Below are 134,975 nucleotides of genomic sequence, written 5' to 3'. Positions count from 1 at the left end.
GCAGCCAGAGCTTCAGGAGGAGCAGCAGCGAGCACAGCATCGCTTTTGCAGCAGCTCCTTCCATGTGCATGTTTTTGGGAGTGGAAAGGCTTGCAGAGTGTTCAAGTAGCTTTTTCTCTCCGCTGGAAAGCTGCACGCTCAGTGCCAGTGTTCTGCAGCTTCTTTCTTCACGTTTCAGCAGCTAGCACGCTCTCCGTGTGCAGGAGAAGCGGCTGAGGCTTCCTTGCCGGAGAAGCGGCACCTTCGCCGGCAGAGAGCATCCTGCCGGCCGCGGTGCGCTCCGGAGCGGGGGCTTGTGCCGAAAGAGGCCGGCAACAGGCGCTTACCTTCGGACAGCTCCGGATGCCCGTCTAATGCGTCTCTTGTCGCCTACACGGCAGGGAAAAGCTTTTCCACTCTGTCTAGGAAGGAGAAAGTGTGCCAGCACAGCAAACGCCTCCCGGACTTTCCCTGCAATTCAGCAAGTGCTTTGCAGCTTGAAATTGGAAGGAAAGCCTCAGATTTAGCAGCCAGAGCTTCAGGAGGAGCAGCAGCGAGCACAGCATCGCTTTTGCAGCAGCTCCTTCCATGTGCATGTTTTTGGGAGTGGAAAGGCTTGCAGAGTGTTCAAGTAGCTTTTTCTCTCCGCTGGAAAGCTGCACGCTCAGTGCCAGTGTTCTGCAGCTTCTTTCTTCACGTTTCAGCAGCTAGCACGCTCTCCGTGTGCAGGAGAAGCGGCTGAGGCTTCCTTGCCGGAGAAGCGGCACCTTCGCCGGCAGAGAGCATCCTGCCGGCCGCGGTGCGCTCCGGAGCGGGGGCTTGTGCCGAAAGAGGCCGGCAACAGGCGCTTACCTTCGGACAGCTCCGGATGCCCGTCTAATGCGTCTCTTGTCGCCTACACGGCAGGGAAAAGCTTTTCCACTCTGTCTAGGAAGGAGAAAGTGTGCCAGCACAGCAAATGCCTCCCGGACTTTCCCTGCAATTCAGCAAGTGCTTTGCAGCTTGAAATTGGAAGGAAAGCCTCAGATTTAGCAGCCAGAGCTTCAGGAGGAGCAGCAGCGAGCACAGCATCGCTTTTGCAGCAGCTCCTTCCATGTGCATGTTTTTGGGAGTGGAAAGGCTTGCAGAGTGTTCAAGTAGCTTTTTCTCTCCGCTGGAAAGCTGCACGCTCAGTGCCAGTGTTCTGCAGCTTCTTTCTTCACGTTTCAGCAGCTAGCACGCTCTCCGTGTGCAGGAGAAGCGGCTGAGGCTTCCTTGCCGGAGAAGCGGCACCTTCGCCGGCAGAGAGCATCCTGCCGGCCGCGGTGCGCTCCGGAGCGGGGGCTTGTGCCGAAAGAGGCCGGGAACAGGCGCTTACCTTCGGACAGCTCCGGATGCCCGTCTAATGCGTCTCTTGTCGCCTACACGGCAGGGAAAAGCTTTTCCACTCTGTCTAGGAAGGAGAAAGTGTGCCAGCACAGCAAATGCCTCCCGGACTTTCCATGCAATTCAGCAAGTGCTTTGCAGCTTGAAATTGGAAGGAAAGCCTCAGATTTAGCAGCCAGAGCTTCAGGATGAGCAGCAGCCAGCACAGCATCGCTTTTGCAGCAGCTCCTTCCATGTGCATGTTTTTGGGAGTGGAAAGGCTTGCAGAGTGTTCAAGTAGCTTTTTCTCTCCGCTGGAAAGCTGCACGCTCAGTGCCAGTGTTCTGCAACTTCTTTCTTCACGTTTCAGCAGCTAGCACGCTCTCCGTGTGCAGGAGAAGCGGCTGAGGCTTCCTTGCCGGAGAAGCGGCACCTTCGCCGGCAGAGAGCATCCTGCCGGCCGCGGTGCGCTCCGGAGCGGGGGCTTGTGCCGAAAGAGGCCGGCAACAGGCGCTTACCTTCGGACAGCTCCGGATGCCCGTCTAATGCGTCTCTTGTCGCCTACACGGCAGGGAAAAGCTTTTCCACTCTGTCTAGGAAGGAGAAAGTGTGCCAGCACAGCAAATGCCTCCCGGACTTTCCCTGCAATTCAGCAAGTGCTTTGCAGCTTGAAATTGGAAGGAAAGCCTCAGATTTAGCAGCCAGAGCTTCAGGAGGAGCAGCAGCGAGCACAGCATCGCTTTTGCAGCAGCTCCTTCCATGTGCATGTTTTTGGGAGTGGAAAGGCTTGCAGAGTGTTCAAGTAGCTTTTTCTCTCCGCTGGGAAGCTGCACGCTCAGTGCCAGTGTTCTGCAGCTTCTTTCTTCACGTTTCAGCAGCTAGCACGCTCTCCGTGTGCAGGAGAAGCGGCTGAGGCTTCCTTGCCGGAGAAGCGGCACCTTCGCCGGCAGAGAGCATCCTGCCGGCCGCGGTGCGCTCCGGAGCGGGGGCTTGTGCCGAAAGAGGCCGGGAACAGGCGCTTACCTTCGGACAGCTCCGGATGCCCGTCTAATGCGTCTCTTGTCGCCTACACGGCAGGGAAAAGCTTTTCCACTCTGTCTAGGAAGGAGAAAGTGTGCCAGCACAGCAAATGCCTCCCGGACTTTCCCTGCAATTCAGCAAGTGCTTTGCAGCTTGAAATTGGAAGGAAAGCCTCAGATTTAGCAGCCAGAGCTTCAGGAGGAGCAGCAGCGAGCACAGCATCGCTTTTGCAGCAGCTCCTTCCGTGTGCATGTTTTTGGGAGTGGAAAGGCTTGCAGAGTGTTCAAGTAGCTTTTTCTCTCCGCTGGAAAGCTGCACGCTCAGTGCCAGGGTTCTGCAGCTTCTTTCTTCAAGTTTCAGCAGCTAGCACGCTCTCCGTGTGCAGGAGAAGCGGCTGAGGCTTCCTTGCCGGAGAAGCGGCACCTTCGCCGGCAGAGAGCATCCTGCCGGCCGCGGTGCGCTCCGGAGCGGGGGCTTGTGCCGAAAGAGGCCGGCAACAGGCGCTTACCTTCGGACAGCTCCGGATGCCCGTCTAATGCGTCTCTTGTCGCCTACACGGCAGGGAAAAGCTTTTCCACTCTGTCTAGGAAGGAGAAAGTGTGCCAGCACAGCAAATGCCTCCCGGACTTTCCCTGCAATTCAGCAAGTGCTTTGCAGCTTGAAATTGGAAGGAAAGCCTCAGATTTAGCAGCCAGAGCTTCAGGAGGAGCAGCAGCGAGCACAGCATCGCTTTTGCAGCAGCTCCTTCCATGTGCATGTTTTTGGGAGTGGAAAGGCTTGCAGAGTGTTCAAGTAGCTTTTTCTCTCCGCTGGGAAGCTGCACGCTCAGTGCCAGTGTTCTGCAGCTTCTTTCTTCGCGTTTCAGCAGCTACCACGCTCTCCGTGTGCAGGAGAAGCGGCTGAGGCTTCCTTGCCGGAGAAGCGGCACCTTCGCCGGCAGAGAGCATCCTGCCGGCCGCGGTGCGCTCCGGAGCGGGGGCTTGTGCCGAAAGAGGCCGGCAACAGGCGCTTACCTTCGGACAGCTCCGGATGCCCGTCTAATGCGTCTCTTGTCGCCTACACGGCAGGGAAAAGCTTTTCCACTCTGTCTAGGAAGGAGAAAGTGTGCCAGCACAGCAAACGCCTCCCGGACTTTCCCTGCAATTCAGCAAGTGCTTTGCAGCTTGAAATTGGAAGGAAAGCCTCAGATTTAGCAGCCAGAGCTTCAGGAGGAGCAGCAGCGAGCACAGCATCGCTTTTGCAGCAGCTCCTTCCATGTGCATGTTTTTGGGAGTGGAAAGGCTTGCAGAGTGTTCAAGTAGCTTTTTCTCTCCGCTGGAAAGCTGCACGCTCAGTGCCAGTGTTCTGCAGCTTCTTTCTTCACGTTTCAGCAGCTAGCACGCTCTCCGTGTGCAGGAGAAGCGGCTGAGGCTTCCTTGCCGGAGAAGCGGCACCTTCGCCGGCAGAGAGCATCCTGCCGGCCGCGGTGCGCTCCGGAGCGGGGGCTTGTGCCGAAAGAGGCCGGCAACAGGCGCTTACCTTCGGACAGCTCCGGATGCCCGTCTAATGCGTCTCTTGTCGCCTACACGGCAGGGAAAAGCTTTTCCACTCTGTCTAGGAAGGAGAAAGTGTGCCAGCACAGCAAACGCCTCCCGGACTTTCCCTGCAATTCAGCAAGTGCTTTGCAGCTTGAAATTGGAAGGAAAGCCTCAGATTTAGCAGCCAGAGCTTCAGGAGGAGCAGCAGCCAGCACAGCATCGCTTTTGCAGCAGCTCCTTCCATGTGCATGTTTTTGGGAGTGGAAAGGCTTGCAGAGTGTTCAAGTAGCTTTTTCTCTCCGCTGGAAAGCTGCACGCTCAGTGCCAGTGTTCTGCAGCTTCTTTCTTCACGTTTCAGCAGCTAGCACGCTCTCCGTGTGCAGGAGAAGCGGCTGAGGCTTCCTTGCCGGAGAAGCGGCACCTTCGCCGGCAGAGAGCATCCTGCCGGCCGCGGTGCGCTCCGGAGCGGGGGCTTGTGCCGAAAGAGGCCGGCAACAGGCGCTTACCTTCGGACAGCTCCGGATGCCCGTCTAATGCGTCTCTTGTCGCCTACACGGCAGGGAAAAGCTTTTCCACTCTGTCTAGGAAGGAGAAAGTGTGCCAGCACAGCAAATGCCTCCCGGACTTTCCCTGCAATTCAGCAAGTGCTTTGCAGCTTGAAATTGGAAGGAAAGCCTCAGATTTAGCAGCCAGAGCTTCAGGAGGAGCAGCAGCGAGCACAGCATCGCTTTTGCAGCAGCTCCTTCCATGTGCATGTTTTTGGGAGTGGAAAGGCTTGCAGAGTGTTCAAGTAGCTTTTTCTCTCCGCTGGAAAGCTGCACGCTCAGTGCCAGTGTTCTGCAGCTTCTTTCTTCACGTTTCAGCAGCTAGCACGCTCTCCGTGTGCAGGAGAAGCGGCTGAGGCTTCCTTGCCGGAGAAGCGGCACCTTCGCCGGCAGAGAGCATCCTGCCGGCCGCGGTGCGCTCCGGAGCGGGGGCTTGTGCCGAAAGAGGCCGGCAACAGGCGCTTACCTTCGGACAGCTCCGGATGCCCGTCTAATGCGTCTCTTGTCGCCTACACGGCAGGGAAAAGCTTTTCCACTCTGTCTAGGAAGGAGAAAGTGTGCCAGCACAGCAAATGCCTCCCGGACTTTCCCTGCAATTCAGCAAGTGCTTTGCAGCTTGAAATTGGAAGGAAAGCCTCAGATTTAGCAGCCAGAGCTTCAGGAGGAGCAGCAGCGAGCACAGCATCGCTTTTGCAGCAGCTCCTTCCATGTGCATGTTTTTGGGAGTGGAAAGGCTTGCAGAGTGTTCAAGTAGCTTTTTCTCTCCGCTGGAAAGCTGCACGCTCAGTGCCAGTGTTCTGCAGCTTCTTTCTTCACGTTTCAGCAGCTAGCACGCTCTCCGTGTGCAGGAGAAGCGGCTGAGGCTTCCTTGCCGGAGAAGCGGCACCTTCGCCGGCAGAGAGCATCCTGCCGGCCGCGGTGCGCTCCGGAGCGGGGGCTTGTGCCGAAAGAGGCCGGGAACAGGCGCTTACCTTCGGACAGCTCCGGATGCCCGTCTAATGCGTCTCTTGTCGCCTACACGGCAGGGAAAAGCTTTTCCACTCTGTCTAGGAAGGAGAAAGTGTGCCAGCACAGCAAATGCCTCCCGGACTTTCCATGCAATTCAGCAAGTGCTTTGCAGCTTGAAATTGGAAGGAAAGCCTCAGATTTAGCAGCCAGAGCTTCAGGATGAGCAGCAGCCAGCACAGCATCGCTTTTGCAGCAGCTCCTTCCATGTGCATGTTTTTGGGAGTGGAAAGGCTTGCAGAGTGTTCAAGTAGCTTTTTCTCTCCGCTGGAAAGCTGCACGCTCAGTGCCAGTGTTCTGCAACTTCTTTCTTCACGTTTCAGCAGCTAGCACGCTCTCCGTGTGCAGGAGAAGCGGCTGAGGCTTCCTTGCCGGAGAAGCGGCACCTTCGCCGGCAGAGAGCATCCTGCCGGCCGCGGTGCGCTCCGGAGCGGGGGCTTGTGCCGAAAGAGGCCGGGAACAGGCGCTTACCTTCGGACAGCTCCGGATGCCCGTCTAATGCGTCTCTTGTCGCCTACACGGCAGGGAAAAGCTTTTCCACTCTGTCTAGGAAGGAGAAAGTGTGCCAGCACAGCAAATGCCTCCCGGACTTTCCCTGCAATTCAGCAAGTGCTTTGCAGCTTGAAATTGGAAGGAAAGCCTCAGATTTAGCAGCCAGAGCTTCAGGAGGAGCAGCAGCGAGCACAGCATCGCTTTTGCAGCAGCTCCTTCCATGTGCATGTTTTTGGGAGTGGAAAGGCTTGCAGAGTGTTCAAGTAGCTTTTTCTCTCCGCTGGAAAGCTGCACGCTCAGTGCCAGTGTTCTGCAGCTTCTTTCTTCGCGTTTCAGCAGCTAGCACGCTCTCCGTGTGCAGGAGAAGCGGCTGAGGCTTCCTTGCCGGAGAAGCGGCACCTTCGCCGGCAGACAGCATCCTGCCGGCCGCGGTGCGCTCCGGAGCGGGGGCTTGTGCCGAAAGAGGCCGGCAACAGGCGCTTACCTTCGGACAGCTCCGGATGCCCGTCTAATGCGTCTCTTGTCGCCTACACGGCAGGGAAAAGCTTTTCCACTCTGTCTAGGAAGGAGAAAGTGTGCCAGCACAGCAAATGCCTCCCGGACTTTCCCTGCAATTCAGCAAGTGCTTTGCAGCTTGAAATTGGAAGGAAAGCCTCAGATTTAGCAGCCAGAGCTTCAGGAGGAGCAGCAGCGAGCACAGCATCGCTTTTGCAGCAGCTCCTTCCATGTGCATGTTTTTGGGAGTGGAAAGGCTTGCAGAGTGTTCAAGTAGCTTTTTCTCTCCGCTGGGAAGCTGCACGCTCAGTGCCAGTGTTCTGCAGCTTCTTTCTTCACGTTTCAGCAGCTAGCACGCTCTCCGTGTGCAGGAGAAGCGGCTGAGGCTTCCTTGCCGGAGAAGCGGCACCTTCGCCGGCAGAGAGCATCCTGCCGGCCGCGGTGCGCTCCGGAGCGGGGGCTTGTGCCGAAAGAGGCCGGCAACAGGCGCTTACCTTCGGACAGCTCCGGATGCCCGTCTAATGCGTCTCTTGTCGCCTACACGGCAGGGAAAAGCTTTTCCACTCTGTCTAGGAAGGAGAAAGTGTGCCAGCACAGCAAATGCCTCCCGGACTTTCCCTGCAATTCAGCAAGTGCTTTGCAGCTTGAAATTGGAAGGAAAGCCTCAGATTTAGCAGCCAGAGCTTCAGGAGGAGCAGCAGCGAGCACAGCATCGCTTTTGCAGCAGCTCCTTCCGTGTGCATGTTTTTGGGAGTGGAAAGGCTTGCAGAGTGTTCAAGTAGCTTTTTCTCTCCGCTGGAAAGCTGCACGCTCAGTGCCAGGGTTCTGCAGCTTCTTTCTTCAAGTTTCAGCAGCTAGCACGCTCTCCGTGTGCAGGAGAAGCGGCTGAGGCTTCCTTGCCGGAGAAGCGGCACCTTCGCCGGCAGAGAGCATCCTGCCGGCCGCGGTGCGCTCCGGAGCGGGGGCTTGTGCCGAAAGAGGCCGGCAACAGGCGCTTACCTTCGGACAGCTCCGGATGCCCGTCTAATGCGTCTCTTGTCGCCTACACGGCAGGGAAAAGCTTTTCCACTCTGTCTAGGAAGGAGAAAGTGTGCCAGCACAGCAAATGCCTCCCGGACTTTCCCTGCAATTTAGCAAGTGCTTTGCAGCTTGAAATTGGAAGGAAAGCCTCAGATTTAGCAGCCAGAGCTTCAGGAGGAGCAGCAGCGAGCACAGCATCGCTTTTGCAGCAGCTCCTTCCATGTGCATGTTTTTGGGAGTGGAAAGGCTTGCAGAGTGTTCAAGTAGCTTTTTCTCTCCGCTGGAAAGCTGCACGCTCAGGGCCAGTGTTCTGCAGCTTCTTTCTTCACGTTTCAGCAGCTAGCACGCTCTCCGTGTGCAGGAGAAGCGGCTGAGGCTTCCTTGCCGGAGAAGCGGCACCTTCGCCGGCAGAGAGCATCCTGCCGGCCGCGGTGCGCTCCGGAGCGGGGGCTTGTGCCGAAAGAGGCCGGCAACAAGCGCTTACCTTCGGACAGCTCCGGATGCCCGTCTAATGCGTCTCTTGTCGCCTACACGGCAGGGAAAAGCTTTTCCACTCTGTCTAGGAAGGAGAAAGTGTGCCAGCACAGCAAACGCCTCCCGGACTTTCCCTGCAATTCAGCAAGTGCTTTGCAGCTTGAAATTGGAAGGAAAGCCTCAGATTTAGCAGCCAGAGCTTCAGGAGGAGCAGCAGCCAGCACAGCATCGCTTTTGCAGCAGCTCCTTCCATGTGCATGTTTTTGGGAGTGGAAAGGCTTGCAGAGTGTTCAAGTAGCTTTTTCTCTCCGCTGGAAAGCTGCACGCTCAGGGCCAGTGTTCTGCAGCTTCTTTCTTCACGGTTCAGCAGCTAGCACGCTCTCCGTGTGCAGGAGAAGCGGCTGAGGCTTCCTTGCCCGAGAAGCGGCACCTTCGCCGGCAGAGAGCATCCTGCCGGCCGCGGTGCGCTCCGGAGCGGGGGCTTGTGCCGAAAGAGGCCGGCAACAGGCGCTTACCTTCGGACAGCTCCGGATGCCCGTCTAATGCGTCTCTTGTCGCCTACACGGCAGGGAAAAGCTTTTCCACTCTGTCTAGGAAGGAGAAAGTGTGCCAGCACAGCAAATGCCTCCCGGACTTTCCCTGCAATTCAGCAAGTGCTTTGCAGCTTGAAATTGGAAGGAAAGCCTCAGATTTAGCAGCCAGAGCTTCAGGAGGAGCAGCAGCGAGCACAGCATCGCTTTTGCAGCAGCTCCTTCCATGTGCATGTTTTTGGGAGTGGAAAGGCTTGCAGAGTGTTCAAGTAGCTTTTTCTCTCCGCTGGAAAGCTGCACGCTCAGTGCCAGTGTTCTGCAGCTTCTTTCTTCGCGTTTCAGCAGCTAGCACGCTCTCCGTGTGCAGGAGAAGCGGCTGAGGCTTCCTTGCCGGAGAAGCGGCACCTTCGCCGGCAGAGAGCATCCTGCCGGCCGCGGTGCGCTCCGGAGCGGAGGCTTGTGCCGAAAGAGGCCGGCAACAGGCGCTTACCTTCGGACAGCTCCGGATGCCCGTCTAATGCGTCTCTTGTCGCCTACACGGCAGGGAAAAGCTTTTCCACTCTGTCTAGGAAGGAGAAAGTGTGCCAGCAGAGCAAATGCCTCCCGGACTTTCCATGCAATTCAGCAAGTGCTTTGCAGCTTGAAATTGGAAGGAAAGCCTCAGATTTAGCAGCCAGAGCTTCAGGAGGAGCAGCAGCGAGCACAGCATCGCTTTTGCAGCAGCTCCTTCCATGTGCATGTTTTTGGGAGTGGAAAGGCTTGCAGAGTGTTCAAGTAGCTTTTTCTCTCCGCTGGAAAGCTGCACGCTCAGTGCCAGTGTTCTGCAGCTTCTTTCTTCACGTTTCAGCAGCTAGCACGCTCTCCGTGTGCAGGAGAAGCGGCTGAGGCTTCCTTGCCGGAGAAGCGGCACCTTCGCCGGCAGAGAGCATCCTGCCGGCCGCGGTGCGCTCCGGAGCGGGGGCTTGTGCCGAAAGAGGCCGGCAACAGGCGCTTACCTTCGGACAGCTCCGGATGCCCGTCTAATGCGTCTCTTGTCGCCTACACGGCAGGGAAAAGCTTTTCCACTCTGTCTAGGAAGGAGAAAGTGTGCCAGCACAGCAAACGCCTCCCGGACTTTCCCTGCAATTCAGCAAGTGCTTTGCAGCTTGAAATTGGAAGGAAAGCCTCAGATTTAGCAGCCAGAGCTTCAGGAGGAGCAGCAGCGAGCACAGCATCGCTTTTGCAGCAGCTCCTTCCATGTGCATGTTTTTGGGAGTGGAAAGGCTTGCAGAGTGTTCAAGTAGCTTTTTCTCTCCGCTGGAAAGCTGCACGCTCAGTGCCAGTGTTCTGCAGCTTCTTTCTTCACGTTTCAGCAGCTAGCACGCTCTCCGTGTGCAGGAGAAGCGGCTGAGGCTTCCTTGCCGGAGAAGCGGCACCTTCGCCGGCAGAGAGCATCCTGCCGGCCGCGGTGCGCTCCGGAGCGGGGGCTTGTGCCGAAAGAGGCCGGCAACAGGCGCTTACCTTCGGACAGCTCCGGATGCCCGTCTAATGCGTCTCTTGTCGCCTACACGGCAGGGAAAAGCTTTTCCACTCTGTCTAGGAAGGAGAAAGTGTGCCAGCACAGCAAATGCCTCCCGGACTTTCCCTGCAATTCAGCAAATGCTTTGCAGCTTGAAATTGGAAGGAAAGCCTCAGATTTAGCAGCCAGAGCTTCAGGAGGAGCAGCAGCGAGCACAGCATCGCTTTTGCAGCAGCTCCTTCCATGTGCATGTTTTTGGGAGTGGAAAGGCTTGCAGAGTGTTCAAGTAGCTTTTTCTCTCCGCTGGAAAGCTGCACGCTCAGTGCCAGTGTTCTGCAGCTTCTTTCTTCACGTTTCAGCAGCTAGCACGCTCTCCGTGTGCTGGAGAAGCGGCTGAGGCTTCCTTGCCGGAGAAGCGGCACCTTCGCCGGCAGACAGCATCCTGCCGGCCGCGGTGCGCTCCGGAGCGGGGGCTTGTGCCGAAAGAGGCCGGGAACAGGCGCTTACCTTCGGACAGCTCCGGATGCCCGTCTAATGCGTCTCTTGTCGCCTACACGGCAGGGAAAAGCTTTTCCACTCTGTCTAGGAAGGAGAAAGTGTGCCAGCACAGCAAATGCCTCCCGGACTTTCCCTGCAATTCAGCAAGTGCTTTGCAGCTTGAAATTGGAAGGAAAGCCTCAGATTTAGCAGCCAGAGCTTCAGGAGGAGCAGCAGCGAGCACAGCATCGCTTTTGCAGCAGCTCCTTCCATGTGCATGTTTTTGGGAGTGGAAAGGCTTGCAGAGTGTTCAAGTAGCTTTTTCTCTCCGCTGGAAAGCTGCACGCTCAGTGCCAGTGTTCTGCAGCTTCTTTCTTCGCATTTCAGCAGCTAGCACGCTCTCCCTGTGCAGGAGAAGCGGCTGAGGCTTCCTTGCCGGAGAAGCGGCACCTTCGCCGGCAGAGAGCATCCTGCCGGCCGCGGTGCGCTCCGGAGCGGGGGCTTGTGCCGAAAGAGGCCGGCAACAGGCGCTTACCTTCGGACAGCTCCGGATGCCCGTCTAATGCGTCTCTTGTCGCCTACACGGCAGGGAAAAGCTTTTCCACTCTGTCTAGGAAGGAGAAAGTGTGCCAGCACAGCAAATGCCTCCCGGACTTTCCCTGCAATTCAGCAAGTGCTTTGCAGCTTGAAATTGGAAGGAAAGCCTCAGATTTAGCAGCCAGAGCTTCAGGAGGAGCAGCAGCGAGCACAGCATCGCTTTTGCAGCAGCTCCTTCCATGTGCATGTTTTTGGGAGTGGAAAGGCTTGCAGAGTGTTCAAGTAGCTTTTTCTCTCCGCTGGAAAGCTGCACGCTCAGGGCCAGTGTTCTGCAGCTTCTTTCTTCACGTTTCAGCAGCTAGCACGCTCTCCGTGTGCAGGAGAAGCGGCTGAGGCTTCCTTGCCGGAGAAGCGGCACCTTCGCCGGCAGAGAGCATCCTGCCGGCCGCGGTGCGCTCCGGAGCGGTGGCTTGTGCCGAAAGAGGCCGGCAACAAGCGCTTACCTTCGGACAGCTCCGGATGCCCGTCTAATGCGTCTCTTGTCGCCTACACGGCAGGGAAAAGCTTTTCCACTCTGTCTAGGAAGGAGAAAGTGTGCCAGCAGAGCAAACGCCTCCCGGACTTTCCCTGCAATTCAGCAAGTGCTTTGCAGCTTGAAATTGGAAGGAAAGCCTCAGATTTAGCAGCCAGAGCTTCAGGAGGAGCAGCAGCCAGCACAGCATCGCTTTTGCAGCAGCTCCTTCCATGTGCATGTTTTTGGGAGTGGAAAGGCTTGCAGAGTGTTCAAGTAGCTTTTTCTCTCCGCTGAAAAGCTGCACGCTCAGGGCCAGTGTTCTGCAGCTTCTTTCTTCACGGTTCAGCAGCTAGCACGCTCTCCGTGTGCAGGAGAAGCGGCTGAGGCTTCCTTGCCCGAGAAGCGGCACCTTCGCCGGCAGAGAGCATCCTGCCGGCCGCGGTGCGCTCCGGAGCGGGGGCTTGTGCCGAAAGAGGCCGGCAACAGGCGCTTACCTTCGGACAGCTCCGGATGCCCGTCTAATGCGTCTCTTGTCGCCTACACGGCAGGGAAAAGCTTTTCCACTCTGTCTAGGAAGGAGAAAGTGTGCCAGCACAGCAAATGCCTCCCGGACTTTCCCTGCAATTCAGCAAGTGCTTTGCAGCTTGAAATTGGAAGGAAAGCCTCAGATTTAGCAGCCAGAGCTTCAGGAGGAGCAGCAGCGAGCACAGCATCGCTTTTGCAGCAGCTCCTTCCATGTGCATGTTTTTGGGAGTGGAAAGGCTTGCAGAGTGTTCAAGTAGCTTTTTCTCTCCGCTGGAAAGCTGCACGCTCAGTGCCAGTGTTCTGCAGCTTCTTTCTTCGCGTTTCAGCAGCTAGCACGCTCTCCGTGTGCAGGAGAAGCGGCTGAGGCTTCCTTGCCGGAGAAGCGGCACCTTCGCCGGCAGAGAGCATCCTGCCGGCCGCGGTGCGCTCCGGAGCGGAGGCTTGTGCCGAAAGAGGCCGGCAACAGGCGCTTACCTTCGGACAGCTCCGGATGCCCGTCTAATGCGTCTCTTGTCGCCTACACGGCAGGGAAAAGCTTTTCCACTCTGTCTAGGAAGGAGAAAGTGTGCCAGCAGAGCAAATGCCTCCCGGACTTTCCATGCAATTCAGCAAGTGCTTTGCAGCTTGAAATTGGAAGGAAAGCCTCAGATTTAGCAGCCAGAGCTTCAGGAGGAGCAGCAGCGAGCACAGCATCGCTTTTGCAGCAGCTCCTTCCATGTGCATGTTTTTGGGAGTGGAAAGGCTTGCAGAGTGTTCAAGTAGCTTTTTCTCTCCGCTGGAAAGCTGCACGCTCAGTGCCAGTGTTCTGCAGCTTCTTTCTTCACGTTTCAGCAGCTAGCACGCTCTCCGTGTGCAGGAGAAGCGGCTGAGGCTTCCTTGCCGGAGAAGCGGCACCTTCGCCGGCAGAGAGCATCCTGCCGGCCGCGGTGCGCTCCGGAGCGGGGGCTTGTGCCGAAAGAGGCCGGGAACAGGCGCTTACCTTCGGACAGCTCCGGATGCCCGTCTAATGCGTCTCTTGTCGCCTACACGGCAGGGAAAAGCTTTTCCACTCTGTCTAGGAAGGAGAAAGTGTGCCAGCACAGCAAATGCCTCCCGGACTTTCCCTGCAATTCAGCAAGTGCTTTGCAGCTTGAAATTGGAAGGAAAGCCTCAGATTTAGCAGCCAGAGCTTCAGGAGGAGCAGCAGCGAGCACAGCATCGCTTTTGCAGCAGCTCCTTCCATGTGCATGTTTTTGGGAGTGGAAAGGCTTGCAGAGTGTTCAAGTAGCTTTTTCTCTCCGCTGGAAAGCTGCACGCTCAGTGCCAGTGTTCTGCAGCTTCTTTCTTCACGTTTCAGCAGCTAGCACGCTCTCCGTGTGCAGGAGAAGCGGCTGAGGCTTCCTTGCCGGAGAAGCGGCACCTTCGCCGGCAGAGAGCATCCTGCCGGCCGCGGTGCGCTCCGGAGCGGGGGCTTGTGCCGAAAGAGGCCGGCAACAGGCGCTTACCTTCGGACAGCTCCGGATGCCCGTCTAATGCGTCTCTTGTCGCCTACACGGCAGGGAAAAGCTTTTCCACTCTGTCTAGGAAGGAGAAAGTGTGCCAGCACAGCAAATGCCTCCCGGACTTTCCCTGCAATTCAGCAAATGCTTTGCAGCTTGAAATTGGAAGGAAAGCCTCAGATTTAGCAGCCAGAGCTTCAGGAGGAGCAGCAGCGAGCACAGCATCGCTTTTGCAGCAGCTCCTTCCATGTGCATGTTTTTGGGAGTGGAAAGGCTTGCAGAGTGTTCAAGTAGCTTTTTCTCTCCGCTGGAAAGCTGCACGCTCAGTGCCAGTGTTCTGCAGCTTCTTTCTTCACGTTTCAGCAGCTAGCACGCTCTCCGTGTGCTGGAGAAGCGGCTGAGGCTTCCTTGCCGGAGAAGCGGCACCTTCGCCGGCAGACAGCATCCTGCCGGCCGCGGTGCGCTCCGGAGCGGGGGCTTGTGCCGAAAGAGGCCGGGAACAGGCGCTTACCTTCGGACAGCTCCGGATGCCCGTCTAATGCGTCTCTTGTCGCCTACACGGCAGGGAAAAGCTTTTCCACTCTGTCTAGGAAGGAGAAAGTGTGCCAGCACAGCAAATGCCTCCCGGACTTTCCCTGCAATTCAGCAAGTGCTTTGCAGCTTGAAATTGGAAGGAAAGCCTCAGATTTAGCAGCCAGAGCTTCAGGAGGAGCAGCAGCGAGCACAGCATCGCTTTTGCAGCAGCTCCTTCCATGTGCATGTTTTTGGGAGTGGAAAGGCTTGCAGAGTGTTCAAGTAGCTTTTTCTCTCCGCTGGAAAGCTGCACGCTCAGTGCCAGTGTTCTGCAGCTTCTTTCTTCGCATTTCAGCAGCTAGCACGCTCTCCCTGTGCAGGAGAAGCGGCTGAGGCTTCCTTGCCGGAGAAGCGGCACCTTCGCCGGCAGACAGCATCCTGCCGGCCGCGGTGCGCTCCGGAGCGGGGGCTTGTGCCGAAAGAGGCCGGGAACAGGCGCTTACCTTCGGACAGCTCCGGATGCCCGTCTAATGCGTCTCTTGTCGCCTACACGGCAGGGAAAAGCTTTTCCACTCTGTCTAGGAAGGAGAAAGTGTGCCAGCACAGCAAATGCCTCCCGGACTTTCCCTGCAATTCAGCAAGTGCTTTGCAGCTTGAAATTGGAAGGAAAGCCTCAGATTTAGCAGCCAGAGCTTCAGGAGGAGCAGCAGCGAGCACAGCATCGCTTTTGCAGCAGCTCCTTCCATGTGCATGTTTTTGGGAGTGGAAAGGCTTGCAGAGTGTTCAAGTAGCTTTTTCTCTCCGCTGGAAAGCTGCACGCTCAGGGCCAGTGTTCTGCAGCTTCTTTCTTCACGTTTCAGCAGCTAGCACGCTCTCCGTGTGCAGGAGAAGCGGCTGAGGCTTCCTTGCCGGAGAAGCGGCACCTTCGCCGGCAGAGAGCATCCTGCCGGCCGCGGTGCGCTCCGGAGCGGTGGCTTGTGCCGAAAGAGGCCGGCAACAAGCGCTTACCTTCGGACAGCTCCGGATGCCCGTCTAATGCGTCTCTTGTCGCCTACACGGCAGGGAAAAGCTTTTCCACTCTGTCTAGGAAGGAGAAAGTGTGCCAGCACAGCAAACGCCTCCCGGACTTTCCCTGCAATTCAGCAAGTGCTTTGCAGCTTGAAATTGGAAGGAAAGCCTCAGATTTAGCAGCCAGAGCTTCAGGAGGAGCAGCAGCCAGCACAGCATCGCTTTTGCAGCAGCTCCTTCCATGTGCATGTTTTTGGGAGTGGAAAGGCTTGCAGAGTGTTCAAGTAGCTTTTTCTCTCCGCTGGAAAGCTGCACGCTCAGGGCCAGTGTTCTGCAGCTTCTTTCTTCACGGTTCAGCAGCTAGCACGCTCTCCGTGTGCAGGAGAAGCGGCTGAGGCTTCCTTGCCCGAGAAGCGGCACCTTCGCCGGCAGAGAGCATCCTGCCGGCCGCGGTGCGCTCCGGAGCGGGGGCTTGTGCCGAAAGAGGCCGGCAACAGGCGCTTACCTTCGGACAGCTCCGGATGCCCGTCTAATGCGTCTCTTGTCGCCTACACGGCAGGGAAAAGCTTTTCCACTCTGTCTAGGAAGGAGAAAGTGTGCCAGCAGAGCAAATGCCTCCCGGACTTTCCATGCAATTCAGCAAGTGCTTTGCAGCTTGAAATTGGAAGGAAAGCCTCAGATTTAGCAGCCAGAGCTTCAGGAGGAGCAGCAGCGAGCACAGCATCGCTTTTGCAGCAGCTCCTTCCATGTGCATGTTTTTGGGAGTGGAAAGGCTTGCAGAGTGTTCAAGTAGCTTTTTCTCTCCGCTGGAAAGCTGCACGCTCAGTGCCAGTGTTCTGCAGCTTCTTTCTTCACGTTTCAGCAGCTAGCACGCTCTCCGTGTGCAGGAGAAGCGGCTGAGGCTTCCTTGCCGGAGAAGCGGCACCTTCGCCGGCAGAGAGCATCCTGCCGGCCGCGGTGCGCTCCGGAGCGGGGGCTTGTGCCGAAAGAGGCCGGGAACAGGCGCTTACCTTCGGACAGCTCCGGATGCCCGTCTAATGCGTCTCTTGTCGCCTACACGGCAGGGAAAAGCTTTTCCACTCTGTCTAGGAAGGAGAAAGTGTGCCAGCACAGCAAATGCCTCCCGGACTTTCCCTGCAATTCAGCAAGTGCTTTGCAGCTTGAAATTGGAAGGAAAGCCTCAGATTTAGCAGCCAGAGCTTCAGGAGGAGCAGCAGCGAGCACAGCATCGCTTTTGCAGCAGCTCCTTCCATGTGCATGTTTTTGGGAGTGGAAAGGCTTGCAGAGTGTTCAAGTAGCTTTTTCTCTCCGCTGGAAAGCTGCACGCTCAGTGCCAGTGTTCTGCAGCTTCTTTCTTCACGTTTCAGCAGCTAGCACGCTCTCCGTGTGCAGGAGAAGCGGCTGAGGCTTCCTTGCCGGAGAAGCGGCACCTTCGCCGGCAGAGAGCATCCTGCCGGCCGCGGTGCGCTCCGGAGCGGGGGCTTGTGCCGAAAGAGGCCGGCAACAGGCGCTTACCTTCGGACAGCTCCGGATGCCCGTCTAATGCGTCTCTTGTCGCCTACACGGCAGGGAAAAGCTTTTCCACTCTGTCTAGGAAGGAGAAAGTGTGCCAGCACAGCAAATGCCTCCCGGACTTTCCCTGCAATTCAGCAAATGCTTTGCAGCTTGAAATTGGAAGGAAAGCCTCAGATTTAGCAGCCAGAGCTTCAGGAGGAGCAGCAGCGAGCACAGCATCGCTTTTGCAGCAGCTCCTTCCATGTGCATGTTTTTGGGAGTGGAAAGGCTTGCAGAGTGTTCAAGTAGCTTTTTCTCTCCGCTGGAAAGCTGCACGCTCAGTGCCAGTGTTCTGCAGCTTCTTTCTTCACGTTTCAGCAGCTAGCACGCTCTCCGTGTGCTGGAGAAGCGGCTGAGGCTTCCTTGCCGGAGAAGCGGCACCTTCGCCGGCAGACAGCATCCTGCCGGCCGCGGTGCGCTCCGGAGCGGGGGCTTGTGCCGAAAGAGGCCGGGAACAGGCGCTTACCTTCGGACAGCTCCGGATGCCCGTCTAATGCGTCTCTTGTCGCCTACACGGCAGGGAAAAGCTTTTCCACTCTGTCTAGGAAGGAGAAAGTGTGCCAGCACAGCAAATGCCTCCCGGACTTTCCCTGCAATTCAGCAAGTGCTTTGCAGCTTGAAATTGGAAGGAAAGCCTCAGATTTAGCAGCCAGAGCTTCAGGAGGAGCAGCAGCGAGCACAGCATCGCTTTTGCAGCAGCTCCTTCCATGTGCATGTTTTTGGGAGTGGAAAGGCTTGCAGAGTGTTCAAGTAGCTTTTTCTCTCCGCTGGAAAGCTGCACGCTCAGTGCCAGTGTTCTGCAGCTTCTTTCTTCGCATTTCAGCAGCTAGCACGCTCTCCCTGTGCAGGAGAAGCGGCTGAGGCTTCCTTGCCGGAGAAGCGGCACCTTCGCCGGCAGAGAGCATCCTGCCGGCCGCGGTGCGCTCCGGAGCGGGGGCTTGTGCCGAAAGAGGCCGGCAACAGGCGCTTACCTTCGGACAGCTCCGGATGCCCGTCTAATGCGTCTCTTGTCGCCTACACGGCAGGGAAAAGCTTTTCCACTCTGTCTAGGAAGGAGAAAGTGTGCCAGCACAGCAAATGCCTCCCGGACTTTCCCTGCAATTCAGCAAGTGCTTTGCAGCTTGAAATTGGAAGGAAAGCCTCAGATTTAGCAGCCAGAGCTTCAGGAGGAGCAGCAGCGAGCACAGCATCGCTTTTGCAGCAGCTCCTTCCATGTGCATGTTTTTGGGAGTGGAAAGGCTTGCAGAGTGTTCAAGTAGCTTTTTCTCTCCGCTGGAAAGCTGCACGCTCAGGGCCAGTGTTCTGCAGCTTCTTTCTTCACGTTTCAGCAGCTAGCACGCTCTCCGTGTGCAGGAGAAGCGGCTGAGGCTTCCTTGCCGGAGAAGCGGCACCTTCGCCGGCAGAGAGCATCCTGCCGGCCGCGGTGCGCTCCGGAGCGGTGGCTTGTGCCGAAAGAGGCCGGCAACAAGCGCTTACCTTCGGACAGCTCCGGATGCCCGTCTAATGCGTCTCTTGTCGCCTACACGGCAGGGAAAAGCTTTTCCACTCTGTCTAGGAAGGAGAAAGTGTGCCAGCACAGCAAACGCCTCCCGGACTTTCCCTGCAATTCAGCAAGTGCTTTGCAGCTTGAAATTGGAAGGAAAGCCTCAGATTTAGCAGCCAGAGCTTCAGGAGGAGCAGCAGCCAGCACAGCATCGCTTTTGCAGCAGCTCCTTCCATGTGCATGTTTTTGGGAGTGGAAAGGCTTGCAGAGTGTTCAAGTAGCTTTTTCTCTCCGCTGGAAAGCTGCACGCTCAGGGCCAGTGTTCTGCAGCTTCTTTCTTCACGGTTCAGCAGCTAGCACGCTCTCCGTGTGCAGGAGAAGCGGCTGAGGCTTCCTTGCCCGAGAAGCGGCACCTTCGCCGGCAGAGAGCATCCTGCCGGCCGCGGTGCGCTCCGGAGCGGGGGCTTGTGCCGAAAGAGGCCGGCAACAGGCGCTTACCTTCGGACAGCTCCGGATGCCCGTCTAATGCGTCTCTTGTCGCCTACACGGCAGGGAAAAGCTTTTCCACTCTGTCTAGGAAGGAGAAAGTGTGCCAGCACAGCAAATGCCTCCCGGACTTTCCCTGCAATTCAGCAAGTGCTTTGCAGCTTGAAATTGGAAGGAAAGCCTCAGATTTAGCAGCCAGAGCTTCAGGAGGAGCAGCAGCGAGCACAGCATCGCTTTTGCAGCAGCTCCTTCCATGTGCATGTTTTTGGGAGTGGAAAGGCTTGCAGAGTGTTCAAGTAGCTTTTTCTCTCCGCTGGAAAGCTGCACGCTCAGTGCCAGTGTTCTGCAGCTTCTTTCTTCGCGTTTCAGCAGCTAGCACGCTCTCCGTGTGCAGGAGAAGCGGCTGAGGCTTCCTTGCCGGAGAAGCGGCACCTTCGCCGGCAGAGAGCATCCTGCCGGCCGCGGTGCGCTCCGGAGCGGAGGCTTGTGCCGAAAGAGGCCGGCAACAGGCGCTTACCTTCGGACAGCTCCGGATGCCCGTCTAATGCGTCTCTTGTCGCCTACACGGCAGGGAAAAGCTTTTCCACTCTGTCTAGGAAGGAGAAAGTGTGCCAGCAGAGCAAATGCCTCCCGGACTTTCCATGCAATTCAGCAAGTGCTTTGCAGCTTGAAATTGGAAGGAAAGCCTCAGATTTAGCAGCCAGAGCTTCAGGAGGAGCAGCAGCGAGCACAGCATCGCTTTTGCAGCAGCTCCTTCCATGTGCATGTTTTTGGGAGTGGAAAGGCTTGCAGAGTGTTCAAGTAGCTTTTTCTCTCCGCTGGAAAGCTGCACGCTCAGTGCCAGTGTTCTGCAGCTTCTTTCTTCACGTTTCAGCAGCTAGCACGCTCTCCGTGTGCAGGAGAAGCGGCTGAGGCTTCCTTGCCGGAGAAGCGGCACCTTCGCCGGCAGAGAGCATCCTGCCGGCCGCGGTGCGCTCCGGAGCGGGGGCTTGTGCCGAAAGAGGCCGGGAACAGGCGCTTACCTTCGGACAGCTCCGGATGCCCGTCTAATGCGTCTCTTGTCGCCTACACGGCAGGGAAAAGCTTTTCCACTCTGTCTAGGAAGGAGAAAGTGTGCCAGCACAGCAAATGCCTCCCGGACTTTCCCTGCAATTCAGCAAGTGCTTTGCAGCTTGAAATTGGAAGGAAAGCCTCAGATTTAGCAGCCAGAGCTTCAGGAGGAGCAGCAGCGAGCACAGCATCGCTTTTGCAGCAGCTCCTTCCATGTGCATGTTTTTGGGAGTGGAAAGGCTTGCAGAGTGTTCAAGTAGCTTTTTCTCTCCGCTGGAAAGCTGCACGCTCAGTGCCAGTGTTCTGCAGCTTCTTTCTTCACGTTTCAGCAGCTAGCACGCTCTCCGTGTGCAGGAGAAGCGGCTGAGGCTTCCTTGCCGGAGAAGCGGCACCTTCGCCGGCAGAGAGCATCCTGCCGGCCGCGGTGCGCTCCGGAGCGGGGGCTTGTGCCGAAAGAGGCCGGCAACAGGCGCTTACCTTCGGACAGCTCCGGATGCCCGTCTAATGCGTCTCTTGTCGCCTACACGGCAGGGAAAAGCTTTTCCACTCTGTCTAGGAAGGAGAAAGTGTGCCAGCACAGCAAATGCCTCCCGGACTTTCCCTGCAATTCAGCAAATGCTTTGCAGCTTGAAATTGGAAGGAAAGCCTCAGATTTAGCAGCCAGAGCTTCAGGAGGAGCAGCAGCGAGCACAGCATCGCTTTTGCAGCAGCTCCTTCCATGTGCATGTTTTTGGGAGTGGAAAGGCTTGCAGAGTGTTCAAGTAGCTTTTTCTCTCCGCTGGAAAGCTGCACGCTCAGTGCCAGTGTTCTGCAGCTTCTTTCTTCACGTTTCAGCAGCTAGCACGCTCTCCGTGTGCTGGAGAAGCGGCTGAGGCTTCCTTGCCGGAGAAGCGGCACCTTCGCCGGCAGACAGCATCCTGCCGGCCGCGGTGCGCTCCGGAGCGGGGGCTTGTGCCGAAAGAGGCCGGGAACAGGCGCTTACCTTCGGACAGCTCCGGATGCCCGTCTAATGCGTCTCTTGTCGCCTACACGGCAGGGAAAAGCTTTTCCACTCTGTCTAGGAAGGAGAAAGTGTGCCAGCACAGCAAATGCCTCCCGGACTTTCCCTGCAATTCAGCAAGTGCTTTGCAGCTTGAAATTGGAAGGAAAGCCTCAGATTTAGCAGCCAGAGCTTCAGGAGGAGCAGCAGCGAGCACAGCATCGCTTTTGCAGCAGCTCCTTCCATGTGCATGTTTTTGGGAGTGGAAAGGCTTGCAGAGTGTTCAAGTAGCTTTTTCTCTCCGCTGGAAAGCTGCACGCTCAGTGCCAGTGTTCTGCAGCTTCTTTCTTCGCATTTCAGCAGCTAGCACGCTCTCCCTGTGCAGGAGAAGCGGCTGAGGCTTCCTTGCCGGAGAAGCGGCACCTTCGCCGGCAGAGAGCATCCTGCCGGCCGCGGTGCGCTCCGGAGCGGGGGCTTGTGCCGAAAGAGGCCGGCAACAAGCGCTTACCTTCGGACAGCTCCGGATGCCCGTCTAATGCGTCTCTTGTCGCCTACACGGCAGGGAAAAGCTTTTCCACTCTGTCTAGGAAGGAGAAAGTGTGCCAGCACAGCAAACGCCTCCCGGACTTTCCCTGCAATTCAGCAAGTGCTTTGCAGCTTGAAATTGGAAGGAAAGCCTCAGATTTAGCAGCCAGAGCTTCAGGAGGAGCAGCAGCCAGCACAGCATCGCTTTTGCAGCAGCTCCTTCCATGTGCATGTTTTTGGGAGTGGAAAGGCTTGCAGAGTGTTCAAGTAGCTTTTTCTCTCCGCTGGAAAGCTGCACGCTCAGGGCCAGTGTTCTGCAGCTTCTTTCTTCACGGTTCAGCAGCTAGCACGCTCTCCGTGTGCAGGAGAAGCGGCTGAGGCTTCCTTGCCCGAGAAGCGGCACCTTCGCCGGCAGAGAGCATCCTGCCGGCCGCGGTGCGCTCCGGAGCGGGGGCTTGTGCCGAAAGAGGCCGGCAACAGGCGCTTACCTTCGGACAGCTCCGGATGCCCGTCTAATGCGTCTCTTGTCGCCTACACGGCAGGGAAAAGCTTTTCCACTCTGTCTAGGAAGGAGAAAGTGTGCCAGCACAGCAAATGCCTCCCGGACTTTCCCTGCAATTCAGCAAGTGCTTTGCAGCTTGAAATTGGAAGGAAAGCCTCAGATTTAGCAGCCAGAGCTTCAGGAGGAGCAGCAGCGAGCACAGCATCGCTTTTGCAGCAGCTCCTTCCATGTGCATGTTTTTGGGAGTGGAAAGGCTTGCAGAGTGTTCAAGTAGCTTTTTCTCTCCGCTGGAAAGCTGCACGCTCAGTGCCAGTGTTCTGCAGCTTCTTTCTTCGCGTTTCAGCAGCTAGCACGCTCTCCGTGTGCAGGAGAAGCGGCTGAGGCTTCCTTGCCGGAGAAGCGGCACCTTCGCCGGCAGAGAGCATCCTGCCGGCCGCGGTGCGCTCCGGAGCGGAGGCTTGTGCCGAAAGAGGCCGGCAACAGGCGCTTACCTTCGGACAGCTCCGGATGCCCGTCTAATGCGTCTCTTGTCGCCTACACGGCAGGGAAAAGCTTTTCCACTCTGTCTAGGAAGGAGAAAGTGTGCCAGCAGAGCAAATGCCTCCCGGACTTTCCATGCAATTCAGCAAGTGCTTTGCAGCTTGAAATTGGAAGGAAAGCCTCAGATTTAGCAGCCAGAGCTTCAGGAGGAGCAGCAGCGAGCACAGCATCGCTTTTGCAGCAGCTCCTTCCATGTGCATGTTTTTGGGAGTGGAAAGGCTTGCAGAGTGTTCAAGTAGCTTTTTCTCTCCGCTGGAAAGCTGCACGCTCAGTGCCAGTGTTCTGCAGCTTCTTTCTTCACGTTTCAGCAGCTAGCACGCTCTCCGTGTGCTGGAGAAGCGGCTGAGGCTTCCTTGCCGGAGAAGCGGCACCTTCGCCGGCAGACAGCATCCTGCCGGCCGCGGTGCGCTCCGGAGCGGGGGCTTGTGCCGAAAGAGGCCGGGAACAGGCGCTTACCTTCGGACAGCTCCGGATGCCCGTCTAATGCGTCTCTTGTCGCCTACACGGCAGGGAAAAGCTTTTCCACTCTGTCTAGGAAGGAGAAAGTGTGCCAGCACAGCAAATGCCTCCCGGACTTTCCCTGCAATTCAGCAAGTGCTTTGCAGCTTGAAATTGGAAGGAAAGCCTCAGATTTAGCAGCCAGAGCTTCAGGAGGAGCAGCAGCGAGCACAGCATCGCTTTTGCAGCAGCTCCTTCCATGTGCATGTTTTTGGGAGTGGAAAGGCTTGCAGAGTGTTCAAGTAGCTTTTTCTCTCCGCTGGAAAGCTGCACGCTCAGTGCCAGTGTTCTGCAGCTTCTTTCTTCGCATTTCAGCAGCTAGCACGCTCTCCCTGTGCAGGAGAAGCGGCTGAGGCTTCCTTGCCGGAGAAGCGGCACCTTCGCCGGCAGAGAGCATCCTGCCGGCCGCGGTGCGCTCCGGAGCGGGGGCTTGTGCCGAAAGAGGCCGGCAACAGGCGCTTACCTTCGGACAGCTCCGGATGCCCGTCTAATGCGTCTCTTGTCGCCTACACGGCAGGGAAAAGCTTTTCCACTCTGTCTAGGAAGGAGAAAGTGTGCCAGCACAGCAAATGCCTCCCGGACTTTCCCTGCAATTCAGCAAGTGCTTTGCAGCTTGAAATTGGAAGGAAAGCCTCAGATTTAGCAGCCAGAGCTTCAGGAGGAGCAGCAGCGAGCACAGCATCGCTTTTGCAGCAGCTCCTTCCATGTGCATGTTTTTGGGAGTGGAAAGGCTTGCAGAGTGTTCAAGTAGCTTTTTCTCTCCGCTGGAAAGCTGCACGCTCAGGGCCAGTGTTCTGCAGCTTCTTTCTTCACGTTTCAGCAGCTAGCACGCTCTCCGTGTGCAGGAGAAGCGGCTGAGGCTTCCTTGCCGGAGAAGCGGCACCTTCGCCGGCAGAGAGCATCCTGCCGGCCGCGGTGCGCTCCGGAGCGGTGGCTTGTGCCGAAAGAGGCCGGCAACAAGCGCTTACCTTCGGACAGCTCCGGATGCCCGTCTAATGCGTCTCTTGTCGCCTACACGGCAGGGAAAAGCTTTTCCACTCTGTCTAGGAAGGAGAAAGTGTGCCAGCACAGCAAACGCCTCCCGGACTTTCCCTGCAATTCAGCAAGTGCTTTGCAGCTTGAAATTGGAAGGAAAGCCTCAGATTTAGCAGCCAGAGCTTCAGGAGGAGCAGCAGCCAGCACAGCATCGCTTTTGCAGCAGCTCCTTCCATGTGCATGTTTTTGGGAGTGGAAAGGCTTGCAGAGTGTTCAAGTAGCTTTTTCTCTCCGCTGGAAAGCTGCACGCTCAGGGCCAGTGTTCTGCAGCTTCTTTCTTCACGGTTCAGCAGCTAGCACGCTCTCCGTGTGCAGGAGAAGCGGCTGAGGCTTCCTTGCCCGAGAAGCGGCACCTTCGCCGGCAGAGAGCATCCTGCCGGCCGCGGTGCGCTCCGGAGCGGGGGCTTGTGCCGAAAGAGGCCGGCAACAGGCGCTTACCTTCGGACAGCTCCGGATGCCCGTCTAATGCGTCTCTTGTCGCCTACACGGCAGGGAAAAGCTTTTCCACTCTGTCTAGGAAGGAGAAAGTGTGCCAGCACAGCAAATGCCTCCCGGACTTTCCCTGCAATTCAGCAAGTGCTTTGCAGCTTGAAATTGGAAGGAAAGCCTCAGATTTAGCAGCCAGAGCTTCAGGAGGAGCAGCAGCGAGCACAGCATCGCTTTTGCAGCAGCTCCTTCCATGTGCATGTTTTTGGGAGTGGAAAGGCTTGCAGAGTGTTCAAGTAGCTTTTTCTCTCCGCTGGAAAGCTGCACGCTCAGTGCCAGTGTTCTGCAGCTTCTTTCTTCGCGTTTCAGCAGCTAGCACGCTCTCCGTGTGCAGGAGAAGCGGCTGAGGCTTCCTTGCCGGAGAAGCGGCACCTTCGCCGGCAGAGAGCATCCTGCCGGCCGCGGTGCGCTCCGGAGCGGAGGCTTGTGCCGAAAGAGGCCGGCAACAGGCGCTTACCTTCGGACAGCTCCGGATGCCCGTCTAATGCGTCTCTTGTCGCCTACACGGCAGGGAAAAGCTTTTCCACTCTGTCTAGGAAGGAGAAAGTGTGCCAGCAGAGCAAATGCCTCCCGGACTTTCCATGCAATTCAGCAAGTGCTTTGCAGCTTGAAATTGGAAGGAAAGCCTCAGATTTAGCAGCCAGAGCTTCAGGAGGAGCAGCAGCGAGCACAGCATCGCTTTTGCAGCAGCTCCTTCCATGTGCATGTTTTTGGGAGTGGAAAGGCTTGCAGAGTGTTCAAGTAGCTTTTTCTCTCCGCTAGAAAGCTGCACGCTCAGTGCCAGTGTTCTGCAGCTTCTTTCTTCGCGTTTCAGCAGCTAGCACGCTCTCCGTGTGCAGGAGAAGCGGCTGAGGCTTCCTTGCCGGAGAAGCGGCACCTTCGCCGGCAGAGAGCATCCTGCCGGCCGCGGTGCGCTCCGGAGCGGGGGCTTGTGCCGAAAGAGGCCGGCAACAGGCGCTTACCTTCGGACAGCTCCGGATGCCCGTCTAATGCGTCTCTTGTCGCCTACACGGCAGGGAAAAGCTTTTCCACTCTGTCTAGGAAGGAGAAAGTGTGCCAGCAGAGCAAATGCCTCCCGGACTTTCCCTGCAATTCAGCAAGTGCTTTGCAGCTTGAAATTGGAAGGAAAGCCTCAGATTTAGCAGCCAGAGCTTCAGGAGGAGCAGCAGCGAGCACAGCATCGCTTTTGCAGCAGCTCCTTCCATGTGCATGTTTTTGGGAGTGGAAAGGCTTGCAGAGTGTTCAAGTAGCTTTTTCTCTCCGCTGGAAAGCTGCACGCTCAGTGCCAGTGTTCTGCAGCTTCTTTCTTCGCATTTCAGCACCTAGCACGCTCTCCGTGTGCAGGAGAAGCGGCTGAGGCTTCCTTGCCGGAGAAGCGGCACCTTCGCCGGCAGAGAGCATCCTGCCGGCCGCGGTGCGCTCCGGAGCGGGGGCTTGTGCCGAAAGAGGCCGGCAACAGGCGCTTACCTTCGGACAGCTCCGGATGCCCGTCTAATGCGTCTCTTGTCGCCTACACGGCAGGGAAAAGCTTTTCCACTCTGTCTAGGAAGGAGAAAGTGTGCCAGCACAGCAAATGCCTCCCGGACTTTCCCTGCAATTCAGCAAGTGCTTTGCAGCTTGAAATTGGAAGGAAAGCCTCAGATTTAGCAGCCAGAGCTTCAGGAGGAGCAGCAGCGAGCACAGCATCGCTTTTGCAGCAGCTCCTTCCATGTGCATGTTTTTGGGAGTGGAAAGGCTTGCAGAGTGTTCAAGTAGCTTTTTCTCTCCGCTGGAAAGCTGCACGCTCAGTGCCAGTGTTCTGCAGCTTCTTTCTTCACGTTTCAGCAGCTAGCACGCTCTCCGTGTGCAGGAGAAGCGGCTGAGGCTTCCTTGCCGGAGAAGCGGCACCTTCGCCGGCAGAGAGCATCCTGCCGGCCGCGGTGCGCTCCGGAGCGGGGGCTTGTGCCGACAGAGGCCGGCAACAGGCGCTTACCTTCGGACAGCTCCGGATGCCCGTCTAATGCGTCTCTTGTCGCCTACACGGCAGGGAAAAGCTTTTCCACTCTGTCTAGGAAGGAGAAAGTGTGCCAGCACAGCAAATGCCTCCCGGACTTTCCCTGCAATTCAGCAAGTGCTTTGCAGCTTGAAATTGGAAGGAAAGCCTCAGATTTAGCAGCCAGAGCTTCAGGAGGAGCAGCAGCGAGCACAGCATCGCTTTTGCAGCAGCTCCTTCCATGTGCATGTTTTTGGGAGTGGAAAGGCTTACAGAGTGTTCAAGTAGCTTTTTCTCTCCGCTGGAAAGCTGCACGCTCAGTGCCAGTGTTCTGCAGCTTCTTTCTTCACGTTTCAGCAGCTAGCACGCTCTCCGTGTGCAGGAGAAGCGGCTGAGGCTTCCTTGCCGGAGAAGCGGCACCTTCGCCGGCAGAGAGCCTCCGGCCGGCCGCGGTGCGCTCCGGAGCGGGGGCTTGTGCCGAAAGAGGCCGGCAACAGGCGCTTACCTTCGGACAGCTCCGGATGCCCGTCTAATGCGTCTCTTGTCGCCTACACGGCAGGGAAAAGCTTTTCCACTCTGTCTAGGAAGGAGAAAGTGTGCCAGCACAGCAAATGCCTCCCGGACTTTCCCTGCAATTCAGCAAGTGCTTTGCAGCTTGAAATTGGAAGGAAAGGCTCAGATTTAGCAGCCAGAGCTTCAGGAGGAGCAGCAGCGAGCACAGCATCGCTTTTGCAGCAGCTCCTTCCATGTGCATGTTTTTGGGAGTGGAAAGGCTTGCAGAGTGTTCAAGTAGCTTTTTCTCTCCGCTGGAAAGCTGCACGCTCAGTGCCAGTGTTCTGCAGCTTCTTTCTTCACGTTTCAGCAGCTAGCACGCTCTCCGTGTGCTGGAGAAGCGGCTGAGGCTTCCTTGCCGGAGAAGCGGCACCTTCGCCGGCAGAGAGCATCCTGCCGGCCGCGGTGCGCTCCGGAGCGGGGGCTTGTGCCGAAAGAGGCCGGCAACAGGCGCTTACCTTCGGACAGCTCCGGATGCCCGTCTAATGCGTCTCTTGTCGCCTACACGGCAGGGAAAAGCTTTTCCACTCTGTCTAGGAAGGAGAAAGTGTGCCAGCACAGCAAATGCCTCCCGGACTTTCCCTGCAATTCAGCAAGTGCTTTGCAGCTTGAAATTGGAAGGAAAGGCTCAGATTTAGCAGCCAGAGCTTCAGGAGGAGCAGCAGCGAGCACAGCATCGCTTTTGCAGCAGCTCCTTCCATGTGCATGTTTTTGGGAGTGGAAAGGCTTGCAGAGTGTTCAAGTAGCTTTTTCTCTCCGCTGGAAAGCTGCACGCTCAGTGCCAGTGTTCTGCAGCTTCTTTCTTCACGTTTCAGCAGCTAGCACGCTCTCCGTGTGCAGGAGAAGCGGCTGAGGCTTCCTTGCCGGAGAAGCGGCACCTTCGCCGGCAGAGAGCATCCTGCCGGCCGCGGTGCGCTCCGGAGCGGGGGCTTGTGCCGAAAGAGGCCGGGAACAGGCGCTTACCTTCGGACAGCTCCGGATGCCCGTCTAATGCGTCTCTTGTCGCCTACACGGCAGGGAAAAGCTTTTCCACTCTGTCTAGGAAGGAGAAAGTGTGCCAGCACAGCAAATGCCTCCCGGACTTTCCATGCAATTCAGCAAGTGCTTTGCAGCTTGAAATTGGAAGGAAAGCCTCAGATTTAGCAGCCAGAGCTTCAGGAGGAGCAGCAGCGAGCACAGCATCGCTTTTGCAGCAGCTCCTTCCATGTGCATGTTTTTGGGAGTGGAAAGGCTTGCAGAGTGTTCAAGTAGCTTTTTCTCTCCGCTGGAAAGCTGCACGCTCAGTGCCAGTGTTCTGCAGCTTCTTTCTTCACGTTTCAGCAGCTAGCACGCTCTCCGTGTGCAGGAGAAGCGGCTGAGGCTTCCTTGCCGGAGAAGCGGCACCTTCGCCGGCAGAGAGCATCCTGCCGGCCGCGGTGCGCTCCGGAGCGGGGGCTTGTGCCGAAAGAGGTCGGGAACAGGCGCTTACCTTCGGACAGCTCCGGATGCCCGTCTAATGCGTCTCTTGTCGCCTACACGGCAGGGAAAAGCTTTTCCACTCTGTCTAGGAAGGAGAAAGTGTGCCAGCACAGCAAACGCCTCCCGGACTTTCCCTGCAATTCAGCAAGTGCTTTGCAGCTTGAAATTGGAAGGAAAGCCTCAGATTTAGCAGCCAGAGCTTCAGGAGGAGCAGCAGCGAGCACAGCATCGCTTTTGCAGCAGCTCCTTCCATGTGCATGTTTTTGGGAGTGGAAAGGCTTGCAGAGTGTTCAAGTAGCTTTTTCTCTCCGCTGGGAAGCTGCACGCTCAGTGCCAGTGTTCTGCAGCTTCTTTCTTCACGTTTCAGCAGCTAGCACGCTCTCCGTGTGCAGGAGAAGCGGCTGAGGCTTCCTTGCCGGAGAAGCGGCACCTTCGCCGGCAGAGAGCATCCTGCCGGCCGCGGTGCGCTCCGGAGCGGGGGCTTGTGCCGACAGAGGTCGGGAACAGGCGCTTACCTTCGGACAGCTCCGGATGCCCGTCTAATGCGTCTCTTGTCGCCTACACGGCAGGGAAAAGCTTTTCCACTCTGTCTAGGAAGGAGAAAGTGTGCCAGCAGAGCAAATGCCTCCCGGACTTTCCATGCAATTCAGCAAGTGCTTTGCAGCTTGAAATTGGAAGGAAAGCCTCAGATTTAGCAGCCAGAGCTTCAGGAGGAGCAGCAGCGAGCACAGCATCGCTTTTGCAGCAGCTCCTTCCATGTGCATGTTTTTGGGAGTGGAAAGGCTTGCAGAGTGTTCAAGTAGCTTTTTCTCTCCGCTGGAAAGCTGCACGCTCAGTGCCAGTGTTCTGCAGCTTCTTTCTTCACGTTTCAGCAGCTAGCACGCTCTCCGTGTGCAGGAGAAGCGGCTGAGGCTTCCTTGCCGGAGAAGCGGCACCTTCGCCGGCAGAGAGCCTCCGGCCGGCCGCGGTGCGCTCCGGAGCGGGGGCTTGTGCCGAAAGAGGCCGGCAACAGGCGCTTACCTTCGGACAGCTCCGGATGCCCGTCTAATGCGTCTCTTGTCGCCTACACGGCAGGGAAAAGCTTTTCCACTCTGTCTAGGAAGGAGAAAGTGTGCCAGCACAGCAAATGCCTCCCGGACTTTCCCTGCAATTCAGCAAGTGCTTTGCAGCTTGAAATTGGAAGGAAAGCCTCAGATTTAGCAGCCAGAGCTTCAGGAGGAGCAGCAGCCAGCACAGCATCGCTTTTGCAGCAGCTCCTTCCATGTGCATGTTTTTGGGAGTGGAAAGGCTTGCAGAGTGTTCAAGTAGCTTTTTCTCTCCGCTGGAAAGCTGCACGCTCAGTGCCAGTGTTCTGCAGCTTCTTTCTTCACGTTTCAGCAGCTAGCACGCTCTCCGTGTGCTGGAGAAGCGGCTGAGGCTTCCTTGCCGGAGAAGCGGCACCTTCGCCGGCAGAGAGCATCCTGCCGGCCGCGGTGCGCTCCGGAGCGGGGGCTTGTGCCGAAAGAGGCCGGCAACAGGCGCTTACCTTCGGACAGCTCCGGATGCCCGTCTAATGCGTCTCTTGTCGCCTACACGGCAGGGAAAAGCTTTTCCACTCTGTCTAGGAAGGAGAAAGTGTGCCAGCACAGCAAACGCCTCCCGGACTTTCCCTGCAATTCAGCAAGTGCTTTGCAGCTTGAAATTGGAAGGAAAGCCTCAGATTTAGCAGCCAGAGCTTCAGGAGGAGCAGCAGCGAGCACAGCATCGCTTTTGCAGCAGCTCCTTCCATGTGCATGTTTTTGGGAGTGGAAAGGCTTGCAGAGTGTTCAAGTAGCTTTTTCTCTCCGCTGGGAAGCTGCACGCTCAGTGCCAGTGTTCTGCAGCTTCTTTCTTCACGTTTCAGCAGCTAGCACGCTCTCCGTGTGCAGGAGAAGCGGCTGAGGCTTCCTTGCCGGAGAAGCGGCACCTTCGCCGGCAGAGAGCATCCTGCCGGCCGCGGTGCGCTCCGGAGCGGGGGCTTGTGCCGAAAGAGGCCGGGAACAGGCGCTTACCTTCGGACAGCTCCGGATGCCCGTCTAATGCGTCTCTTGTCGCCTACACGGCAGGGAAAAGCTTTTCCACTCTGTCTAGGAAGGAGAAAGTGTGCCAGCACAGCAAATGCCTCCCGGACTTTCCCTGCAATTCAGCAAGTGCTTTGCAGCTTGAAATTGGAAGGAAAGCCTCAGATTTAGCAGCCAGAGCTTCAGGAGGAGCAGCAGCGAGCACAGCATCGCTTTTGCAGCAGCTCCTTCCGTGTGCATGTTTTTGGGAGTGGAAAGGCTTGCAGAGTGTTCAAGTAGCTTTTTCTCTCCGCTGGAAAGCTGCACGCTCAGTGCCAGGGTTCTGCAGCTTCTTTCTTCAAGTTTCAGCAGCTAGCACGCTCTCCGTGTGCAGGAGAAGCGGCTGAGGCTTCCTTGCCGGAGAAGCGGCACCTTCGCCGGCAGAGAGCATCCTGCCGGCCGCGGTGCGCTCCGGAGCGGGGGCTTGTGCCGAAAGAGGCCGGGAACAGGCGCTTACCTTCGGACAGCTCCGGATGCCCGTCTAATGCGTCTCTTGTCGCCTACACGGCAGGGAAAAGCTTTTCCACTCTGTCTAGGAAGGAGAAAGTGTGCCAGCACAGCAAATGCCTCCCGGACTTTCCCTGCAATTCAGCAAGTGCTTTGCAGCTTGAAATTGGAAGGAAAGCCTCAGATTTAGCAGCCAGAGCTTCAGGAGGAGCAGCAGCGAGCACAGCATCGCTTTTGCAGCAGCTCCTTCCATGTGCACGTTTTTGGGAGTGGAAAGGCTTGCAGAGTGTTCAAGTAGCTTTTTCTCTCCGCTGGAAAGCTGCACGCTCAGTGCCAGTGTTCTGCAGCTTCTTTCTTCACGTTTCAGCAGCTAGCACGCTCTCCGTGTGCAGGAGAAGCGGCTGAGGCTTCCTTGCCGGAGAAGCGGCACCTTCGCCGGCAGAGAGCATCCTGCCGGCCGCGGTGCGCTCCGGAGCGGGGGCTTGTGCCGAAAGAGGCCGGCAACAGGCGCTTACCTTCGGACAGCTCCGGATGCCCGTCTAATGCGTCTCTTGTCGCCTACACGGCAGGGAAAAGCTTTTCCACTCTGTCTAGGAAGGAGAAAGTGTGCCAGCACAGCAAATGCCTCCCGGACTTTCCCTGCAATTCAGCAAGTGCTTTGCAGCTTGAAATTGGAAGGAAAGCCTCAGATTTAGCAGCCAGAGCTTCAGGAGGAGCAGCAGCGAGCACAGCATCGCTTTTGCAGCAGCTCCTTCCATGTGCATGTTTTTGGGAGTGGAAAGGCTTGCAGAGTGTTCAAGTAGCTTTTTCTCTCCGCTGGAAAGCTGCACGCTCAGTGCCAGTGTTCTGCAGCTTCTTTCTTCGCGTTTCAGCAGCTAGCACGCTCTCCGTGTGCAGGAGAAGCGGCTGAGGCTTCCTTGCCGGAGAAGCGGCACCTTCGCCGGCAGAGAGCATCCTGCCGGCCGCGGTGCGCTCCGGAGCGGGGGCTTGTGCCGAAAGAGGCCGGCAACAGGCGCTTACCTTCGGACAGCTCCGGATGCCCGTCTAATGCGTCTCTTGTCGCCTACACGGCAGGGAAAAGCTTTTCCACTCTGTCTAGGAAGGAGAAAGTGTGCCAGCACAGCAAACGCCTCCCGGACTTTCCCTGCAATTCAGCAAGTGCTTTGCAGCTTGAAATTGGAAGGAAAGCCTCAGATTTAGCAGCCAGAGCTTCAGGAGGAGCAGCAGCGAGCACAGCATCGCTTTTGCAGCAGCTCCTTCCATGTGCATGTTTTTGGGAGTGGAAAGGCTTGCAGAGTGTTCAAGTAGCTTTTTCTCTCCGCTGGAAAGCTGCACGCTCAGTGCCAGTGTTCTGCAGTTTCTTTCTTCACGTTTCAGCAGCTAGCACGCTCTCCGTGTGCAGGAGAAGCGGCTGAGGCTTCCTTGCCGGAGAAGCGGCACCTTCGCCGGCAGAGAGCATCCTGCCGGCCGCGGTGCGCTCCGGAGCGGGGGCTTGTGCCGAAAGAGGCCGGGAACAGGCGCTTACCTTCGGACAGCTCCGGATGCCCGTCTAATGCGTCTCTTGTCGCCTACACGGCAGGGAAAAGCTTTTCCACTCTGTCTAGGAAGGAGAAAGTGTGCCAGCACAGCAAATGCCTCCCGGACTTTCCCTGCAATTCAGCAAGTGCTTTGCAGCTTGAAATTGGAAGGAAAGCCTCAGATTTAGCAGCCAGAGCTTCAGGAGGAGCAGCAGCGAGCACAGCATCGCTTTTGCAGCAGCTCCTTCCGTGTGCATGTTTTTGGGAGTGGAAAGGCTTGCAGAGTGTTCAAGTAGCTTTTTCTCTCCGCTGGAAAGCTGCACGCTCAGTGCCAGGGTTCTGCAGCTTCTTTCTTCAAGTTTCAGCAGCTAGCACGCTCTCCGTGTGCAGGAGAAGCGGCTGAGGCTTCCTTGCCGGAGAAGCGGCACCTTCGCCGGCAGAGAGCATCCTGCCGGCCGCGGTGCGCTCCGGAGCGGGGGCTTGTGCCGAAAGAGGCCGGGAACAGGCGCTTACCTTCGGACAGCTCCGGATGCCCGTCTAATGCGTCTCTTGTCGCCTACACGGCAGGGAAAAGCTTTTCCACTCTGTCTAGGAAGGAGAAAGTGTGCCAGCACAGCAAATGCCTCCCGGACTTTCCCTGCAATTCAGCAAGTGCTTTGCAGCTTGAAATTGGAAGGAAAGCCTCAGATTTAGCAGCCAGAGCTTCAGGAGGAGCAGCAGCGAGCACAGCATCGCTTTTGCAGCAGCTCCTTCCATGTGCACGTTTTTGGGAGTGGAAAGGCTTGCAGAGTGTTCAAGTAGCTTTTTCTCTCCGCTGGAAAGCTGCACGCTCAGTGCCAGTGTTCTGCAGCTTCTTTCTTCACGTTTCAGCAGCTAGCACGCTCTCCGTGTGCAGGAGAAGCGGCTGAGGCTTCCTTGCCGGAGAAGTGGCACCTTCGCCGGCAGAGAGCATCCTGCCGGCCGCGGTGCGCTCCGGAGCGGGGGCTTGTGCCGAAAGAGGCTGGCAACAGGCGCTTACCTTCGGACAGCTCCGGATGCCCGTCTAATGCGTCTCTTGTCGCCTACACGGCAGGGAAAAGCTTTTCCACTCTGTCTAGGAAGGAGAAAGTGTGCCAGCACAGCAAATGCCTCCCGGACTTTCCCTGCAATTCAGCAAGTGCTTTGCAGCTTGAAATTGGAAGGAAAGCCTCAGATTTAGCAGCCAGAGCTTCAGGAGGAGCAGCAGCGAGCACAGCATCGCTTTTGCAGCAGCTCCTTCCATGTGCATGTTTTTGGGAGTGGAAAGGCTTGCAGAGTGTTCAAGTAGCTTTTTCTCTCCGCTGGAAAGCTGCACGCTCAGTGCCAGTGTTCTGCAGCTTCTTTCTTCGCGTTTCAGCAGCTAGCACGCTCTCCGTGTGCAGGAGAAGCGGCTGAGGCTTCCTTGCCGGAGAAGCGGCACCTTCGCCGGCAGAGAGCATCCTGCCGGCCGCGGTGCGCTCCGGAGCGGGGGCTTGTGCCGAAAGAGGCCGGCAACAGGCGCTTACCTTCGGACAGCTCCGGATGCCCGTCTAATGCGTCTCTTGTCGCCTACACGGCAGGGAAAAGCTTTTCCACTCTGTCTAGGAAGGAGAAAGTGTGCCAGCACAGCAAACGCCTCCCGGACTTTCCCTGCAATTCAGCAAGTGCTTTGCAGCTTGAAATTGGAAGGAAAGCCTCAGATTTAGCAGCCAGAGCTTCAGGAGGAGCAGCAGCGAGCACAGCATCGCTTTTGCAGCAGCTCCTTCCATGTGCATGTTTTTGGGAGTGGAAAGGCTTGCAGAGTGTTCAAGTAGCTTTTTCTCTCCGCTGGAAAGCTGCACGCTCAGTGCCAGTGTTCTGCAGCTTCTTTCTTCACGTTTCAGCAGCTAGCACGCTCTCCGTGTGCAGGAGAAGCGGCTGAGGCTTCCTTGCCGGAGAAGCGGCACCTTCGCCGGCAGAGAGCATCCTGCCGGCCGCGGTGCGCTCCGGAGCGGAGGCTTGTGCCGAAAGAGGCCGGGAACAGGCGCTTACCTTCGGACAGCTCCGGATGCCCGTCTAATGCGTCTCTTGTCGCCTACACGGCAGGGAAAAGCTTTTCCACTCTGTCTAGGAAGGAGAAAGTGTGCCAGCACAGCAAATGCCTCCCGGACTTTCCCTGCAATTCAGCAAGTGCTTTGCAGCTTGAAATTGGAAGGAAAGCCTCAGATTTAGCAGCCAGAGCTTCAGGAGGAGCAGCAGCGAGCACAGCATCGCTTTTGCAGCAGCTCCTTCCATGTGCATGTTTTTGGGAGTGGAAAGGCTTGCAGAGTGTTCAAGTAGCTTTTTCTCTCCGCTGGAAAGCTGCACGCTCAGTGCCAGTGTTCTGCAGCTTCTTTCTTCACGTTTCAGCAGCTAGCACGCTCTCCGTGTGCAGGAGAAGCGGCTGAGGCTTCCTTGCCGGAGAAGCGGCACCTTCGCCGGCAGACAGCATCCTGCCGGCCGCGGTGCGCTCCGGAGCGGGGGCTTGTGCCGAAAGAGGCCGGCAACAGGCGCTTACCTTCGGACAGCTCCGGATGCCCGTCTAATGCGTCTCTTGTCGCCTACACGGCAGGGAAAAGCTTTTCCACTCTGTCTAGGAAGGAGAAAGTGTGCCAGCACAGCAAATGCCTCCCGGACTTTCCCTGCAATTCAGCAAGTGCTTTGCAGCTTGAAATTGGAAGGAAAGCCTCAGATTTAGCAGCCAGAGCTTCAGGAGGAGCAGCAGCGAGCACAGCATCGCTTTTGCAGCAGCTCCTTCCATGTGCATGTTTTTGGGAGTGGAAAGGCTTGCAGAGTGTTCAAGTAGCTTTTTCTCTCCGCTGGAAAGCTGCACGCTCAGTGCCAGTGTTCTGCAGCTTCTTTCTTCGCGTTTCAGCAGCTAGCACGCTCTCCGTGTGCAGGAGAAGCGGCTGAGGCTTCCTTGCCGGAGAAGCGGCACCTTCGCCGGCAGAGAGCATCCTGCCGGCCGCGGTGCGCTCCGGAGCGGGGGCTTGTGCCGAAAGAGGCCGGCAACAGGCGCTTACCTTCGGACAGCTCCGGATGCCCGTCTAATGCGTCTCTTGTCGCCTACACGGCAGGGAAAAGCTTTTCCACTCTGTCTAGGAAGGAGAAAGTGTGCCAGCACAGCAAACGCCTCCCGGACTTTCCCTGCAATTCAGCAAGTGCTTTGCAGCTTGAAATTGGAAGGAAAGCCTCAGATTTAGCAGCCAGAGCTTCAGGAGGAGCAGCAGCGAGCACAGCATCGCTTTTGCAGCAGCTCCTTCCATGTGCATGTTTTTGGGAGTGGAAAGGCTTGCAGAGTGTTCAAGTAGCTTTTTCTCTCCGCTGGAAAGCTGCACGCTCAGTGCCAGTGTTCTGCAGCTTCTTTCTTCACGTTTCAGCAGCTAGCACGCTCTCCGTGTGCAGGAGAAGCGGCTGAGGCTTCCTTGCCGGAGAAGCGGCACCTTCGCCGGCAGAGAGCATCCTGCCGGCCGCGGTGCGCTCCGGAGCGGGGGCTTGTGCCGAAAGAGGCCGGGAACAGGCGCTTACCTTCGGACAGCTCCGGATGCCCGTCTAATGCGTCTCTTGTCGCCTACACGGCAGGGAAAAGCTTTTCCACTCTGTCTAGGAAGGAGAAAGTGTGCCAGCACAGCAAATGCCTCCCGGACTTTCCCTGCAATTCAGCAAGTGCTTTGCAGCTTGAAATTGGAAGGAAAGCCTCAGATTTAGCAGCCAGAGCTTCAGGAGGAGCAGCAGCGAGCACAGCATCGCTTTTGCAGCAGCTCCTTCCATGTGCACGTTTTTGGGAGTGGAAAGGCTTGCAGAGTGTTCAAGTAGCTTTTTCTCTCCGCTGGAAAGCTGCACGCTCAGTGCCAGTGTTCTGCAGCTTCTTTCTTCACGTTTCAGCAGCTAGCACGCTCTCCGTGTGCAGGAGAAGCGGCTGAGGCTTCCTTGCCGGAGAAGTGGCACCTTCGCCGGCAGAGAGCATCCTGCCGGCCGCGGTGCGCTCCGGAGCGGGGGCTTGTGCCGAAAGAGGCTGGCAACAGGCGCTTACCTTCGGACAGCTCCGGATGCCCGTCTAATGCGTCTCTTGTCGCCTACACGGCAGGGAAAAGCTTTTCCACTCTGTCTAGGAAGGAGAAAGTGTGCCAGCACAGCAAATGCCTCCCGGACTTTCCCTGCAATTCAGCAAGTGCTTTGCAGCTTGAAATTGGAAGGAAAGCCTCAGATTTAGCAGCCAGAGCTTCAGGAGGAGCAGCAGCGAGCACAGCATCGCTTTTGCAGCAGCTCCTTCCATGTGCATGTTTTTGGGAGTGGAAAGGCTTGCAGAGTGTTCAAGTAGCTTTTTCTCTCCGCTGGAAAGCTGCACGCTCAGTGCCAGTGTTCTGCAGCTTCTTTCTTCGCGTTTCAGCAGCTAGCACGCTCTCCGTGTGCAGGAGAAGCGGCTGAGGCTTCCTTGCCGGAGAAGCGGCACCTTCGCCGGCAGAGAGCATCCTGCCGGCCGCGGTGCGCTCCGGAGCGGGGGCTTGTGCCGAAAGAGGCCGGCAACAGGCGCTTACCTTCGGACAGCTCCGGATGCCCGTCTAATGCGTCTCTTGTCGCCTACACGGCAGGGAAAAGCTTTTCCACTCTGTCTAGGAAGGAGAAAGTGTGCCAGCACAGCAAACGCCTCCCGGACTTTCCCTGCAATTCAGCAAGTGCTTTGCAGCTTGAAATTGGAAGGAAAGCCTCAGATTTAGCAGCCAGAGCTTCAGGAGGAGCAGCAGCGAGCACAGCATCGCTTTTGCAGCAGCTCCTTCCATGTGCATGTTTTTGGGAGTGGAAAGGCTTGCAGAGTGTTCAAGTAGCTTTTTCTCTCCGCTGGAAAGCTGCACGCTCAGTGCCAGTGTTCTGCAGCTTCTTTCTTCACGTTTCAGCAGCTAGCACGCTCTCCGTGTGCAGGAGAAGCGGCTGAGGCTTCCTTGCCGGAGAAGCGGCACCTTCGCCGGCAGAGAGCATCCTGCCGGCCGCGGTGCGCTCCGGAGCGGAGGCTTGTGCCGAAAGAGGCCGGCAACAGGCGCTTACCTTCGGACAGCTCCGGATGCCCGTCTAATGCGTCTCTTGTCGCCTACACGGCAGGGAAAAGCTTTTCCACTCTGTCTAGGAAGGAGAAAGTGTGCCAGCACAGCAAATGCCTCCCGGACTTTCCCTGCAATTCAGCAAGTGCTTTGCAGCTTGAAATTGGAAGGAAAGCCTCAGATTTAGCAGCCAGAGCTTCAGGAGGAGCAGCAGCGAGCACAGCATCGCTTTTGCAGCAGCTCCTTCCATGTGCATGTTTTTGGGAGTGGAAAGGCTTGCAGAGTGTTCAAGTAGCTTTTTCTCTCCGCTGGAAAGCTGCACGCTCAGTGCCAGTGTTCTGCAGCTTCTTTCTTCACGTTTCAGCAGCTAGCACGCTCTCCGTGTGCAGGAGAAGCGGCTGAGGCTTCCTTGCCGGAGAAGCGGCACCTTCGCCGGCAGACAGCATCCTGCCGGCCGCGGTGCGCTCCGGAGCGGGGGCTTGTGCCGAAAGAGGCCGGCAACAGGCGCTTACCTTCGGACAGCTCCGGATGCCCGTCTAATGCGTCTCTTGTCGCCTACACGGCAGGGAAAAGCTTTTCCACTCTGTCTAGGAAGGAGAAAGTGTGCCAGCACAGCAAATGCCTCCCGGACTTTCCCTGCAATTCAGCAAGTGCTTTGCAGCTTGAAATTGGAAGGAAAGCCTCAGATTTAGCAGCCAGAGCTTCAGGAGGAGCAGCAGCCAGCACAGCATCGCTTTTGCAGCAGCTCCTTCCATGTGCATGTTTTTGGGAGTGGAAAGGCTTGCAGAGTGTTCAAGTAGCTTTTTCTCTCCGCTGGAAAGCTGCACGCTCAGGGCCAGTGTTCTGCAGCTTCTTTCTTCGCGCTTCAGCAGCTACCACGCTCTCCGTGTGCAGGAGAAGCGGCTGAGGCTTCCTTGCCGGAGAAGCGGCACCTTCGCCGGCAGAGAGCATCCTGCCGGCCGCGGTGCGCTCCGGAGCGGAGGCTTGTGCCGAAAGAGGCCGGGAACAGGCGCTTACCTTCGGACAGCTCCGGATGCCCGTCTAATGCGTCTCTTGTCGCCTACACGGCAGGGAAAAGCTTTTCCACTCTGTCTAGGAAGGAGAAAGTGTGCCAGCAGAGCAAATGCCTCCCGGACTTTCCATGCAATTCAGCAAGTGCTTTGCAGCTTGAAATTGGAAGGAAAGCCTCAGATTTAGCAGCCAGAGCTTCAGGATGAGCAGCAGCCAGCACAGCATCGCTTTTGCAGCAGCTCCTTCCATGTGCATGTTTTTGGGAGTGGAAAGGCTTGCAGAGTGTTCAAGTAGCTTTTTCTCTCCGCTGGAAAGCTGCACGCTCAGTGCCAGTGTTCTGCAGCTTCTTTCTTCACGTTTCAGCAGCTAGCACGCTCTCCGTGTGCAGGAGAAGCGGCTGAGGCTTCCTTGCCGGAGAAGCGGCACCTTCGCCGGCAGACAGCATCCTGCCGGCCGCGGTGCGCTCCGGAGCGGGGGCTTGTGCCGAAAGAGGCCGGCAACAGGCGCTTACCTTCGGACAGCTCCGGATGCCCGTCTAATGCGTCTCTTGTCGCCTACACGGCAGGGAAAAGCTTTTCCACTCTGTCTAGGAAGGAGAAAGTGTGCCAGCACAGCAAATGCCTCCCGGACTTTCCCTGCAATTCAGCAAGTGCTTTGCAGCTTGAAATTGGAAGGAAAGCCTCAGATTTAGCAGCCAGAGCTTCAGGAGGAGCAGCAGCGAGCACAGCATCGCTTTTGCAGCAGCTCCTTCCATGTGCATGTTTTTGGGAGTGGAAAGGCTTGCAGCGTGTTCAAGTAGCTTTTTCTCTCCGCTGGAAAGCTGCACGCTCAGTGCCAGTGTTCTGCAGCTTCTTTCTTCACGTGTCAGCAGCTAGCACGCTCTCCGTGTGCAGGAGAAGCGGCTGAGGCTTCCTTGCCGGAGAAGCGGCACCTTCGCCGGCAGACAGCATCCTGCCGGCCGCGGTGCGCTCCGGAGCGGGGGCTTGTGCCGAAAGAGGCCGGCAACAGGCGCTTACCTTCGGACAGCTCCGGATGCCCGTCTAATGCGTCTCTTGTCGCCTACACGGCAGGGAAAAGCTTTTCCACTCTGTCTAGGAAGGAGAAAGTGTGCCAGCACAGCAAATGCCTCCCGGACTTTCCCTGCAATTCAGCAAGTGCTTTGCAGCTTGAAATTGGAAGGAAAGCCTCAGATTTAGCAGCCAGAGCTTCAGGAGGAGCAGCAGCCAGCACAGCATCGCTTTTGCAGCAGCTCCTTCCATGTGCATGTTTTTGGGAGTGGAAAGGCTTGCAGAGTGTTCAAGTAGCTTTTTCTCTCCGCTGGAAAGCTGCACGCTCAGGGCCAGTGTTCTGCAGCTTCTTTCTTCGCGCTTCAGCAGCTACCACGCTCTCCGTGTGCAGGAGAAGCGGCTGAGGCTTCCTTGCCGGAGAAGCGGCACCTTCGCCGGCAGACAGCATCCTGCCGGCCGCGGTGCGCTCCGGAGCGGAGGCTTGTGCCGAAAGAGGCCGGGAACAGGCGCTTACCTTCGGACAGCTCCGGATGCCCGTCTAATGCGTCTCTTGTCGCCTACACGGCAGGGAAAAGCTTTTCCACTCTGTCTAGGAAGGAGAAAGTGTGCCAGCAGAGCAAATGCCTCCCGGACTTTCCATGCAATTCAGCAAGTGCTTTGCAGCTTGAAATTGGAAGGAAAGCCTCAGATTTAGCAGCCAGAGCTTCAGGATGAGCAGCAGCCAGCACAGCATCGCTTTTGCAGCAGCTCCTTCCATGTGCATGTTTTTGGGAGTGGAAAGGCTTGCAGAGTGTTCAAGTAGCTTTTTCTCTCCGCTGGAAAGCTGCACGCTCAGTGCCAGTGTTCTGCAGCTTCTTTCTTCACGTTTCAGCAGCTAGCACGCTCTCCGTGTGCAGGAGAAGCGGCTGAGGCTTCCTTGCCGGAGAAGCGGCACCTTCGCCGGCAGAGAGCATCCTGCCGGCCGCGGTGCGCTCCGGAGCGGGGGCTTGTGCCGAAAGAGGCCGGCAACAGGCGCTTACCTTCGGACAGCTCCGGATGCCCGTCTAATGCGTCTCTTGTCGCCTACACGGCAGGGAAAAGCTTTTCCACTCTGTCTAGGAAGGAGAAAGTGTGCCAGCACAGCAAATGCCTCCCGGACTTTCCCTGCAATTCAGCAAGTGCTTTGCAGCTTGAAATTGGAAGGAAAGCCTCAGATTTAGCAGCCAGAGCTTCAGGAGGAGCAGCAGCGAGCACAGCATCGCTTTTGCAGCAGCTCCTTCCATGTGCATGTTTTTGGGAGTGGAAAGGCTTGCAGAGTGTTCAAGTAGCTTTTTCTCTCCGCTGGAAAGCTGCACGCTCAGTGCCAGTGTTCTGCAGCTTCTTTCTTCACGTTTCAGCAGCTAGCACGCTCTCCGTGTGCAGGAGAAGCGGCTGAGGCTTCCTTGCCGGAGAAGCGGCACCTTCGCCGGCAGAGAGCATCCTGCCGGCCGCGGTGCGCTCCGGAGCGGGGGCTTGTGCCGAAAGAGGCCGGCAACAGGCGCTTACCTTCGGACAGCTCCGGATGCCCGTCTAATGCGTCTCTTGTCGCCTACACGGCAGGGAAAAGCTTTTCCACTCTGTCTAGGAAGGAGAAAGTGTGCCAGCACAGCAAATGCCTCCCGGACTTTCCCTGCAATTCAGCAAGTGCTTTGCAGCTTGAAATTGGAAGGAAAGCCTCAGATTTAGCAGCCAGAGCTTCAGGAGGAGCAGCAGCGAGCACAGCATCGCTTTTGCAGCAGCTCCTTCCATGTGCATGTTTTTGGGAGTGGAAAGGCTTGCAGAGTGTTCACGTAGCTTTTTCTCTCCGCTGGAAAGCTGCACGCTCAGTGCCAGTGTTCTGCAGCTTCTTTCTTCGCATTTCAGCAGCTAGCACGCTCTCCGTGTGCAGGAGAAGCGGCTGAGGCTTCCTTGCCGGAGAAGCGGCACCTTCGCCGGCAGAGAGCATCCTGCCGGCCGCGGTGCGCTCCGGAGCGGGGGCTTGTGCCGAAAGAGGCCGGCAACAGGCGCTTACCTTCGGACAGCTCCGGATGCCCGTCTAATGCGTCTCTTGTCGCCTACACGGCAGGGAAAAGCTTTTCCACTCTGTCTAGGAAGGAGAAAGTGTGCCAGCACAGCAAATGCCTCCCGGACTTTCCCTGCAATTCAGCAAGTGCTTTGCAGCTTGAAATTGGAAGGAAAGCCTCAGATTTAGCAGCCAGAGCTTCAGGAGGAGCAGCAGCGAGCACAGCATCGCTTTTGCAGCAGCTCCTTCCATGTGCATGTTTTTGGGAGTGGAAAGGCTTGCAGAGTGTTCAAGTAGCTTTTTCTCTCCGCTGGAAAGCTGCACGCTCAGTACCAGTGTTCTGCAGCTTCTTTCTTCACGTTTCAGCAGCTAGCACGCTCTCCGTGTGCAGGAGAAGCGGCTGAGGCTTCCTTGCCGGAGAAGCGGCACCTTCGCCGGCAGAGAGCATCCTGCCGGCCGCGGTGCGCTCCGGAGCGGGGGCTTGTGCCGAAAGAGGCCGGCAACAGGCGCTTACCTTCGGACAGCTCCGGATGCCCGTCTAATGCGTCTCTTGTCGCCTACACGGCAGGGAAAAGCTTTTCCACTCTGTCTAGGAAGGAGAAAGTGTGCCAGCACAGCAAATGCCTCCCGGACTTTCCCTGCAATTCAGCAAGTGCTTTGCAGCTTGAAATTGGAAGGAAAGCCTCAGATTTAGCAGCCAGAGCTTCAGGAGGAGCAGCAGCGAGCACAGCATCGCTTTTGCAGCAGCTCCTTCCATGTGCATGTTTTTGGGAGTGGAAAGGCTTGCAGAGTGTTCAAGTAGCTTTTTCTCTCCGCTGGAAAGCTGCACGCTCAGTGCCAGTGTTCTGCAGCTTCTTTCTTCACGTTTCAGCAGCTAGCACGCTCTCCGTGTGCAGGAGAAGCGGCTGAGGCTTCCTTGCCGGAGAAGCGGCACCTTCGCCGGCAGAGAGCATCCTGCCGGCCGCGGTGCGCTCCGGAGCGGGGGCTTGTGCCGAAAGAGGCCGGCAACAGGCGCTTACCTTCGGACAGCTCCGGATGCCCGTCTAATGCGTCTCTTGTCGCCTACACGGCAGGGAAAAGCTTTTCCACTCTGTCTAGGAAGGAGAAAGTGTGCCAGCACAGCAAATGCCTCCCGGACTTTCCCTGCAATTCAGCAAGTGCTTTGCAGCTTGAAATTGGAAGGAAAGCCTCAGATTTAGCAGCCAGAGCTTCAGGAGGAGCAGCAGCGAGCACAGCATCGCTTTTGCAGCAGCTCCTTCCATGTGCATGTTTTTGGGAGTGGAAAGGCTTGCAGAGTGTTCAAGTAGCTTTTTCTCTCCGCTGGAAAGCTGCACGCTCAGTGCCAGTGTTCTGCAGCTTCTTTCTTCACGTTTCAGCAGCTAGCACGCTCTCCGTGTGCAGGAGAAGCGGCTGAGGCTTCCTTGCCGGAGAAGCGGCACCTTCGCCGGCAGAGAGCATCCTGCCGGCCGCGGTGCGCTCCGGAGCGGGGGCTTGTGCCGAAAGAGGTCGGGAACAGGCGCTTACCTTCGGACAGCTCCGGATGCCCGTCTAATGCGTCTCTTGTCGCCTACACGGCAGGGAAAAGCTTTTCCACTCTGTCTAGGAAGGAGAAAGTGTGCCAGCACAGCAAACGCCTCCCGGACTTTCCCTGCAATTCAGCAAGTGCTTTGCAGCTTGAAATTGGAAGGAAAGCCTCAGATTTAGCAGCCAGAGCTTCAGGAGGAGCAGCAGCGAGCACAGCATCGCTTTTGCAGCAGCTCCTTCCATGTGCATGTTTTTGGGAGTGGAAAGGCTTGCAGAGTGTTCAAGTAGCTTTTTCTCTCCGCTGGAAAGCTGCACGCTCAGTGCCAGTGTTCTGCAGCTTCTTTCTTCGCGTTTCAGCAGCTAGCACGCTCTCCGTGTGCAGGAGAAGCGGCTGAGGCTTCCTTGCCGGAGAAGCGGCACCTTCGCCGGCAGACAGCATCCTGCCGGCCGCGGTGCGCTCCGGAGCGGGGGCTTGTGCCGAAAGAGGCCGGCAACAGGCGCTTACCTTCGGACAGCTCCGGATGCCCGTCTAATACGTCTCTTGTCGCCTACACGGCAGGGAAAAGCTTTTCCACTCTGTCTAGGAAGGAGAAAGTGTGCCAGCACAGCAAATGCCTCCCGGACTTTCCCTGCAATTCAGCAAGTGCTTTGCAGCTTGAAATTGGAAGGAAAGCCTCAGATTTAGCAGCCAGAGCTTCAGGAGGAGCAGCAGCGAGCACAGCATCGCTTTTGCAGCAGCTCCTTCCGTGTGCATGTTTTTGGGAGTGGAAAGGCTTGCAGAGTGTTCAAGTAGCTTTTTCTCTCCGCTGGAAAGCTGCACGCTCAGTGCCAGTGTTCTGCAGCTTCTTTCTTCGCATTTCAGCAGCTAGCACGCTCTCCGTGTGCAGGAGAAGCGGATGAGGCTTCCTTGCCGGAGAAGCGGCACCTTCGCCGGCAGAAAGCATCCTGCCGGCCGCGGTGCGCTCCAGAGCGGGGGCTTGTGCCGAAAGAGGCCGGCAACAGGCGCTTACCTTCGGACAGCTCCGGATGCCCGTCTAATGCGTCTCTTGTCGCCTACACGGCAGGGAAAAGCTTTTCCACTCTGTCTAGGAAGGAGAAAGTGTGCCAGCACAGCAACCGCCTCCCGGACTTTCCCTGCAATTCAGCAAGTGCTTTGCAGCTTGAAATTGGAAGGAAAGCCTCAGATTTAGCAGCCAGAGCTTCAGGAGGAGCAGCAGCGAGCACAGCATCGCTTTTGCAGCAGCTCCTTCCATGTGCATGTTTTTGGGAGTGGAAAGGCTTGCAGAGTGTTCAAGTAGCTTTTTCTCTCCGCTGGAAAGCTGCACGCTCAGTGCCAGTGTTCTGCAGCTTCTTTCTTCACGTTTCAGCAGCTAGCACGCTCTCCGTGTGCTGGAGAAGCGGCTGAGGCTTCCTTGCCGGAGAAGCGGCACCTTCGCCGGCAGAGAGCATCCTGCCGGCCGCGGTGCGCTCCGGAGCGGGGTCTTGTGCCGACAGAGGCCGGCAACAGGCGCTTACCTTCGGACAGCTCCGGATGCCCGTCTAATGCGTCTCTTGTCGCCTACACGGCAGGGAAAAGCTTTTCCACTCTGTCTAGGAAGGAGAAAGTGTGCCAGCAGAGCAAATGCCTCCCGGACTTTCCCTGCAATTCAGCAAGTGCTTTGCAGCTTGAAATTGGAAGGAAAGCCTCAGATTTAGCAGCCAGAGCTTCAGGAGGAGCAGCAGCGAGCACAGCATCGCTTTTGCAGCAGCTCCTTCCATGTGCATGTTTTTGGGAGTGGAAAGGCTTGCAGAGTGTTCAAGTAGCTTTTTCTCTCCGCTGGAAAGCTGCACGCTCAGTGCCAGTGTTCTGCAGCTTCTTTCTTCACGTTTCAGCAGCTAGCACGCTCTCCGTGTGCAGGAGAAGCGGCTGAGGCTTCCTTGCCGGAGAAGCGGCACCTTCGCCGGCAGAGAGCATCCTGCCGGCCGCGGTGCGCTCCGGAGCGGGGGCTTGTGCCGAAAGAGGCCGGCAACAGGCGCTTACCTTCGGACAGCTCCGGATGCCCGTCTAATGCGTCTCTTGTCGCCTACACGGCAGGGAAAAGCTTTTCCACTCTGTCTAGGAAGGAGAAAGTGTGCCAGCAGAGCAAATGCCTCCCGGACTTTCCCTGCAATTCAGCAAGTGCTTTGCAGCTTGAAATTGGAAGGAAAGCCTCAGATTTAGCAGCCAGAGCTTCAGGAGGAGCAGCAGCGAGCACAGCATCGCTTTTGCAGCAGCTCCTTCCATGTGCATGTTTTTGGGAGTGGAAAGGCTTGCAGAGTGTTCAAGTAGCTTTTTCTCTCCGCTGGAAAGCTGCACGCTCAGTGCCAGTGTTCTGCAGCTTCTTTCTTCACGTTTCAGCAGCTAGCACGCTCTCCGTGTGCAGGAGAAGCGGCTGAGGCTTCCTTGCCGGAGAAGCGGCACCTTCGCCGGCAGAGAGCCTCCGGCCGGCCGCGGTGCGCTCCGGAGCGGGGGCTTGTGCCGAAAGAGGCCGGCAACAGGCGCTTACCTTCGGACAGCTCCGGATGCCCGTCTAATGCGTCTCTTGTCGCCTACACGGCAGGGAAAAGCTTTTCCACTCTGTCTAGGAAGGAGAAAGTGTGCCAGCACAGCAAATGCCTCCCGGACTTTCCCTGCAATTCAGCAAGTGCTTTGCAGCTTGAAATTGGAAGGAAAGCCTCAGATTTAGCAGCCAGAGCTTCAGGAGGAGCAGCAGCGAGCACAGCATCGCTTTTGCAGCAGCTCCTTCCATGTGCATGTTTTTGGGAGTGGAAAGGCTTGCAGAGTGTTCAAGTAGCTTTTTCTCTCCGCTGGAAAGCTGCACGCTCAGTGCCAGTGTTCTGCAGCTTCTTTCTTCACGTTTCAGCAGCTAGCACGCTCTCCGTGTGCTGGAGAAGCGGCTGAGGCTTCCTTGCCGGAGAAGCGGCACCTTCGCCGGCAGAGAGCATCCTGCCGGCCGCGGTGCGCTCCGGAGCGGGGGCTTGTGCCGAAAGAGGCCGGCAACAGGCGCTTACCTTCGGACAGCTCCGGATGCCCGTCTAATGCGTCTCTTGTCGCCTACACGGCAGGGAAAAGCTTTTCCACTCTGTCTAGGAAGGAGAAAGTGTGCCAGCACAGCAAATGCCTCCCGGACTTTCCCTGCAATTCAGCAAGTGCTTTGCAGCTTGAAATTGGAAGGAAAGCCTCAGATTTAGCAGCCAGAGCTTCAGGAGGAGCAGCAGCGAGCACAGCATCGCTTTTGCAGCAGCTCCTTCCATGTGCATGTTTTTAGGAGTGGAAAGGCTTGTAGAGTGTTCAAGTAGCTTTTTCTCTCCGCTGGAAAGCTGCACGCTCAGTGCCAGTGTTCTGCAGCCTCTTTCTTCACGTTTCAGCAGCTAGCACGCTCTCCGTGTGCAGGAGAAGCGGCTGAGGCTTCCTTGCCGGAGAAGCGGCACCTTCGCCGGCAGAGAGCATCCTGCCGGCCGCGGTGCGCTCCGGAGCGGGGGCTTGTGCCGACAGAGGCCGGCAACAGGCGCTTACCTTCGGACAGCTCCGGATGCCCGTCTAATGCGTCTCTTGTCGCCTACACGGCAGGGAAAAGCTTTTCCACTCTGTCTAGGAAGGAGAAAGTGTGCCAGCACAGCAAATGCCTCCCGGACTTTCCATGCAATTCAGCAAGTGCTTTGCAGCTTGAAATTGGAAGGAAAGCCTCAGATTTAGCAGCCAGAGCTTCAGGAGGAGCAGCAGCGAGCACAGCATCGCTTTTGCAGCAGCTCCTTCCATGTGCATGTTTTTGGGAGTGGAAAGGCTTGCAGAGTGTTCAAGTAGCTTTTTCTCTCCGCTGGAAAGCTGCACGCTCAGTGCCAGTGTTCTGCAGCTTCTTTCTTCACGTTTCAGCAGCTAGCACGCTCTCCGTGTGCAGGAGAAGCGGCTGAGGCTTCCTTGCCGGAGAAGCGGCACCTTCGCCGGCAGAGAGCATCCTGCCGGCCGCGGTGCGCTCCGGAGCGGGGGCTTGTGCCGAAAGAGGTCGGGAACAGGCGCTTACCTTCGGACAGCTCCGGATGCCCGTCTAATGCGTCTCTTGTCGCCTACACGGCAGGGAAATCTTTTCCACTCTGTCTAGGAAGGAGAAAGTGTGCCAGCACAGCAAACGCCTCCCGGACTTTCCCTGCAATTCAGCATGTGCTTTGCAGCTTGAAATTGGAAGGAAAGCCTCAGATTTAGCAGCCAGAGCTTCAGGAGGAGCAGCAGCGAGCACAGCATCGCTTTTGCAGCAGCTCCTTCCATGTGCATATTTTTGGTAGTGGAAAGGCTTGCAGAGTGTTCAAGTAGCTTTTTCTCTCCGCTGGAAAGCTGCAGGCTCAGTGCCAGTGTTCTGCAGCTTCTTTCTTCGCGTTTCAGCAGCTAGCACGCTCTCCGTGTGCAGGAGAAGCGGCTGAGGCTTCCTTGCCGGAGAAGCGGCACCTTCGCCGGCAGACAGCATCCTGCCGGCCGCGGTGCGCTCCGGAGCGGGGGCTTGTGCCGAAAGAGGCCGGCAACAGGCGCTTACCTTCGGACAGCTCCGGATGCCCGTCTAATGCGTCTCTTGTCGCCTACACGGCAGGGAAAAGCTTTTCCACTCTGTCTAGGAAGGAGAAAGTGTGCCAGCACAGCAAATGCCTCCCGGACTTTCCCTGCAATTCAGCAAGTGCTTTGCAGCTTGAAATTGGAAGGAAAGCCTCAGATTTAGCAGCCAGAGCTTCAGGAGGAGCAGCAGCGAGCACAGCATCGCTTTTGCAGCAGCTCCTTCCATGTGCATGTTTTTGGGAGTGGAAAGGCTTGCAGAGTGTTCAAGTAGCTTTTTCTCTCCGCTGGAAAGCTGCACGCTCAGTGCCAGTGTTCTGCAGCTTCTTTCTTCGCGTTTCAGCAGCTAGCACGCTCTCCGTGTGCAGGAGAAGCGGCTGAGGCTTCCTTGCCGGAGAAGCGGCACCTTCGCCGGCAGAGAGCATCCTGCCGGCCGCGGTGCGCTCCGGAGCGGGGGCTTGTGCCGAAAGAGGCCGGCAACAGGCGCTTACCTTCGGACAGCTCCGGATGCCCGTCTAATGCGTCTCTTGTCGCCTACACGGCAGGGAAAAGCTTTTCCACTCTGTCTAGGAAGGAGAAAGTGTGCCAGCACAGCAAATGCCTCCCGGACTTTCCCTGCAATTCAGCAAGTGCTTTGCAGCTTGAAATTGGAAGGAAAGCCTCAGATTTAGCAGCCAGAGCTTCAGGAGGAGCAGCAGCGAGCACAGCATCGCTTTTGCAGCAGCTCCTTCCATGTGCATGTTTTTGGGAGTGGAAAGGCTTGTAGAGTGTTCAAGTAGCTTTTTCTCTCCGCTGGAAAGCTGCACGCTCAGTGCCAGTGTTCTGCAGCCTCTTTCTTCACGTTTCAGCAGCTAGCACGCTCTCCGTGTGCAGGAGAAGCGGCTGAGGCTTCCTTGCCGGAGAAGCGGCACCTTCGCCGGCAGAGAGCATCCTGCCGGCCGCGGTGCGCTCCGGAGCGGGGGCTTGTGCCGACAGAGGCCGGCAACAGGCGCTTACCTTCGGACAGCTCCGGATGCCCGTCTAATGCGTCTCTTGTCGCCTACACGGCAGGGAAAAGCTTTTCCACTCTGTCTAGGAAGGAGAAAGTGTGCCAGCACAGCAAATGCCTCCCGGACTTTCCATGCAATTCAGCAAGTGCTTTGCAGCTTGAAATTGGAAGGAAAGCCTCAGATTTAGCAGCCAGAGCTTCAGGAGGAGCAGCAGCGAGCACAGCATCGCTTTTGCAGCAGCTCCTTCCATGTGCATGTTTTTGGGAGTGGAAAGGCTTGCAGAGTGTTCAAGTAGCTTTTTCTCTCCGCTGGAAAGCTGCACGCTCAGTGCCAGTGTTCTGCAGCTTCTTTCTTCACGTTTCAGCAGCTAGCACGCTCTCCGTGTGCAGGAGAAGCGGCTGAGGCTTCCTTGCCGGAGAAGCGGCACCTTCGCCGGCAGAGAGCATCCTGCCGGCCGCGGTGCGCTCCGGAGCGGGGGCTTGTGCCGAAAGAGGCCGGCAACAGGCGCTTACCTTCGGACAGCTCCGGATGCCCGTCTAATGCGTCTCTTGTCGCCTACACGGCAGGGAAAAGCTTTTCCACTCTGTCTAGGAAGGAGAAAGTGTGCCAGCACAGCAAATGCCTCCCGGACTTTCCCTGCAATTCAGCAAGTGCTTTGCAGCTTGAAATTGGAAGGAAAGCCTCAGATTTAGCAGCCAGAGCTTCAGGAGGAGCAGCAGCGAGCACAGCATCGCTTTTGCAGCAGCTCCTTCCATGTGCATGTTTTTGGGAGTGGAAAGGCTTGCAGAGTGTTCAAGTAGCTTTTTCTCTCCGCTGGAAAGCTGCACGCTCAGTGCCAGTGTTCTGCAGCTTCTTTCTTCACGTTTCAGCAGCTAGCACGCTCTCCGTGTGCAGGAGAAGCGGCTGAGGCTTCCTTGCCGGAGAAGCGGCACCTTCGCCGGCAGAGAGCATCCTGCCGGCCGCGGTGCGCTCCGGAGCGGGGGCTTGTGCCGAAAGAGGCCGGCAACAGGCGCTTACCTTCGGACAGCTCCGGATGCCCGTCTAATGCGTCTCTTGTCGCCTACACGGCAGGGAAAAGCTTTTCCACTCTGTCTAGGAAGGAGAAAGTGTGCCAGCACAGCAAATGCCTCCCGGACTTTCCCTGCAATTCAGCAAGTGCTTTGCAGCTTGAAATTGGAAGGAAAGCCTCAGATTTAGCAGCCAGAGCTTCAGGAGGAGCAGCAGCGAGCACAGCATCGCTTTTGCAGCAGCTCCTTCCATGTGCATGTTTTTGGGAGTGGAAAGGCTTGCAGAGTGTTCAAGTAGCTTTTTCTCTCCGCTGGAAAGCTGCACGCTCAGTGCCAGTGTTCTGCAGCTTCTTTCTTCGCGTTTCAGCAGCTAGCACGCTCTCCGTGTGCAGGAGAAGCGGCTGAGGCTTCCTTGCCGGAGAAGCGGCACCTTCGCCGGCAGAGAGCATCCTGCCGGCCGCGGTGTGCTCCGGAGCGGGGGCTTGTGCCGAAAGAGGCCGGGAACAGGCGCTTACCTTCGGACAGCTCCGGATGCCCGTCTAATGCGTCTCTTGTCGCCTACACGGCAGGGAAAAGCTTTTCCACTCTGTCTAGGAAGGAGAAAGTGTGCCAGCAGAGCAAATGCCTCCCGGACTTTCCCTGCAATTCAGCAAGTGCTTTGCAGCTTGAAATTGGAAGGAAAGCCTCAGATTTAGCAGCCAGAGCTTCAGGAGGAGCAGCAGCGAGCACAGCATCGCTTTTGCAGCAGCTCCTTCCATGTGCATGTTTTTGGGAGTGGAAAGGCTTGCAGAGTGTTCAAGTAGCTTTTTCTCTCCGCTGGAAAGCTGCACGCTCAGTGCCAGTGTTCTGCAGCTTCTTTCTTCGCATTTCAGCACCTAGCACGCTCTCCGTGTGCAGGAGAAGCGGCTGAGGCTTCCTTGCCGGAGAAGCGGCACCTTCGCCGGCAGAGAGCAGCCTGCCGGCCGCAGTGCGCTCCGGAGCGGGGGCTTGTGCCGAAAGAGGCCGGCAACAGGCGCTTACCTTCGGACAGCTCCGGATGCCCGTCTAATGCGTCTCTTGTCGCCTACACGGCAGGGAAAAGCTTTTCCACTCTGTCTAGGAAGGAGAAAGTGTGCCAGCACAGCAAATGCCTCCCGGACTTTCCCTGCAATTCAGCAAGTGCTTTGCAGCTTGAAATTGGAAGGAAAGCCTCAGATTTAGCAGCCAGAGCTTCAGGAGGAGCAGCAGCGAGCACAGCATCGCTTTTGCAGCAGCTCCTTCCATGTGCATGTTTTTGGGAGTGGAAAGGCTTGCAGAGTGTTCAAGTAGCTTTTTCTCTCCGCTGGAAAGCTGCACGCTCAGTGCCAGTGTTCTGCAGCTTCTTTCTTCACGTTTCAGCAGCTAGCACGCTCTCCGTGTGCAGGAGAAGCGGCTGAGGCTTCCTTGCCGGAGAAGCGGCACCTTCGCCGGCAGAGAGCATCCTGCCGGCCGCGGTGCGCTCCGGAGCGGGGGCTTGTGCCGACAGAGGCCGGCAACAGGCGCTTACCTTCTGACAGCTCCGGATGCCCGTCTAATGCGTCTCTTGTCGCCTACACGGCAGGGAAAAGCTTTTCCACTCTGTCTAGGAAGGAGAAAGTGTGCCAGCACAGCAAATGCCTCCCGGACTTTCCCTGCAATTCAGCAAGTGCTTTGCAGCTTGAAATTGGAAGGAAAGCCTCAGATTTAGCAGCCAGAGCTTCAGGAGGAGCAGCAGCGAGCACAGCATCGCTTTTGCAGCAGCTCCTTCCATGTGCATGTTTTTGGGAGTGGAAAGGCTTGCAGAGTGTTCAAGTAGCTTTTTCTCTCCGCTGGAAAGCTGCACGCTCAGTGCCAGTGTTCTGCAGCTTCTTTCTTCACGTTTCAGCAGCTAGCACGCTCTCCGTGTGCTGGAGAAGCGGCTGAGGCTTCCTTGCCGGAGAAGCGGCACCTTCGCCGGCAGAGAGCATCCTGCCGGCCGCGGTGCGCTCCGGAGCGGGGGCTTGTGCCGAAAGAGGCCGGCAACAGGCGCTTACCTTCGGACAGCTCCGGATGCCCGTCTAATGCGTCTCTTGTCGCCTACACGGCAGGGAAAAGCTTTTCCACTCTGTCTAGGAAGGAGAAAGTGTGCCAGCACAGCAAATGCCTCCCGGACTTTCCCTGCAATTCAGCAAGTGCTTTGCAGCTTGAAATTGGAAGGAAAGCCTCAGATTTAGCAGCCAGAGCTTCAGGAGGAGCAGCAGCGAGCACAGCATCGCTTTTGCAGCAGCTCCTTCCATGTGCATGTTTTTGGGAGTGGAAAGGCTTGTAGAGTGTTCAAGTAGCTTTTTCTCTCCGCTGGAAAGCTGCACGCTCAGTGCCAGTGTTCTGCAGCCTCTTTCTTCACGTTTCAGCAGCTAGCACGCTCTCCGTGTGCAGGAGAAGCGGCTGAGGCTTCCTTGCCGGAGAAGCGGCACCTTCGCCGGCAGAGAGCATCCTGCCGGCCGCGGTGCGCTCCGGAGCGGGGGCTTGTGCCGACAGAGGCCGGCAACAGGCGCTTACCTTCGGACAGCTCCGGATGCCCGTCTAATGCGTCTCTTGTCGCCTACACGGCAGGGAAAAGCTTTTCCACTCTGTCTAGGAAGGAGAAAGTGTGCCAGCACAGCAAATGCCTCCCGGACTTTCCATGCAATTCAGCAAGTGCTTTGCAGCTTGAAATTGGAAGGAAAGCCTCAGATTTAGCAGCCAGAGCTTCAGGAGGAGCAGCAGCGAGCACAGCATCGCTTTTGCAGCAGCTCCTTCCATGTGCATGTTTTTGGGAGTGGAAAGGCTTGCAGAGTGTTCAAGTAGCTTTTTCTCTCCGCTGGAAAGCTGCACGCTCAGTGCCAGTGTTCTGCAGCTTCTTTCTTCACGTTTCAGCAGCTAGCACGCTCTCCGTGTGCAGGAGAAGCGGCTGAGGCTTCCTTGCCGGAGAAGCGGCACCTTCGCCGGCAGAGAGCATCCTGCCGGCCGCGGTGCGCTCCGGAGCGGGGGCTTGTGCCGAAAGAGGTCGGGAACAGGCGCTTACCTTCGGACAGCTCCGGATGCCCGTCTAATGCGTCTCTTGTCGCCTACACGGCAGGGAAAAGCTTTTCCACTCTGTCTAGGAAGGAGAAAGTGTGCCAGCACAGCAAACGCCTCCCGGACTTTCCCTGCAATTCAGCATGTGCTTTGCAGCTTGAAATTGGAAGGAAAGCCTCAGATTTAGCAGCCAGAGCTTCAGGAGGAGCAGCAGCGAGCACAGCATCGCTTTTGCAGCAGCTCCTTCCATGTGCATATTTTTGGTAGTGGAAAGGCTTGCAGAGTGTTCAAGTAGCTTTTTCTCTCCGCTGGAAAGCTGCAGGCTCAGTGCCAGTGTTCTGCAGCTTCTTTCTTCGCGTTTCAGCAGCTAGCACGCTCTCCGTGTGCAGGAGAAGCGGCTGAGGCTTCCTTGCCGGAGAAGCGGCACCTTCGCCGGCAGACAGCATCCTGCCGGCCGCGGTGCGCTCCGGAGCGGGGGCTTGTGCCGAAAGAGGCCGGCAACAGGCGCTTACCTTCGGACAGCTCCGGATGCCCGTCTAATGCGTCTCTTGTCGCCTACACGGCAGGGAAAAGCTTTTCCACTCTGTCTAGGAAGGAGAAAGTGTGCCAGCACAGCAAATGCCTCCCGGACTTTCCCTGCAATTCAGCAAATGCTTTGCAGCTTGAAATTGGAAGGAAAGCCTCAGATTTAGCAGCCAGAGCTTCAGGAGGAGCAGCAGCGAGCACAGCATCGCTTTTGCAGCAGCTCCTTCCATGTGCATGTTTTTGGGAGTGGAAAGGCTTGCAGAGTGTTCAAGTAGCTTTTTCTCTCCGCTGGAAAGCTGCACGCTCAGTGCCAGTGTTCTGCAGCTTCTTTCTTCGCGTTTCAGCAGCTAGCACGCTCTCCGTGTGCAGGAGAAGCGGCTGAGGCTTCCTTGCCGGAGAAGCGGCACCTTCGCCGGCAGAGAGCATCCTGCCGGCCGCGGTGTGCTCCGGAGCGGGGGCTTGTGCCGAAAGAGGCCGGGAACAGGCGCTTACCTTCGGACAGCTCCGGATGCCCGTCTAATGCGTCTCTTGTCGCCTACACGGCAGGGAAAAGCTTTTCCACTCTGTCTAGGAAGGAGAAAGTGTGCCAGCAGAGCAAATGCCTCCCGGACTTTCCCTGCAATTCAGCAAGTGCTTTGCAGCTTGAAATTGGAAGGAAAGCCTCAGATTTAGCAGCCAGAGCTTCAGGAGGAGCAGCAGCGAGCACAGCATCGCTTTTGCAGCAGCTCCTTCCATGTGCATGTTTTTGGGAGTGGAAAGGCTTGCAGAGTGTTCAAGTAGCTTTTTCTCTCCGCTGGAAAGCTGCACGCTCAGTGCCAGTGTTCTGCAGCTTCTTTCTTCGCATTTCAGCACCTAGCACGCTCTCCGTGTGCAGGAGAAGCGGCTGAGGCTTCCTTGCCGGAGAAGCGGCACCTTCGCCGGCAGAGAGCAGCCTGCCGGCCGCGGTGCGCTCCGGAGCGGGGGCTTGTGCCGAAAGAGGCCGGCAACAGGCGCTTACCTTCGGACAGCTCCGGATGCCCGTCTAATGCGTCTCTTGTCGCCTACACGGCAGGGAAAAGCTTTTCCACTCTGTCTAGGAAGGAGAAAGTGTGCCAGCACAGCAAATGCCTCCCGGACTTTCCCTGCAATTCAGCAAGTGCTTTGCAGCTTGAAATTGGAAGGAAAGCCTCAGATTTAGCAGCCAGAGCTTCAGGAGGAGCAGCAGCGAGCACAGCATCGCTTTTGCAGCAGCTCCTTCCATGTGCATGTTTTTGGGAGTGGAAAGGCTTGCAGAGTGTTCAAGTAGCTTTTTCTCTCCGCTGGAAAGCTGCACGCTCAGTGCCAGTGTTCTGCAGCTTCTTTCTTCACGTTTCAGCAGCTAGCACGCTCTCCGTGTGCAGGAGAAGCGGCTGAGGCTTCCTTGCCGGAGAAGCGGCACCTTCGCCGGCAGAGAGCATCCTGCCGGCCGCGGTGCGCTCCGGAGCGGGGGCTTGTGCCGACAGAGGCCGGCAACAGGCGCTTACCTTCTGACAGCTCCGGATGCCCGTCTAATGCGTCTCTTGTCGCCTACACGGCAGGGAAAAGCTTTTCCACTCTGTCTAGGAAGGAGAAAGTGTGCCAGCACAGCAAATGCCTCCCGGACTTTCCCTGCAATTCAGCAAGTGCTTTGCAGCTTGAAATTGGAAGGAAAGCCTCAGATTTAGCAGCCAGAGCTTCAGGAGGAGCAGCAGCGAGCACAGCATCGCTTTTGCAGCAGCTCCTTCCATGTGCATGTTTTTGGGAGTGGAAAGGCTTGCAGAGTGTTCAAGTAGCTTTTTCTCTCCGCTGGAAAGCTGCACGCTCAGTGCCAGTGTTCTGCAGCTTCTTTCTTCACGTTTCAGCAGCTAGCACGCTCTCCGTGTGCAGGAGAAGCGGCTGAGGCTTCCTTGCCGGAGAAGCGGCACCTTCGCCGGCAGAGAGCATCCTGCCGGCCGCGGTGCGCTCCGGAGCGGGGGCTTGTGCCGAAAGAGGTCGGGAACAGGCGCTTACCTTCGGACAGCTCCGGATGCCCGTCTAATGCGTCTCTTGTCGCCTACACGGCAGGGAAAAGCTTTTCCACTCTGTCTAGGAAGGAGAAAGTGTGCCAGCACAGCAAACGCCTCCCGGACTTTCCCTGCAATTCAGCATGTGCTTTGCAGCTTGAAATTGGAAGGAAAGCCTCAGATTTAGCAGCCAGAGCTTCAGGAGGAGCAGCAGCGAGCACAGCATCGCTTTTGCAGCAGCTCCTTCCATGTGCATATTTTTGGTAGTGGAAAGGCTTGCAGAGTGTTCAAGTAGCTTTTTCTCTCCGCTGGAAAGCTGCAGGCTCAGTGCCAGTGTTCTGCAGCTTCTTTCTTCGCGTTTCAGCAGCTAGCACGCTCTCCGTGTGCAGGAGAAGCGGCTGAGGCTTCCTTGCCGGAGAAGCGGCACCTTCGCCGGCAGACAGCATCCTGCCGGCCGCGGTGCGCTCCGGAGCGGGGGCTTGTGCCGAAAGAGGCCGGCAACAGGCGCTTACCTTCGGACAGCTCCGGATGCCCGTCTAATGCGTCTCTTGTCGCCTACACGGCAGGGAAAAGCTTTTCCACTCTGTCTAGGAAGGAGAAAGTGTGCCAGCACAGCAAATGCCTCCCGGACTTTCCCTGCAATTCAGCAAGTGCTTTGCAGCTTGAAATTGGAAGGAAAGCCTCAGATTTAGCAGCCAGAGCTTCAGGAGGAGCAGCAGCGAGCACAGCATCGCTTTTGCAGCAGCTCCTTCCATGTGCATGTTTTTGGGAGTGGAAAGGCTTGCAGAGTGTTCAAGTAGCTTTTTCTCTCCGCTGGAAAGCTGCACGCTCAGTGCCAGTGTTCTGCAGCTTCTTTCTTCGCGTTTCAGCAGCTAGCACGCTCTCCGTGTGCAGGAGAAGCGGCTGAGGCTTCCTTGCCGGAGAAGCGGCACCTTCGCCGGCAGAGAGCATCCTGCCGGCCGCGGTGTGCTCCGGAGCGGGGGCTTGTGCCGAAAGAGGCCGGGAACAGGCGCTTACCTTCGGACAGCTCCGGATGCCCGTCTAATGCGTCTCTTGTCGCCTACACGGCAGGGAAAAGCTTTTCCACTCTGTCTAGGAAGGAGAAAGTGTGCCAGCAGAGCAAATGCCTCCCGGACTTTCCCTGCAATTCAGCAAGTGCTTTGCAGCTTGAAATTGGAAGGAAAGCCTCAGATTTAGCAGCCAGAGCTTCAGGAGGAGCAGCAGCGAGCACAGCATCGCTTTTGCAGCAGCTCCTTCCATGTGCATGTTTTTGGGAGTGGAAAGGCTTGCAGAGTGTTCAAGTAGCTTTTTCTCTCCGCTGGAAAGCTGCACGCTCAGTGCCAGTGTTCTGCAGCTTCTTTCTTCGCATTTCAGCACCTAGCACGCTCTCCGTGTGCAGGAGAAGCGGCTGAGGCTTCCTTGCCGGAGAAGCGGCACCTTCGCCGGCAGAGAGCAGCCTGCCGGCCGCAGTGCGCTCCGGAGCGGGGGCTTGTGCCGAAAGAGGCCGGCAACAGGCGCTTACCTTCGGACAGCTCCGGATGCCCGTCTAATGCGTCTCTTGTCGCCTACACGGCAGGGAAAAGCTTTTCCACTCTGTCTAGGAAGGAGAAAGTGTGCCAGCACAGCAAATGCCTCCCGGACTTTCCCTGCAATTCAGCAAGTGCTTTGCAGCTTGAAATTGGAAGGAAAGCCTCAGATTTAGCAGCCAGAGCTTCAGGAGGAGCAGCAGCGAGCACAGCATCGCTTTTGCAGCAGCTCCTTCCATGTGCATGTTTTTGGGAGTGGAAAGGCTTGCAGAGTGTTCAAGTAGCTTTTTCTCTCCGCTGGAAAGCTGCACGCTCAGTGCCAGTGTTCTGCAGCTTCTTTCTTCACGTTTCAGCAGCTAGCACGCTCTCCGTGTGCAGGAGAAGCGGCTGAGGCTTCCTTGCCGGAGAAGCGGCACCTTCGCCGGCAGAGAGCATCCTGCCGGCCGCGGTGCGCTCCGGAGCGGGGGCTTGTGCCGACAGAGGCCGGCAACAGGCGCTTACCTTCTGACAGCTCCGGATGCCCGTCTAATGCGTCTCTTGTCGCCTACACGGCAGGGAAAAGCTTTTCCACTCTGTCTAGGAAGGAGAAAGTGTGCCAGCACAGCAAATGCCTCCCGGACTTTCCCTGCAATTCAGCAAGTGCTTTGCAGCTTGAAATTGGAAGGAAAGCCTCAGATTTAGCAGCCAGAGCTTCAGGAGGAGCAGCAGCGAGCACAGCATCGCTTTTGCAGCAGCTCCTTCCATGTGCATGTTTTTGGGAGTGGAAAGGCTTGCAGAGTGTTCAAGTAGCTTTTTCTCTCCGCTGGAAAGCTGCACGCTCAGTGCCAGTGTTCTGCAGCTTCTTTCTTCACGTTTCAGCAGCTAGCACGCTCTCCGTGTGCAGGAGAAGCGGCTGAGGCTTCCTTGCCGGAGAAGCGGCACCTTCGCCGGCAGAGAGCCTCCGGCCGGCCGCGGTGCGCTCCGGAGCGGGGGCTTGTGCCGAAAGAGGCCGGCAACAGGCGCTTACCTTCGGACAGCTCCGGATGCCCGTCTAATGCGTCTCTTGTCGCCTACACGGCAGGGAAAAGCTTTTCCACTCTGTCTAGGAAGGAGAAAGTGTGCCAGCACAGCAAATGCCTCCCGGACTTTCCCTGCAATTCAGCAAGTGCTTTGCAGCTTGAAATTGGAAGGAAAGCCTCAGATTTAGCAGCCAGAGCTTCAGGAGGAGCAGCAGCGAGCACAGCATCGCTTTTGCAGCAGCTCCTTCCATGTGCATGTTTTTGGGAGTGGAAAGGCTTGCAGAGTGTTCAAGTAGCTTTTTCTCTCCGCTGGAAAGCTGCACGCTCAGTGCCAGTGTTCTGCAGCTTCTTTCTTCACGTTTCAGCAGCTAGCACGCTCTCCGTGTGCTGGAGAAGCGGCTGAGGCTTCCTTGCCGGAGAAGCGGCACCTTCGCCGGCAGAGAGCATCCTGCCGGCCGCGGTGCGCTCCGGAGCGGGGGCTTGTGCCGAAAGAGGCCGGCAACAGGCGCTTACCTTCGGACAGCTCCGGATGCCCGTCTAATGCGTCTCTTGTCGCCTACACGGCAGGGAAAAGCTTTTCCACTCTGTCTAGGAAGGAGAAAGTGTGCCAGCACAGCAAATGCCTCCCGGACTTTCCCTGCAATTCAGCAAGTGCTTTGCAGCTTGAAATTGGAAGGAAAGCCTCAGATTTAGCAGCCAGAGCTTCAGGAGGAGCAGCAGCGAGCACAGCATCGCTTTTGCAGCAGCTCCTTCCATGTGCATGTTTTTGGGAGTGGAAAGGCTTGCAGAGTGTTCAAGTAGCTTTTTCTCTCCGCTGGAAAGCTGCACGCTCAGTGCCAGTGTTCTGCAGCTTCTTTCTTCACGTTTCAGCAGCTAGCACGCTCTCCGTGTGCTGGAGAAGCGGCTGAGGCTTCCTTGCCGGAGAAGCGGCACCTTCGCCGGCAGAGAGCATCCTGCCGGCCGCGGTGCGCTCCGGAGCGGGGGCTTGTGCCGAAAGAGGTCGGGAACAGGCGCTTACCTTCGGACAGCTCCGGATGCCCGTCTAATGCGTCTCTTGTCGCCTACACGGCAGGGAAAAGCTTTTCCACTCTGTCTAGGAAGGAGAAAGTGTGCCAGCACAGCAAACGCCTCCCGGACTTTCCCTGCAATTCAGCAAGTGCTTTGCAGCTTGAAATTGGAAGGAAAGCCTCAGATTTAGCAGCCAGAGCTTCAGGAGGAGCAGCAGCGAGCACAGCATCGCTTTTGCAGCAGCTCCTTCCATGTGCATGTTTTTGGGAGTGGAAAGGCTTGCAGAGTGTTCAAGTAGCTTTTTCTCTCCGCTGGAAAGCTGCACGCTCAGTGCCAGTGTTCTGCAGCTTCTTTCTTCACGTTTCAGCAGCTAGCACGCTCTCCGTGTGCAGGAGAAGCGGATGAGGCTTCCTTGCCGGAGAAGCGGCACCTTCGCCGGCAGAAAGCATCCTGCCGGCCGCGGTGCGCTCCGGAGCGGGGGCTTGTGCCGAAAGAGGCCGGCAACAGGCGCTTACCTTCGGACAGCTCCGGATGCCCGTCTAATGCGTCTCTTGTCGCCTACACGGCAGGGAAAAGCTTTTCCACTCTGTCTAGGAAGGAGAAAGTGTGCCAGCACAGCAAACGCCTCCCGGACTTTCCCTGCAATTCAGCAAGTGCTTTGCAGCTTGAAATTGGAAGGAAAGCCTCAGATTTAGCAGCCAGAGCTTCAGGAGGAGCAGCAGCGAGCACAGCATCGCTTTTGCAGCAGCTCCTTCCATGTGCATGTTTTTGGGAGTGGAAAGGCTTGCAGAGTGTTCAAGTAGCTTTTTCTCTCCGCTGGAAAGCTGCACGCTCAGTGCCAGTGTTCTGCAGCTTCTTTCTTCACGTTTCAGCAGCTAGCACGCTCTCCGTGTGCTGGAGAAGCGGCTGAGGCTTCCTTGCCGGAGAAGCGGCACCTTCGCCGGCAGAGAGCATCCTGCCGGCCGCGGTGTGCTCCGGAGCGGGGGCTTGTGCCGAAAGAGGCCGGGAACAGGCGCTTACCTTCGGACAGCTCCGGATGCCCGTCTAATGCGTCTCTTGTCGCCTACACGGCAGGGAAAAGCTTTTCCACTCTGTCTAGGAAGGAGAAAGTGTGCCAGCAGAGCAAATGCCTCCCGGACTTTCCCTGCAATTCAGCAAGTGCTTTGCAGCTTGAAATTGGAAGGAAAGCCTCAGATTTAGCAGCCAGAGCTTCAGGAGGAGCAGCAGCGAGCACAGCATCGCTTTTGCAGCAGCTCCTTCCATGTGCATGTTTTTGGGAGTGGAAAGGCTTGCAGAGTGTTCAAGTAGCTTTTTCTCTCCGCTGGAAAGCTGCACGCTCAGTGCCAGTGTTCTGCAGCTTCTTTCTTCGCATTTCAGCACCTAGCACGCTCTCCGTGTGCAGGAGAAGCGGCTGAGGCTTCCTTGCCGGAGAAGCGGCACCTTCGCCGGCAGAGAGCATCCTGCCGGCCGCAGTGCGCTCCGGAGCGGGGGCTTGTGCCGAAAGAGGCCGGGAACAGGCGCTTACCTTCGGACAGCTCCGGATGCCCGTCTAATGCGTCTCTTGTCGCCTACACGGCAGGGAAAAGCTTTTCCACTCTGTCTAGGAAGGAGAAAGTGTGCCAGCACAGCAAATGCCTCCCGGACTTTCCCTGCAATTCAGCAAGTGCTTTGCAGCTTGAAATTGGAAGGAAAGCCTCAGATTTAGCAGCCAGAGCTTCAGGAGGAGCAGCAGCGAGCACAGCATCGCTTTTGCAGCAGCTCCTTCCATGTGCATGTTTTTGGGAGTGGAAAGGCTTGCAGAGTGTTCAAGTAGCTTTTTCTCTCCGCTGGAAAGCTGCACGCTCAGTGCCAGTGTTCTGCAGCTTCTTTCTTCACGTTTCAGCAGCTAGCACGCTCTCCGTGTGCAGGAGAAGCGGCTGAGGCTTCCTTGCCGGAGAAGCGGCACCTTCGCCGGCAGAGAGCATCCTGCCGGCCGCGGTGCGCTCCGGAGCGGGGGCTTGTGCCGAAAGAGGCCGGCAACAGGCGCTTACCTTCGGACAGCTCCGGATGCCCGTCTAATGCGTCTCTTGTCGCCTACACGGCAGGGAAAAGCTTTTCCACTCTGTCTAGGAAGGAGAAAGTGTGCCAGCACAGCAAACGCCTCCCGGACTTTCCCTGCAATTCAGCAAGTGCTTTGCAGCTTGAAATTGGAAGGAAAGCCTCAGATTTAGCAGCCAGAGCTTCAGGAGGAGCAGCAGCGAGCACAGCATCGCTTTTGCAGCAGCTCCTTCCATGTGCATGTTTTTGGGAGTGGAAAGGCTTGCAGAGTGTTCAAGTAGCTTTTTCTCTCCGCTGGAAAGCTGCACGCTCAGTGCCAGTGTTCTGCAGCTTCTTTCTTCGCGTTTCAGCAGCTAGCACGCTCTCCGTGTGCAGGAGAAGCGGCTGAGGCTTCCTTGCCGGAGAAGCGGCACCTTCGCCGGCAGACAGCATCCTGCCGGCCGCGGTGCGCTCCGGAGCGGGGGCTTGTGCCGAAAGAGGCCGGCAACAGGCGCTTACCTTCGGACAGCTCCGGATGCCCGTCTAATGCGTCTCTTGTCGCCTACACGGCAGGGAAAAGCTTTTCCACTCTGTCTAGGAAGGAGAAAGTGTGCCAGCACAGCAAATGCCTCCCGGACTTTCCCTGCAATTCAGCAAGTGCTTTGCAGCTTGAAATTGGAAGGAAAGCCTCAGATTTAGCAGCCAGAGCTTCAGGAGGAGCAGCAGCGAGCACAGCATCGCTTTTGCAGCAGCTCCTTCCGTGTGCATGTTTTTGGGAGTGGAAAGGCTTGCAGAGTGTTCAAGTAGCTTTTTCTCTCCGCTGGAAAGCTGCACGCTCAGTGCCAGTGTTCTGCAGCTTCTTTCTTCGCATTTCAGCAGCTAGCACGCTCTCCGTGTGCAGGAGAAGCGGATGAGGCTTCCTTGCCGGAGAAGCGGCACCTTCGCCGGCAGAAAGCATCCTGCCGGCCGCGGTGCGCTCCGGAGCGGGGGCTTGTGCCGAAAGAGGCCGGCAACAGGCGCTTACCTTCGGACAGCTCCGGATGCCCGTCTAATGCGTCTCTTGTCGCCTACACGGCAGGGAAAAGCTTTTCCACTCTGTCTAGGAAGGAGAAAGTGTGCCAGCACAGCAAACGCCTCCCGGACTTTCCCTGCAATTCAGCAAGTGCTTTGCAGCTTGAAATTGGAAGGAAAGCCTCAGATTTAGCAGCCAGAGCTTCAGGAGGAGCAGCAGCGAGCACAGCATCGCTTTTGCAGCAGCTCCTTCCATGTGCATGTTTTTGGGAGTGGAAAGGCTTGCAGAGTGTTCAAGTAGCTTTTTCTCTCCGCTGGAAAGCTGCACGCTCAGTGCCAGTGTTCTGCAGCTTCTTTCTTCACGTTTCAGCAGCTAGCACGCTCTCCGTGTGCAGGAGAAGCGGCTGAGGCTTCCTTGCCGGAGAAGCGGCACCTTCGCCGGCAGAGAGCATCCTGCCGGCCGCGGTGCGCTCCGGAGCGGGGGCTTGTGCCGAAAGAGGTCGGGAACAGGCGCTTACCTTCGGACAGCTCCGGATGCCCGTCTAATGCGTCTCTTGTCGCCTACACGGCAGGGAAAAGCTTTTCCACTCTGTCTAGGAAGGAGAAAGTGTGCCAGCACAGCAAACGCCTCCCGGACTTTCCCTGCAATTCAGCAAGTGCTTTGCAGCTTGAAATTGGAAGGAAAGCCTCAGATTTAGCAGCCAGAGCTTCAGGAGGAGCAGCAGCGAGCACAGCATCGCTTTTGCAGCAGCTCCTTCCATGTGCATGTTTTTGGGAGTGGAAAGGCTTGCAGAGTGTTCAAGTAGCTTTTTCTCTCCGCTGGAAAGCTGCACGCTCAGTGCCAGTGTTCTGCAGCTTCTTTCTTCGCGTTTCAGCAGCTAGCACGCTCTCCGTGTGCAGGAGAAGCGGCTGAGGCTTCCTTGCCGGAGAAGCGGCACCTTCGCCGGCAGAGAGCATCCTGCCGGCCGCGGTGTGCTCCGGAGCGGGGGCTTGTGCCGAAAGAGGCCGGGAACAGGCGCTTACCTTCGGACAGCTCCGGATGCCCGTCTAATGCGTCTCTTGTCGCCTACACGGCAGGGAAAAGCTTTTCCACTCTGTCTAGGAAGGAGAAAGTGTGCCAGCAGAGCAAATGCCTCCCGGACTTTCCCTGCAATTCAGCAAGTGCTTTGCAGCTTGAAATTGGAAGGAAAGCCTCAGATTTAGCAGCCAGAGCTTCAGGAGGAGCAGCAGCGAGCACAGCATCGCTTTTGCAGCAGCTCCTTCCATGTGCATGTTTTTGGGAGTGGAAAGGCTTGCAGAGTGTTCAAGTAGCTTTTTCTCTCCGCTGGAAAGCTGCACGCTCAGTGCCAGTGTTCTGCAGCTTCTTTCTTCGCATTTCAGCACCTAGCACGCTCTCCGTGTGCAGGAGAAGCGGCTGAGGCTTCCTTGCCGGAGAAGCGGCACCTTCGCCGGCAGAGAGCATCCTGCCGGCCGCAGTGCGCTCCGGAGCGGGGGCTTGTGCCGAAAGAGGCCGGCAACAGGCGCTTACCTTCGGACAGCTCCGGATGCCCGTCTAATGCGTCTCTTGTCGCCTACACGGCAGGGAAAAGCTTTTCCACTCTGTCTAGGAAGGAGAAAGTGTGCCAGCACAGCAAATGCCTCCCGGACTTTCCCTGCAATTCAGCAAGTGCTTTGCAGCTTGAAATTGGAAGGAAAGCCTCAGATTTAGCAGCCAGAGCTTCAGGAGGAGCAGCAGCGAGCACAGCATCGCTTTTGCAGCAGCTCCTTCCATGTGCATGTTTTTGGGAGTGGAAAGGCTTGCAGAGTGTTCAAGTAGCTTTTTCTCTCCGCTGGAAAGCTGCACGCTCAGTGCCAGTGTTCTGCAGCTTCTTTCTTCACGTTTCAGCAGCTAGCACGCTCTCCGTGTGCAGGAGAAGCGGCTGAGGCTTCCTTGCCGGAGAAGCGGCACCTTCGCCGGCAGACAGCATCCTGCCGGCCGCGGTGCGCTCCGGAGCGGGGGCTTGTGCCGAAAGAGGCCGGCAACAGGCGCTTACCTTCGGACAGCTCCGGATGCCCGTCTAATGCGTCTCTTGTCGCCTACACGGCAGGGAAAAGCTTTTCCACTCTGTCTAGGAAGGAGAAAGTGTGCCAGCACAGCAAATGCCTCCCGGACTTTCCCTGCAATTCAGCAAGTGCTTTGCAGCTTGAAATTGGAAGGAAAGCCTCAGATTTAGCAGCCAGAGCTTCAGGAGGAGCAGCAGCGAGCACAGCATCGCTTTTGCAGCAGCTCCTTCCATGTGCATGTTTTTGGGAGTGGAAAGGCTTGCAGAGTGTTCAAGTAGCTTTTTCTCTCCGCTGGAAAGCTGCACGCTCAGTGCCAGTGTTCTGCAGCTTCTTTCTTCGCATTTCAGCAGCTAGCACGCTCTCCGTGTGCAGGAGAAGCGGATGAGGCTTCCTTGCCGGAGAAGCGGCACCTTCGCCGGCAGAAAGCATCCTGCCGGCCGCGGTGCGCTCCGGAGCGGGGGCTTGTGCCGAAAGAGGCCGGCAACAGGCGCTTACCTTCGGACAGCTCCGGATGCCCGTCTAATGCGTCTCTTGTCGCCTACACGGCAGGGAAAAGCTTTTCCACTCTGTCTAGGAAGGAGAAAGTGTGCCAGCACAGCAAACGCCTCCCGGACTTTCCCTGCAATTCAGCAAGTGCTTTGCAGCTTGAAATTGGAAGGAAAGCCTCAGATTTAGCAGCCAGAGCTTCAGGAGGAGCAGCAGCGAGCACAGCATCGCTTTTGCAGCAGCTCCTTCCATGTGCATGTTTTTGGGAGTGGAAAGGCTTGCAGAGTGTTCAAGTAGCTTTTTCTCTCCGCTGGAAAGCTGCACGCTCAGTGCCAGTGTTCTGCAGCTTCTTTCTTCACGTTTCAGCAGCTAGCACGCTCTCCGTGTGCTGGAGAAGCGGCTGAGGCTTCCTTGCCGGAGAAGCGGCACCTTCGCCGGCAGAGAGCATCCTGCCGGCCGCGGTGTGCTCCGGAGCGGGGGCTTGTGCCGAAAGAGGCCGGGAACAGGCGCTTACCTTCGGACAGCTCCGGATGCCCGTCTAATGCGTCTCTTGTCGCCTACACGGCAGGGAAAAGCTTTTCCACTCTGTCTAGGAAGGAGAAAGTGTGCCAGCAGAGCAAATGCCTCCCGGACTTTCCCTGCAATTCAGCAAGTGCTTTGCAGCTTGAAATTGGAAGGAAAGCCTCAGATTTAGCAGCCAGAGCTTCAGGAGGAGCAGCAGCGAGCACAGCATCGCTTTTGCAGCAGCTCCTTCCATGTGCATGTTTTTGGGAGTGGAAAGGCTTGCAGAGTGTTCAAGTAGCTTTTTCTCTCCGCTGGAAAGCTGCACGCTCAGTGCCAGTGTTCTGCAGCTTCTTTCTTCGCATTTCAGCACCTAGCACGTTCTCCGTGTGCAGGAGAAGCGGCTGAGGCTTCCTTGCCGGAGAAGCGGCACCTTCGCCGGCAGAGAGCATCCTGCCGGCCGCAGTGCGCTCCGGAGCGGGGGCTTGTGCCGAAAGAGGCCGGCAACAGGCGCTTACCTTCGGACAGCTCCGGATGCCCGTCTAATGCGTCTCTTGTCGCCTACACGGCAGGGAAAATCTTTTCCACTCTGTCTAGGAAGGAGAAAGTGTGCCAGCAGAGCAAATGCCTCCCGGACTTTCCCTGCAATTCAGCAAGTGCTTTGCAGCTTGAAATTGGAAGGAAAGCCTCAGATTTAGCAGCCAGAGCTTCAGGAGGAGCAGCAGCGAGCACAGCATCGCTTTTGCAGCAGCTCCTTCCATGTGCATGTTTTTGGGAGTGGAAAGGCTTGCAGAGTGTTCAAGTAGCTTTTTCTCTCCGCTGGAAAGCTGCACGCTCAGTGCCAGTGTTCTGCAGCTTCTTTCTTCACGTTTCAGCAGCTAGCACGCTCTCCGTGTGCAGGAGAAGCGGCTGAGGCTTCCTTGCCGGAGAAGCGGCACCTTCGCCGGCAGAGAGCATCCTGCCGGCCGCGGTGCGCTCCGGAGCGGGGGCTTGTGCCGAAAGAGGTCGGGAACAGGCGCTTACCTTCGGACAGCTCCGGATGCCCGTCTAATGCGTCTCTTGTCGCCTACACGGCAGGGAAAAGCTTTTCCACTCTGTCTAGGAAGGAGAAAGTGGGCCAGCACAGCAAACGCCTCCCGGACTTTCCCTGCAATTCAGCAAGTGCTTTGCAGCTTGAAATTGGAAGGAAAGCCTCAGATTTAGCAGCCAGAGCTTCAGGAGGAGCAGCAGCGAGCACAGCATCGCTTTTGCAGCAGCTCCTTCCATGTGCATGTTTTTGGGAGTGGAAAGGCTTGCAGAGTGTTCAAGTAGCTTTTTCTCTCCGCTGGAAAGCTGCACGCTCAGTGCCAGTGTTCTGCAGCTTCTTTCTTCGCGTTTCAGCAGCTAGCACGCTCTCCGTGTGCAGGAGAAGCGGCTGAGGCTTCCTTGCCGGAGAAGCGGCACCTTCGCCGGCAGACAGCATCCTGCCGGCCGCGGTGCGCTCCGGAGCGGGGGCTTGTGCCGAAAGAGGCCGGCAACAGGCGCTTACCTTCGGACAGCTCCGGATGCCCGTCTAATGCGTCTCTTGTCGCCTACACGGCAGGGAAAAGCTTTTCCACTCTGTCTAGGAAGGAGAAAGTGTGCCAGCACAGCAAATGCCTCCCGGACTTTCCCTGCAATTCAGCAAGTGCTTTGCAGCTTGAAATTGGAAGGAAAGCCTCAGATTTAGCAGCCAGAGCTTCAGGAGGAGCAGCAGCGAGCACAGCATCGCTTTTGCAGCAGCTCCTTCCGTGTGCATGTTTTTGGGAGTGGAAAGGCTTGCAGAGTGTTCAAGTAGCTTTTTCTCTCCGCTGGAAAGCTGCACGCTCAGTGCCAGTGTTCTGCAGCTTTTTTCTTCGCATTTCAGCAGCTAGCACGCTCTCCGTGTGCAGGAGAAGCGGATGAGGCTTCCTTGCCGGAGAAGCGGCACCTTCGCCGGCAGAAAGCATCCTGCCGGCCGCGGTGCGCTCCGGAGCGGGGGCTTGTGCCGAAAGAGGCCGGCAACAGGCGCTTACCTTCGGACAGCTCCGGATGCCCGTCTAATGCGTCTCTTGTCGCCTACACGGCAGGGAAAAGCTTTTCCACTCTGTCTAGGAAGGAGAAAGTGTGCCAGCACAGCAAACGCCTCCCGGACTTTCCCTGCAATTCAGCAAGTGCTTTGCAGCTTGAAATTGGAAGGAAAGCCTCAGATTTAGCAGCCAGAGCTTCAGGAGGAGCAGCAGCGAGCACAGCATCGCTTTTGCAGCAGCTCCTTCCATGTGCATGTTTTTGGGAGTGGAAAGGCTTGCAGAGTGTTCAAGTAGCTTTTTCTCTCCGCTGGAAAGCTGCACGCTCAGTGCCAGTGTTCTGCAGCTTCTTTCTTCACGTTTCAGCAGCTAGCACGCTCTCCGTGTGCTGGAGAAGCGGCTGAGGCTTCCTTGCCGGAGAAGCGGCACCTTCGCCGGCAGAGAGCATCCTGCCGGCCGCGGTGTGCTCCGGAGCGGGGGCTTGTGCCGAAAGAGGCCGGGAACAGGCGCTTACCTTCGGACAGCTCCGGATGCCCGTCTAATGCGTCTCTTGTCGCCTACACGGCAGGGAAAAGCTTTTCCACTCTGTCTAGGAAGGAGAAAGTGTGCCAGCAGAGCAAATGCCTCCCGGACTTTCCCTGCAATTCAGCAAGTGCTTTGCAGCTTGAAATTGGAAGGAAAGCCTCAGATTTAGCAGCCAGAGCTTCAGGAGGAGCAGCAGCGAGCACAGCATCGCTTTTGCAGCAGCTCCTTCCATGTGCATGTTTTTGGGAGTGGAAAGGCTTGCAGAGTGTTCAAGTAGCTTTTTCTCTCCGCTGGAAAGCTGCACGCTCAGTGCCAGTGTTCTGCAGCTTCTTTCTTCGCATTTCAGCAGCTAGCACGCTCTCCGTGTGCAGGAGAAGCGGCTGAGGCTTCCTTGCCGGAGAAGCGGCACCTTCGCCGGCAGAGAGCATCCTGCCGGCCGCAGTGCGCTCCGGAGCGGGGGCTTGTGCCGAAAGAGGCCGGCAACAGGCGCTTACCTTCGGACAGCTCCGGATGCCCGTCTAATGCGTCTCTTGTCGCCTACACGGCAGGGAAAAGCTTTTCCACTCTGTCTAGGAAGGAGAAAGTGTGCCAGCAGAGCAAATGCCTCCCGGACTTTCCCTGCAATTCAGCAAGTGCTTTGCAGCTTGAAATTGGAAGGAAAGCCTCAGATTTAGCAGCCAGAGCTTCAGGAGGAGCAGCAGCGAGCACAGCATCGCTTTTGCAGCAGCTCCTTCCATGTGCATGTTTTTGGGAGTGGAAAGGCTTGCAGAGTGTTCAAGTAGCTTTTTCTCTCCGCTGGAAAGCTGCACGCTCAGTGCCAGTGTTCTGCAGCTTCTTTCTTCACGTTTCAGCAGCTAGCACGCTCTCCGTGTGCAGGAGAAGCGGCTGAGGCTTCCTTGCCGGAGAAGCGGCACCTTCGCCGGCAGAGAGCATCCTGCCGGCCGCGGTGCGCTCCGGAGCGGGGGCTTGTGCCGACAGAGGCCGGCAACAGGCGCTTACCTTCGGACAGCTCCGGATGCCCGTCTAATGCGTCTCTTGTCGCCTACACGGCAGGGAAAAGCTTTTCCACTCTGTCTAGGAAGGAGAAAGTGTGCCAGCACAGCAAATGCCTCCCGGACTTTCCCTGCAATTCAGCAAGTGCTTTGCAGCTTGAAATTGGAAGGAAAGCCTCAGATTTAGCAGCCAGAGCTTCAGGAGGAGCAGCAGCGAGCACAGCATCGCTTTTGCAGCAGCTCCTTCCATGTGCATGTTTTTGGGAGTGGAAAGGCTTGCAGAGTGTTCAAGTAGCTTTTTCTCTCCGCTGGAAAGCTGCACGCTCAGTGCCAGTGTTCTGCAGCTTCTTTCTTCACGTTTCAGCAGCTAGCACGCTCTCCGTGTGCAGGAGAAGCGGCTGAGGCTTCCTTGCCGGAGAAGCGGCACCTTCGCCGGCAGAGAGCATCCTGCCGGCCGCGGTGCGCTCCGGAGCGGGGGCTTGTGCCGAAAGAGGCCGGCAACAGGCGCTTACCTTCGGACAGCTCCGGATGCCCGTCTAATGCGTCTCTTGTCGCCTACACGGCAGGGAAAAGCTTTTCCACTCTGTCTAGGAAGGAGAAAGTGTGCCAGCACAGCAAATGCCTCCCGGACTTTCCATGCAATTCAGCAAGTGCTTTGCAGCTTGAAATTGGAAGGAAAGCCTCAGATTTAGCAGCCAGAGCTTCAGGAGGAGCAGCAGCGAGCACAGCATCGCTTTTGCAGCAGCTCCTTCCATGTGCATGTTTTTGGGAGTGGAAAGGCTTGCAGAGTGTTCAAGTAGCTTTTTCTCTCCGCTGGAAAGCTGCACGCTCAGTGCCAGTGTTCTGCAGCTTCTTTCTTCACGTTTCAGCAGCTAGCACGCTCTCCGTGTGCAGGAGAAGCGGCTGAGGCTTCCTTGCCGGAGAAGCGGCACCTTCGCCGGCAGAGAGCATCCTGCCGGCCGCGGTGTGCTCCGGAGCGGGGGCTTGTGCCGAAAGAGGTCGGGAACAGGCGCTTACCTTCGGACAGCTCCGGATGCCCGTCTAATGCGTCTCTTGTCGCCTACACGGCAGGGAAAAGCTTTTCCACTCTGTCTAGGAAGGAGAAAGTGTGCCAGCACAGCAAACGCCTCCCGGACTTTCCCTGCAATTCAGCAAGTGCTTTGCAGCTTGAAATTGGAAGGAAAGCCTCAGATTTAGCAGCCAGAGCTTCAGGAGGAGCAGCAGCGAGCACAGCATCGCTTTTGCAGCAGCTCCTTCCATGTGCATGTTTTTGGGAGTGGAAAGGCTTGCAGAGTGTTCAAGTAGCTTTTTCTCTCCGCTGGAAAGCTGCACGCTCAGTGCCAGTGTTCTGCAGCTTCTTTCTTCGCGTTTCAGCAGCTAGCACGCTCTCCGTGTGCAGGAGAAGCGGCTGAGGCTTCCTTGCCGGAGAAGCGGCACCTTCGCCGGCAGACAGCATCCTGCCGGCCGCGGTGCGCTCCGGAGCGGGGGCTTGTGCCGAAAGAGGCCGGCAACAGGCGCTTACCTTCGGACAGCTCCGGATGCCCGTCTAATGCGTCTCTTGTCGCCTACACGGCAGGGAAAAGCTTTTCCACTCTGTCTAGGAAGGAGAAAGTGTGCCAGCACAGCAAATGCCTCCCGGACTTTCCCTGCAATTCAGCAAGTGCTTTGCAGCTTGAAATTGGAAGGAAAGCCTCAGATTTAGCAGCCAGAGCTTCAGGAGGAGCAGCAGCGAGCACAGCATCGCTTTTGCAGCAGCTCCTTCCGTGTGCATGTTTTTGGGAGTGGAAAGGCTTGCAGAGTGTTCAAGTAGCTTTTTCTCTCCGCTGGAAAGCTGCACGCTCAGTGCCAGTGTTCTGCAGCTTCTTTCTTCGCATTTCAGCAGCTAGCACGCTCTCCGTGTGCAGGAGAAGCGGCTGAGGCTTCCTTGCCGGAGAAGCGGCACCTTCGCCGGCAGAAAGCATCCTGCCGGCCGCGGTGCGCTCCGGAGCGGGGGCTTGTGCCGAAAGAGGCCGGCAACAGGCGCTTACCTTCGGACAGCTCCGGATGCCCGTCTAATGCGTCTCTTGTCGCCTACACGGCAGGGAAAAGCTTTTCCACTCTGTCTAGGAAGGAGAAAGTGTGCCAGCACAGCAAACGCCTCCCGGACTTTCCCTGCAATTCAGCAAGTGCTTTGCAGCTTGAAATTGGAAGGAAAGCCTCAGATTTAGCAGCCAGAGCTTCAGGAGGAGCAGCAGCGAGCACAGCATCGCTTTTGCAGCAGCTCCTTCCATGTGCATGTTTTTGGGAGTGGAAAGGCTTGCAGAGTGTTCAAGTAGCTTTTTCTCTCCGCTGGAAAGCTGCACGCTCAGTGCCAGTGTTCTGCAGCTTCTTTCTTCACGTTTCAGCAGCTAGCACGCTCTCCGTGTGCTGGAGAAGCGGCTGAGGCTTCCTTGCCGGAGAAGCGGCACCTTCGCCGGCAGAGAGCATCCTGCCGGCCGCGGTGCGCTCCGGAGCGGGGGCTTGTGCCGAAAGAGGTCGGGAACAGGCGCTTACCTTCGGACAGCTCCGGATGCCCGTCTAATGCGTCTCTTGTCGCCTACACGGCAGGGAAAAGCTTTTCCACTCTGTCTAGGAAGGAGAAAGTGTGCCAGCACAGCAAACGCCTCCCGGACTTTCCCTGCAATTCAGCAAGTGCTTTGCAGCTTGAAATTGGAAGGAAAGCCTCAGATTTAGCAGCCAGAGCTTCAGGAGGAGCAGCAGCGAGCACAGCATCGCTTTTGCAGCAGCTCCTTCCATGTGCATGTTTTTGGGAGTGGAAAGGCTTGCAGAGTGTTCAAGTAGCTTTTTCTCTCCGCTGGAAAGCTGCACGCTCAGTGCCAGTGTTCTGCAGCTTCTTTCTTCGCGTTTCAGCAGCTAGCACGCTCTCCGTGTGCAGGAGAAGCGGCTGAGGCTTCCTTGCCGGAGAAGCGGCACCTTCGCCGGCAGACAGCATCCTGCCGGCCGCGGTGCGCTCCGGAGCGGGGGCTTGTGCCGAAAGAGGCCGGCAACAGGCGCTTACCTTCGGACAGCTCCGGATGCCCGTCTAATGCGTCTCTTGTCGCCTACACGGCAGGGAAAAGCTTTTCCACTCTGTCTAGGAAGGAGAAAGTGTGCCAGCACAGCAAATGCCTCCCGGACTTTCCCTGCAATTCAGCAAGTGCTTTGCAGCTTGAAATTGGAAGGAAAGCCTCAGATTTAGCAGCCAGAGCTTCAGGAGGAGCAGCAGCGAGCACAGCATCGCTTTTGCAGCAGCTCCTTCCGTGTGCATGTTTTTGGGAGTGGAAAGGCTTGCAGAGTGTTCAAGTAGCTTTTTCTCTCCGCTGGAAAGCTGCACGCTCAGTGCCAGTGTTCTGCAGCTTCTTTCTTCGCATTTCAGCAGCTAGCACGCTCTCCGTGTGCAGGAGAAGCGGCTGAGGCTTCCTTGCCGGAGAAGCGGCACCTTCGCCGGCAGAAAGCATCCTGCCGGCCGCGGTGCGCTCCGGAGCGGGGGCTTGTGCCGAAAGAGGCCGGCAACAGGCGCTTACCTTCGGACAGCTCCGGATGCCCGTCTAATGCGTCTCTTGTCGCCTACACGGCAGGGAAAAGCTTTTCCACTCTGTCTAGGAAGGAGAAAGTGTGCCAGCACAGCAAACGCCTCCCGGACTTTCCCTGCAATTCAGCAAGTGCTTTGCAGCTTGAAATTGGAAGGAAAGCCTCAGATTTAGCAGCCAGAGCTTCAGGAGGAGCAGCAGCGAGCACAGCATCGCTTTTGCAGCAGCTCCTTCCATGTGCATGTTTTTGGGAGTGGAAAGGCTTGCAGAGTGTTCAAGTAGCTTTTTCTCTCCGCTGGAAAGCTGCACGCTCAGTGCCAGTGTTCTGCAGCTTCTTTCTTCACGTTTCAGCAGCTAGCACGCTCTCCGTGTGCTGGAGAAGCGGCTGAGGCTTCCTTGCCGGAGAAGCGGCACCTTCGCCGGCAGAGAGCATCCTGCCGGCCGCGGTGCGCTCCGGAGCGGGGGCTTGTGCCGAAAGAGGCCGGCAACAGGCGCTTACCTTCGGACAGCTCCGGATGCCCGTCTAATGCGTCTCTTGTCGCCTACACGGCAGGGAAAAGCTTTTCCACTCTGTCTAGGAAGGAGAAAGTGTGCCAGCAGAGCAAATGCCTCCCGGACTTTCCCTGCAATTCAGCAAGTGCTTTGCAGCTTGAAATTGGAAGGAAAGCCTCAGATTTAGCAGCCAGAGCTTCAGGAGGAGCAGCAGCGAGCACAGCATCACTTTTGCAGCAGCTCCTTCCATGTGCATGTTTTTGGGAGTGGAAAGGCTTGCAGAGTGTTCAAGTAGCTTTTTCTCTCCGCTGGAAAGCTGCACGCTCAGTGCCAGTGTTCTGCAGCTTCTTTCTTCACGTTTCAGCAGCTAGCACGCTCTCCGTGTGCAGGAGAAGCGGCTGAGGCTTCCTTGCCGGAGAAGCGGCACCTTCGCCGGCAGAGAGCATCCTGCCGGCCGCGGTGCGCTCCGGAGCGGGGGCTTGTGCCGAAAGAGGCCGGCAACAGGCGCTTACCTTCGGACAGCTCCGGATGCCCGTCTAATGCGTCTCTTGTCGCCTACACGGCAGGGAAAAGCTTTTCCACTCTGTCTAGGAAGGAGAAAGTGTGCCAGCACAGCAAATGCCTCCCGGACTTTCCCTGCAATTCAGCAAGTGCTTTGCAGCTTGAAATTGGAAGGAAAGCCTCAGATTTAGCAGCCAGAGCTTCAGGAGGAGCAGCAGCGAGCACAGCATCGCTTTTGCAGCAGCTCCTTCCATGTGCATGTTTTTGGGAGTGGAAAGGCTTGCAGAGTGTTCAAGTAGCTTTTTCTCTCCGCTGGAAAGCTGCACGCTCAGTGCCAGTGTTCTGCAGCTTCTTTCTTCGCATTTCAGCTGCTAGCACGCTCTCCGTGTGCAGGAGAAGCGGATGAGGCTTCCTTGCCGGAGAAGCGGCACCTTCGCCGGCAGAAAGCATCCTGCCGGCCGCGGTGCGCTCCGGAGCGGGGGCTTGTGCCGAAAGAGGCCGGCAACAGGCGCTTACCTTCGGACAGCTCCGGATGCCCGTCTAATGCGTCTCTTGTCGCCTACACGGCAGGGAAAAGCTTTTCCACTCTGTCTAGGAAGGAGAAAGTGTGCCAGCACAGCAAACGCCTCCCGGACTTTCCCTGCAATTCAGCAAGTGCTTTGCAGCTTGAAATTGGAAGGAAAGCCTCAGATTTAGCAGCCAGAGCTTCAGGAGGAGCAGCAGCGAGCACAGCATCGCTTTTGCAGCAGCTCCTTCCATGTGCATGTTTTTGGGAGTGGAAAGGCTTGCAGAGTGTTCAAGTAGCTTTTTCTCTCCGCTGGAAAGCTGCACGCTCAGTGCCAGTGTTCTGCAGCTTCTTTCTTCACGTTTCAGCAGCTAGCACGCTCTCCGTGTGCTGGAGAAGCGGCTGAGGCTTCCTTGCCGGAGAAGCGGCACCTTCGCCGGCAGAGAGCATCCTGCCGGCCGCGGTGCGCTCCGGAGCGGGGGCTTGTGCCGAAAGAGGCCGGCAACAGGCGCTTACCTTCGGACAGCTCCGGATGCCCGTCTAATGCGTCTCTTGTCGCCTACACGGCAGGGAAAAGCTTTTCCACTCTGTCTAGGAAGGAGAAAGTGTGCCAGCACAGCAAATGCCTCCCGGACTTTCCCTGCAATTCAGCAAGTGCTTTGCAGCTTGAAATTGGAAGGAAAGCCTCAGATTTAGCAGCCAGAGCTTCAGGAGGAGCAGCAGCGAGCACAGCATCGCTTTTGCAGCAGCTCCTTCCATGTGCATGTTTTTGGGAGTGGAAAGGCTTGCAGAGTGTTCAAGTAGCTTTTTCTCTCCGCTGGAAAGCTGCACGCTCAGGGCCAGTGTTCTGCAGCTTCTTTCTTCACGGTTCAGCAGCTAGCACGCTCTCCGTGTGCAGGACAAGCGGCTGAGGCTTCCTTGCCGGAGAAGCGGCACCTTCGCCGGCAGAGAGCATCCTGCCGGCCGCGGTGCGCTCCGGAGCGGAGGCTTGTGCCGAAAGAGGCCGGGAACAGGCGCTTACCTTCGGACAGCTCCGGATGCCCGTCTAATGCGTCTCTTGTCGCCTACACGGCAGGGAAAACTTTTCCACTCTGTCTAGGAAGGAGAAAGTGTGCCAGCACAGCAAATGCCTCCCGTACTTTCCCTGCAATTCAGCAAGTGCTTTGCAGCTTGAAATTGGAAGGAAAGCCTCAGATTTAGCAGCCAGAGCTTCAGGAGGAGCAGCAGCGAGCACAGCATCGCTTTTGCAGCAGCTCCTTCCATGTGCATGTTTTTGGGAGTGGAAAGGCTTGCAGAGTGTTCAAGTAGCTTTTTCTCTCCGCTGGAAAGCTGCACGCTCAGTGCCAGTGTTCTGCAGCTTCTTTCTTCGCGTTTCAGCAGCTAGCACGCTCTCCGTGTGCAGGAGAAGCGGCTGAGGCTTCCTTGCCGGAGAAGCGGCACCTTCGCCGGCAGACAGCATCCTGCCGGCCGCGGTGCGCTCCGGAGCGGGGGCTTGTGCCGAAAGAGGCCGGCAACAGGCGCTTACCTTCGGACAGCTCCGGATGCCCGTCTAATGCGTCTCTTGTCGCCTACACGGCAGGGAAAAGCTTTTCCACTCTGTCTAGGAAGGAGAAAGTGTGCCAGCAGAGCAAATGCCTCCCGGACTTTCCCTGCAATTCAGCAAGTGCTTTGCAGCTTGAAATTGGAAGGAAAGCCTCAGATTTAGCAGCCAGAGCTTCAGGAGGAGCAGCAGCGAGCACAGCATCGCTTTTGCAGCAGCTCCTTCCATGTGCATGTTTTTGGGAGTGGAAAGGCTTGTAGAGTGTTCAAGTAGCTTTTTCTCTCCGCTGGAAAGCTGCACGCTCAGTGCCAGTGTTCTGCAGCTTCTTTCTTCGCGTTTCAGCAGCTAGCACGCTCTCCGTGAGCAGGAGAAGCGGCTAAGGCTTCCTTGCCGGAGAAGCGGCACCTTCGCCGGCAGAGAGCATCCTGCCGGCCGCGGTGCGCTCCGGAGCGGGGGCTTGTGCCGAAAGAGGCCGGCAACAGGCGCTTACCTTCGGACAGCTCCGGATGCCCGTCTAATGCGTCTCTTGTCGCCTACACGGCAGGGAAAAGCTTTTCCACTCTGTCTAGGAAGGAGAAAGTGTGCCAGCACAGCAAATGCCTCCCGGACTTTCCCTGCAATTCAGCAAGTGCTTTGCAGCTTGAAATTGGAAGGAAAGCCTCAGATTTAGCAGCCAGAGCTTCAGGAGGAGCAGCAGCGAGCACAGCATCGCTTTTGCAGCAGCTCCTTCCATGTGCATGTTTTTGGGAGTGGAAAGGCTTGCAGAGTGTTCAAGTAGCTTTTTCTCTCCGCTGGAAAGCTGCACGCTCAGTGCCAGTGTTCTGCAGCTTCTTTCTTCACGTTTCAGCAGCTAGCACGCTCTCCGTGTGCAGGAGAAGCGGCTGAGGCTTCCTTGCCGGAGAAGCGGCACCTTCGCCGGCAGACAGCATCCTGCCGGCCGCGGTGCGCTCCGGAGCGGGGGCTTGTGCCGAAAGAGGCCGGCAACAGGCGCTTACCTTCGGACAGCTCCGGATGCCCGTCTAATGCGTCTCTTGTCGCCTACACGGCAGGGAAAAGCTTTTCCACTCTGTCTAGGAAGGAGAAAGTGTGCCAGCAGAGCAAATGCCTCCCGGACTTTCCCTGCAATTCAGCAAGTGCTTTGCAGCTTGAAATTGGAAGGAAAGCCTCAGATTTAGCAGCCAGAGCTTCAGGAGGAGCAGTAGCGAGCACAGCATCGCTTTTGCAGCAGCTCCTTCCATGTGCATGTTTTTGGGAGTGGAAAGGCTTGCAGAGTGTTCAAGTAGCTTTTTCTCTCCGCTGGAAAGCTGCACGCTCAGTGCCAGTGTTCTGCAGCTTCTTTCTTCGCGTTTCAGCAGCTAGCACGCTCTCCGTGTGCAGGAGAAGCGGCTGAGGCTTCCTTGCCGGAGAAGCGGCACCTTCGCCGGCAGAGAGCATCCTGCCGGCCGCGGTGCGCTCCGGAGCGGGGGCTTGTGCCGAAAGAGGCCGGCAACAGGCGCTTACCTTCGGACAGCTCCGGATGCCCGTCTAATGCGTCTCTTGTCGCCTACACGGCAGGGAAAAGCTTTTCCACTCTGTCTAGGAAGGAGAAAGTGTGCCAGCACAGCAAATGCCTCCCGGACTTTCCCTGCAATTCAGCAAGTGCTTTGCAGCTTGAAATTGGAAGGAAAGCCTCAGATTTAGCAGCCAGAGCTTCAGGAGGAGCAGCAGCGAGCACAGCATCGCTTTTGCAGCAGCTCCTTCCATGTGCATGTTTTTGGGAGTGGAAAGGCTTGCAGAGTGTTCAAGTAGCTTTTTCTCTCCGCTGGAAAGCTGCACGCTCAGTGCCAGTGTTCTGCAGCTTCTTTCTTCACGTTTCAGCAGCTAGCACGCTCTCCCTGTGCAGGAGAAGCGGCTGAGGCTTCCTTGCCGGAGAAGCGGCACCTTCGCCGGCAGACAGCATCCTGCCGGCCGCGGTGCGCTCCGGAGCGGGGGCTTGTGCCGAAAGAGGCCGGCAACAGGCGCTTACCTTCGGACAGCTCCGGATGCCCGTCTAATGCGTCTCTTGTCGCCTACACGGCAGGGAAAAGCTTTTCCACTCTGTCTAGGAAGGAGAAAGTGTGCCAGCACAGCAAATGCCTCCCGGACTTTCCCTGCAATTCAGCAAGTGCTTTGCAGCTTGAAATTGGAAGGAAAGCCTCAGATTTAGCAGCCAGAGCTTCAGGAGGAGCAGCAGCGAGCACAGCATCGCTTTTGCAGCAGCTCCTTCCATGTGCATGTTTTTGGGAGTGGAAAGGCTTGCAGAGTGTTCAAGTAGCTTTTTCTCTCCGCTGGAAAGCTGCACGCTCAGTGCCAGTGTTCTGCAGCTTCTTTCTTCACGTTTCAGCAGCTAGCACGCTCTCCGTGTGCAGGAGAAGCGGCTGAGGCTTCCTTGCCGGAGAAGCGGCACCTTCGCCGGCAGAGAGCATCCTGCCGGCCGCGGTGCGCTCCGGAGCGGGGGCTTGTGCCGAAAGAGGCCGGCAAGAGGCGCTTACCTTCGGACAGCTCCGGATGCCCGTCTAATGCGTCTCTTGTCGCCTACACGGCAGGGAAAAGCTTTTCCACTCTGTCTAGGAAGGAGAAAGTGTGCCAGCACAGCAAACGCCTCCCGGACTTTCCCTGCAATTCAGCAAGTGCTTTGCAGCTTGAAATTGGAAGGAAAGCCTCAGATTTAGCAGCCAGAGCTTCAGGAGGGGCAGCAGCCAGCACAGCATCGCTTTTGCAGCAGCTCCTTCCATGTGCATGTTTTTGGGAGTGGAAAGGCTTGCAGAGTGTTCAAGTAGCTTTTTCTCTCCGCTGGAAAGCTGCACGCTCAGGGCCAGTGTTCTGCAGCTTCTTTCTTCACGGTTCAGCAGCTAGCACGCTCTCCGTGTGCAGGACAAGCGGCTGAGGCTTCCTTGCCGGAGAAGCGGCACCTTCGCCGGCAGAGAGCATCCTGCCGGTCGCGGTGCGCTCCGGAGCGGAGGCTTGTGCCGAAAGAGGCCGGCAACAGGCGCTTACCTTCGGACAGCTCCGGATGCCCGTCTAATGCGTCTCTTGTCGCCTACACGGCAGGGAAAAGCTTTTCCACTCTGTCTAGGAAGGAGAAAGTGTGCCAGCAGAGCAAATGCCTCCCGTACTTTCCCTGCAATTCAGCAAGTGCTTTGCAGCTTGAAATTGGAAGGAAAGCCTCAGATTTAGCAGCCAGAGCTTCAGGAGGAGCAGCAGCGAGCACAGCATCGCTTTTGCAGCAGCTCCTTCCATGTGCATGTTTTTGGGAGTGGAAAGGCTTGCAGAGTGTTCAAGTAGCTTTTTCTCTCCGCTGGAAAGCTGCAGGCTCAGTGCCAGTGTTCTGCAGCTTCTTTCTTCACGTTTCAGCAGCTAGCACGCTCTCCGTGTGCTGGAGAAGCGGCTGAGGCTTCCTTGCCGGAGAAGCGGCACCTTCGCCGGCAGAGAGCATCCTGCCGGCCGCGGTGCGCTCCGGAGCGGGGGCTTGTGCCGAAAGAGGCCGGCAACAGGCGCTTACCTTCGGACAGCTCCGGATGCCCGTCTAATGCGTCTCTTGTCGCCTACACGGCAGGGAAAAGCTTTTCCACTCTGTCTAGGAAGGAGAAAGTGTGCCAGCACAGCAAATGCCTCCCGGACTTTCCCTGCAATTCAGCAAGTGCTTTGCAGCTTGAAATTGGAAGGAAAGCCTCAGATTTAGCAGCCAGAGCTTCAGGAGGAGCAGCAGCGAGCACAGCATCGCTTTTGCAGCAGCTCCTTCCATGTGCATGTTTTTGAAAGTGGAAAGGCTTGCAGAGTGTTCAAGTAGCTTTTTCTCTCCGCTGGAAAGCTGCACGCTCAGTGCCAGTGTTCTGCAGCTTCTTTCTTCACGTTTCAGCAGCTAGCACGCTCTCCGTGTGCAGGAGAAGCGGCTGAGGCTTCCTTGCCGGAGAAGCGGCACCTTCGCCGGCAGAGAGCATCCTGCCGGCCGCGGTGCGCTCCGGAGCGGGGGCTTGTGCCGAAAGAGGTCGGGAACAGGCGCTTACCTTCGGACAGCTCCGGATGCCCGTCTAATGCGTCTCTTGTCGCCTACACGGCAGGGAAAAGCTTTTCCACTCTGTCTAGGAAGGAGAAAGTGTGCCAGCACAGCAAACGCCTCCCGGACTTTCCCTGCAATTCAGCAAGTGCTTTGCAGCTTGAAATTGGAAGGAAAGCCTCAGATTTAGCAGCCAGAGCTTCAGGAGGAGCAGCAGCGAGCACAGCATCGCTTTTGCAGCAGCTCCTTCCATGTGCATGTTTTTGGGAGTGGAAAGGCTTGCAGAGTGTTCAAGTAGCTTTTTCTCTCCGCTGGAAAGCTGCACGCTCAGGGCCAGTGTTCTGCAGCTTCTTTCTTCACGGTTCAGCAGCTAGCACGCTCTCCGTGTGCAGGAGAAGCGGCTGAGGCTTCCTTGCCGGAGAAGCGGCACCTTCGCCGGCAGAGAGCATCCTGCCGGCCGCGGTGCGCTCCGGAGCGGAGGCTTGTGCCGAAAGAGGCCGGCAACAGGCGCTTACCTTCGGACAGCTCCGGATGCCCGTCTAATGCGTCTCTTGTCGCCTACACGGCAGGGAAAAGCTTTTCCACTCTGTCTAGGAAGGAGAAAGTGTGCCAGCAGAGCAAATGCCTCCCGTACTTTCCCTGCAATTCAGCAAGTGCTTTGCAGCTTGAAATTGGAAGGAAAGCCTCAGATTTAGCAGCCAGAGCTTCAGGAGGAGCAGCAGCGAGCACAGCATCGCTTTTGCAGCAGCTCCTTCCATGTGCATGTTTTTGGGAGTGGAAAGGCTTGCAGAGTGTTCAAGTAGCTTTTTCTCTCCGCTGGAAAGCTGCACGCTCAGTGCCAGTGTTCTGCAGCTTCTTTCTTCGCGTTTCAGCAGCTAGCACGCTCTCCGTGTGCAGGAGAAGCGGCTGAGGCTTCCTTGCCGGAGAAGCGGCACCTTCGCCGGCAGACAGCATCCTGCCGGCCGCGGTGCGCTCCGGAGCGGGGGCTTGTGCCGAAAGAGGCCGGCAACAGGCGCTTACCTTCGGACAGCTCCGGATGCCCGTCTAATGCGTCTCTTGTCGCCTACACGGCAGGGAAAAGCTTTTCCACTCTGTCTAGGAAGGAGAAAGTGTGCCAGCAGAGCAAATGCCTCCCGGACTTTCCCTGCAATTCAGCAAGTGCTTTGCAGCTTGAAATTGGAAGGAAAGCCTCAGATTTAGCAGCCAGAGCTTCAGGAGGAGCAGCAGCGAGCACAGCATCGCTTTTGCAGCAGCTCCTTCCATGTGCATGTTTTTGGGAGTGGAAAGGCTTGTAGAGTGTTCAAGTAGCTTTTTCTCTCCGCTGGAAAGCTGCACGCTCAGTGCCAGTGTTCTGCAGCTTCTTTCTTCGCGTTTCAGCAGCTAGCACGCTCTCCGTGAGCAGGAGAAGCGGCTGAGGCTTCCTTGCCGGAGAAGCGGCACCTTCGCCGGCAGAGAGCATCCTGCCGGCCGCGGTGCGCTCCGGAGCGGGGGCTTGTGCCGAAAGAGGCCGGCAACAGGCGCTTACCTTCGGACAGCTCCGGATGCCCGTCTAATGCGTCTCTTGTCGCCTACACGGCAGGGAAAAGCTTTTCCACTCTGTCTAGGAAGGAGAAAGTGTGCCAGCACAGCAAATGCCTCCCGGACTTTCCCTGCAATTCAGCAAGTGCTTTGCAGCTTGAAATTGGAAGGAAAGCCTCAGATTTAGCAGCCAGAGCTTCAGGAGGAGCAGCAGCGAGCACAGCATCGCTTTTGCAGCAGCTCCTTCCATGTGCATGTTTTTGGGAGTGGAAAGGCTTGCAGAGTGTTCAAGTAGCTTTTTCTCTCCGCTGGAAAGCTGCACGCTCAGTGCCAGTGTTCTGCAGCTTCTTTCTTCACGTTTCAGCAGCTAGCACGCTCTCCGTGTGCAGGAGAAGCGGCTGAGGCTTCCTTGCCGGAGAAGCGGCACCTTCGCCGGCAGACAGCATCCTGCCGGCCGCGGTGCGCTCCGGAGCGGGGGCTTGTGCCGAAAGAGGCCGGCAACAGGCGCTTACCTTCGGACAGCTCCGGATGCCCGTCTAATGCGTCTCTTGTCGCCTACACGGCAGGGAAAAGCTTTTCCACTCTGTCTAGGAAGGAGAAAGTGTGCCAGCAGAGCAAATGCCTCCCGGACTTTCCCTGCAATTCAGCAAGTGCTTTGCAGCTTGAAATTGGAAGGAAAGCCTCAGATTTAGCAGCCAGAGCTTCAGGAGGAGCAGCAGCGAGCACAGCATCGCTTTTGCAGCAGCTCCTTCCATGTGCATGTTTTTGGGAGTGGAAAGGCTTGTAGAGTGTTCAAGTAGCTTTTTCTCTCCGCTGGAAAGCTGCACGCTCAGTGCCAGTGTTCTGCAGCTTCTTTCTTCGCGTTTCAGCAGCTAGCACGCTCTCCGTGTGCAGGAGAAGCGGCTGAGGCTTCCTTGCCGGAGAAGCGGCACCTTCGCCGGCAGAGAGCATCCTGCCGGCCGCGGTGCGCTCCGGAGCGGGGGCTTGTGCCGAAAGAGGCCGGCAACAGGCGCTTACCTTCGGACAGCTCCGGATGCCCGTCTAATGCGTCTCTTGTCGCCTACACGGCAGGGAAAAGCTTTTCCACTCTGTCTAGGAAGGAGAAAGTGTGCCAGCACAGCAAATGCCTCCCGGACTTTCCCTGCAATTCAGCAAGTGCTTTGCAGCTTGAAATTGGAAGGAAAGCCTCAGATTTAGCAGCCAGAGCTTCAGGAGGAGCAGCAGCGAGCACAGCATCGCTTTTGCAGCAGCTCCTTCCATGTGCATGTTTTTGGGAGTGGAAAGGCTTGCAGAGTGTTCAAGTAGCTTTTTCTCTCCGCTGGAAAGCTGCACGCTCAGTGCCAGTGTTCTGCAGCTTCTTTCTTCGCGTTTCAGCAGCTAGCACGCTCTCCGTGTGCAGGAGAAGCGGCTGAGGCTTCCTTGCCGGAGAAGCGGCACCTTCGCCGGCAGACAGCATCCTGCCGGCCGCGGTGCGCTCCGGAGCGGGGGCTTGTGCCGAAAGAGGCCGGCAACAGGCGCTTACCTTCGGACAGCTCCGGATGCCCGTCTAATGCGTCTCTTGTCGCCTACACGGCAGGGAAAAGCTTTTCCACTCTGTCTAGGAAGGAGAAAGTGTGCCAGCAGAGCAAATGCCTCCCGGACTTTCCCTGCAATTCAGCAAGTGCTTTGCAGCTTGAAATTGGAAGGAAAGCCTCAGATTTAGCAGCCAGAGCTTCAGGAGGAGCAGCAGCGAGCACAGCATCGCTTTTGCAGCAGCTCCTTCCATGTGCATGTTTTTGAAAGTGGAAAGGCTTGCAGAGTGTTCAAGTAGCTTTTTCTCTCCGCTGGAAAGCTGCACGCTCAGTGCCAGTGTTCTGCAGCTTCTTTCTTCACGTTTCAGCAGCTAGCACGCTCTCCGTGTGCAGGAGAAGCGGCTGAGGCTTCCTTGCCGGAGAAGCGGCACCTTCGCCGGCAGAGAGCATCCTGCCGGCCGCGGTGCGCTCCGGAGCGGGGGCTTGTGCCGAAAGAGGTCGGGAACAGGCGCTTACCTTCGGACAGCTCCGGATGCCCGTCTAATGCGTCTCTTGTCGCCTACACGGCAGGGAAAAGCTTTTCCACTCTGTCTAGGAAGGAGAAAGTGTGCCAGCACAGCAAACGCCTCCCGGACTTTCCCTGCAATTCAGCAAGTGCTTTGCAGCTTGAAATTGGAAGGAAAGCCTCAGATTTAGCAGCCAGAGCTTCAGGAGGAGCAGCAGCGAGCACAGCATCGCTTTTGCAGCAGCTCCTTCCATGTGCATGTTTTTGGGAGTGGAAAGGCTTGCAGAGTGTTCAAGTAGCTTTTTCTCTCCGCTGGAAAGCTGCACGCTCAGGGCCAGTGTTCTGCAGCTTCTTTCTTCACGGTTCAGCAGCTAGCACGCTCTCCGTGTGCAGGAGAAGCGGCTGAGGCTTCCTTGCCGGAGAAGCGGCACCTTCGCCGGCAGAGAGCATCCTGCCGGCCGCGGTGCGCTCCGGAGCGGAGGCTTGTGCCGAAAGAGGCCGGCAACAGGCGCTTACCTTCGGACAGCTCCGGATGCCCGTCTAATGCGTCTCTTGTCGCCTACACGGCAGGGAAAAGCTTTTCCACTCTGTCTAGGAAGGAGAAAGTGTGCCAGCAGAGCAAATGCCTCCCGTACTTTCCCTGCAATTCAGCAAGTGCTTTGCAGCTTGAAATTGGAAGGAAAGCCTCAGATTTAGCAGCCAGAGCTTCAGGAGGAGCAGCAGCGAGCACAGCATCGCTTTTGCAGCAGCTCCTTCCATGTGCATGTTTTTGGGAGTGGAAAGGCTTGCAGAGTGTTCAAGTAGCTTTTTCTCTCCGCTGGAAAGCTGCACGCTCAGTGCCAGTGTTCTGCAGCTTCTTTCTTCGCGTTTCAGCAGCTAGCACGCTCTCCGTGTGCAGGAGAAGCGGCTGAGGCTTCCTTGCCGGAGAAGCGGCACCTTCGCCGGCAGACAGCATCCTGCCGGCCGCGGTGCGCTCCGGAGCGGGGGCTTGTGCCGAAAGAGGCCGGCAACAGGCGCTTACCTTCGGACAGCTCCGGATGCCCGTCTAATGCGTCTCTTGTCGCCTACACGGCAGGGAAAAGCTTTTCCACTCTGTCTAGGAAGGAGAAAGTGTGCCAGCAGAGCAAATGCCTCCCGGACTTTCCCTGCAATTCAGCAAGTGCTTTGCAGCTTGAAATTGGAAGGAAAGCCTCAGATTTAGCAGCCAGAGCTTCAGGAGGAGCAGCAGCGAGCACAGCATCGCTTTTGCAGCAGCTCCTTCCATGTGCATGTTTTTGGGAGTGGAAAGGCTTGTAGAGTGTTCAAGTAGCTTTTTCTCTCCGCTGGAAAGCTGCACGCTCAGTGCCAGTGTTCTGCAGCTTCTTTCTTCGCGTTTCAGCAGCTAGCACGCTCTCCGTGAGCAGGAGAAGCGGCTGAGGCTTCCTTGCCGGAGAAGCGGCACCTTCGCCGGCAGAGAGCATCCTGCCGGCCGCGGTGCGCTCCGGAGCGGGGGCTTGTGCCGAAAGAGGCCGGCAACAGGCGCTTACCTTCGGACAGCTCCGGATGCCCGTCTAATGCGTCTCTTGTCGCCTACACGGCAGGGAAAAGCTTTTCCACTCTGTCTAGGAAGGAGAAAGTGTGCCAGCACAGCAAATGCCTCCCGGACTTTCCCTGCAATTCAGCAAGTGCTTTGCAGCTTGAAATTGGAAGGAAAGCCTCAGATTTAGCAGCCAGAGCTTCAGGAGGAGCAGCAGCGAGCACAGCATCGCTTTTGCAGCAGCTCCTTCCATGTGCATGTTTTTGGGAGTGGAAAGGCTTGCAGAGTGTTCAAGTAGCTTTTTCTCTCCGCTGGAAAGCTGCACGCTCAGTGCCAGTGTTCTGCAGCTTCTTTCTTCACGTTTCAGCAGCTAGCACGCTCTCCGTGTGCAGGAGAAGCGGCTGAGGCTTCCTTGCCGGAGAAGCGGCACCTTCGCCGGCAGACAGCATCCTGCCGGCCGCGGTGCGCTCCGGAGCGGGGGCTTGTGCCGAAAGAGGCCGGCAACAGGCGCTTACCTTCGGACAGCTCCGGATGCCCGTCTAATGCGTCTCTTGTCGCCTACACGGCAGGGAAAAGCTTTTCCACTCTGTCTAGGAAGGAGAAAGTGTGCCAGCACAGCAAATGCCTCCCGGACTTTCCATGCAATTCAGCAAGTGCTTTGCAGCTTGAAATTGGAAGGAAAGCCTCAGATTTAGCAGCCAGAGCTTCAGGAGGAGCAGCAGCGAGCACAGCATCGCTTTTGCAGCAGCTCCTTCCATGTGCATGTTTTTGGGAGTGGAAAGGCTTGCAGAGTGTTCAAGTAGCTTTTTCTCTCCGCTGGAAAGCTGCACGCTCAGTGCCAGTGTTCTGCAGCTTCTTTCTTCGCGTTTCAGCAGCTAGCACGCTCTCCGTGTGCAGGAGAAGCGGCTGAGGCTTCCTTGCCGGAGAAGCGGCACCTTCGCCGGCAGAGAGCATCCTGCCGGCCGCGGTGCGCTCCGGAGCGGGGGCTTGTGCCGAAAGAGGCCGGCAACAGGCGCTTACCTTCGGACAGCTCCGGATGCCCGTCTAATGCGTCTCTTGTCGCCTACACGGCAGGGAAAAGCTTTTCCACTCTGTCTAGGAAGGAGAAAGTGTGCCAGCAGAGCAAATGCCTCCCGGACTTTCCCTGCAATTCAGCAAGTGCTTTGCAGCTTGAAATTGGAAGGAAAGCCTCAGATTTAGCAGCCAGAGCTTCAGGAGGAGCAGCAGCGAGCACAGCATCGCTTTTGCAGCAGCTCCTTCCATGTGCATGTTTTTGGGAGTGGAAAGGCTTGCAGAGTGTTCAAGTAGCTTTTTCTCTCCGCTGGAAAGCTGCACGCTCAGTGCCAGTGTTCTGCAGCTTCTTTCTTCGCGTTTCAGCAGCTAGCACGCTCTCCGTGTGCAGGAGAAGCGGCTGAGGCTTCCTTGCCGGAGAAGCGGCACCTTCGCCGGCAGAGAGCATCCTGCCGGCCGCGGTGCGCTCCGGAGCGGGGGCTTGTGCCGAAAGAGGCCGGCAACAGGCGCTTACCTTCGGACAGCTCCGGATGCCCGTCTAATGCGTCTCTTGTCGCCTACACGGCAGGGAAAAGCTTTTCCACTCTGTCTAGGAAGGAGAAAGTGTGCCAGCAGAGCAAATGCCTCCCGGACTTTCCCTGCAATTCAGCAAGTGCTTTGCAGCTTGAAATTGGAAGGAAAGCCTCAGATTTAGCAGCCAGAGCTTCAGGAGGAGCAGCAGCGAGCACAGCATCGCTTTTGCAGCAGCTCCTTCCATGTGCATGTTTTTGGGAGTGGAAAGGCTTGTAGAGTGTTCAAGTAGCTTTTTCTCTCCGCTGGAAAGCTGCACGCTCAGTGCCAGTGTTCTGCAGCTTCTTTCTTCGCGTTTCAGCAGCTAGCACGCTCTCCGTGTGCAGGAGAAGCGGCTGAGGCTTCCTTGCCGGAGAAGCGGCACCTTCGCCGGCAGAGAGCATCCTGCCGGCCGCGGTGCGCTCCGGAGCGGGGGCTTGTGCCGAAAGAGGCCGGCAACAGGCGCTTACCTTCGGACAGCTCCGGATGCCCGTCTAATGCGTCTCTTGTCGCCTACACGGCAGGGAAAAGCTTTTCCACTCTGTCTAGGAAGGAGAAAGTGTGCCAGCACAGCAAATGCCTCCCGGACTTTCCCTGCAATTCAGCAAGTGCTTTGCAGCTTGAAATTGGAAGGAAAGCCTCAGATTTAGCAGCCAGAGCTTCAGGAGGAGCAGCAGCGAGCACAGCATCGCTTTTGCAGCAGCTCCTTCCATGTGCATGTTTTTGGGAGTGGAAAGGCTTGCAGAGTGTTCAAGTAGCTTTTTCTCTCCGCTGGAAAGCTGCACGCTCAGTGCCAGTGTTCTGCAGCTTCTTTCTTCACGTTTCAGCAGCTAGCACGCTCTCCGTGTGCAGGAGAAGCGGCTGAGGCTTCCTTGCCGGAGAAGCGGCACCTTCGCCGGCAGACAGCATCCTGCCGGCCGCGGTGCGCTCCGGAGCGGGGGCTTGTGCCGAAAGAGGCCGGCAACAGGCGCTTACCTTCGGACAGCTCCGGATGCCCGTCTAATGCATCTCTTGTCGCCTACACGCCAGGGAAAAGCTTTTCCACTCTGTCTAGGAAGGAGAAAGTGTGCCAGCACAGCAAATGCCTCCCGGACTTTCCCTGCAATTCAGCAAGTGCTTTGCAGCTTGAAATTGGAAGGAAAGCCTCAGATTTAGCAGCCAGAGCTTCAGGAGGAGCAGCAGCGAGCACAGCATCGCTTTTGCAGCAGCTCCTTCCATGTGCATGTTTTTGGGAGTGGAAAGGCTTGCAGAGTGTTCAAGTAGCTTTTTCTCTCCGCTGGAAAGCTGCACGCTCAGTGCCAGTGTTCTGCAGCTTCTTTCTTCGCGTTTCAGCAGCTAGCACGCTCTCCGTGTGCAGGAGAAGCGGCTGAGGCTTCCTTGCCGGAGAAGCGGCACCTTCGCCGGCAGAGAGCATCCTGCCGGCCGCGGTGCGCTCCGGAGCGGGGGCTTGTGCCGAAAGAGGCCGGCAACAGGCGCTTACCTTCGGACAGCTCCGGATGCCCGTCTAATGCGTCTCTTGTCGCCTACACGGCAGGGAAAAGCTTTTCCACTCTGTCTAGGAAGGAGAAAGTGTGCCAGCACAGCAAATGCCTCCCGGACTTTCCCTGCAATTCAGCAAGTGCTTTGCAGCTTGAAATTGGAAGGAAAGCCTCAGATTTAGCAGCCAGAGCTTCAGGAGGAGCAGCAGCCAGCACAGCATCGCTTTTGCAGCAGCTCCTTCCATGTGCATGTTTTTGGGAGTGGAAAGGCTTGCAGAGTGTTCAAGTAGCTTTTTCTCTCCGCTGGAACGCTGCACGCTCAGGGCCAGTGTTCTGCAGCTTCTTTCTTCACGGTTCAGCAGCTAGCACGCTCTCCGTGTGCAGGAGAAGCGGCTGAGGCTTCCTTGCCGGAGAAGCGGCACCTTCGCCGGCAGACAGCATCCTGCCGGCCGCGGTGCGCTCCGGAGCGGAGGCTTGTGCTGAAAGAGGCCGGGAACAGGCGCTTACCTTCGGACAGCTCCGGATGCCCGTCTAATGCGTCTCTTGTCGCCTACACGGCAGGGAAAAGCTTTTCCACTCTGTCTAGGAAGGAGAAAGTGTGCCAGCACAGCAAATGCCTCCCGGACTTTCCCTGCAATTCAGCAAGTGCTTTGCAGCTTGAAATTGGAAGGAAAGCCTCAGATTTAGCAGCCAGAGCTTCAGGAGGAGCAGCAGCGAGCACAGCATCGCTTTTGCAGCAGCTCCTTCCATGTGCACGTTTTTGGGAGTGGAAAGGCTTGCAGAGTGTTCAAGTAGCTTTTTCTCTCCGCTGGAAAGCTGCACGCTCAGTGCCAGTGTTCTGCAGCTTCTTTCTTCGCGTTTCAGCAGCTAGCACGCTCTCCGTGTGCAGGAGAAGCGGCTGAGGCTTCCTTGCCGGAGAAGCGGCACCTTCGCCGGCAGAGAGCATCCTGCCGGCCGCGGTGCGCTCCGGAGCGGGGGCTTGTGCCGAAAGAGGCCGGGAACAGGCGCTTACCTTCGGACAGCTCCGGATGCCCGTCTAATGCGTCTCTTGTCGCCTACACGGCAGGGAAAAGCTTTTCCACTCTGTCTAGGAAGGAGAAAGTGTGCCAGCACAGCAAATGCCTCCCGGACTTTCCCTGCAATTCAGCAAGTGCTTTGCAGCTTGAAATTGGAAGGAAAGCCTCAGATTTAGCAGCCAGAGCTTCAGGAGGAGCAGCAGCGAGCACAGCATCGCTTTTGCAGCAGCTCCTTCCATGTGCATGTTTTTGGGAGTGGAAAGGCTTGCAGAGTGTTCAAGTAGCTTTTTCTCTCCGCTGGAAAGCTGCACGCTCAGTGCCAGTGTTCTGCAGCTTCTTTCTTCACGTTTCAGCAGCTAGCACGCTCTCCGTGTGCAGGAGAAGCGGCTGAGGCTTCCTTGCCGGAGAAGCGGCACCTTCGCCGGCAGAGAGCATCCTGCCGGCCGCGGTGCGCTCCGGAGCGGGGGCTTGTGCCGAAAGAGGCCGGGAACAGGCGCTTACCTTCGGACAGCTCCGGATGCCCGTCTAATGCGTCTCTTGTCGCCTACACGGCAGGGAAAAGCTTTTCCACTCTGTCTAGGAAGGAGAAAGTGTGCCAGCACAGCAAATGCCTCCCGGACTTTCCCTGCAATTCAGCAAGTGCTTTGCAGCTTGAAATTGGAAGGAAAGCCTCAGATTTAGCAGCCAGAGCTTCAGGAGGAGCAGCAGCGAGCACAGCATCGCTTTTGCAGCAGCTCCTTCCATGTGCATGTTTTTGGGAGTGGAAAGGCTTGCAGAGTGTTCAAGTAGCTTTTTCTCTCCGCTGGAAAGCTGCACGCTCAGTGCCAGTGTTCTGCAGCTTCTTTCTTCACGTTTCAGCAGCTAGCACGCTCTCCGTGTGCAGGAGAAGCGGCTGAGGCTTCCTTGCCGGAGAAGCGGCACCTTCGCCGGCAGAGAGCATCCTGCCGGCCGCGGTGCGCTCCGGAGCGGGGGCTTGTGCCGAAAGAGGCCGGCAACTGGCGCTTACCTTCGGACAGCTCCGGATGCCCGTCTAATGCGTCTCTTGTCGCCTACACGGCAGGGAAAAGCTTTTCCACTCTGTCTAGGAAGGAGAAAGTGTGCCAGCACAGCAAATGCCTCCCGGACTTTCCCTGCAATTCAGCAAGTGCTTTGCAGCTTGAAATTGGAAGGAAAGCCTCAGATTTAGCAGCCAGAGCTTCAGGAGGAGCAGCAGCGAGCACAGCATCGCTTTTGCAGCAGCTCCTTCCATGTGCACGTTTTTGGGAGTGGAAAGGCTTGCAGAGTGTTCAAGTAGCTTTTTCTCTCCGCTGGAAAGCTGCACGCTCAGTGCCAGTGTTCTGCAGCTTCTTTCTTCACGTTTCAGCAGATAGCACGCTCTCCGTGTGCAGGACAAGCGGCTGAGGCTTCCTTGCCGGAGAAGCGGCACCTTCGCCGGCAGAGAGCATCCTGCCGGCCGCGGTGCGCTCCGGAGCGGGGGCTTGTGCCGAAAGAGGCCGGCAACAGGCGCTTACCTTCGGACAGCTCCGGATGCCCGTCTAATGCGTCTCTTGTCGCCTACACGGCAGGGAAAAGCTTTTCCACTCTGTCTAGGAAGGAGAAAGTGTGCCAGCACAGCAAATGCCTCCCGGACTTTCCCTGCAATTCAGCAAGTGCTTTGCAGCTTGAAATTGGAAGGAAAGCCTCAGATTTAGCAGCCAGAGCTTCAGGAGGAGCAGCAGCGAGCACAGCATCGCTTTTGCAGCAGCTCCTTCCATGTGCACGTTTTTGGGAGTGGAAAGGCTTGCAGAGTGTTCAAGTAGCTTTTTCTCTCCGCTGGAAAGCTGCACGCTCAGTGCCAGTGTTCTGCAGCTTCTTTCTTCACGTTTCAGCAGCTAGCACGCTCTCCGTGTGCAGGAGAAGCGGCTGAGGCTTCCTTGCCGGAGAAGCGGCACCTTCGCCGGCAGAGAGCATCCTGCCGGCCGCGGTGCGCTCCGGAGCGGGGGCTTGTGCCGAAAGAGGCCGGCAACAGGCGCTTACCTTCGGACAGCTCCGGATGCCCGTCTAATGCGTCTCTTGTCGCCTACACGGCAGGGAAAAGCTTTTCCACTCTGTCTAGGAAGGAGAAAGTGTGCCAGCACAGCAAATGCCTCCCGGACTTTCCCTGCAATTCAGCAAGTGCTTTGCAGCTTGAAATTGGAAGGAAAGCCTCAGATTTAGCAGCCAGAGCTTCAGGAGGAGCAGCAGCGAGCACAGCATCGCTTTTGCAGCAGCTCCTTCCATGTGCATGTTTTTGGGAGTGGAAAGGCTTGCAGAGTGTTCAAGTAGCTTTTTCTCTCCGCTGGAAAGCTGCACGCTCAGTGCCAGTGTTCTGCAGCTTCTTTCTTCACGTTTCAGCAGCTAGCACGCTCTCCGTGTGCAGGAGAAGCGGCTGAGGCTTCCTTGCCGGAGAAGCGGCACCTTCGCCGGCAGACAGCATCCTGCCGGCCGCGGTGCGCTCCGGAGCGGGGGCTTGTGCCGAAAGAGGCCGGCAACAGGCGCTTACCTTCGGACAGCTCCGGATGCCCGTCTAATGCGTCTCTTGTCGCCTACACGGCAGGGAAAAGCTTTTCCACTCTGTCTAGGAAGGAGAAAGTGTGCCAGCAGAGCAAATGCCTCCCGGACTTTCCCTGCAATTCAGCAAGTGCTTTGCAGCTTGAAATTGGAAGGAAAGCCTCAGATTTAGCAGCCAGAGCTTCAGGAGGAGCAGCAGCGAGCACAGCATCGCTTTTGCAGCAGCTCCTTCCATGTGCATGTTTTTGGGAGTGGAAAGGCTTGTAGAGTGTTCAAGTAGCTTTTTCTCTCCGCTGGAAAGCTGCACGCTCAGTGCCAGTGTTCTGCAGCTTCTTTCTTCGCGTTTCAGCACCTAGCACGCTCTCCGTGTGCAGGAGAAGCGGCTGAGGCTTCCTTGCCGGAGAAGCGGCACCTTCGCCGGCAGAGAGCATCCTGCCGGCCGCGGTGCGCTCCGGAGCGGGGGCTTGTGCCGAAAGAGGCCGGCAACAGGCGCTTACCTTCGGACAGCTCCGGATGCCCGTCTAATGCGTCTCTTGTCGCCTACACGGCAGGGAAAAGCTTTTCCACTCTGTCTAGGAAGGAGAAAGTGTGCCAGCACAGCAAATGCCTCCCGGACTTTCCCTGCAATTCAGCAAGTGCTTTGCAGCTTGAAATTGGAAGGAAAGCCTCAGATTTAGCAGCCAGAGCTTCAGGAGGAGCAGCAGCGAGCACAGCATCGCTTTTGCAGCAGCTCCTTCCATGTGCATGTTTTTGGGAGTGGAAAGGCTTGCAGAGTGTTCAAGTAGCTTTTTCTCTCCGCTGGAAAGCTGCACGCTCAGTGCCAGTGTTCTGCAGCTTCTTTCTTCACGTTTCAGCAGCTAGCACGCTCTCCGTGTGCAGGAGAAGCGGCTGAGGCTTCCTTGCCGGAGAAGCGGCACCTTCGCCGGCAGAGAGCATCCTGCCGGCCGCGGTGCGCTCCGGAGCGGGGGCTTGTGCCGAAAGAGGCCGGCAACAGGCGCTTACCTTCGGACAGCTCCGGATGCCCGTCTAATGCGTCTCTTGTCGCCTACACGCCAGGGAAAAGCTTTTCCACTCTGTCTAGGAAGGAGAAAGTGTGCCAGCACAGCAAATGCCTCCCGGACTTTCCCTGCAATTCAGCAAGTTCTTTGCAGCTTGAAATTGGAAGGAAAGCCTCAGATTTAGCAGCCAGAGCTTCAGGAGGAGCAGCAGCGAGCACAGCATCGCTTTTGCAGCAGCTCCTTCCATGTGCATGTTTTTGGGAGTGGAAAGGCTTGTAGAGTGTTCAAGTAGCTTTTTCTCTCCGCTGGAAAGCTGCACGCTCAGTGCCATTGTTCTGCAGCTTCTTTCTTCGCGTTTCAGCAGCTAGCACGCTCTCCGTGAGCAGGAGAAGCGGCTGAGGCTTCCTTGCCGGAGAAGCGGCACCTTCGCCGGCAGAGAGCATCCTGCCGGCCGCGGTGCGCTCCGGAGCGGGGGCTTGTGCCGAAAGAGGCCGGCAACAGGCGCTTACCTTCGGACAGCTCCGGATGCCCGTCTAATGCGTCTCTTGTCGCCTACACGGCAGGGAAAAGCTTTTCCACTCTGTCTAGGAAGGAGAAAGTGTGCCAGCACAGCAAATGCCTCCCGGACTTTCCCTGCAATTCAGCAAGTGCTTTGCAGCTTGAAATTGGAAGGAAAGCCTCAGATTTAGCAGCCAGAGCTTCAGGAGGAGCAGCAGCGAGCACAGCATCGCTTTTGCAGCAGCTCCTTCCATGTGCATGTTTTTGGGAGTGGAAAGGCTTGCAGAGTGTTCAAGTAGCTTTTTCTCTCCGCTGGAAAGCTGCACGCTCAGTGCCAGTGTTCTGCAGCTTCTTTCTTCACGTTTCAGCAGCTAGCACGCTCTCCGTGTGCAGGAGAAGCGGCTGAGGCTTCCTTGCCGGAGAAGCGGCACCTTCGCCGGCAGACAGCATCCTGCCGGCCGCGGTGCGCTCCGGAGCGGGGGCTTGTGCCGAAAGAGGCCGGCAACAGGCGCTTACCTTCGGACAGCTCCGGATGCCCGTCTAATGCGTCTCTTGTCGCCTACACGGCAGGGAAAAGCTTTTCCACTCTGTCTAGGAAGGAGAAAGTGTGCCAGCAGAGCAAATGCCTCCCGGACTTTCCCTGCAATTCAGCAAGTGCTTTGCAGCTTGAAATTGGAAGGAAAGCCTCAGATTTAGCAGCCAGAGCTTCAGGAGGAGCAGCAGCGAGCACAGCATCGCTTTTGCAGCAGCTCCTTCCATGTGCATGTTTTTGGGAGTGGAAAGGCTTGCAGAGTGTTCAAGTAGCTTTTTCTCTCCGCTGGAAAGCTGCACGCTCAGTGCCAGTGTTCTGCAGCTTCTTTCTTCGCGTTTCAGCAGCTAGCACGCTCTCCGTGTGCAGGAGAAGCGGCTGAGGCTTCCTTGCCGGAGAAGCGGCACCTTCGCCGGCAGAGAGCATCCTGCCGGCCGCGGTGCGCTCCGGAGCGGGGGCTTGTGCCGAAAGAGGCCGGCAACAGGCGCTTACCTTCGGACAGCTCCGGATGCCCGTCTAATGCGTCTCTTGTCGCCTACACGGCAGGGAAAAGCTTTTCCACTCTGTCTAGGAAGGAGAAAGTGTGCCAGCAGAGCAAATGCCTCCCGGACTTTCCCTGCAATTCAGCAAGTGCTTTGCAGCTTGAAATTGGAAGGAAAGCCTCAGATTTAGCAGCCAGAGCTTCAGGAGGAGCAGCAGCGAGCACAGCATCGCTTTTGCAGCAGCTCCTTCCATGTGCATGTTTTTGGGAGTGGAAAGGCTTGCAGAGTGTTCAAGTAGCTTTTTCTCTCCGCTGGAAAGCTGCACGCTCAGTGCCAGTGTTCTGCAGCTTCTTTCTTCGCGTTTCAGCAGCTAGCACGCTCTCCGTGTGCAGGAGAAGCGGCTGAGGCTTCCTTGCCGGAGAAGCGGCACCTTCGCCGGCAGAGAGCATCCTGCCGGCCGCGGTGCGCTCCGGAGCGGGGGCTTGTGCCGAAAGAGGCCGGCAACAGGCGCTTACCTTCGGACAGCTCCGGATGCCCGTCTAATGCGTCTCTTGTCGCCTACACGGCAGGGAAAAGCTTTTCCACTCTGTCTAGGAAGGAGAAAGTGTGCCAGCAGAGCAAATGCCTCCCGGACTTTCCCTGCAATTCAGCAAGTGCTTTGCAGCTTGAAATTGGAAGGAAAGCCTCAGATTTAGCAGCCAGAGCTTCAGGAGGAGCAGCAGCGAGCACAGCATCGCTTTTGCAGCAGCTCCTTCCATGTGCATGTTTTTGGGAGTGGAAAGGCTTGTAGAGTGTTCAAGTAGCTTTTTCTCTCCGCTGGAAAGCTGCACGCTCAGTGCCAGTGTTCTGCAGCTTCTTTCTTCGCGTTTCAGCAGCTAGCACGCTCTCCGTGTGCAGGAGAAGCGGCTGAGGCTTCCTTGCCGGAGAAGCGGCACCTTCGCCGGCAGAGAGCATCCTGCCGGCCGCGGTGCGCTCCGGAGCGGGGGCTTGTGCCGAAAGAGGCCGGCAACAGGCGCTTACCTTCGGACAGCTCCGGATGCCCGTCTAATGCGTCTCTTGTCGCCTACACGGCAGGGAAAAGCTTTTCCACTCTGTCTAGGAAGGAGAAAGTGTGCCAGCACAGCAAATGCCTCCCGGACTTTCCCTGCAATTCAGCAAGTGCTTTGCAGCTTGAAATTGGAAGGAAAGCCTCAGATTTAGCAGCCAGAGCTTCAGGAGGAGCAGCAGCGAGCACAGCATCGCTTTTGCAGCAGCTCCTTCCATGTGCATGTTTTTGGGAGTGGAAAGGCTTGCAGAGTGTTCAAGTAGCTTTTTCTCTCCGCTGGAAAGCTGCACGCTCAGTGCCAGTGTTCTGCAGCTTCTTTCTTCACGTTTCAGCAGCTAGCACGCTCTCCGTGTGCAGGAGAAGCGGCTGAGGCTTCCTTGCCGGAGAAGCGGCACCTTCGCCGGCAGACAGCATCCTGCCGGCCGCGGTGCGCTCCGGAGCGGGGGCTTGTGCCGAAAGAGGCCGGCAACAGGCGCTTACCTTCGGACAGCTCCGGATGCCCGTCTAATGCATCTCTTGTCGCCTACACGCCAGGGAAAAGCTTTTCCACTCTGTCTAGGAAGGAGAAAGTGTGCCAGCACAGCAAATGCCTCCCGGACTTTCCCTGCAATTCAGCAAGTGCTTTGCAGCTTGAAATTGGAAGGAAAGCCTCAGATTTAGCAGCCAGAGCTTCAGGAGGAGCAGCAGCGAGCACAGCATCGCTTTTGCAGCAGCTCCTTCCATGTGCATGTTTTTGGGAGTGGAAAGGCTTGCAGAGTGTTCAAGTAGCTTTTTCTCTCCGCTGGAAAGCTGCACGCTCAGTGCCAGTGTTCTGCAGCTTCTTTCTTCGCGTTTCAGCAGCTAGCACGCTCTCCGTGTGCAGGAGAAGCGGCTGAGGCTTCCTTGCCGGAGAAGCGGCACCTTCGCCGGCAGAGAGCATCCTGCCGGCCGCGGTGCGCTCCGGAGCGGGGGCTTGTGCCGAAAGAGGCCGGCAACAGGCGCTTACCTTCGGACAGCTCCGGATGCCCGTCTAATGCGTCTCTTGTCGCCTACACGGCAGGGAAAAGCTTTTCCACTCTGTCTAGGAAGGAGAAAGTGTGCCAGCACAGCAAATGCCTCCCGGACTTTCCCTGCAATTCAGCAAGTGCTTTGCAGCTTGAAATTGGAAGGAAAGCCTCAGATTTAGCAGCCAGAGCTTCAGGAGGAGCAGCAGCCAGCACAGCATCGCTTTTGCAGCAGCTCCTTCCATGTGCATGTTTTTGGGAGTGGAAAGGCTTGCAGAGTGTTCAAGTAGCTTTTTCTCTCCGCTGGAACGCTGCACGCTCAGGGCCAGTGTTCTGCAGCTTCTTTCTTCACGGTTCAGCAGCTAGCACGCTCTCCGTGTGCAGGAGAAGCGGCTGAGGCTTCCTTGCCGGAGAAGCGGCACCTTCGCCGGCAGACAGCATCCTGCCGGCCGCGGTGCGCTCCGGAGCGGAGGCTTGTGCTGAAAGAGGCCGGGAACAGGCGCTTACCTTCGGACAGCTCCGGATGCCCGTCTAATGCGTCTCTTGTCGCCTACACGGCAGGGAAAAGCTTTTCCACTCTGTCTAGGAAGGAGAAAGTGTGCCAGCACAGCAAATGCCTCCCGGACTTTCCCTGCAATTCAGCAAGTGCTTTGCAGCTTGAAATTGGAAGGAAAGCCTCAGATTTAGCAGCCAGAGCTTCAGGAGGAGCAGCAGCGAGCACAGCATCGCTTTTGCAGCAGCTCCTTCCATGTGCACGTTTTTGGGAGTGGAAAGGCTTGCAGAGTGTTCAAGTAGCTTTTTCTCTCCGCTGGAAAGCTGCACGCTCAGTGCCAGTGTTCTGCAGCTTCTTTCTTCGCGTTTCAGCAGCTAGCACGCTCTCCGTGTGCAGGAGAAGCGGCTGAGGCTTCCTTGCCGGAGAAGCGGCACCTTCGCCGGCAGAGAGCATCCTGCCGGCCGCGGTGCGCTCCGGAGCGGGGGCTTGTGCCGAAAGAGGCCGGGAACAGGCGCTTACCTTCGGACAGCTCCGGATGCCCGTCTAATGCGTCTCTTGTCGCCTACACGGCAGGGAAAAGCTTTTCCACTCTGTCTAGGAAGGAGAAAGTGTGCCAGCACAGCAAATGCCTCCCGGACTTTCCCTGCAATTCAGCAAGTGCTTTGCAGCTTGAAATTGGAAGGAAAGCCTCAGATTTAGCAGCCAGAGCTTCAGGAGGAGCAGCAGCGAGCACAGCATCGCTTTTGCAGCAGCTCCTTCCATGTGCATGTTTTTGGGAGTGGAAAGGCTTGCAGAGTGTTCAAGTAGCTTTTTCTCTCCGCTGGAAAGCTGCACGCTCAGTGCCAGTGTTCTGCAGCTTCTTTCTTCACGTTTCAGCAGCTAGCACGCTCTCCGTGTGCAGGAGAAGCGGCTGAGGCTTCCTTGCCGGAGAAGCGGCACCTTCGCCGGCAGAGAGCATCCTGCCGGCCGCGGTGCGCTCCGGAGCGGGGGCTTGTGCCGAAAGAGGCCGGGAACAGGCGCTTACCTTCGGACAGCTCCGGATGCCCGTCTAATGCGTCTCTTGTCGCCTACACGGCAGGGAAAAGCTTTTCCACTCTGTCTAGGAAGGAGAAAGTGTGCCAGCACAGCAAATGCCTCCCGGACTTTCCCTGCAATTCAGCAAGTGCTTTGCAGCTTGAAATTGGAAGGAAAGCCTCAGATTTAGCAGCCAGAGCTTCAGGAGGAGCAGCAGCGAGCACAGCATCGCTTTTGCAGCAGCTCCTTCCATGTGCATGTTTTTGGGAGTGGAAAGGCTTGCAGAGTGTTCAAGTAGCTTTTTCTCTCCGCTGGAAAGCTGCACGCTCAGTGCCAGTGTTCTGCAGCTTCTTTCTTCACGTTTCAGCAGCTAGCACGCTCTCCGTGTGCAGGAGAAGCGGCTGAGGCTTCCTTGCCGGAGAAGCGGCACCTTCGCCGGCAGAGAGCATCCTGCCGGCCGCGGTGCGCTCCGGAGCGGGGGCTTGTGCCGAAAGAGGCCGGCAACTGGCGCTTACCTTCGGACAGCTCCGGATGCCCGTCTAATGCGTCTCTTGTCGCCTACACGGCAGGGAAAAGCTTTTCCACTCTGTCTAGGAAGGAGAAAGTGTGCCAGCACAGCAAATGCCTCCCGGACTTTCCCTGCAATTCAGCAAGTGCTTTGCAGCTTGAAATTGGAAGGAAAGCCTCAGATTTAGCAGCCAGAGCTTCAGGAGGAGCAGCAGCGAGCACAGCATCGCTTTTGCAGCAGCTCCTTCCATGTGCACGTTTTTGGGAGTGGAAAGGCTTGCAGAGTGTTCAAGTAGCTTTTTCTCTCCGCTGGAAAGCTGCACGCTCAGTGCCAGTGTTCTGCAGCTTCTTTCTTCACGTTTCAGCAGATAGCACGCTCTCCGTGTGCAGGACAAGCGGCTGAGGCTTCCTTGCCGGAGAAGCGGCACCTTCGCCGGCAGAGAGCATCCTGCCGGCCGCGGTGCGCTCCGGAGCGGGGGCTTGTGCCGAAAGAGGCCGGCAACAGGCGCTTACCTTCGGACAGCTCCGGATGCCCGTCTAATGCGTCTCTTGTCGCCTACACGGCAGGGAAAAGCTTTTCCACTCTGTCTAGGAAGGAGAAAGTGTGCCAGCACAGCAAATGCCTCCCGGACTTTCCCTGCAATTCAGCAAGTGCTTTGCAGCTTGAAATTGGAAGGAAAGCCTCAGATTTAGCAGCCAGAGCTTCAGGAGGAGCAGCAGCGAGCACAGCATCGCTTTTGCAGCAGCTCCTTCCATGTGCACGTTTTTGGGAGTGGAAAGGCTTGCAGAGTGTTCAAGTAGCTTTTTCTCTCCGCTGGAAAGCTGCACGCTCAGTGCCAGTTTTCTGCAGCTTCTTTCTTCACGTTTCAGCAGCTAGCACGCTCTCCGTGTGCAGGAGAAGCGGCTGAGGCTTCCTTGCCGGAGAAGCGGCACCTTCGCCGGCAGAGAGCATCCTGCCGGCCGCGGTGCGCTCCGGAGCGGGGGCTTGTGCCGAAAGAGGCCGGCAACAGGCGCTTACCTTCGGACAGCTCCGGATGCCCGTCTAATGCGTCTCTTGTCGCCTACACGGCAGGGAAAAGCTTTTCCACTCTGTCTAGGAAGGAGAAAGTGTGCCAGCACAGCAAATGCCTCCCGGACTTTCCCTGCAATTCAGCAAGTGCTTTGCAGCTTGAAATTGGAAGGAAAGCCTCAGATTTAGCAGCCAGAGCTTCAGGAGGAGCAGCAGCGAGCACAGCATCGCTTTTGCAGCAGCTCCTTCCATGTGCATGTTTTTGGGAGTGGAAAGGCTTGCAGAGTGTTCAAGTAGCTTTTTCTCTCCGCTGGAAAGCTGCACGCTCAGTGCCAGTGTTCTGCAGCTTCTTTCTTCACGTTTCAGCAGCTAGCACGCTCTCCGTGTGCAGGAGAAGCGGCTGAGGCTTCCTTGCCGGAGAAGCGGCACCTTCGCCGGCAGACAGCATCCTGCCGGCCGCGGTGCGCTCCGGAGCGGGGGCTTGTGCCGAAAGAGGCCGGCAACAGGCGCTTACCTTCGGACAGCTCCGGATGCCCGTCTAATGCGTCTCTTGTCGCCTACACGGCAGGGAAAAGCTTTTCCACTCTGTCTAGGAAGGAGAAAGTGTGCCAGCAGAGCAAATGCCTCCCGGACTTTCCCTGCAATTCAGCAAGTGCTTTGCAGCTTGAAATTGGAAGGAAAGCCTCAGATTTAGCAGCCAGAGCTTCAGGAGGAGCAGCAGCGAGCACAGCATCGCTTTTGCAGCAGCTCCTTCCATGTGCATGTTTTTGGGAGTGGAAAGGCTTGTAGAGTGTTCAAGTAGCTTTTTCTCTCCGCTGGAAAGCTGCACGCTCAGTGCCAGTGTTCTGCAGCTTCTTTCTTCGCGTTTCAGCACCTAGCACGCTCTCCGTGTGCAGGAGAAGCGGCTGAGGCTTCCTTGCCGGAGAAGCGGCACCTTCGCCGGCAGAGAGCATCCTGCCGGCCGCGGTGCGCTCCGGAGCGGGGGCTTGTGCCGAAAGAGGCCGGCAACAGGCGCTTACCTTCGGACAGCTCCGGATGCCCGTCTAATGCGTCTCTTGTCGCCTACACGGCAGGGAAAAGCTTTTCCACTCTGTCTAGGAAGGAGAAAGTGTGCCAGCACAGCAAATGCCTCCCGGACTTTCCCTGCAATTCAGCAAGTGCTTTGCAGCTTGAAATTGGAAGGAAAGCCTCAGATTTAGCAGCCAGAGCTTCAGGAGGAGCAGCAGCGAGCACAGCATCGCTTTTGCAGCAGCTCCTTCCATGTGCATGTTTTTGGGAGTGGAAAGGCTTGCAGAGTGTTCAAGTAGCTTTTTCTCTCCGCTGGAAAGCTGCACGCTCAGTGCCAGTGTTCTGCAGCTTCTTTCTTCACGTTTCAGCAGCTAGCACGCTCTCCGTGTGCAGGAGAAGCGGCTGAGGCTTCCTTGCCGGAGAAGCGGCACCTTCGCCGGCAGACAGCATCCTGCCGGCCGCGGTGCGCTCCGGAGCGGGGGCTTGTGCCGAAAGAGGCCGGCAACAGGCGCTTACCTTCGGACAGCTCCGGATGCCCGTCTAATGCGTCTCTTGTCGCCTACACGCCAGGGAAAAGCTTTTCCACTCTGTCTAGGAAGGAGAAAGTGTGCCAGCACAGCAAATGCCTCCCGGACTTTCCCTGCAATTCAGCAAGTTCTTTGCAGCTTGAAATTGGAAGGAAAGCCTCAGATTTAGCAGCCAGAGCTTCAGGAGGAGCAGCAGCGAGCACAGCATCGCTTTTGCAGCAGCTCCTTCCATGTGCATGTTTTTGGGAGTGGAAAGGCTTGCAGAGTGTTCAAGTAGCTTTTTCTCTCCGCTGGAAAGCTGCACGCTCAGTGCCAGTGTTCTGCAGCTTCTTTCTTCGCGTTTCAGCAGCTAGCACGCTCTCCGTGTGCAGGAGAAGCGGCTGAGGCTTCCTTGCCGGAGAAGCGGCACCTTCGCCGGCAGACAGCATCCTGCCGGCCGCGGTGCGCTCCGGAGCGGGGGCTTGTGCCGAAAGAGGCCGGCAACAGGCGCTTACCTTCGGACAGCTCCGGATGCCCGTCTAATGCGTCTCTTGTCGCCTACACGGCAGGGAAAAGCTTTTCCACTCTGTCTAGGAAGGAGAAAGTGTGCCAGCACAGCAAATGCCTCCCGGACTTTCCCTGCAATTCAGCAAGTGCTTTGCAGCTTGAAATTGGAAGGAAAGCCTCAGATTTAGCAGCCAGAGCTTCAGGAGGAGCAGCAGCCAGCACAGCATCGCTTTTGCAGCAGCTCCTTCCATGTGCATGTTTTTGGGAGTGGAAAGGCTTGCAGAGTGTTCAAGTAGCTTTTTCTCTCCGCTGGAAAGCTGCACGCTCAGGGCCAGTGTTCTGCAGCTTCTTTCTTCACGGTTCAGCAGCTAGCACGCTCTCCGTGTGCAGGAGAAGCGGCTGAGGCTTCCTTGCCGGAGAAGCGGCACCTTCGCCGGCAGAGAGCATCCTGCCGGCCGCGGTGCGCTCCGGAGCGGGGGCTTGTGCCGAAAGAGGCCGGCAACAGGCGCTTACCTTCGGACAGCTCCGGATGCCCGTCTAATGCGTCTCTTGTCGCCTACACGGCAGGGAAAAGCTTTTCCACTCTGTCTAGGAAGGAGAAAGTGTGCCAGCAGAGCAAATGCCTCCCGGACTTTCCCTGCAATTCAGCAAGTGCTTTGCAGCTTGAAATTGGAAGGAAAGCCTCAGATTTAGCAGCCAGAGCTTCAGGAGGAGCAGCAGCGAGCACAGCATCGCTTTTGCAGCAGCTCCTTCCATGTGCATGTTTTTGGGAGTGGAAAGGCTTGCAGAGTGTTCAAGTAGCTTTTTCTCTCCGCTGGAAAGCTGCACGCTCAGTGCCAGTGTTCTGCAGCTTCTTTCTTCGCATTTCAGCAGCTAGCACGCTCTCCGTGTGCAGGAGAAGCGGCTGAGGCTTCCTTGCCGGAGAAGCGGCACCTTCGCCGGCAGAGAGCATCCTGCCGGCCGCGGTGCGCTCCGGAGCGGGGGCTTGTGCCGAAAGAGGCCGGCAACAGGCGCTTACCTTCGGACAGCTCCGGATGCCCGTCTAATGCGTCTCTTGTCGCCTACACGGCAGGGAAAAGCTTTTCCCCTCTGTCTAGGAAGGAGAAAGTGTGCCAGCACAGCAAATGCCTCCCGGACTTTCCCTGCAATTCAGCAAGTGCTTTGCAGCTTGAAATTGGAAGGAAAGCCTCAGATTTAGCAGCCAGAGCTTCAGGAGGAGCAGCAGCGAGCACAGCATCGCTTTTGCAGCAGCTCCTTCCATGTGCATGTTTTTGGGAGTGGAAAGGCTTGCAGAGTGTTCAAGTAGCTTTTTCTCTCCGCTGGAAAGCTGCACGCTCAGTGCCAGTGTTCTGCAGCTTCTTTCTTCACGTTTCAGCAGCTAGCACGCTCTCCGTGTGCAGGAGAAGCGGCTGAGGCTTCCTTGCCGGAGAAGCGGCACCTTCGCCGGCAGAGAGCATCCTGCCGGCCGCGGTGCGCTCCGGAGCGGGGGCTTGTGCCGAAAGAGGCCGGCAACAGGCGCTTACCTTCGGACAGCTCCGGATGCCCGTCTAATGCGTCTCTTGTCGCCTACACGGCAGGGAAAAGCTTTTCCACTCTGTCTAGGAAGGAGAAAGTGTGCCAGCACAGCAAATGCCTCCCGGACTTTCCCTGCAATTCAGCAAGTGCTTTGCAGCTTGAAATTGGAAGGAAAGCCTCAGATTTAGCAGCCAGAGCTTCAGGAGGAGCAGCAGCGAGCACAGCATCGCTTTTGCAGCAGCTCCTTCCATGTGCATGTTTTTGGGAGTGGAAAGGCTTGCAGAGTGTTCAAGTAGCTTTTTCTCTCCGCTGGAAAGCTGCACGCTCAGTGCCAGTGTTCTGCAGCTTCTTTCTTCGCGTTTCAGCAGCTAGCACGCTCTCCGTGTGCAGGAGAAGCGGCTGAGGCTTCCTTGCCGGAGAAGCGGCACCTTCGCCGGCAGAGAGCATCCTGCCGGCCGCGGTGCGCTCCGGAGCGGGGGCTTGTGCCGAAAGAGGCCGGCAACAGGCGCTTACCTTCGGACAGCTCCGGATGCCCGTCTAATGCGTCTCTTGTCGCCTACACGGCAGGGAAAAGCTTTTCCACTCTGTCTAGGAAGGAGAAAGTGTGCCAGCACAGCAAATGCCTCCCGGACTTTCCCTGCAATTCAGCAAGTGCTTTGCAGCTTGAAATTGGAAGGAAAGCCTCAGATTTAGCAGCCAGAGCTTCAGGAGGAGCAGCAGCCAGCACAGCATCGCTTTTGCAGCAGCTCCTTCCATGTGCATGTTTTTGGGAGTGGAAAGGCTTGCAGAGTGTTCAAGTAGCTTTTTCTCTCCGCTGGAAAGCTGCACGCTCAGTGCCAGTGTTCTGCAGCTTCTTTCTTCGCGTTTCAGCAGCTAGCACGCTCTCCGTGTGCAGGAGAAGCGGCTGAGGCTTCCTTGCCGGAGAAGCGGCACCTTCGCCGGCAGAGAGCATCCTGCCGGCCGCGGTGCGCTCCGGAGCGGGGGCTTGTGCCGAAAGAGGCCGGCAACAGGCGCTTACCTTCGGACAGCTCCGGATGCCCGTCTAATGCGTCTCTTGTCGCCTACACGGCAGGGAAAAGCTTTTCCACTCTGTCTAGGAAGGAGAAAGTGTGCCAGCACAGCAAATGCCTCCCGGACTTTCCCTGCAATTCAGCAAGTGCTTTGCAGCTTGAAATTGGAAGGAAAGCCTCAGATTTAGCAGCCAGAGCTTCAGGAGGAGCAGCAGCGAGCACAGCATCGCTTTTGCAGCAGCTCCTTCCATGTGCATGTTTTTGGGAGTGGAAAGGCTTGCAGAGTGTTCAAGTAGCTTTTTCTCTCCGCTGGAAAGCTGCACGCTCAGTGCCAGTGTTCTGCAGCTTCTTTCTTCACGTTTCAGCAGCTAGCACGCTCTCCGTGTGCAGGAGAAGCGGCTGAGGCTTCCTTGCCGGAGAAGCGGCACCTTCGCCGGCAGAGAGCATCCTGCCGGCCGCGGTGCGCTCCGGAGCGGGGGCTTGTGCCGAAAGAGGCCGGGAACAGGCGCTTACCTTCGGACAGCTCTGGATGCCCGTCTAATGCGTCTCTTGTCGCCTACACGGCAGGGAAAAGCTTTTCCACTCTGTCTAGGAAGGAGAAAGTGTGCCAGCACAGCAAATGCCTCCCGGACTTTCCCTGCAATTCAGCAAGTGCTTTGCAGCTTGAAATTGGAAGGAAAGCCTCAGATTTAGCAGCCAGAGCTTCAGGAGGAGCAGCAGCGAGCACAGCATCGCTTTTGCAGCAGCTCCTTCCATGTGCATGTTTTTGGGAGTGGAAAGGCTTGCAGAGTGTTCAAGTAGCTTTTTCTCTCCGCTGGAAAGCTGCACGCTCAGTGCCAGTGTTCTGCAGCTTCTTTCTTCGCGTTTCAGCAGCTAGCACGCTCTCCGTGTGCAGGAGAAGCGGCTGAGGCTTCCTTGCCGGAGAAGCGGCACCTTCGCCGGCAGAGAGCATCCTGCCGGCCGCGGTGCGCTCCGGAGCGGGGGCTTGTGCCGAAAGAGGCCGGCAACAGGCGCTTACCTTCGGACAGCTCCGGATGCCCGTCTAATGCGTCTCTTGTCGCCTACACGGCAGGGAAAAGCTTTTCCACTCTGTCTAGGAAGGAGAAAGTGTGCCAGCACAGCAAATGCCTCCCGGACTTTCCCTGCAATTCAGCAAGTGCTTTGCAGCTTGAAATTGGAAGGAAAGCCTCAGATTTAGCAGCCAGAGCTTCAGGAGGAGCAGCAGCCAGCACAGCATCGCTTTTGCAGCAGCTCCTTCCATGTGCATGTTTTTGGGAGTGGAAAGGCTTGCAGAGTGTTCAAGTAGCTTTTTCTCTCCGCTGGAAAGCTGCACGCTCAGGGCCAGTGTTCTGCAGCTTCTTTCTTCACGGTTCAGCAGCTAGCACGCTCTCCGTGTGCAGGAGAAGCGGCTGAGGCTTCCTTGCCGGAGAAGCGGCACCTTCGCCGGCAGAGAGCATCCTGCCGGCCGCGGTGCGCTCCGGAGCGGGGGCTTGTGCCGAAAGAGGCCGGCAACAGGCGCTTACCTTCGGACAGCTCCGGATGCCCGTCTAATGCGTCTCTTGTCGCCTACACGGCAGGGAAAAGCTTTTCCACTCTGTCTAGGAAGGAGAAAGTGTGCCAGCAGAGCAAATGCCTCCCGGACTTTCCCTGCAATTCAGCAAGTGCTTTGCAGCTTGAAATTGGAAGGAAAGCCTCAGATTTAGCAGCCAGAGCTTCAGGAGGAGCAGCAGCGAGCACAGCATCGCTTTTGCAGCAGCTCCTTCCATGTGCATGTTTTTGGGAGTGGAAAGGCTTGCAGAGTGTTCAAGTAGCTTTTTCTCTCCGCTGGAAAGCTGCACGCTCAGTGCCAGTGTTCTGCAGCTTCTTTCTTCGCATTTCAGCAGCTAGCACGCTCTCCGTGTGCAGGAGAAGCGGCTGAGGCTTCCTTGCCGGAGAAGCGGCACCTTCGCCGGCAGAGAGCATCCTGCCGGCCGCGGTGCGCTCCGGAGCGGGGGCTTGTGCCGAAAGAGGCCGGCAACAGGCGCTTACCTTCGGACAGCTCCGGATGCCCGTCTAATGCGTCTCTTGTCGCCTACACGGCAGGGAAAAGCTTTTCCCCTCTGTCTAGGAAGGAGAAAGTGTGCCAGCACAGCAAATGCCTCCCGGACTTTCCCTGCAATTCAGCAAGTGCTTTGCAGCTTGAAATTGGAAGGAAAGCCTCAGATTTAGCAGCCAGAGCTTCAGGAGGAGCAGCAGCGAGCACAGCATCGCTTTTGCAGCAGCTCCTTCCATGTGCATGTTTTTGGGAGTGGAAAGGCTTGCAGAGTGTTCAAGTAGCTTTTTCTCTCCGCTGGAAAGCTGCACGCTCAGTGCCAGTGTTCTGCAGCTTCTTTCTTCACGTTTCAGCAGCTAGCACGCTCTCCGTGTGCAGGAGAAGCGGCTGAGGCTTCCTTGCCGGAGAAGCGGCACCTTCGCCGGCAGAGAGCATCCTGCCGGCCGCGGTGCGCTCCGGAGCGGGGGCTTGTGCCGAAAGAGGCCGGCAACAGGCGCTTACCTTCGGACAGCTCCGGATGCCCGTCTAATGCGTCTCTTGTCGCCTACACGGCAGGGAAAAGCTTTTCCACTCTGTCTAGGAAGGAGAAAGTGTGCCAGCACAGCAAATGCCTCCCGGACTTTCCCTGCAATTCAGCAAGTGCTTTGCAGCTTGAAATTGGAAGGAAAGCCTCAGATTTAGCAGCCAGAGCTTCAGGAGGAGCAGCAGCGAGCACAGCATCGCTTTTGCAGCAGCTCCTTCCATGTGCATGTTTTTGGGAGTGGAAAGGCTTGCAGAGTGTTCAAGTAGCTTTTTCTCTCCGCTGGAAAGCTGCACGCTCAGTGCCAGTGTTCTGCAGCTTCTTTCTTCGCGTTTCAGCAGCTAGCACGCTCTCCGTGTGCAGGAGAAGCGGCTGAGGCTTCCTTGCCGGAGAAGCGGCACCTTCGCCGGCAGAGAGCATCCTGCCGGCCGCGGTGCGCTCCGGAGCGGGGGCTTGTGCCGAAAGAGGCCGGCAACAGGCGCTTACCTTCGGACAGCTCCGGATGCCCGTCTAATGCGTCTCTTGTCGCCTACACGGCAGGGAAAAGCTTTTCCACTCTGTCTAGGAAGGAGAAAGTGTGCCAGCACAGCAAATGCCTCCCGGACTTTCCCTGCAATTCAGCAAGTGCTTTGCAGCTTGAAATTGGAAGGAAAGCCTCAGATTTAGCAGCCAGAGCTTCAGGAGGAGCAGCAGCGAGCACAGCATCGCTTTTGCAGCAGCTCCTTCCATGTGCATGTTTTTGGGAGTGGAAAGGCTTGCAGAGTGTTCAAGTAGCTTTTTCTCTCCGCTGGAAAGCTGCACGCTCAGTGCCAGTGTTCTGCAGCTTCTTTCTTCGCGTTTCAGCAGCTAGCACGCTCTCCGTGTGCAGGAGAAGCGGCTGAGGCTTCCTTGCCGGAGAAGCGGCACCTTCGCCGGCAGAGAGCATCCTGCCGGCCGCGGTGCGCTCCGGAGCGGGGGCTTGTGCCGAAAGAGGCCGGCAACAGGCGCTTACCTTCGGACAGCTCCGGATGCCCGTCTAATGCGTCTCTTGTCGCCTACACGGCAGGGAAAAGCTTTTCCACTCTGTCTAGGAAGGAGAAAGTGTGCCAGCACAGCAAATGCCTCCCGGACTTTCCCTGCAATTCAGCAAGTGCTTTGCAGCTTGAAATTGGAAGGAAAGCCTCAGATTTAGCAGCCAGAGCTTCAGGAGGAGCAGCAGCGAGCACAGCATCGCTTTTGCAGCAGCTCCTTCCATGTGCATGTTTTTGGGAGTGGAAAGGCTTGCAGAGTGTTCAAGTAGCTTTTTCTCTCCGCTGGAAAGCTGCACGCTCAGTGCCAGTGTTCTGCAGCTTCTTTCTTCGCGTTTCAGCAGCTAGCACGCTCTCCGTGTGCAGGAGAAGCGGCTGAGGCTTCCTTGCCGGAGAAGCGGCACCTTCGCCGGCAGAGAGCATCCTGCCGGCCGCGGTGCGCTCCGGAGCGGGGGCTTGTGCCGAAAGAGGCCGGCAACAGGCGCTTACCTTCGGACAGCTCCGGATGCCCGTCTAATGCGTCTCTTGTCGCCTACACGGCAGGGAAAAGCTTTTCCACTCTGTCTAGGAAGGAGAAAGTGTGCCAGCACAGCAAATGCCTCCCGGACTTTCCCTGCAATTCAGCAAGTGCTTTGCAGCTTGAAATTGGAAGGAAAGCCTCAGATTTAGCAGCCAGAGCTTCAGGAGGAGCAGCAGCGAGCACAGCATCGCTTTTGCAGCAGCTCCTTCCATGTGCATGTTTTTGGGAGTGGAAAGGCTTGCAGAGTGTTCAAGTAGCTTTTTCTCTCCGCTGGAAAGCTGCACGCTCAGTGCCAGTGTTCTGCAGCTTCTTTCTTCGCGTTTCAGCAGCTAGCACGCTCTCCGTGTGCAGGAGAAGCGGCTGAGGCTTCCTTGCCGGAGAAGCGGCACCTTCGCCGGCAGACAGCATCCTGCCGGCCGCGGTGCGCTCCGGAGCGGGGGCTTGTGCCGAAAGAGGCCGGCAACAGGCGCTTACCTTCGGACAGCTCCGGATGCCCGTCTAATGCGTCTCTTGTCGCCTACACGCCAGGGAAAAGCTTTTCCACTCTGTCTAGGAAGGAGAAAGTGTGCCAGCACAGCAAATGCCTCCCGGACTTTCCCTGCAATTCAGCAAGTGCTTTGCAGCTTGAAATTGGAAGGAAAGCCTCAGATTTAGCAGCCAGAGCTTCAGGAGGAGCAGCAGCGAGCACAGCATCGCTTTTGCAGCAGCTCCTTCCATGTGCATGTTTTTGGGAGTGGAAAGGCTTGCAGAGTGTTCAAGTAGCTTTTTCTCTCCGCTGGAAAGCTGCACGCTCAGGGCCAGTGTTCTGCAGCTTCTTTCTTCACGGTTCAGCAGCTAGCACGCTCTCCGTGTGCAGGAGAAGCGGCTGAGGCTTCCTTGCCGGAGAAGCGGCACCTTCGCCGGCAGAGAGCATCCTGCCGGCCGCGGTGCGCTCCGGAGCGGGGGCTTGTGCCGAAAGAGGCCGGCAACAGGCACTTACCTTCGGACAGCTCCGGATGCCCGTCTAATGCGTCTCTTGTCGCCTACACGGCAGGGAAAAGCTTTTCCACTCTGTCTAGGAAGGAGAAAGTGTGCCAGCAGAGCAAATGCCTCCCGGACTTTCCCTGCAATTCAGCAAGTGCTTTGCAGCTTGAAATTGGAAGGAAAGCCTCAGATTTAGCAGCCAGAGCTTCAGGAGGAGCAGCAGCGAGCACAGCATCGCTTTTGCAGCAGCTCCTTCCATGTGCATGTTTTTGGGAGTGGAAAGGCTTGCAGAGTGTTCAAGTAGCTTTTTCTCTCCGCTGGAAAGCTGCACGCTCAGTGCCAGTGTTCTGCAGCTTCTTTCTTCGCATTTCAGCAGCTAGCACGCTCTCCGTGTGCAGGAGAAGCGGCTGAGGCTTCCTTGCCGGAGAAGCGGCACCTTCGCCGGCAGAGAGCATCCTGCCGGCCGCGGTGCGCTCCGGAGCGGGGGCTTGTGCCGAAAGAGGCCGGCAACAGGCGCTTACCTTCGGACAGCTCCGGATGCCCGTCTAATGCGTCTCTTGTCGCCTACACGGCAGGGAAAAGCTTTTCCCCTCTGTCTAGGAAGGAGAAAGTGTGCCAGCACAGCAAATGCCTCCCGGACTTTCCCTGCAATTCAGCAAGTGCTTTGCAGCTTGAAATTGGAAGGAAAGCCTCAGATTTAGCAGCCAGAGCTTCAGGAGGAGCAGCAGCGAGCACAGCATCGCTTTTGCAGCAGCTCCTTCCATGTGCATGTTTTTGGGAGTGGAAAGGCTTGCAGAGTGTTCAAGTAGCTTTTTCTCTCCGCTGGAAAGCTGCACGCTCAGTGCCAGTGTTCTGCAGCTTCTTTCTTCACGTTTCAGCAGCTAGCACGCTCTCCGTGTGCAGGAGAAGCGGCTGAGGCTTCCTTGCCGGAGAAGCGGCACCTTCGCCGGCAGAGAGCATCCTGCCGGCCGCGGTGCGCTCCGGAGCGGGGGCTTGTGCCGAAAGAGGCCGGCAACAGGCGCTTACCTTCGGACAGCTCCGGATGCCCGTCTAATGCGTCTCTTGTCGCCTACACGGCAGGGAAAAGCTTTTCCACTCTGTCTAGGAAGGAGAAAGTGTGCCAGCACAGCAAATGCCTCCCGGACTTTCCCTGCAATTCAGCAAGTGCTTTGCAGCTTGAAATTGGAAGGAAAGCCTCAGATTTAGCAGCCAGAGCTTCAGGAGGAGCAGCAGCGAGCACAGCATCGCTTTTGCAGCAGCTCCTTCCATGTGCATGTTTTTGGGAGTGGAAAGGCTTGCAGAGTGTTCAAGTAGCTTTTTCTCTCCGCTGGAAAGCTGCACGCTCAGTGCCAGTGTTCTGCAGCTTCTTTCTTCGCGTTTCAGCAGCTAGCACGCTCTCCGTGTGCAGGAGAAGCGGCTGAGGCTTCCTTGCCGGAGAAGCGGCACCTTCGCCGGCAGAGAGCATCCTGCCGGCCGCGGTGCGCTCCGGAGCGGGGGCTTGTGCCGAAAGAGGCCGGCAACAGGCGCTTACCTTCGGACAGCTCCGGATGCCCGTCTAATGCGTCTCTTGTCGCCTACACGGCAGGGAAAAGCTTTTCCACTCTGTCTAGGAAGGAGAAAGTGTGCCAGCACAGCAAATGCCTCCCGGACTTTCCCTGCAATTCAGCAAGTGCTTTGCAGCTTGAAATTGGAAGGAAAGCCTCAGATTTAGCAGCCAGAGCTTCAGGAGGAGCAGCAGCGAGCACAGCATCGCTTTTGCAGCAGCTCCTTCCATGTGCATGTTTTTGGGAGTGGAAAGGCTTGCAGAGTGTTCAAGTAGCTTTTTCTCTCCGCTGGAAAGCTGCACGCTCAGTGCCAGTGTTCTGCAGCTTCTTTCTTCGCGTTTCAGCAGCTAGCACGCTCTCCGTGTGCAGGAGAAGCGGCTGAGGCTTCCTTGCCGGAGAAGCGGCACCTTCGCCGGCAGAGAGCATCCTGCCGGCCGCGGTGCGCTCCGGAGCGGGGGCTTGTGCCGAAAGAGGCCGGCAACAGGCGCTTACCTTCGGACAGCTCCGGATGCCCGTCTAATGCGTCTCTTGTCGCCTACACGGCAGGGAAAAGCTTTTCCACTCTGTCTAGGAAGGAGAAAGTGTGCCAGCACAGCAAATGCCTCCCGGACTTTCCCTGCAATTCAGCAAGTGCTTTGCAGCTTGAAATTGGAAGGAAAGCCTCAGATTTAGCAGCCAGAGCTTCAGGAGGAGCAGCAGCGAGCACAGCATCGCTTTTGCAGCAGCTCCTTCCATGTGCATGTTTTTGGGAGTGGAAAGGCTTGCAGAGTGTTCAAGTAGCTTTTTCTCTCCGCTGGAAAGCTGCACGCTCAGTGCCAGTGTTCTGCAGCTTCTTTCTTCACGTTTCAGCAGCTAGCACGCTCTCCGTGTGCAGGACAAGCGGCTGAGGCTTCCTTGCCGGAGAAGCGGCACCTTCGCCGGCAGAGAGCATCCTGCCGGCCGCGGTGCGCTCCGGAGCGGGGGCTTGTGCCGAAAGAGGCCGGCAACTGGCGCTTACCTTCGGACAGCTCCGGATGCCCGTCTAATGCGTCTCTTGTCGCCTACACGGCAGGGAAAAGCTTTTCCACTCTGTCTAGGAAGGAGAAAGTGTGCCAGCACAGCAAATGCCTCCCGGACTTTCCCTGCAATTCAGCAAGTGCTTTGCAGCTTGAAATTGGAAGGAAAGCCTCAGATTTAGCAGCCAGAGCTTCAGGAGGAGCAGCAGCCAGCACAGCATCGCTTTTGCAGCAGCTCCTTCCATGTGCATGTTTTTGGGAGTGGAAAGGCTTGCAGAGTGTTCAAGTAGCTTTTTCTCTCCGCTGGAAAGCTGCACGCTCAGGGCCAGTGTTCTGCAGCTTCTTTCTTCACGGTTCAGCAGCTAGCACGCTCTCCGTGTGCAGGAGAAGCGGCTGAGGCTTCCTTGCCGGAGAAGCGGCACCTTCGCCGGCAGAGAGCATCCTGCCGGCCGCGGTGCGCTCCGGAGCGGGGGCTTGTGCCGAAAGAGGCCGGCAACAGGCGCTTACCTTCGGACAGCTCCGGATGCCCGTCTAATGCGTCTCTTGTCGCCTACACGGCAGGGAAAAGCTTTTCCACTCTGTCTAGGAAGGAGAAAGTGTGCCAGCAGAGCAAATGCCTCCCGGACTTTCCCTGCAATTCAGCAAGTGCTTTGCAGCTTGAAATTGGAAGGAAAGCCTCAGATTTAGCAGCCAGAGCTTCAGGAGGAGCAGCAGCGAGCACAGCATCGCTTTTGCAGCAGCTCCTTCCATGTGCATGTTTTTGGGAGTGGAAAGGCTTGCAGAGTGTTCAAGTAGCTTTTTCTCTCCGCTGGAAAGCTGCACGCTCAGTGCCAGTGTTCTGCAGCTTCTTTCTTCGCATTTCAGCAGCTAGCACGCTCTCCGTGTGCAGGAGAAGCGGCTGAGGCTTCCTTGCCGGAGAAGCGGCACCTTCGCCGGCAGAGAGCATCCTGCCGGCCGCGGTGCGCTCCGGAGCGGGGGCTTGTGCCGAAAGAGGCCGGCAACAGGCGCTTACCTTCGGACAGCTCCGGATGCCCGTCTAATGCGTCTCTTGTCGCCTACACGGCAGGGAAAAGCTTTTCCCCTCTGTCTAGGAAGGAGAAAGTGTGCCAGCACAGCAAATGCCTCCCGGACTTTCCCTGCAATTCAGCAAGTGCTTTGCAGCTTGAAATTGGAAGGAAAGCCTCAGATTTAGCAGCCAGAGCTTCAGGAGGAGCAGCAGCGAGCACAGCATCGCTTTTGCAGCAGCTCCTTCCATGTGCATGTTTTTGGGAGTGGAAAGGCTTGCAGAGTGTTCAAGTAGCTTTTTCTCTCCGCTGGAAAGCTGCACGCTCAGTGCCAGTGTTCTGCAGCTTCTTTCTTCACGTTTCAGCAGCTAGCACGCTCTCCGTGTGCAGGAGAAGCGGCTGAGGCTTCCTTGCCGGAGAAGCGGCACCTTCGCCGGCAGAGAGCATCCTGCCGGCCGCGGTGCGCTCCGGAGCGGGGGCTTGTGCCGAAAGAGGCCGGCAACAGGCGCTTACCTTCGGACAGCTCCGGATGCCCGTCTAATGCGTCTCTTGTCGCCTACACGGCAGGGAAAAGCTTTTCCACTCTGTCTAGGAAGGAGAAAGTGTGCCAGCACAGCAAATGCCTCCCGGACTTTCCCTGCAATTCAGCAAGTGCTTTGCAGCTTGAAATTGGAAGGAAAGCCTCAGATTTAGCAGCCAGAGCTTCAGGAGGAGCAGCAGCGAGCACAGCATCGCTTTTGCAGCAGCTCCTTCCATGTGCATGTTTTTGGGAGTGGAAAGGCTTGCAGAGTGTTCAAGTAGCTTTTTCTCTCCGCTGGAAAGCTGCACGCTCAGTGCCAGTGTTCTGCAGCTTCTTTCTTCGCGTTTCAGCAGCTAGCACGCTCTCCGTGTGCAGGAGAAGCGGCTGAGGCTTCCTTGCCGGAGAAGCGGCACCTTCGCCGGCAGAGAGCATCCTGCCGGCCGCGGTGCGCTCCGGAGCGGGGGCTTGTGCCGAAAGAGGCCGGCAACAGGCGCTTACCTTCGGACAGCTCCGGATGCCCGTCTAATGCGTCTCTTGTCGCCTACACGGCAGGGAAAAGCTTTTCCACTCTGTCTAGGAAGGAGAAAGTGTGCCAGCACAGCAAATGCCTCCCGGACTTTCCCTGCAATTCAGCAAGTGCTTTGCAGCTTGAAATTGGAAGGAAAGCCTCAGATTTAGCAGCCAGAGCTTCAGGAGGAGCAGCAGCCAGCACAGCATCGCTTTTGCAGCAGCTCCTTCCATGTGCATGTTTTTGGGAGTGGAAAGGCTTGCAGAGTGTTCAAGTAGCTTTTTCTCTCCGCTGGAAAGCTGCACGCTCAGTGCCAGTGTTCTGCAGCTTCTTTCTTCGCGTTTCAGCAGCTAGCACGCTCTCCGTGTGCAGGAGAAGCGGCTGAGGCTTCCTTGCCGGAGAAGCGGCACCTTCGCCGGCAGAGAGCATCCTGCCGGCCGCGGTGCGCTCCGGAGCGGGGGCTTGTGCCGAAAGAGGCCGGCAACAGGCGCTTACCTTCGGACAGCTCCGGATGCCCGTCTAATGCGTCTCTTGTCGCCTACACGGCAGGGAAAAGCTTTTCCACTCTGTCTAGGAAGGAGAAAGTGTGCCAGCACAGCAAATGCCTCCCGGACTTTCCCTGCAATTCAGCAAGTGCTTTGCAGCTTGAAATTGGAAGGAAAGCCTCAGATTTAGCAGCCAGAGCTTCAGGAGGAGCAGCAGCGAGCACAGCATCGCTTTTGCAGCAGCTCCTTCCATGTGCATGTTTTTGGGAGTGGAAAGGCTTGCAGAGTGTTCAAGTAGCTTTTTCTCTCCGCTGGAAAGCTGCACGCTCAGTGCCAGTGTTCTGCAGCTTCTTTCTTCACGTTTCAGCAGCTAGCACGCTCTCCGTGTGCAGGAGAAGCGGCTGAGGCTTCCTTGCCGGAGAAGCGGCACCTTCGCCGGCAGAGAGCATCCTGCCGGCCGCGGTGCGCTCCGGAGCGGGGGCTTGTGCCGAAAGAGGCCGGCAACAGGCGCTTACCTTCGGACAGCTCCGGATGCCCGTCTAATGCGTCTCTTGTCGCCTACACGGCAGGGAAAAGCTTTTCCACTCTGTCTAGGAAGGAGAAAGTGTGCCAGCAGAGCAAATGCCTCCCGGACTTTCCCTGCAATTCAGCAAGTGCTTTGCAGCTTGAAATTGGAAGGAAAGCCTCAGATTTAGCAGCCAGAGCTTCAGGAGGAGCAGCAGCGAGCACAGCATCGCTTTTGCAGCAGCTCCTTCCATGTGCATGTTTTTGGGAGTGGAAAGGCTTGCAGAGTGTTCAAGTAGCTTTTTCTCTCCGCTGGAAAGCTGCACGCTCAGTGCCAGTGTTCTGCAGCTTCTTTCTTCGCATTTCAGCAGCTAGCACGCTCTCCGTGTGCAGGAGAAGCGGCTGAGGCTTCCTTGCCGGAGAAGCGGCACCTTCGCCGGCAGAGAGCATCCTGCCGGCCGCGGTGCGCTCCGGAGCGGGGGCTTGTGCCGAAAGAGGCCGGCAACAGGCGCTTACCTTCGGACAGCTCCGGATGCCCGTCTAATGCGTCTCTTGTCGCCTACACGGCAGGGAAAAGCTTTTCCCCTCTGTCTAGGAAGGAGAAAGTGTGCCAGCACAGCAAATGCCTCCCGGACTTTCCCTGCAATTCAGCAAGTGCTTTGCAGCTTGAAATTGGAAGGAAAGCCTCAGATTTAGCAGCCAGAGCTTCAGGAGGAGCAGCAGCGAGCACAGCATCGCTTTTGCAGCAGCTCCTTCCATGTGCATGTTTTTGGGAGTGGAAAGGCTTGCAGAGTGTTCAAGTAGCTTTTTCTCTCCGCTGGAAAGCTGCACGCTCAGTGCCAGTGTTCTGCAGCTTCTTTCTTCACGTTTCAGCAGCTAGCACGCTCTCCGTGTGCAGGAGAAGCGGCTGAGGCTTCCTTGCCGGAGAAGCGGCACCTTCGCCGGCAGAGAGCATCCTGCCGGCCGCGGTGCGCTCCGGAGCGGGGGCTTGTGCCGAAAGAGGCCGGCAACAGGCGCTTACCTTCGGACAGCTCCGGATGCCCGTCTAATGCGTCTCTTGTCGCCTACACGGCAGGGAAAAGCTTTTCCACTCTGTCTAGGAAGGAGAAAGTGTGCCAGCACAGCAAATGCCTCCCGGACTTTCCCTGCAATTCAGCAAGTGCTTTGCAGCTTGAAATTGGAAGGAAAGCCTCAGATTTAGCAGCCAGAGCTTCAGGAGGAGCAGCAGCGAGCACAGCATCGCTTTTGCAGCAGCTCCTTCCATGTGCATGTTTTTGGGAGTGGAAAGGCTTGCAGAGTGTTCAAGTAGCTTTTTCTCTCCGCTGGAAAGCTGCACGCTCAGTGCCAGTGTTCTGCAGCTTCTTTCTTCGCGTTTCAGCAGCTAGCACGCTCTCCGTGTGCAGGAGAAGCGGCTGAGGCTTCCTTGCCGGAGAAGCGGCACCTTCGCCGGCAGAGAGCATCCTGCCGGCCGCGGTGCGCTCCGGAGCGGGGGCTTGTGCCGAAAGAGGCCGGCAACAGGCGCTTACCTTCGGACAGCTCCGGATGCCCGTCTAATGCGTCTCTTGTCGCCTACACGGCAGGGAAAAGCTTTTCCACTCTGTCTAGGAAGGAGAAAGTGTGCCAGCACAGCAAATGCCTCCCGGACTTTCCCTGCAATTCAGCAAGTGCTTTGCAGCTTGAAATTGGAAGGAAAGCCTCAGATTTAGCAGCCAGAGCTTCAGGAGGAGCAGCAGCCAGCACAGCATCGCTTTTGCAGCAGCTCCTTCCATGTGCATGTTTTTGGGAGTGGAAAGGCTTGCAGAGTGTTCAAGTAGCTTTTTCTCTCCGCTGGAAAGCTGCACGCTCAGTGCCAGTGTTCTGCAGCTTCTTTCTTCGCGTTTCAGCAGCTAGCACGCTCTCCGTGTGCAGGAGAAGCGGCTGAGGCTTCCTTGCCGGAGAAGCGGCACCTTCGCCGGCAGAGAGCATCCTGCCGGCCGCGGTGCGCTCCGGAGCGGGGGCTTGTGCCGAAAGAGGCCGGCAACAGGCGCTTACCTTCGGACAGCTCCGGATGCCCGTCTAATGCGTCTCTTGTCGCCTACACGGCAGGGAAAAGCTTTTCCACTCTGTCTAGGAAGGAGAAAGTGTGCCAGCACAGCAAATGCCTCCCGGACTTTCCCTGCAATTCAGCAAGTGCTTTGCAGCTTGAAATTGGAAGGAAAGCCTCAGATTTAGCAGCCAGAGCTTCAGGAGGAGCAGCAGCGAGCACAGCATCGCTTTTGCAGCAGCTCCTTCCATGTGCATGTTTTTGGGAGTGGAAAGGCTTGCAGAGTGTTCAAGTAGCTTTTTCTCTCCGCTGGAAAGCTGCACGCTCAGTGCCAGTGTTCTGCAGCTTCTTTCTTCACGTTTCAGCAGCTAGCACGCTCTCCGTGTGCAGGAGAAGCGGCTGAGGCTTCCTTGCCGGAGAAGCGGCACCTTCGCCGGCAGAGAGCATCCTGCCGGCCGCGGTGCGCTCCGGAGCGGGGGCTTGTGCCGAAAGAGGCCGGGAACAGGCGCTTACCTTCGGACAGCTCTGGATGCCCGTCTAATGCGTCTCTTGTCGCCTACACGGCAGGGAAAAGCTTTTCCACTCTGTCTAGGAAGGAGAAAGTGTGCCAGCACAGCAAATGCCTCCCGGACTTTCCCTGCAATTCAGCAAGTGCTTTGCAGCTTGAAATTGGAAGGAAAGCCTCAGATTTAGCAGCCAGAGCTTCAGGAGGAGCAGCAGCGAGCACAGCATCGCTTTTGCAGCAGCTCCTTCCATGTGCATGTTTTTGGGAGTGGAAAGGCTTGCAGAGTGTTCAAGTAGCTTTTTCTCTCCGCTGGAAAGCTGCACGCTCAGTGCCAGTGTTCTGCAGCTTCTTTCTTCGCGTTTCAGCAGCTAGCACGCTCTCCGTGTGCAGGAGAAGCGGCTGAGGCTTCCTTGCCGGAGAAGCGGCACCTTCGCCGGCAGAGAGCATCCTGCCGGCCGCGGTGCGCTCCGGAGCGGGGGCTTGTGCCGAAAGAGGCCGGCAACAGGCGCTTACCTTCGGACAGCTCCGGATGCCCGTCTAATGCGTCTCTTGTCGCCTACACGGCAGGGAAAAGCTTTTCCACTCTGTCTAGGAAGGAGAAAGTGTGCCAGCACAGCAAATGCCTCCCGGACTTTCCCTGCAATTCAGCAAGTGCTTTGCAGCTTGAAATTGGAAGGAAAGCCTCAGATTTAGCAGCCAGAGCTTCAGGAGGAGCAGCAGCCAGCACAGCATCGCTTTTGCAGCAGCTCCTTCCATGTGCATGTTTTTGGGAGTGGAAAGGCTTGCAGAGTGTTCAAGTAGCTTTTTCTCTCCGCTGGAAAGCTGCACGCTCAGGGCCAGTGTTCTGCAGCTTCTTTCTTCACGGTTCAGCAGCTAGCACGCTCTCCGTGTGCAGGAGAAGCGGCTGAGGCTTCCTTGCCGGAGAAGCGGCACCTTCGCCGGCAGAGAGCATCCTGCCGGCCGCGGTGCGCTCCGGAGCGGGGGCTTGTGCCGAAAGAGGCCGGCAACAGGCGCTTACCTTCGGACAGCTCCGGATGCCCGTCTAATGCGTCTCTTGTCGCCTACACGGCAGGGAAAAGCTTTTCCACTCTGTCTAGGAAGGAGAAAGTGTGCCAGCAGAGCAAATGCCTCCCGGACTTTCCCTGCAATTCAGCAAGTGCTTTGCAGCTTGAAATTGGAAGGAAAGCCTCAGATTTAGCAGCCAGAGCTTCAGGAGGAGCAGCAGCGAGCACAGCATCGCTTTTGCAGCAGCTCCTTCCATGTGCATGTTTTTGGGAGTGGAAAGGCTTGCAGAGTGTTCAAGTAGCTTTTTCTCTCCGCTGGAAAGCTGCACGCTCAGTGCCAGTGTTCTGCAGCTTCTTTCTTCGCATTTCAGCAGCTAGCACGCTCTCCGTGTGCAGGAGAAGCGGCTGAGGCTTCCTTGCCGGAGAAGCGGCACCTTCGCCGGCAGAGAGCATCCTGCCGGCCGCGGTGCGCTCCGGAGCGGGGGCTTGTGCCGAAAGAGGCCGGCAACAGGCGCTTACCTTCGGACAGCTCCGGATGCCCGTCTAATGCGTCTCTTGTCGCCTACACGGCAGGGAAAAGCTTTTCCCCTCTGTCTAGGAAGGAGAAAGTGTGCCAGCACAGCAAATGCCTCCCGGACTTTCCCTGCAATTCAGCAAGTGCTTTGCAGCTTGAAATTGGAAGGAAAGCCTCAGATTTAGCAGCCAGAGCTTCAGGAGGAGCAGCAGCGAGCACAGCATCGCTTTTGCAGCAGCTCCTTCCATGTGCATGTTTTTGGGAGTGGAAAGGCTTGCAGAGTGTTCAAGTAGCTTTTTCTCTCCGCTGGAAAGCTGCACGCTCAGTGCCAGTGTTCTGCAGCTTCTTTCTTCACGTTTCAGCAGCTAGCACGCTCTCCGTGTGCAGGAGAAGCGGCTGAGGCTTCCTTGCCGGAGAAGCGGCACCTTCGCCGGCAGAGAGCATCCTGCCGGCCGCGGTGCGCTCCGGAGCGGGGGCTTGTGCCGAAAGAGGCCGGCAACTGGCGCTTACCTTCGGACAGCTCCGGATGCCCGTCTAATGCGTCTCTTGTCGCCTACACGGCAGGGAAAAGCTTTTCCACTCTGTCTAGGAAGGAGAAAGTGTGCCAGCACAGCAAATGCCTCCCGGACTTTCCCTGCAATTCAGCAAGTGCTTTGCAGCTTGAAATTGGAAGGAAAGCCTCAGATTTAGCAGCCAGAGCTTCAGGAGGAGCAGCAGCGAGCACAGCATCGCTTTTGCAGCAGCTCCTTCCATGTGCATGTTTTTGGGAGTGGAAAGGCTTGCAGAGTGTTCAAGTAGCTTTTTCTCTCCGCTGGAAAGCTGCACGCTCAGTGCCAGTGTTCTGCAGCTTCTTTCTTCGCGTTTCAGCAGCTAGCACGCTCTCCGTGTGCAGGAGAAGCGGCTGAGGCTTCCTTGCCGGAGAAGCGGCACCTTCGCCGGCAGAGAGCATCCTGCCGGCCGCGGTGCGCTCCGGAGCGGGGGCTTGTGCCGAAAGAGGCCGGCAACAGGCGCTTACCTTCGGACAGCTCCGGATGCCCGTCTAATGCGTCTCTTGTCGCCTACACGGCAGGGAAAAGCTTTTCCACTCTGTCTAGGAAGGAGAAAGTGTGCCAGCACAGCAAATGCCTCCCGGACTTTCCCTGCAATTCAGCAAGTGCTTTGCAGCTTGAAATTGGAAGGAAAGCCTCAGATTTAGCAGCCAGAGCTTCAGGAGGAGCAGCAGCGAGCACAGCATCGCTTTTGCAGCAGCTCCTTCCATGTGCATGTTTTTGGGAGTGGAAAGGCTTGCAGAGTGTTCAAGTAGCTTTTTCTCTCCGCTGGAAAGCTGCACGCTCAGTGCCAGTGTTCTGCAGCTTCTTTCTTCGCGTTTCAGCAGCTAGCACGCTCTCCGTGTGCAGGAGAAGCGGCTGAGGCTTCCTTGCCGGAGAAGCGGCACCTTCGCCGGCAGAGAGCATCCTGCCGGCCGCGGTGCGCTCCGGAGCGGGGGCTTGTGCCGAAAGAGGCCGGCAACAGGCGCTTACCTTCGGACAGCTCCGGATGCCCGTCTAATGCGTCTCTTGTCGCCTACACGGCAGGGAAAAGCTTTTCCACTCTGTCTAGGAAGGAGAAAGTGTGCCAGCACAGCAAATGCCTCCCGGACTTTCCCTGCAATTCAGCAAGTGCTTTGCAGCTTGAAATTGGAAGGAAAGCCTCAGATTTAGCAGCCAGAGCTTCAGGAGGAGCAGCAGCGAGCACAGCATCGCTTTTGCAGCAGCTCCTTCCATGTGCATGTTTTTGGGAGTGGAAAGGCTTGCAGAGTGTTCAAGTAGCTTTTTCTCTCCGCTGGAAAGCTGCACGCTCAGTGCCAGTGTTCTGCAGCTTCTTTCTTCGCGTTTCAGCAGCTAGCACGCTCTCCGTGTGCAGGAGAAGCGGCTGAGGCTTCCTTGCCGGAGAAGCGGCACCTTCGCCGGCAGAGAGCATCCTGCCGGCCGCGGTGCGCTCCGGAGCGGGGGCTTGTGCCGAAAGAGGCCGGGAACAGGCGCTTACCTTCGGACAGCTCCGGATGCCCGTCTAATGCGTCTCTTGTCGCCTACACGGCAGGGAAAAGCTTTTCCACTCTGTCTAGGAAGGAGAAAGTGTGCCAGCACAGCAAATGCCTCCCGGACTTTCCCTGCAATTCAGCAAGTGCTTTGCAGCTTGAAATTGGAAGGAAAGCCTCAGATTTAGCAGCCAGAGCTTCAGGAGGAGCAGCAGCGAGCACAGCATCGCTTTTGCAGCAGCTCCTTCCATGTGCATGTTTTTGGGAGTGGAAAGGCTTGCAGAGTGTTCAAGTAGCTTTTTCTCTCCGCTGGAAAGCTGCACGCTCAGTGCCAGTGTTCTGCAGCTTCTTTCTTCACGTTTCAGCAGCTAGCACGCTCTCCGTGTGCAGGAGAAGCGGCTGAGGCTTCCTTGCCGGAGAAGCGGCACCTTCGCCGGCAGAGAGCATCCTGCCGGCCGCGGTGCGCTCCGGAGCGGGGGCTTGTGCCGAAAGAGGCCGGGAACAGGCGCTTACCTTCGGACAGCTCTGGATGCCCGTCTAATGCGTCTCTTGTCGCCTACACGGCAGGGAAAAGCTTTTCCACTCTGTCTAGGAAGGAGAAAGTGTGCCAGCACAGCAAATGCCTCCCGGACTTTCCCTGCAATTCAGCAAGTGCTTTGCAGCTTGAAATTGGAAGGAAAGCCTCAGATTTAGCAGCCAGAGCTTCAGGAGGAGCAGCAGCGAGCACAGCATCGCTTTTGCAGCAGCTCCTTCCATGTGCATGTTTTTGGGAGTGGAAAGGCTTGCAGAGTGTTCAAGTAGCTTTTTCTCTCCGCTGGAAAGCTGCACGCTCAGTGCCAGTGTTCTGCAGCTTCTTTCTTCGCGTTTCAGCAGCTAGCACGCTCTCCGTGTGCAGGAGAAGCGGCTGAGGCTTCCTTGCCGGAGAAGCGGCACCTTCGCCGGCAGACAGCATCCTGCCGGCCGCGGTGCGCTCCGGAGCGGGGGCTTGTGCCGAAAGAGGCCGGCAACAGGCGCTTACCTTCGGACAGCTCCGGATGCCCGTCTAATGCGTCTCTTGTCGCCTACACGGCAGGGAAAAGCTTTTCCACTCTGTCTAGGAAGGAGAAAGTGTGCCAGCACAGCAAATGCCTCCCGGACTTTCCCTGCAATTCAGCAAGTGCTTTGCAGCTTGAAATTGGAAGGAAAGCCTCAGATTTAGCAGCCAGAGCTTCAGGAGGAGCAGCAGCCAGCACAGCATCGCTTTTGCAGCAGCTCCTTCCATGTGCATGTTTTTGGGAGTGGAAAGGCTTGCAGAGTGTTCAAGTAGCTTTTTCTCTCCGCTGGAAAGCTGCACGCTCAGTGCCAGTGTTCTGCAGCTTCTTTCTTCGCGTTTCAGCAGCTAGCACGCTCTCCGTGTGCAGGAGAAGCGGCTGAGGCTTCCTTGCCGGAGAAGCGGCACCTTCGCCGGCAGAGAGCATCCTGCCGGCCGCGGTGCGCTCCGGAGCGGGGGCTTGTGCCGAAAGAGGCCGGCAACAGGCGCTTACCTTCGGACAGCTCCGGATGCCCGTCTAATGCGTCTCTTGTCGCCTACACGGCAGGGAAAAGCTTTTCCACTCTGTCTAGGAAGGAGAAAGTGTGCCAGCACAGCAAATGCCTCCCGGACTTTCCCTGCAATTCAGCAAGTGCTTTGCAGCTTGAAATTGGAAGGAAAGCCTCAGATTTAGCAGCCAGAGCTTCAGGAGGAGCAGCAGCGAGCACAGCATCGCTTTTGCAGCAGCTCCTTCCATGTGCATGTTTTTGGGAGTGGAAAGGCTTGCAGAGTGTTCAAGTAGCTTTTTCTCTCCGCTGGAAAGCTGCACGCTCAGTGCCAGTGTTCTGCAGCTTCTTTCTTCGCATTTCAGCAGCTAGCACGCTCTCCGTGTGCAGGAGAAGCGGCTGAGGCTTCCTTGCCGGAGAAGCGGCACCTTCGCCGGCAGAGAGCATCCTGCCGGCCGCGGTGCGCTCCGGAGCGGGGGCTTGTGCCGAAAGAGGCCGGCAACAGGCGCTTACCTTCGGACAGCTCCGGATGCCCGTCTAATGCGTCTCTTGTCGCCTACACGGCAGGGAAAAGCTTTTCCCCTCTGTCTAGGAAGGAGAAAGTGTGCCAGCAGAGGAAATGCCTCCCGGACTTTCCCTGCAATTCAGCAAGTGCTTTGCAGCTTGAAATTGGAAGGAAAGCCTCAGATTTAGCAGCCAGAGCTTCAGGAGGAGCAGCAGCGAGCACAGCATCGCTTTTGCAGCAGCTCCTTCCATGTGCATGTTTTTGGGAGTGGAAAGGCTTGCAGAGTGTTCAAGTAGCTTTTTCTCTCCGCTGGAAAGCTGCACGCTCAGTGCCAGTGTTCTGCAGCTTCTTTCTTCACGTTTCAGCAGCTAGCACGCTCTCCGTGTGCAGGAGAAGCGGCTGAGGCTTCCTTGCCGGAGAAGCGGCACCTTCGCCGGCAGAGAGCATCCTGCCGGCCGCGGTGCGCTCCGGAGCGGGGGCTTGTGCCGAAAGAGGCCGGCAACAGGCGCTTACCTTCGGACAGCTCCGGATGCCCGTCTAATGCGTCTCTTGTCGCCTACACGGCAGGGAAAAGCTTTTCCACTCTGTCTAGGAAGGAGAAAGTGTGCCAGCACAGCAAATGCCTCCCGGACTTTCCCTGCAATTCAGCAAGTGCTTTGCAGCTTGAAATTGGAAGGAAAGCCTCAGATTAAGCAGCCAGAGCTTCAGGAGGAGCAGCAGCGAGCACAGCATCGCTTTTGCAGCAGCTCCTTCCATGTGCATGTTTTTGGGAGTGGAAAGGCTTGCAGAGTGTTCAAGTAGCTTTTTCTCTCCGCTGGAAAGCTGCACGCTCAGTGCCAGTGTTCTGCAGCTTCTTTCTTCGCGTTTCAGCAGCTAGCACGCTCTCCGTGTGCAGGAGAAGCGGCTGAGGCTTCCTTGCCGGAGAAGCGGCACCTTCGCCGGCAGAGAGCATCCTGCCGGCCGCGGTGCGCTCCGGAGCGGGGGCTTGTGCCGAAAGAGGCCGGCAACAGGCGCTTACCTTCGGACAGCTCCGGATGCCCGTCTAATGCGTCTCTTGTCGCCTACACGGCAGGGAAAAGCTTTTCCACTCTGTCTAGGAAGGAGAAAGTGTGCCAGCACAGCAAATGCCTCCCGGACTTTCCCTGCAATTCAGCAAGTGCTTTGCAGCTTGAAATTGGAAGGAAAGCCTCAGATTTAGCAGCCAGAGCTTCAGGAGGAGCAGCAGCGAGCACAGCATCGCTTTTGCAGCAGCTCCTTCCATGTGCATGTTTTTGGGAGTGGAAAGGCTTGCAGAGTGTTCAAGTAGCTTTTTCTCTCCGCTGGAAAGCTGCACGCTCAGTGCCAGTGTTCTGCAGCTTCTTTCTTCGCGTTTCAGCAGCTAGCACGCTCTCCGTGTGCAGGAGAAGCGGCTGAGGCTTCCTTGCCGGAGAAGCGGCACCTTCGCCGGCAGAGAGCATCCTGCCGGCCGCGGTGCGCTCCGGAGCGGGGGCTTGTGCCGAAAGAGGCCGGCAACAGGCGCTTACCTTCGGACAGCTCCGGATGCCCGTCTAATGCGTCTCTTGTCGCCTACACGGCAGGGAAAAGCTTTTCCACTCTGTCTAGGAAGGAGAAAGTGTGCCAGCACAGCAAATGCCTCCCGGACTTTCCCTGCAATTCAGCAAGTGCTTTGCAGCTTGAAATTGGAAGGAAAGCCTCAGATTTAGCAGCCAGAGCTTCAGGAGGAGCAGCAGCGAGCACAGCATCGCTTTTGCAGCAGCTCCTTCCATGTGCATGTTTTTGGGAGTGGAAAGGCTTGCAGAGTGTTCAAGTAGCTTTTTCTCTCCGCTGGAAAGCTGCACGCTCAGTGCCAGTGTTCTGCAGCTTCTTTCTTCACGTTTCAGCAGCTAGCACGCTCTCCGTGTGCAAGACAAGCGGCTGAGGCTTCCTTGCCGGAGAAGCGGCACCTTCGCCGGCAGAGAGCATCCTGCCGGCCGCGGTGCGCTCCGGAGCGGGGGCTTGTGCCGAAAGAGGCCGGCAACTGGCGCTTACCTTCGGACAGCTCCGGATGCCCGTCTAATGCGTCTCTTGTCGCCTACACGGCAGGGAAAAGCTTTTCCACTCTGTCTAGGAAGGAGAAAGTGTGCCAGCACAGCAAATGCCTCCCGGACTTTCCCTGCAATTCAGCAAGTGCTTTGCAGCTTGAAATTGGAAGGAAAGCCTCAGATTTAGCAGCCAGAGCTTCAGGAGGAGCAGCAGCGAGCACAGCATCGCTTTTGCAGCAGCTCCTTCCATGTGCACGTTTTTGGGAGTGGAAAGGCTTGCAGAGTGTTCAAGTAGCTTTTTCTCTCCGCTGGAAAGCTGCACGCTCAGTGCCAGTGTTCTGCAGCTTCTTTCTTCACGTTTCAGCAGCTAGCACGCTCTCCGTGTGCAGGACAAGCGGCTGAGGCTTCCTTGCCGGAGAAGCGGCACCTTCGCCGGCAGAGAGCATCCTGCCGGCCGCGGTGCGCTCCGGAGCGGGGGCTTGTGCCGAAAGAGGCCGGCAACAGGCGCTTACCTTCGGACAGCTCCGGATGCCCGTCTAATGCGTCTCTTGTCGCCTACACGGCAGGGAAAAGCTTTTCCACTCTGTCTAGGAAGGAGAAAGTGTGCCAGCACAGCAAATGCCTCCCGGACTTTCCCTGCAATTCAGCAAGTGCTTTGCAGCTTGAAATTGGAAGGAAAGCCTCAGATTTAGCAGCCAGAGCTTCAGGAGGAGCAGCAGCGAGCACAGCATCGCTTTTGCAGCAGCTCCTTCCATGTGCACGTTTTTGGGAGTGGAAAGGCTTGCAGAGTGTTCAAGTAGCTTTTTCTCTCCGCTGGAAAGCTGCACGCTCAGTGCCAGTGTTCTGCAGCTTCTTTCTTCACGTTTCAGCAGCTAGCACGCTCTCCGTGTGCAGGAGAAGCGGCTGAGGCTTCCTTGCCGGAGAAGCGGCACCTTCGCCGGCAGAGAGCATCCTGCCGGCCGCGGTGCGCTCCGGAGCGGGGGCTTGTGCCGAAAGAGGCCGGCAACAGGCGCTTACCTTCGGACAGCTCCGGATGCCCGTCTAATGCGTCTCTTGTCGCCTACACGGCAGGGAAAAGCTTTTCCACTCTGTCTAGGAAGGAGAAAGTGTGCCAGCACAGCAAATGCCTCCCGGACTTTCCCTGCAATTCAGCAAGTGCTTTGCAGCTTGAAATTGGAAGGAAAGCCTCAGATTTAGCAGCCAGAGCTTCAGGAGGAGCAGCAGCGAGCACAGCATCGCTTTTGCAGCAGCTCCTTCCATGTGCATGTTTTTGGGAGTGGAAAGGCTTGCAGAGTGTTCAAGTAGCTTTTTCTCTCCGCTGGAAAGCTGCACGCTCAGTGCCAGTGTTCTGCAGCTTCTTTCTTCACGTTTCAGCAGCTAGCACGCTCTCCGTGTGCAGGAGAAGCGGCTGAGGCTTCCTTGCCGGAGAAGCGGCACCTTCGCCGGCAGAGAGCATCCTGCCGGCCGCGGTGCGCTCCGGAGCGGGGGCTTGTGCCGAAAGAGGCCGGCAACAGGCGCTTACCTTCGGACAGCTCCGGATGCCCGTCTAATGCGTCTCTTGTCGCCTACACGGCAGGGAAAAGCTTTTCCACTCTGTCTAGGAAGGAGAAAGTGTGCCAGCACAGCAAATGCCTCCCGGACTTTCCCTGCAATTCAGCAAGTGCTTTGCAGCTTGAAATTGGAAGGAAAGGCTCAGATTTAGCAGCCAGAGCTTCAGGAGGAGCAGCAGCGAGCACAGCATCGCTTTTGCAGCAGCTCCTTCCATGTGCATGTTTTTGGGAGTAGAAAGGCTTGCAGAGTGTTCAAGTAGCTTTTTCTCTCCGCTGGAAAGCTGCACGCTCAGTGCCAGTGTTCTGCAGCTTCTTTCTTCACGTTTCAGCAGCTAGCACGCTCTCCGTGTGCAGGAGAAGCGGCTGAGGCTTCCTTGCCGGAGAAGCGGCACCTTCGCCGGCAGAGAGCATCCTGCCGGCCGCGGTGCGCTCCGGAGCGGGGGCTTGTGCCGAAAGAGGCCGGCAACAGGCGCTTACCTTCGGACAGCTCCGGATGCCCGTCTAATGCGTCTCTTGTCGTCTACACGGCAGGGAAAAGCTTTTCCACTCTGTCTAGGAAGGAGAAAGTGTGCCAGCACAGCAAATGCCTCCCGGACTTTCCCTGCAATTCAGCAAGTGCTTTGCAGCTTGAAATTGGAAGGAAAGCCTCAGATTTAGCAGCCAGAGCTTCAGGAGGAGCAGCAGCGAGCACAGCATCGCTTTTGCAGCAGCTCCTTCCATGTGCATGTTTTTGGGAGTGGAAAGGCTTGCAGAGTGTTCAAGTAGCTTTTTCTCTCCGCTGGAAAGCTGCACGCTCAGTGCCAGTGTTCTGCAGCTTCTTTCTTCACGTTTCAGCAGCTAGCACGCTCTCCGTGTGCAGGAGAAGCGGCTGAGGCTTCCTTGCCGGAGAAGCGGCACCTTCGCCGGCAGAGAGCATCCTGCCGGCCGCGGTGCGCTCCGGAGCGGGGGCTTGTGCCGAAAGAGGCCGGGAACAGGCGCTTACCTTCGGACAGCTCCGGATGCCCGTCTAATGCGTCTCTTGTCGCCTACACGGCAGGGAAAAGCTTTTCCACTCTGTCTAGGAAGGAGAAAGTGTGCCAGCACAGCAAATGCCTCCCGGACTTTCCCTGCAATTCAGCAAGTGCTTTGCAGCTTGAAATTGGAAGGAAAGCCTCAGATTTAGCAGCCAGAGCTTCAGGAGGAGCAGCAGCGAGCACAGCATCGCTTTTGCAGCAGCTCCTTCCATGTGCACGTTTTTGGGAGTGGAAAGGCTTGCAGAGTGTTCAAGTAGCTTTTTCTCTCCGCTGGAAAGCTGCACGCTCAGGGCCAGTGTTCTACAGCTTCTTTCTTCACGTTTCAGCAGCTAGCACGCTCTCCGTGTGCAGGAGAAGCGGCTGAGGCTTCCTTGCCGGAGAAGCGGCACCTTCGCCGGCAGAGAGCATCCTGCCGGCCGCGGTGCGCTCCGGAGCGGGGGCTTGTGCCGAAAGAGGCCGGCAACAGGCGCTTACCTTCGGACAGCTCCGGATGCCCGTCTAATGCGTCTCTTGTCGCCTACACGGCAGGGAAAAGCTTTTCCACTCTGTCTAGGAAGGAGAAAGTGTGCCAGCACAGCAAATGCCTCCCGGACTTTCCCTGCAATTCAGCAAGTGCTTTGCAGCTTGAAATTGGAAGGAAAGCCTCAGATTTAGCAGCCAGAGCTTCAGGAGGAGCAGCAGCGAGCACAGCATCGCTTTTGCAGCAGCTCCTTCCATGTGCATGTTTTTGGGAGTGGAAAGGCTTGCAGAGTGTTCAAGTAGCTTTTTCTCTCCGCTGGAAAGCTGCACGCTCAGTGCCAGTGTTCTGCAGCTTCTTTCTTCACGTTTCAGCAGCTAGCACGCTCTCCGTGTGCAGGAGAAGCGGCTGAGGCTTCCTTGCCGGAGAAGCGGCACCTTCGCCGGCAGAGAGCATCCTGCCGGCCGCGGTGCGCTCCGGAGCGGGGGCTTGTGCCGACAGAGGCCGGCAACAGGCGCTTACCTTCGGACAGCTCCGGATGCCCGTCTAATGCGTCTCTTGTCGCCTACACGGCAGGGAAAAGCTTTTCCACTCTGTCTAGGAAGGAGAAAGTGTGCCAGCACAGCAAATGCCTCCCGGACTTTCCCTGCAATTCAGCAAGTGCTTTGCAGCTTGAAATTGGAAGGAAAGCCTCAGATTTAGCAGCCAGAGCTTCAGGAGGAGCAGCAGCGAGCACAGCATCGCTTTTGCAGCAGCTCCTTCCATGTGCATGTTTTTGGGAGTGGAAAGGCTTGCAGAGTGTTCAAGTAGCTTTTTCTCTCCGCTGGAAAGCTGCACGCTCAGTGCCAGTGTTCTGCAGCTTCTTTCTTCACGTTTCAGCAGCTAGCACGCTCTCCGTGTGCAGGAGAAGCGGCTGAGGCTTCCTTGCCGGAGAAGCGGCACCTTCGCCGGCAGAGAGCATCCTGCCGGCCGCGGTGCGGTCCGGAGCGGGGGCTTGTGCCGAAAGAGGCCGGCAACAGGCGCTTACCTTCGGACAGCTCCGGATGCCCGTCTAATGCGTCTCTTGTCGCCTACACGGCAGGGAAAAGCTTTTCCACTCTGTCTAGGAAGGAGAAAGTGTGCCAGCAGAGCAAATGCCTCCCGGACTTTCCCTGCAATTCAGCAAGTGCTTTGCAGCTTGAAATTGGAAGGAAAGCCTCAGATTTAGCAGCCAGAGCTTCAGGAGGAGCAGCAGCGAGCACAGCATCGCTTTTGCAGCAGCTCCTTCCATGTGCATGTTTTTGGGAGTGGAAAGGCTTGCAGAGTGTTCAAGTAGCTTTTTCTCTCCGCTGGAAAGCTGCACGCTCAGTGCCAGTGTTCTGCAGCTTCTTTCTTCACGTTTCAGCAGCTAGCACGCTCTCCGTGTGCAGGAGAAGCGGCTGAGGCTTCCTTGCCGGAGAAGCGGCACCTTCGCCGGCAGAGAGCATCCTGCCGGCCGCGGTGCGCTCCGGAGCGGGGGCTTGTGCCGAAAGAGGCCGGCAACAGGCGCTTACCTTCGGACAGCTCCGGATGCCCGTCCAATGCGTCTCTTGTCGCCTACACGGCAGGGAAAAGCTTTTCCACTCTGTCTAGGAAGGAGAAAGTGTGCCAGCACAGCAAATGCCTCCCGGACTTTCCCTGCAATTCAGCAAGTGCTTTGCAGCTTGAAATTGGAAGGAAAGCCTCAGATTTAGCAGCCAGAGCTTCAGGAGGAGCAGCAGCGAGCACAGCATCGCTTTTGCAGCAGCTCCTTCCATGTGCATGTTTTTGGGAGTGGAAAGGCTTGCAGAGTGTTCAAGTAGCTTTTTCTCTCCGCTGGAAAGCTGCACGCTCAGTGCCAGTGTTCTGCAGCTTCTTTCTTCGCGTTTCACCTGCTAGCACGCTCGCCGTGTGCTGGAGAAGCGGCTGAGGCTTCCTTGCCGGAGAAGCGGCACCTTCGCCGGCAGAGAGCATCCTGCCGGCCGCGGTGCGCTCCGGAGCGGGGGCTTGTGCCGAAAGAGGCCGGGAACAGGCGCTTACCTTCGGACAGCTCCGGCTGCCCGTCCAATGCGTCTCTTGTCGCCTACACGGCAGGGAAAAGCTTTTCCACTCTGTCTAGGAAGGAGAAAGTGTGCCAGCACAGCAAATGCCTCCCGGACTTTCCCTGCAATTCAGCAAGTGCTTTGCAGCTTGAAATTGGAAGGAAAGCCTCAGATTTAGCAGCCAGAGCTTCAGGAGGAGCAGCAGCGAGCACAGCATCGCTTTTGCAGCAGCTCCTTCCATGTGCATGTTTTTGGGACTTGAAAGGCTTGCAGAGTGTTCAAGTAGCTTTTTCTCTCCGCTGGAAAGCTGCACGCTCAGTGCCAGTGCTCTGCAGCTTCTTTCTTCGCGTTTCAGCAGCTAGCACGCTCTCCGTGTGCAGGAGAAGCGGCTGAGGCTTCCTTGCCGGAGAAGCGGCACCTTCGCCGGCAGAGAGCATCCTGCCGGCCGCGGTGCGCTCCGGAGCGGGGGCTTGTGCCGAAAGAGGCCGGCAACAGGCGCTTACCTTCGGACAGCTCCGGATGCCCGTCCAATGCGTCTCTTGTCGCCTACACGGCAGGGAAAAGCTTTTCCACTCTGTCTAGGAAGGAGAAAGTGTGCCAGCACAGCAAATGCCTCCCGGACTTTCCCTGCAATTCAGCAAGTGCTTTGCAGCTTGAAATTGGAAGGAAAGCCTCAGATTTAGCAGCCAGAGCTTCAGGAGGAGCAGCAGCGAGCACAGCATCGCTTTTGCAGCAGCTCCTTCCATGTGCATGTTTTTGGGAGTGGAAAGGCTTGCAGAGTGTTCAAGTAGCTTTTTCTCTCCGCTGGAAAGCTGCACGCTCAGTGCCAGTGTTCTGCAGCTTCTTTCTTCGCGTTTCACCTGCTAGCACGCTCGCCGTGTGCTGGAGAAGCGGCTGAGGCTTCCTTGCCGGAGAAGCGGCACCTTCGCCGGCAGAGAGCATCCTGCCGGCCGCGGTGCGCTCCGGAGCGGAGGCTCGTGCCGAAAGAGGCCGGGAACAGGCGCTTACCTTCGGACAGCTCCGGATGCCCGTCTAATGCGTCTCTTGTCGCCTACACGGCAGGGAAAAGCTTTTCCACTCTGTCTAGGAAGGAGAAAGTGTGCCAGCACAGCAAATGCCTCCCGGACTTTCCCTGCAATTCAGCAAGTGCTTTGCAGCTTGAAATTGGAAGGAAAGCCTCAGATTTAGCAGCCAGAGCTTCAGGAGGAGCAGCAGCGAGCACAGCATCGCTTTTGCAGCAGCTCCTTCCATGTGCATGTTTTTGGGAGTTGAAAGGCTTGCAGAGTGTTCAAGTAGCTTTTTCTCTCCGCTGGAAAGCTGCACGCTCAGTGCCAGTGTTCTGCAGCTTCTTTCTTCGCGCTTCAGCAGCTAGCACGCTCTCCGTGTGCAGGAGAAGCGGCTGAGGCTTCCTTGCCGGAGAAGCGGCACCTTCGCCGGCAGAGAGCATCCTGCCGGCCGCGGTGCGCTCCGGAGCGGGGGCTTGTGCCGACAGAGGCCGGCAACAGGCGCTTACCTTCGGACAGCTCCGGATGCCCGTCCAATGCGTCTCTTGTCGCCTACACGGCAGGGAAAAGCTTTTCCACTCTGTCTAGGAAGGAGAAAGTGTGCCAGCACAGCAAATGCCTCCCGGCCTTTCCCTGCAATTCAGCAAGTGCTTTGCAGCTTGAAATTGGAAGGAAAGCCTCAGATTTAGCAGCCAGAGCTTCAGGAGGAGCAGCAGCGAGCACAGCATCGCTTTTGCAGCAGCTCCTTCCATGTGCATGTTTTTGGGAGTGGAAAGGCTTGCAGAGTGTTCAAGTAGCTTTTTCTCTCCGCTGGAAAGCTGCACGCTCAGTGCCAGTGTTCTGCAGCTTCTTTCTTCACGTTTCAGCAGCTAGCACGCTCTCCGTGTGCTGGAGAAGCGGGCGAGGCTTCCTTGCCGGAGAAGCGGCACCTTCGCCGGCAGAGAGCATCCTGCCGGCCGCGGTGCGCTCCGGAGCGGGGGCTTGTGCCGAAAGAGGCCGGCAACAGGCGCTTACCTTCGGACAGCTCCGGATGCCCGTCCAATGCGTCTCTTGTCGCCTACACGGCAGGGAAAAGCTTTTCCACTCTGTCTAGGAAGGAGAAAGTGTGCCAGCACAGCAAATGCCTCCCGGACTTTCCCTGCAATTCAGCAAGTGCTTTGCAGCTTGAAATTGGAAGGAAAGCCTCAGATTTAGCAGCCAGAGCTTCAGGAGGAGCAGCAGCGAGCACAGCATCGCTTTTGCAGCAGCTCCTTCCATGTGCATGTTTTTGGGACTTGAAAGGCTTGCAGAGTGTTAAAGTAGCTTTTTCTCTCCGCTGGAAAGCTGCACGCTCAGTGCCAGTGCTCTGCAGCTTCTTTCTTCGCGTTTCAGCAGCTAGCACGCTCTCCGTGTGCAGGAGAAGCGGCTGAGGCTTCCTTGCCGGAGAAGCGGCACCTTCGCCGGCAGAGAGCATCCTGCCGGCCGCGGTGCGCTCCGGAGCGGGGGCTTGTGCCGAAAGAGGCCGGCAACAGGCGCTTACCTTCGGACAGCTCCGGATGCCCGTCCAATGCGTCTCTTGTCGCCTACACGGCAGGGAAAAGCTTTTCCACTCTGTCTAGGAAGGAGAAAGTGTGCCAGCACAGCAAATGCCTCCCGGACTTTCCCTGCAATTCAGCAAGTGCTTTGCAGCTTGAAATTGGAAGGAAAGCCTCAGATTTAGCAGCCAGTGCTTCAGGAGGAGCAGCAGCGAGCACAGCATCGCTTTTGCAGCAGCTCCTTCCATGTGCATGTTTTTGGGAGTGGAAAGGCTTGCAGAGTGTTCAAGTAGCTTTTTCTCTCCGCTGGAAAGCTGCACGCTCAGTGCCAGTGTTCTGCAACTTCTTTCTTCACGTTTCAGCAGCTAGCACGCTCTCCGTGTGCTGGAGAAGCGGGCGAGGCTTCCTTGCCGGAGAAGCGGCACCTTCGCCGGCAGAGAGCATCCTGCCGGCCGCGGTGCGCTCCGGAGCGGGGGCTTGTGCCGAAAGAGGCCGGGAACAGGCGCTTACCTTCGGACAGCTCCGGATGCCCGTCCAATGCGTCTCTTGTCGCCTACACGGCAGGGAAAAGCTTTTCCACTCTGTCTAGGAAGGAGAAAGTGTGCCAGCACAGCAAATGCCTCCCGGACTTTCCCTGCAATTCAGCAAGTGCTTTGCAGCTTGAAATTGGAAGGAAAGCCTCAGATTTAGCAGCCAGAGCTTCAGGAGGAGCAGCAGCGAGCACAGCATCGCTTTTGCAGCAGCTCCTTCCATGTGCATGTTTTTGGGACTTGAAAGGCTTGCAGAGTGTTAAAGTAGCTTTTTCTCTCCGCTGGAAAGCTGCACGCTCAGTGCCAGTGCTCTGCAGCTTCTTTCTTCGCGTTTCAGCAGCTAGCACGCTCTCCGTGTGCAGGAGAAGCGGCTGAGGCTTCCTTGCCGGAGAAGCGGCACCTTCGCCGGCAGAGAGCATCCTGCCGGCCGCGGTGCGCTCCGGAGCGGGGGCTTGTGCCGAAAGAGGCCGGCAACAGGCGCTTACCTTCGGACAGCTCCGGATGCCCGTCCAATGCGTCTCTTGTCGCCTACACGGCAGGGAAAAGCTTTTCCACTCTGTCTAGGAAGGAGAAAGTGTGCCAGCACAGCAAATGCCTCCCGGACTTTCCCTGCAATTCAGCAAGTGCTTTGCAGCTTGAAATTGGAAGGAAAGCCTCAGATTTAGCAGCCAGTGCTTCAGGAGGAGCAGCAGCGAGCACAGCATCGCTTTTGCAGCAGCTCCTTCCATGTGCATGTTTTTGGGAGTGGAAAGGCTTGCAGAGTGTTCAAGTAGCTTTTTCTCTCCGCTGGAAAGCTGCACGCTCAGTGCCAGTGTTCTGCAACTTCTTTCTTCACGTTTCAGCAGCTAGCACGCTCTCCGTGTGCTGGAGAAGCGGGCGAGGCTTCCTTGCCGGAGAAGCGGCACCTTCGCCGGCAGAGAGCATCCTGCCGGCCGCGGTGCGCTCCGGAGCGGGGGCTTGTGCCGAAAGAGGCCGGCAACAGGCGCTTACCTTCGGACAGCTCCGGATGCCCGTCCAATGCGTCTCTTGTCGCCTACACGGCAGGGAAAAGCTTTTCCACTCTGTCTAGGAAGGAGAAAGTGTGCCAGCACAGCAAATGCCTCCCGGACTTTCCCTGCAATTCAGCAAGTGCTTTGCAGCTTGAAATTGGAAGGAAAGCCTCAGATTTAGCAGCCAGAGCTTCAGGAGGAGCAGCAGCGAGCACAGCATCGCTTTTGCAGCAGCTCCTTCCATGTGCATGTTTTTGGGAGTGGAAAGGCTTGCAGAGTGTTCAAGTAGCTTTTTCTCTCCGCTGGAAAGCTGCACGCTCAGTGCCAGTGTTCTGCAGCTTCTTTCTTCGCGTTTCAGCAGCTAGCACGCTCTCCGTGTGCAGGAGAAGCGGCTGAGGCTTCCTTGCCGGAGAAGCGGCACCTTCGCCGGCAGAGAGCATCCTGCCGGCCGCGGTGCGCTCCGGAGCGGGGGCTTGTGCCGAAAGAGGCCGGGAACAGGCGCTTTCCTTCGGACAGCTCCGGATGCCCGTCCAATGCGTCTCTTGTCGCCTACACGGCAGGGAAAAGCTTTTCCACTCTGTCTAGGAAGGAGAAAGTGTGTCAGCACAGCAAATGCCTCCCGGACTTTCCCTGCAATTCAGCAAGTGCTTTGCAGCTTGAAATTGGAAGGAAAGCCTCAGATTTAGCAGCCAGAGCTTCAGGAGGAGCAGCAGCGAGCACAGCATCGCTTTTGCAGCAGCTCCTTCCATGTGCATGTTTTTGGGAGTGGAAAGGCTTGCAGAGTGTTCAAGTAGCTTTTTCTCTCCGCTGGAAAGCTGCACGCTCAGTGCCAGTGTTCTGCAGCTTCTTTCTTCGCGTTTCAGCAGCTACCACGCTCGCCGTGTGCAGGAGAAGCGGCTGAGGCTTCCTTGCCGGAGAAGCGGCACCTTCGCCGGCAGAGAGCATCCTGCCGGCCGCGGTGCGCTCCGGAGCGGGGGCTTGTGCCGACAGAGGCCGGGAACAGGCGCTTACCTTCGGACAGCTCCGGATGCCCGTCCAATGCGTCTCTTGTCGCCTACACGGCAGGGAAAAGCTTTTCCACTCTGTCTAGGAAGGAGAAAGTGTGCCAGCACAGCAAATGCCTCCCGGACTTTCCCTGCAATTCAGCAAGTGCTTTGCAGCTTGAAATTGGAAGGAAAGCCTCAGATTTAGCAGCCAGAGCTTCAGGAGGAGCAGCAGCGAGCACAGCATCGCTTTTGCAGCAGCTCCTTCCATGTGCATGTTTTTGGGAGTGGAAAGGCTTGCAGAGTGTTCAAGTAGCTTTTTCTCTCCGCTGGAAAGCTGCACGCTCAGTGCCAGTGTTCTGCAGCTTCTTTCTTCACGTTTCACCTGCTAGCACGCTCTCCCTGTGCAGGAGAAGCGGCTGAGGCTTCCTTGCCGGAGAAGCGGCACCTTCGCCGGCAGAGAGCATCCTGCCGGCCGCGGTGCGCTCCGGAGCGGGGGCTTGTGCCGACAGAGGCCGGGAACAGGCGCTTACCTTCGGACAGCTCCGGATGCCCGTCCAATGCGTCTCTTGTCGCCTACACGGCAGGGAAAAGCTTTTCCACTCTGTCTAGGAAGGAGAAAGTGTGCCAGCACAGCAAATGCCTCCCGGACTTTCCCTGCAATTCAGCAAGTGCTTTGCAGCTTGAAATTGGAAGGAAAGCCTCAGATTTAGCAGCCAGAGCTTCAGGAGGAGCAGCAGCGAGCAAAGCATCGCTTTTGCAGCAGCTCCTTCCATGTGCATGTTTTTGGGAGTGGAAAGGCTTGCAGAGTGTTCAAGTAGCTTTTTCTCTCCGCTGGAAAGCTGCACGCTCAGTGCCAGTGTTCTGCAGCTTCTTTCTTCACGTTTCAGCAGCTAGCACGCTCTCCGTGTGCTGGAGAAGCGGGCGAGGCTTCCTTGCCGGAGAAGCGGCACCTTCGCCGGCAGAGAGCATCCTGCCGGCCGCGGTGCGCTCCGGAGCGGGGGCTTGTGCCGAAAGAGGCCGGCAACAGGCGCTTACCTTCGGACAGCTCCGGATGCCCGTCCAATGCGTCTCTTGTCGCCTACACGGCAGGGAAAAGCTTTTCCACTCTGTCTAGGAAGGAGAAAGTGTGCCAGCACAGCAAATGCCTCCCGGACTTTCCCTGCAATTCAGCAAGTGCTTTGCAGCTTGAAATTGGAAGGAAAGCCTCAGATTTAGCAGCCAGAGCTTCAGGAGGAGCAGCAGCGAGCACAGCATCGCTTTTGCAGCAGCTCCTTCCATGTGCTGGTTTTTGAGAGTGGAAAGGCTTGTAGAGTGTTAAAGTAGCTTTTTCTCTCCGCTGGAAAGCTGCACGCTCAGTGCCAGTGTTCTGCAAATTCTTTCTTCGCGTTTCAGCAGCTACCACGCTCGCCGTGTGCAGGAGAAGCGGCTGAGGCTTCCTTGCCGGAGAAGCGGCACCTTCGCCGGCAGAGAGCATCCTGCCGGCCGCGGTGCGCTCCGGAGCGGGGGCTTGTGCCGAAAGAGGCCGGCAACAGGCGCTTACCTTCGGACAGCTCCGGATGCCCGTCCAATGCGTCTCTTGTCGCCTACACGGCAGGGAAAAGCTTTTCCACTCTGTCTAGGAAGGAGAAAGTGTGCCAGCACAGCAAATGCCTCCCGGACTTTCCCTGCAATTCAGCAAGTGCTTTGCAGCTTGAAATTGGAAGGAAAGCCTCAGATTTAGCAGCCAGAGCTTCAGGAGGAGCAGCAGCGAGCACAGCATCGCTTTTGCAGCAGCTCCTTCTATGTGCTGGTTTTTGAGAGTGGAAAGGCTTGTAGAGTGTTAAAGTAGCTTTTTCTCTCCGCTGGAAAGCTGCACGCTCAG

Source organism: Fringilla coelebs, assembly GCF_963513975.1.
Source record: "Fringilla coelebs genome assembly, chromosome: 19".
NCBI classification, from domain to species: Eukaryota; Metazoa; Chordata; class Aves; order Passeriformes; family Fringillidae; genus Fringilla; species Fringilla coelebs.
This window is presented reverse-complemented; position numbering follows the sequence as displayed.